This window comes from Vanellus vanellus, assembly GCF_965231255.1.
Source record: "Vanellus vanellus genome assembly, chromosome: 25".
Lineage (NCBI taxonomy): Eukaryota > Metazoa > Chordata > Aves > Charadriiformes > Charadriidae > Vanellus > Vanellus vanellus.
In genome coordinates this window covers 6385507-6511305 of record NC_138930.1, presented here as the reverse complement: position 1 = coordinate 6511305, position 125799 = coordinate 6385507, and the positions used below count along the sequence as shown (strand labels likewise).

General features: G+C 48.1%; 5 protein-coding genes across 10 annotated transcripts; 3 read left to right on the top strand and 2 right to left on the bottom strand.

Annotated features, from left to right (window-relative positions):
• Window positions 1-17491: 17491 nt before the first annotated feature.
• On the top strand, window positions 17492-62850 carry LOC309681387 (ceramide synthase 4-like). 5 transcript variants are annotated; one of them, XM_082495252.1, is made up of 12 exons: window positions 17492-17610; window positions 20804-20858; window positions 36049-36222; window positions 44441-44558; window positions 47650-47768; window positions 50233-50290; window positions 52753-52803; window positions 54429-54521; window positions 55400-55528; window positions 55810-55916; window positions 56347-56503; window positions 60865-62850. In XM_082495252.1, exons 2-12 carry the CDS (start codon window positions 20839-20841, stop codon window positions 61054-61056), a joined length of 1218 nt encoding a protein of 405 aa, XP_082351378.1. In that variant the 5' UTR covers window positions 17492-17610; window positions 20804-20838; the 3' UTR covers window positions 61057-62850. The 5 variants fall into 5 exon arrangements, with proteins under 5 accessions (XP_082351378.1, XP_082351382.1, XP_082351381.1 ...); XM_082495256.1 differs by lacking the exon at window positions 60865-62850 and adding an exon at window positions 60661-60680; XM_082495253.1 differs by lacking the exon at window positions 17492-17610 and adding an exon at window positions 19657-19913.
• Window positions 62851-65905: 3055 nt separating this feature from the next.
• On the top strand, window positions 65906-80985 carry LOC309681585 (ceramide synthase 4-like). The gene is made up of 10 exons (XM_082495483.1): window positions 65906-66192; window positions 67878-67995; window positions 69923-70041; window positions 71254-71311; window positions 71845-71895; window positions 72647-72739; window positions 74087-74215; window positions 74515-74621; window positions 78795-78939; window positions 80019-80985. The coding sequence occupies exons 1-10, from the start codon at window positions 66026-66028 to the stop codon at window positions 80094-80096; spliced, it is 1065 nt and encodes a 354-aa protein (XP_082351609.1). The 5' UTR covers window positions 65906-66025; the 3' UTR covers window positions 80097-80985.
• A 1845-nt stretch (window positions 80986-82830) lies between these two features.
• On the bottom strand, window positions 82831-85764 carry LOC309681584 (kelch-like protein 23). Of its 2 annotated transcripts, XM_082495482.1 has the most exons (4): window positions 85600-85764; window positions 84768-85392; window positions 83623-84034; window positions 82831-83403 (listed from the first exon to the last, which is right to left on the bottom strand). In XM_082495482.1, exons 1-4 carry the CDS (start codon window positions 85744-85746, stop codon window positions 83091-83093), a joined length of 1497 nt encoding a protein of 498 aa, XP_082351608.1. In that variant the 5' UTR covers window positions 85747-85764; the 3' UTR covers window positions 82831-83090. The 2 variants fall into 2 exon arrangements, with proteins under 2 accessions (XP_082351608.1, XP_082351607.1); XM_082495481.1 differs by having other exon boundaries at window positions 84768-85764.
• A 1977-nt stretch (window positions 85765-87741) lies between these two features.
• On the bottom strand, window positions 87742-94460 carry LSM7 (LSM7 homolog, U6 small nuclear RNA and mRNA degradation associated; the record flags this gene model as incomplete). Its single annotated transcript, XM_082495484.1, has 4 exons — window positions 87742-88867; window positions 90075-90146; window positions 93999-94089; window positions 94416-94460. 4 exons carry the CDS (start codon window positions 94458-94460, stop codon window positions 88725-88727), a joined length of 351 nt encoding a protein of 116 aa, XP_082351610.1. The 3' UTR covers window positions 87742-88724.
• A 163-nt stretch (window positions 94461-94623) lies between these two features.
• On the top strand, window positions 94624-125297 carry SPPL2B (signal peptide peptidase like 2B). Its single transcript, XM_082495286.1, has 15 exons — window positions 94624-94684; window positions 108664-108783; window positions 111101-111283; window positions 111945-112034; window positions 112402-112541; window positions 113385-113527; window positions 114316-114412; window positions 114570-114686; window positions 116527-116608; window positions 117520-117594; window positions 117728-117790; window positions 119212-119311; window positions 120301-120378; window positions 124058-124286; window positions 125222-125297. The coding sequence occupies exons 1-14, from the start codon at window positions 94628-94630 to the stop codon at window positions 124237-124239; spliced, it is 1527 nt and encodes a 508-aa protein (XP_082351412.1). The 5' UTR covers window positions 94624-94627; the 3' UTR covers window positions 124240-124286; window positions 125222-125297.
• The last annotated feature ends 502 nt before the right edge of the window (window positions 125298-125799 follow it).

Sequence of the window (125799 nt, the reverse complement as noted above, 5' to 3'; positions counted from 1 at the left end):
CCATGTCCCTGTAGACCCCTCATTGTCCCCTCACCCCCCCAATGTCCCCTAAGTCCCCCATGTCCCTGTAGAACCCCCAATGTCCCCTCAGGAACCCTCAATCTTCCCTCACCCCCCAATGTCCCCATAGACCCCCCCAAAGTCCCTTCATCCCCCTCAATGTCCCCTCAGGCACCCCCAATGTCCCCTCACACCCCCCCCCATGTCCCCATAGACGCCCCCAATGACCCCTCACCCCTCCCTGTCCCATAGGGTCCCCCCAATGCCCATGACCCCCCCAATGTCCCCTCAGGAACCCCAAATGTCCCCTCACCCCCCCATGTCCCCTCAGGTACCCCCAATTTCTCACTAGACCCACCCAATGTCCCTTCATCCCCTCCCCATGTCCCCTCACCCCCCCTCACGTCCCCATAGACCCCCCCAATGTCCCCTCACCCCCCAAAATGTCCCCTCAGGCACTCCCAATGTCCCCTCCCCATCCCCATGTCCCTGTGGACCCCCACAATGTATCCGTAGACCCCCCAAATGTCCCCTCACCCCTCCCATGTCCCCTCAGGTACACCAATGTCCCCTCACCATCCCTCCCGTGTCCTCGTATACCCCCCCCATGTCCCCTGTACACCCCATGTCCACTCAGGAACCCCCAATGTCCCCTCACAACCCCATGTCCCCATAGACCCCCCCCAATGTCCCCTCAGTCCCAATATCCCCTCAGCCCCAATGTCCCCTCACCCCACCAATGTCCCCTGTAACCCGCAGGTCGCCTCAGGAACCTCCAATGTCCCCTCAGTCCAGCCATGTCCCCATGGACCCCCCCCCAATGTCCTCTGACCCCCCCATGTGCCCGTAGATGCCCCCAATGTCCCCTCACAGCCCCCATGTCCCTATAGAACCCCCCAATGTCCCCTCAGCCCCAATGTCCCTGTAAACCCTCCCCCAATGTCCCCTGACCCCCCCCATGTCCCCTCTGGCACCCCCAATGTCCCCTCACCCCCCATATTCCCATAGACCCCCCAAATGTCCCTTCAACTCCCCATGTCCCCTCAGGCACCCCCACTGTCCCCTCAACCCCCCATGTCTTCTAAACCCCACCAATTTCCCCTCACACCCCCCCCATGTCCCCTCAGGCACCCCAAATATCCCTTCACCCTCCCCATGTCCCCATAGATCCCCCCCATATCTCTTCAGGAACCCCCAATGATCCCTCACCCCCGTACCCCCGTATCTCCCCATAGACCCCATCAATGTGCCCTCAGCCCCCCATGTCTCCGTAGACGCCCCCAATGTCCCCTCACGCCCACTATGTCTGCGTAGATCCCCTCAATGTCCCCTCAGCCTCCCCATGTCCCCTCAGGAACCCCTAATGTCCCCTCACACCCCCCCCATGTCCCCGTAGACCCCCCCAAAGTCCCCTCACTGCACCCATGTCCCCTCATAGAATCACAGAATCATAGAATTGTCTAGGTTGGAAGAGACCCTTGGCATCATCGAGTCCAACCATCTACCCTACTCTGCAAAGTTCTCCCCTACACCATATCATAGAATCACAGAATCATAGGGTTGGAAGGGACCTCTGGAGATCATCTAGTCCAACCCCCCTGCCAGAACGTTCCCATCTTTCCCCCTCAATGTCCCCTCACCCCCCCATGTTCCCCATAACCCCCCCTAATGTCCCCCCACCCCCCTGTCCCATTAGGTACCCCATTGTCCCCTCACCCCCCCCCCGTTTCTCTGTAGACCCCCCAATGTTCCCTCAGCTGCAATGTCCCTGTAGACCCCTCCAATGTCCTCTGTACCCCCCATGTCCACTCAGGAACCCCCAATGTCCCCTCACACACCACAATGTCCCCTCATCCCCCCCATGTCCCATCAGACATACCCAATGTCCTCTCACACCACCATATCCCTGTAGACCCCCCAAATGTCCCCTCACCACCCTATGTCCCCTCAGGAACCCCCAATGTCCCCTCACCTCCCATGTCCCTGTAGACCCCCCAATGTCCCCTCACCCCCTACAATGTCCCCTCAGGTGCCCCAATGTCCCCTCACCATCCCCATGGACCACCCCAATGTCCCCTCACCATCCCTCCCGTGTCCTTGTATACCCCCCCCCATGTCCCCTGTACACCCCATGTCCACTCAGGAACCCCCAATGTCCCCTCAGCCCCCCATGTCCCCATAGACCCCCGCAATATCCCCTCACCCCCTCCATGTCCCCTCAGGAACCCCCCATGTCCCCTCACCCCCCCTCCGTGTCCCCATACACTCGCCCAATGGCCCCTCACCCCCAGTGTCCCTGTAGACGCCCCCAATGTCCCCTCACTCCCCCCATTTCCCCTCAGGCACCCCCAAAGTCCCCTCACCCCCCCATGTCCCTGTAGACTCCCCCAATGTCCCCTCACCCCCCAATGTCCCCTCACTCCCCCCATGTCCCCGTAGACCCCCCCAGTGTCCCCTCACCCCTCCCATGTCCCCTCAGGTACCCCAATGTCCCCTCACCACCCCTCCCGTGTCCTCGTATACCCCCCCCAAGTCCCCTGTACACCCCATGTCCACTCAGGAACCCCCAATGTCCCCTCAGCCCCCCATGTCCCTGTAGACCCCCCCCAATGTACCCTCACCCCCTCCATGTGCCCTCAGGAACCCCCCATGTCCCCTCACCCCCCCCATGTCCCTGTAGAACCCCTGAATTTCCCCTCACCCCCATCCATGTCCCCTTAGACACTCCCAATGTCCCCTCACCCCCCCACACCATGTCCCCTCTGCCCCCAATGTCCCTTTACAGCCCCTTTGTGTCCCTTCAGCCCCCCAACCCCCCCCCAAGGTCTCCCTCAACGTTCCCATTTTCCCCCTCAATGTCCCCTCACCCCCCCGATGTCCCCATAGAACCCCCAAAGTCCCGTCAGCCCCTCATGTCCCCTCAGACCCCCCCAATATCCCCTCACACCCCCCCCAATCCACTCAGGTACCCCCAACATCTCTTGAAACCCCCTCGGGGTACCTTCAGCCCCCCCCCGCCCCCCAAAATGCCCCTCCTCACACCCCCCACCCCCCTCATTTCCCCTGAGCCCCATATCCCCATATGTCCCCTTATGGGCCCCGCAAATGTCCCCTCAACCCCCCCACGGTCCTCCACAACGTCCCCTCAGGCCCTCATGTCCCCTTTGATCCCCCCAATGCCCCTTAGACCCCCCACAGCCCCTCCAATGTCCCCAGTACCCCCCACAAATGTCCTCTCAGTCACCCCTTATCCCCTCAGTGCCCCCGAAGTCTCCTCAGCCCCCCCAGTGTCCCTTCAACCCCCCCAAATGTACCCCCACCCCCATGTCCCCCAACCCCCCCCCAATGTCCCCTCAGCCCCACCTGTGTCCCCCATAAACCCCCAAATGTCCCCCACTCCCCTATGTCCTCCATAGCCCCCCCAAATGTCTCCTCAGCCCCCCAATGTCCACCATAACCCCCCCAAATGGCCCCCACCTCCTCATGTCCCCCATTACCCCCCCAATGTCCCCTCAGCCCCACCAGTGTCCCCCATAACACCCCCGAAGTCCCCTCAGCCCCACCTGTGTCCCCTCAGGCCCTCTCAATTTCCCCTCACCCCCCCCTTTGTGTCCCCGTACACCCACCCCCCAGTGTCCCCTCACCCTCCCCATTTCCCCTCAGGCACCCTCAATGTCCCCTCAAACCCCATGTCCCCATAGACCCCCCAATGTCCCCTCAAGCCCCAATTCCCCGTAGACTCTCCAATGTCCCCTCACCCCCCCATGTCCCCATAACCCCGCTCAATGTCCTCTCACCCCCCCCCATGTCCCCTCAGGAAGCCCCAATGTCCCCTCACACTCCCAATGTCCCCCTATATGCCCCCAGCGTCATCTCAGCCCCCATGTCCCTGTAGACCCCCCAGTGTCCCCTCAGGTACCCCAATGTCCCCTCAGCACCCCATTTCCCCTCAGGCAAATCCAATGTCCCCTCAGACCCCACCCCGTGTCCCCTCAGGAACCCCTAATGGCCCCTCATCCCCCCATATTCCCGTAGATCCCCCAATGTCCCCTCAAACCCCATGTCCCCATAGACCCCCCACAATGTCCCCTCACCCTCCGCATGTCCCCTCAGGAACCCCCAATGTCCCATCACCCTCCCCATGTCCCCTTAGACCCCCCCAATGTCCTCTCCAAACCCCACCAACGTCCCCTCACCCCACCCCCATGTCCCCTCAGGCACCCCCAATGTCCCCATGCGCCCCCACATCTCCTATGGCACCCTGAATGTCCCCTCACCCCCCCATGTTCCCGTAGACCCCCCCAATGTCCACTCTCCCCCCATGTTCCCTCAGGCACTCCAAATGACCCGTCAGCCCCCCAGTATCCCCTTAGACCCCCCCACAATGTGCCTTCAAACCCCCCATGTCCCTCTTAGACCCCTCATTGTCCCCTCACCCCCCCAATGTCCACTCAGCCCGCCATGTCCCCTTAAACCCCCCCAAAGTCCCCTCACCCCCTCAATGTCCCCTCAGGCCCCCCCAGTGTCCCCTCACCCCCCCCCATCCCCATAGACCCCCCCCCAATGTCTCCTCACCCCTCCATGTCCCCGTAGGGCTCCCCTAATGCCCCTGACCTCCCCAATGTCCCCTCACCCCCCCATGTCCCTTCAGGTACCCCCAATTTCTCCCTACACCCACCCAATGTCCCTTCACCCCCTCCCCATGTCCCCTCAGCCCCCCATGTCCCCATAGACCCCTCCAATGTCCCCTCATCCCCCAAAATGTCCCCTCAGGCACCCCCAAAGTCCACTAAACCCCCCCATGTCCCCTCACCCCCCATATGTCCACTCACAACCCCATTTCCCGTTGGACCCCCCCAATGTCCCATCACCCCCCCATGTCCCCATAGACCTCCTGTATGTTCCCTCACACACACCCCCATCCCCTCACCCCCCAACGTCCCTTGAAACCCCCTCGGGGTACCTTCAGCCACCCCCGCCCCCCAAAATGCCCCTCCTTACACCCCCCATCCCCCTCATGTCCCCTGAGACCCATATCCCCATATGTCCCCTTAGAACCCCACCAATGTCCCCTCAACCCCCCCACGGTCCCCCCCAATGTCCCCTCAGCCCCCCCAATGTCCCCTCAGCCCCCCCTCAGCCCCCCCAATGTCCCCTCAGCCCTGACCCACCCCCGTGGGAACCCTCGCGCAGGGCCCTGTGCGAATCCTCCTGCAAACACCTCTGTGCAAACCCTCCTGTGAACCTTTGCACGACCCCCTCGTGCGCCACCACCCAACCCCCTCCCCCACTGTCCCTGTAGACCCCCCATTGTCCCCTCAACCCCCAATGTCCCCTAAGCCCCCCATGTCCTTGTAGACCCCCCCAATGTCCCCTCAGGAACCTGCAATGTCCCCTCACCCCCCCATGTCCCCCAAAACCCCCCAATGCCACTTCACAGCCCCCATGTCCCCAGACATCCCCCCAATGTCCCCTCAGCCCTCCATGTCCCTGTAGACCCCCGCAATGTCCCCTCACACACCCCTCCGTGTCCCCATAGATACCCCCAATGACCCCATCGGCACCCCCAATGCCCCCTCACACCCCATGTCCCCGTAAACCCCCCAATGTCCCGTCAGCCCCTCATTTGCCCTTAGACCCCCCAAATGTCCCTTCACCGCCCCCATGTGCCCATAGACCCCCCCCGATGTCTCCTCACCCCCCCATGTCCCCCAAATATCCCCTCACTCCCCCATGTCCCTGTCAACCCCCCCAATGTCCCCTCACCCCCAATGTCCCCTCAGCCCTGACCCACACCCCTCCCCCCTCCCCAAACCCCCCAACTCCCCACCCCCCTCCCCCCGACCAACCCACAGACGAGGCCTTGTGAGAATGCGGGTGTGAGCCCTCGTGCGGCCCCCGTCGTGTGTCACCACCCAGCCCCCCCCATCACCCTACGAGTCCTCCTGCAAATCCCCGTGCAAACCCTCGTGCAAACCCTCGTGTGAGACCTTCTGCAAAACCGCCTTATGCGGGACCCAGCGCCCCCTTGCCCCTCCCCCACCCCCAAATTCCCCCCAGCCCCCTACAAAACCCAGTGCAAACCCTCGTGCCAACCCTGGGGCCAACCCTCGCGCTAACGACCTCGTGTGCCGCCATACACCCCCCTCCCTGCCCACCGACACCCCTCGACCCCCCACATCCCCCAGCCCCTCCCCGGCCCCTACAGACCCTCGTGCAAGGCCTCGTGCAAGGCCTCATGGGAACCCTCAGGCACCATCTTCCACCCCCCTCCCCCAGAATTCCACCTCCCCCTCCCCAGCCCCTCCCAGCCCCTTTGCACCCTCCTGTAAGACCTCGTGCAAGGCCTTCTCTAAATTCCGGTGGGAATATCCCCACGTGAGCCCCCTCCTGCGCAGCCACCCCCCTTCCCCCACCCCCAAACCCCCGACAGCCACCCCCCGCCCCCCAACCCCACCAGCCCCCCCGAACCCTCGTGGGAACCCTCGTGCAGGGCCTTGTGCAAATCCTCCTGCAAACACCTGTGTGCAAACCCTCCTGTAAACCCTTGCACGAGCCCCTCGTGCACCACCACCCAACCCCCTCCCCCATGCCGCAAATCTCCCCTCAACCCCACCCCCACTCACCCCTCCGAACCCTCATAGGAACCCGCATGCAAATCCTCGTTCAAGGCCGTGCCTAAACCCTCGTGCAAGCCCCCTCGCACACCAACCCCCTCCCACCCCCCTCACACCCCTCAAGTCCCCCCTCAACGCCCTCCCCCACCCCCCAACATCCCCCAGCCCCCTCCTCACCCCCGTGCAAGGCCTTGTGCGAAGCCACGCACCATTATCCACCTCCTCCCCATCCCCCGTTCCCTACGAACCCTTGCCCAAACCCTCGTGTCACCGCTCGTGCACATCCTCGTGCAAAATCATCCCATGTGCCGACATCCACCCCCCTCCCCCACCTCCACAACCCCCTCCTCCCCATGCCCCCAACCCTCCCAGTCCCCTATAAACCCTCGTGCAAACACTCGTGCAAGGCCTTCTCTCGTACTTGCACTGATCCCCCTCCAAATCCCCCTGTGAGCCCCCTCGTGTGCCACCACCCAGCCCCCTCCCCCACTGTCCCACCCCCATGACCCCCTCCCCCACTCCCCACCCCCCATGAAGCCTTGTGCTAATCCGTGTGCAAACCCTCGTGCAAAACCTCCTTGTACGCTATCCACCCTCACATCCCCCATACTGCAAAATCCCCCCTCAAAACCCTCCCCAACCTCAACCCTTACAGCCCCCTACAAACCCTTGTGCAACCCTCGTGAAAGGCCTTGTGCACCATCATCCATCCTCCTTCCCCCACCCCAAACCCTTACCAACCCTCGTGCAAATCCTTGTGCGAATCCTCATGTGAGCCTCCTCCTGTGACACCAGTCACCCCTCCCTCCTCCTCCCTCTCACCCCAAAACCACCTCCCCCACCTCCCCAGCCCCCCCAAACCCTCGTGCGCATCCTTGTGCAAATCTCTCATGCCAGCGCCCTTGCACAAACCACCCTCCCCCCGACCCTGCAAACCCTTGTGCAAGGCCTCGTGCCAGCCTTCGAGCACCATCCTCCACACCCCTCCCCTCCCAATTCCCACTCAACACCCCGACCCCCCCAATGAACCCTTGTGCAAATTCTTGTGCAAGGCCTCGTGTGAACCCTTGTGCAAAGCCCCTCTTGTGACATCCACTCCTCTCCCCCAAATCCCCCCCCAGATTCCCCCCCCCCTCCCCCAACCCTCCTGCGAGGCGCGGTGCCAGTTCGTGGCCGGCAGAACACGAAGCAGCGAGAGATGCTGCAACTGAGAAGTGCCGCAATTCCTTTCCCGAGGAAAAGGGGACGGGGCTCCAGGGCCCCTGAGCAGGGAAAAGGGTTTCGGCGCTTCCCGAGCATCAGGATGGCCTCCCAGTTTGGATTCCTGAATGAAGCATCTGTCAGAAATGGCACCTGTCAGCGACTCACTGGTTTGAAGGTCGTAGTTTTTAGTCTATCTGGGGGCTACTATGAACATAATCAGGTGAGTGAACGGGGAACACACTGATTTTTCAGCCTCAAGCTGAGTACAAGATTTTACACTGAGCTTTCCGCCCCGTGCAGTTTCATTTTCCCAAACAATGTTTATGCTGCAGGTGCTGCATGTCAATGCTGCCGCTCAGTCCACAGACGTCCAGGGGAAGGAGCCTCCAGCTCCCACCTCCAGCGAGAGGGAAACCTCAGCGTAGGGCCCGGGAGCATGCGATGGGGACAGGGAAGGACCAAGAGCTCTGTTCTGGTTTTTAAGTCCAAACCTGCCTAACACAGCAGGATGAGAGTGAGTGCCCTCGGAGAAACAAGGAGCCTGCAGCTGCGGCAGTCGGAGCCCTGGTTAAAGGCTGCTTGAAGTTGTCTGAGAAGAGCTGGAGCAGAGCAGAAATCGGGCTGCCACTGCAGAAATCGGAATTGCTGAAAGCTGGGGCTGGACATCAGAGGGGCAAAAGGGCTGAGGAACCGAAGGAGCGAAGCTGCGGTGGCCCCTTCCCTTCCAATAGCTTCTAAGCTTATATAATAATAAAGAAATAACTCACGGAGAAGGGGTTTGAGCCTGTCCTCCGCCTCCACCACACGCACAGTTTGTCCATAACTTTTCAGGCCCTGCTCCTTCCTGGAGCCTGGAGAAAGGTGGCGAGAGGCTGGATGGAGGCGATGCTCTGGGAGAGCAAACTCTCGGCGTGGCAGCCCCGTATCAGCCGGGGGGGAATATGGGGAGTTGGGGGCTCTCACCTTCCAGACGCTGGATTTTCCCACCTCTCAAAACAGTAATATGGTACCTGAGACGTCAGAGAGAAATGTGGCAAGGGACAGAAAAAGCCTTCTGCTGTGAGAAAGTTAGGGGAGCGTTTGCCCTTGAGGTAGCGTTGGCGTAAGCTGCCAAAAAAATCCAGACTGAAACGCCCATAAAAGACAGGGTACCAAAGGGGGGTGATCCCGCAGCGCCTCACTGAGAAGTGTGTTCGCTCCCGACCACTGTGCACGATTCCTCTTCGGCGTCGGCTGGACTAACGGCTGGCACCAGCCCTCTCCTCATGCAGCGTTCCTTACTCGCCCCACAGCCGGCCGCTGGCTCCTGACGCCGCTGGCTGCCGTGGGTCAGTCCTCTGGCAGGTCCGTCACTGCGCCCGACGGCTCTGCTCGGTGCTCGGGGCCCCGAGAGCTGCGCTGAGCTACAGGCACCCAGCCACCTCCCTCAGCAGGTCCGGGCTTGCATTCCTTCTCAGGATTAATTAATCCTTGTGAAACAATGCTTGAGAAAGTTTTCCTGCCACAGAAGCCTTGGTTTTCCGCAGAAGAGGTATCAGTAATGCAGCAGATATCCCCGAGGTTTCCCAACGCGGTGAATGGGGACCGGGTTGGCTTCCAGCGACCGCTTCACCTGCAGTCGGTTCTGGACACCAGCAGCCTGTGGGGCAGGTGTGGATTTCTGCTGGTGTCCGGTATCTCCGCTGTGCATTTATGGAGAACAGGATGGCAGAGACCACCGTCTTCCCATTCAGACTAAGCCTGAGCATTTTCGAAGGTGCCGTGTCCCTTCGGTCTGCTTTCTAATACTTACTTGGCTTCCGATAACGCCTCAGATTTCCAATTCCAGAGAAGCTAAGGCTTTTGCAGACTGTTTTCACTGCCTGGTGAGTCACGCACTAGTAACAGGGAAAGGATAAAGCCTCAGGGCCATAAGCCGTGCTAGGTCTGCGCAGAGCTGACATCAAGGAGAGTTGTGCGCATGGGACGACCAATAAACATCAGAGCTCTCAGTCTTTGACTTCTAAATGTTTCCAGGGGCTTTTCATGGGTAGGCTTAATGGTATTATCTGTGTCCTTAACAGAATATTCAACAAATGAAAAATGCATCCGATTACCCACTCTGCTGAACAGCGCGTCCTGACAGCGAGGGACTCCTACTCCAACCCTTCCACTGAAATGAACCCATTTTGCCAATGTCATTTTTCACCAGCTGAAGCCTTTTCGCCTCTTTTTTATCTCAGTGACAGCCCTTCTCCAGTAACCCCCAGTTACACTGACAACAATCTCTTTCCACCACGTGCTCCGCTTGTCAACAACAGCCACTTAATATAAAAGTAGTTTCTGGGAGTTCTGCTCACAGTCTCACTCAGGTGCAACTTCATAAGATGATGTGTAGCCTCCTCCAAAATTCTCAGCATTTTCTTTCCTGCTGCTTTACTCAGCCAGTTATGGGTCTGGAAATTCGAGCCACGTTTCCTCTTGAAAATGTATTTATTATCATGGATGTGTGTATTTGAAGACAGTGCAGAAGGAGCGATCCTCATTTCTGTATTTCTTCTTACTTTATCATTTTCAATGAAATTCACACAAACCAAGGATTCGGTTCTATTTCACACCTTTCTGTCTCATCATCCAGCTCTAAACCAGGCAAACCAACCCTGGCGTGGAACTTCAGCGTGGGTGTCGGGAAAGAAGAAAGGGAAGCAGCATGGAAAGGGGCAGATCTTCAGGTGGAGGATGGGGGGGGGTGGTTTAGCATTGGGGACATTTACGGGGATGAAGCTCGTCCAACTGACCGCTGATATCACAGCCGTCCAGCAGGGGTACCCGCTTCGTCCGCTGCTGATCAAGTCAGTCACCCTGGCCTTCACCCATTTTACGTCTTCTTGCCAAAGAGACATTTCTTTGCATTCCAGAGTCCAAGGCCAAGTACGGCAGTTAAAGGGAAGACAAGGCAGGACGTTTTGAAGACCTTGCGGCAGGATTACATAGCTACACTGGTACTGTGCAAGCACGGGAAGGGCAAACCATGAGACTTCTGTGCTGTCTGCAGAGCTACGGAGCCCAGGAAGAGCAGACATCCTCAAAGCAACAAATCATGAGGAAGAGGATGCTAAAGACAGCAAAAATGTTCAGTGCTGCTGCATATAGTTGATATCAGCTGCACTGAGAGTCTGTACATATAAATAGACACTCGGAAAATTAAACAGAGAGTTTCTGTTTATTGCACATTTGGGCTGGCAGTCTTTCTGCTGAATGCATTAAGAAACTTGCCCATTGCCCAAAGACCTGGCTCCCAGCAGAACCACAAAAGCCTCCTTGGAAGGTTTTGAAGATTTTTGAAGAAACAGGGACATGGAATTTAGAGCCCATCTGTATCATCCTCCTTCCTCCCGAAGTCTCTGAATTCTTCTCAGACTTCTGATCTCTTCCAGGACCACTGCACATCAGGAAGTATCTTCCCCTGGTCCATGTGGATGTAAAAACTAGGAAGTAGGTAGATTCAAGAGAAACAGAGGACTAGAAGAGAAAGATATTATTGCCAGACCCAGTAACATAACTGTTCCAGGCTTGAATTATTTCCACCCTTTTATATATCAATTCACTGCTGCAGATTTGTTTCGTCCTCTTCCTCACAGTCTCCATCTCATTTATGCCATATTCCCAGCTTGCTTTCTCCCCGTCCCTTTTTCTTCACCTGGCAGTTTCCCACTGTACTGCCCTCCCTGCTCCCTTGTCCTCTTCTCGAGACCAGGAGTATGTGCAATGCAACAGCGGTTTTCTCCGGCTTTTTCAGTCATACCGGTGTACATAGACAGACAAGTCCCTATGTTTGAGCAGACAAATCAAAGGCACTTATTGCTTCTGCCTTTGGAGCAGATGATGGTGATGTTTGTGAAGATTGTCACGACTCACTCAAGTCTGGGGCCTGAGAGTTCTGTCCTCTGTGCAGATGGGTTTTGTCTCGGTGTCAGTGATCCACTGCGCCAGAGCACTGGAGCTCTTCGGTTGCATCCTCATTCCAGACCTCAAGGTATCTCGGGCCATTGAAAGCCAGTGGGAATATAAGACCAACCCTAGAAATAGGTTTGATATTCTACAGGAAGGCAGTGTAACCACGTACAGGTGGGATGTCACTGTAGTAGCCATCCAGAAGGATGCTGCAGGGCTCTGTACCAGCTGCAGAATCGGTCTTAGGAAAGAAGACTTTGCATTGCATTGTTATTTAAGTGGCCTCTCATTGCCTAACCAGAGCGATGGACTCTGGTACCTAATTCGGGATAGCAGAAAGCTTTACTGAGGCTACTGGAGGGCTTCGTATCAGCACAGAAATCTATTATAAACTGATTGATGAGGAAGCTTCAAATGCCCCACCGATGTGAGGAATCCCATTGATGCCCATTGGACAAGCTCATAGAATCGCAGAATGGTTTGGGTTGGAAGGGACCTTAAAGCTCACCCACTTCCACCCCCCTGCCCTGGGCAGGGACACCTCCCCCCAGCCCAGGTTGCTCCAAGCCCCGTCCAACCTGGCCTTGAACACCTCCAGGGATGGGGCAGCCACAGCTTCTCTGGGCAACCTGTGCCAGGGGCTCCTGATATCTACTCTAAATCTCCCCTCTTCCAATTTGAAGCCCTCACCCCTCGTCCTGTCACTACATGCCCTTGTAAACAGTCCCTCTCCAGCTTTCTTGTAGGCCCCCTTCAGATACTGGAAGGGGCTCTGAGGTCTCCCCGGAGCCTTCTCTTCTCCAGGCTGAACCCCCCCACCTCTCCCAGCCTGTCCTCCCAGCAGAGGGGCTCCAGCCCTCCCAGCAGCTCCGGGGCCTCCTCTGGCCCCGCTCCAACAGCTCCGGGGCCTTCTGCTGTGGGCACCCCCCGAGCTGGAGGCAGCACTGCGGGGGGGTCTCCCCAGAGCAGAGCAGAGCAGAGCGCAGCAGAGGGGCACAATCCCCCCCTGGCCCTGCTGGCCACGCTGCTGGGGATGCAGCCCGGGGGGCGGGGGGCTTTCTGGGCTGCCGGCGCACATTGCCGGCTCCTGGGGAGCTTCTCACCCACCGACACCCCCAGGTCCTTCTCCTCAGGGCTGCTCTCACTCCATTCTCCACCCAGCCTGGAATTGTGCTTTGGATACCTCAACCCACAAACAGGACCTTGAGCTTGACCACAACAAACGCTCTGTATGAGTCAGCACTTCCAGTGTAAGACAGCATGGTGGCCATCCAGCAGCTGCTGAAACCAACTGCACTGTCTGAACAACCTGTGTGTTGTCATTTGTCAAGGTGCTGTAAGTAAAACTGCTCTTGCTGTTGTAACGTGCAGGCTCTGATGGCCTTCAGAGAAACAGGACCTGAGACATTTATGTGTGCAGCGTGTTCTATTTTTGCATTATATTTAGTCGAACTGCAAATGGAGCTGGACTCCTGGTACGCCTTAATCACGTAAATGACTCTATTGACCCCAGTCAGTGCTGAAACTGTGCCGAGTCGGGTGTAGTGAGCAATCAGATGTGGAGGTGCCTGAGCGGAGCGAGACTTCATAGTCTCTAAAGAAAGGGTTGCCAGCAGACTTGGAACAGAGTTATCTGCTTTCTGTGAAGACAGGTGAGGCTTTCTTTTGAATGACCTAGCTTAGCTGATGGCATCAAGATTTTAAGACCCCGTAGCCTGTTAGGGTTAGGAGTGTTGGCATGAGTAATGTCCCTAATTTAGAACAAGAGCATTTCTAGAAGAAAGGGAGGTTTTGCGCAACTAGTAATTGTTGGGCCTCCTCTTGAGAACGAAGGGGTAGCCATAGTATCTATCCTATTGTATCTATCCACTGTCACCCTCAGTGCCTGACCAGAACCACGCGCTTAACCATAATCTACGGGAAAGTAGATTTCTGAGTTTTTCTGCTACTGATGACTCCTTCCAAATTTCCAATTTACTCTGCTTTGACAAAGAGACACAAAGTGATAATCGGAAAGGTATGTTCAAGAGGACAATCCTGTTAGCGACAGCATCTTGTCAGATTTCAGGTGTCACATGCTCTTCCCTGAACTATCTATGCAGGTCCAGTTAGACACTGTCTCACAGACTCCTCTCTTAAGACCTGAGGAACCGCAGTATCTACTGAAGACAGCCTCCCTCTTTCTTCATAAACAGGATCTACTTCAGGAGTGGATGAACTAATCCCATGGATGTGCTGTGTCCTGGTTTTGAATTACAATGGCTTTGGGATCCTTAGGATCGAGGGGTGCATGCAGAAGATGGTAGGATGGGGTGTCATGAGAGTCACGACTCAGAGTGACTTCAACTTAAATGCGAGAACCCAGCTATGTCCCGGACCATAACCGGGGTGAGGTCCGTTGGTGGGCAGGTGGACTGGCCGCCCCATCACCCACCCTGGCGCGTGCCCAGCCGGATGCTGACAGTGTTCGGTTATGTTCGGAGTTTGGTTATACCAAGCCAGGCCGGCTGTGCAGGGACCGCAACTTCCACACGAGGGTGTTGTCCACGCTGGCAAAGGCCACACTTCAGGTTTCCAGTAGAGCCCATCATAACCCAGCCCCGCAGCAGCGAGATCGGAGCCAAACTGAGCATCAGGCCCGATCAGACCTTTATTTGGACTTGTTGAACAGGATTTCAGGGGGTGACTCTTTCATAGACTGTAACTGGAGGACTTGTTCGACATCTGGGCACAATATCATCCTGCTAACAGTGGGCAGCCGGTGGAAAAATAATTACCTTTAAAAATACCCGTTTTTCTTACTCATAAATACATTGTAATATAAATACTCTTCAGGGGTTCAGCAGCCTACATTCTAAAATGTTAAGTGATTTTTAAGTACCTCGTATCCTAATTATTGCATGAAACAACTTGAAGAAGCCTGATACTTAAGGCACTGCGTGTCCATCTTTGTGTTTCGAACCCCTTTGGATGTCTCAGAGTACGTATCCCAAAGAGCCTGGTACCTTTTACGGTAGCGCTCTCGACAGCGGGAGTGAGGGACAGCGTTCAGCGCTCACAGCTGTGGTTCAGAATTGCCGGTGCCGCAGCCCTGAGCCCGTCCCTTCCTCCCGAAGCTGCAGCGCTCGCAGTGCCCTCGTTTGCTGACCCTTGGTGGGAGCGCACGCCTTCCTACTGACATAATGGGCTGAGTATAATCCTTGTCTATTCGCTATTGGTATCGGGATGCACGTTGGTTCTTTAGTGCTATTAATGTTAATTATCTAATCTCACTCTATTAAACCTCTTTATATTTCAGCTCCCGGGTTTCCTTTTTTCCTGATTCCCCTTCACGGATGGGGAGGGCTCATCGGGTGATAGAACAATTGCCTAAACGACAATAAATTGTTATGGGTCTCTCAAGCCATAACAGCTGCGCTTTGGCGATGCGGCGGGTCCGTGCGCTGGCGACTGGTGGTTTAGCAGAGACTGCTCCTCCTGAGCGCAGGACTCATATTACGCCTCTGTAACGGGAGAGTTACAGCCAACCTAAGGAAAAAAAAAAAAAAAAAGACAAATGCCCTGAACACAGCCCCTTCCTCTGCCTGAGTGGTCTGAGATGTTTTTGTTTCACCCTCCACACGCACTGAAATGAGCAGATTTTTGCTCACGGAAGGCCCAATCCCAATCCTCTCGAAGTCAGTGGGGGTTTTTCATTGACGTCAGTGGGCTTTGGATCAGACCCAGAAAAGTTGGCTCTATAAACACAGATACTGCAGGTCAAGCAGAGTTTTGCATTGGTTTCATCGATGCCACAGGAATCACAGAATCACAGCACGGTTTGGGTGGGAAGGGACCTTGAAGACCATCCAGTTCCCCCCCTGCCCCGGGCAGGGCCACCTCCCCCCAGCCCAGGTTGCTCCAAGCCCCGTCCAACCCGGCCTTGAACACCTCCAGGGATGGGGCAGCCACAGCTTCTCGGGGCAGCCTGCGCCAGTACAGCGACAGGACGAGCTACAGAAGCACTACCTGCATGTAGGAGCATTGGGGTTCCCCCAAGGGGCTGTGATATGGCCGGAGATTCCTGATGCGATTGTAACTCCAGGGACCTACTACCTCGTGCAAACGTATTCCCAGACGCAAATCTGTTCGTGGCAACCTGGCCACCGGAGCACAAACTGTTTCAAGCCATCGGTCTGCCACGAGTTCAATTGTGTATCGCTTGACTGGAACGGAGCACGTAGATTAAGATGTGTGTGCAAGAAAACGGGAACAAGTCACTGTATTTGCTTTAAAATTAACATTTGCATCTGCACATTTCTATCTGCACAGGTATTTATAACCATGCTCATCATAACCGTGCGGACTACAGCTTTAGAAAAGTCTGGAAATAAAGAGCTGGTGGACAGCATTTTAGTGAGATGAGAGAACAGTCTGAAGTGCTCCAAGAATGCATTATAGCACAGCGTCATCTGTACTCCGGAGACTTGAAAGCAAGAATGATGGGGTGGAATTTTTTTTTGGCTCGTGTGACACAGGAGGACAGACGAGATCATCTTAAGGATATTTTTTTTTTTCTGGCCTTAAAATCTACGCAGCTGTACTGCAGTGATTCCAACGCCGTGGCCCACAGCGCTAGCTCTTTCTCCTTGATTTGGCTGAAATAATATGTAGTACTTTAACCGCTGATTTTCCATATAAAGGGCAGCTGCAATTTGCTGAAGGACCTTTTTGAAGGTGAAGGAAACGCTGGTTAAACGAGACACACTCATTGTCGGCAACAGACGAAATGTGGAACTGCAGAAACGGGTTCCAGCTTCACCCTCCCACGTGTTTACAGGCTGCTGTGTGCCCCGCTTGATGCGCGACCTTTGGGGTTTAGAATACAAGTCTGTGCGTGTGCATTCACCTATGTATTTAGAATGTATTTTTACAGAAGTGATAGAGGCGGTGCTCTGGCGTGAAATGAGCCGATTTGTAGTAAAGAGCTTTGGGAGAGTAACGGAGGTGAAAGAAGAGGTTACAGGGGAACGCAACGCGTGGAAGGGCGCGTGGCGAGAGCAGAGCCTGGCGTGGCAGGGCCCTGCCGGGACGGGCGAAGGCTCTCTTCCCTCAGACCGCCGCAGCAGATGAAGATCCCCCTTCTTTATCGTTTTATTTGCACTCGTGACAGGTGCGCAGGAGACGACCGTTAGCCCAACTCGGCAGCGCTCCTTTCTCCCTGTGGCGGCCGTAACTGGCGCCACGCACACAGCCGCATCACCTCGCAGCGACAGCGGACAGAAAACGGGGACTTTGGCGACACCGTTCTGCGGGGACACCGTCTGCACTGGGGCCGCCGTGTCCTTCATGTCACCTCCTCCCCGTGCTAGCGCCGCTGCCCCCTCCAGCCCTGCAGCCGTTCCCCGCTCCGGGGGGGAGGGGGGGGCAGAGGGGCCGAGGTCCCCTTTCAGCGCCCCGCGGCCCCGCGGCTCCCGGCGAGGCTGGGCCAGGGCCCCCCTCTCCTGCCCGTGCCCCCGCAGCACCCCCCCGCTCCTGCCCCGGCCCCCCGAGGCCGCCTGCTGAGGACCCGCCTGCTCCGGGAGCCCGTCCAGGCGCCCCGCCTGAGGGAGAGCCCGCCCGGGGGCGCGGGGCTCAGCGCTCTCCCAGCCGCGGAGGGGGGTGGGGGGGGGCGGGAAGGCGGCGGGCAGGGCTGAGCGCGGGGGGGCCGGGCCCGGCCGGCGCCGGGGGGGGGGTGGGGGGGGGAGCGGGACAGAGCAGCGCCCGGCCACCGCCGCCGCCGCCGGCTCCTCGCTCCGCCCGGGGCGCGCAGAGGCCGGAGGCGGCGCGGGGCTCCGCGGAGAGCGGGTCGGCGCCGCCGCGGCGGGGGAGGCCGGAGGTGAGCGGGGTGAGGGCGGGAGGGAGCCCGCGGGGGGAGCGGGTGGCGGGGCCGGGGCCTGGCGGCGCCCCGGGGAGGGTGTGGGGTGGGGGTGGGGGGGGCGGTTCGGGCCCGCGCCGCTCATGGCGGCCCCGCCCCGGCGGAGCCGCGTCCTGAGGGAAGAGCCGCCGGGGACGGGCCGCGGCTGCCGCGGGGGGGGTCGGGCGGGCTGTGGGGGTCCGCCGCAGCCCCGCGGGAGAGGGACGGTCGCGGGCGCAGCGCGGTGGGACACACACACCCCCCCCACACACCCCCCCCCGGTGGGGCGGTCGGGGCCGAGTCCGGTACTTCGCGCCGCGGCCGTTGCGCGAAGAGCGGTGGGAGTGAGGGACGGCGCTCCCGGAGAAAAGGGTGGCAAAGCGGGAGAGCGGGCTGAAAGAACGCGGTGGCGGTTATGGTTCTTTTTGTGTAACGTATACAATTCACGTAGCGTAAGGGCAGAAAAAAAAAAAAAATCATCTCAGGTTAAAGTTGCCAAAAAAAAAACCCAAAAACCCGAACCAAATGCTCGATGGCAAATTCGGCTTCTGGAACGGTTTAAAGCCCGGCGCGGTGGCGGGTTTTAGGAAGCGGTTCAGTAAGACTGAAGTCGGGTCTGGGAGCAGGAGGTGCGCGTTCCGGCGGCAGATAACGATGCTTAACGTGAGGTCGGACACCTGGGTCCTGGCGGGGCAGATTCGGAACTGCTTGCTTATTTATCCGCATCGTTTGTCAGCATCTAAAGATAATTCCGTGTTTTGCAAGCCTAATGTGAAGTTCTGTGAGATAAGTTTTGCGAAAGCCACGTGGGAGGTGTGTTTGAGAGGACGAACGTGGTGAAGTTTGTCCTCCAGAGGAGCCAACCTCTCCTTCGGCCGACAGCGACGACTGGTTGCGAGATGTGAGGCTCTGCTGGTGACTGAGGTGTCCCTAAACTCAGGTTTATCGAGGCACTCGGGAGACTTAAAAATGCAGAGGAGCTTTTTCCCCATTTGTGTTAAAAAAAAAAAAAAAAAAAAAAATCACAGAATCACACAGAATCACAGAATTTTCAGAGTTGGAAGGGACCTCTAGAGATCATCCAGCCCCACTCCCCTGCCAAAGCAGGATTGCCTGGAGCACATCACTCAGGACTGCATCCAGGCGGGTCTTGAAAATCTCCAGAGAAGGGGACTCCATAAAAAGAACAAAGTTTTTATGTTGTATGTTGGAAGATTACAGACCGAGAGAGGCTCGTGTCCAGCGCGGCAAAGCTGGCAAAATTGAAAAGTGCATCTGATGTGATGTTAAGCCAAAAGTGCTTTTTACCTAGAATCGATGCTGCTGAGTGAGCAATACCTGTTCTGGGTTATTAGCTGTTCAAGCCGGTGAAATTAATGTAAAATACTAATTTTCTTAATCTAATTCGCGTCTCAGTAGAGTTATATTAAGGAGATAAAGCAGAGAGTAGAGGTTGCTCAGCTTGAGTCCGGGCAGGAAGGAGAACAAGTACCTGCAATGAAAAATGATTATTACGTTGTCCTTCTGTTATAGGCCACCTAAACCCACAGAAACGGGATTTATTTTTGCAGTCTGTCACACAGAGACACTTGGCTTCTCTGTTCGCGTGTGGCAAAGATTGGATTCCCGCTGCCGGCTCTGCAGGCTGTGCTTGAGGCGCTAATGCCGTATTTCAGCTCTAATCGAAATGAAAACATCTCTTCTGAGTTGGTGCCCTTTTCCCATGTTTTTAGACAGTGTCTGGGGAGACCCTGCTCCACCAAGAGAGACCAGTGGTGGTGCTTGGGGACGTCTAATCTGCCTGCTCGTACCTCCCAGGTCTGCCTGGGGACACCGACCCCTCTGGACTCTGAAGCCCCGAGGTTGCGTATTCATGCAGGCATCGTTACAGACCTTAAAAGTTCAGTTTGCTAGCGTGCACTTTTTTTGGCAGAAACAGAGCTAAAGAAGCTTTTTAAAACTTCTCCACTTGAGGGAGTTCCTTTTCTTCTCTTCATGAGGTCATCGGCTTGATGGAGGGGATTTTTATTGTGGTTTTGAAGGCTACTTACGGTATTCAGATTTTTTTGAGTGCAGAACTTAAATGGTTCTGGTCTGAAGGAGAGCACGAGCGCTGAAGGATCAATATCACAACAACAGCCAATTTTTATAGACCTAGCAGTGTCCAGCAGACACAAAAACAGCTATATCGGTCGTTCCTGCAGTTGAGAATTTTTCTGAAAGGCAGCTGATGAGGATCTTTGATTATATTCATGAGCCCAGGAGGGATCAAGAAGCAAAACGAGGTCAGGAAAGTCTGATTGCTTTCTGTCCTTCGAGATATATATCGAGAAAATTAATACTGTTTCTTGAAATTTTTATTCTGCATGCACCAGCTTCTATAATATTCGAAACTCTTCCCTGCAGAGCTTCTGGGGGAAAAAATGCTTTTGGGTTCATAGATTTAGCCAAATTTTTCTTTTCTGAAATGTCTACGGCCGGGAACTATACTTCACAGGGCAGGGAAGGAACTGACGGCCTCTGTAGATCGTGCGTTTTAGCATTCTCTGGTTCTAGGAAGCAGCATATGTGGGCTCGATACACAAAAATCAAACTGCAAACCAGTTATTTCTACTTGTGAATCGTGATTATGGTAAATGAGTCAGCCGCAGGTGGCTACAGCCATCTCGGCATTCTTCTGAGCTTTGCCTCATTTTCTTCCCAGGGAGTTTACAGCCACGGGACTTGTCTTTCTGGAGAGCACTGCACACAAAATCAGTGTAAAAGAGTTTGGTTTGTGACCAGCGCTTGCAGCAGGTCGGGTGATGCTGTTCTGTAGCAGCCGGGTTGCGCGTGTCCGGGTCGTGATGGTTTGTCAAGACTGTGGAAGCTGTGGTTTTAACGAAAGATCTGTCAGGGAATCTGCAGAGCTTAATCCATAGCCAATTTCTCCGCAGGGGGGTAAAACGCAGCTGGAATGACTTTTTCAGGTCTGAGATGAGTAGGGGAAAGTTTTATAAGCTTGCTGCTCACCCTTGAGAGAAATACGGGAGAAACACAGGCACCGAGTGTTTGATGTGATGCGGTGCTGAGGGTCCCTGCAAGTCAGCTGCACGTGTACACTCAGAAATTGCTTTGGGCTGCATATATAATATATTTAGGCTTAATTTTGTGTTTGGGTTTGTTTTTTTTTCAGGTTCCTTTCGCTGAGGACAGTAAGGACTTGATGATATGAATCCAGATATTTCCAGGTATGGTGTAGCAGTGGACATCTGGAGCTCAGCGGGGGCGTTTTCTGCACCGGTACGGTTTGGTCAGCTTGAGATGCGTTTCTCTTGAGAGGAGAACACCTTTGCCTGCCCCAGGGCATTTGTGCTTTTCTCTCGTACCTTGCCTTGAGACAGCACGCGCGATTCCGAAGCTCAGTAGTGAGTTGCTCTGAGGAACCGGTGTGGGGTAAAATCGACCCCGAGTGAAAAGAAAACAAGTTTAAGTTTTAACCCAAAATGTTTTTCTCAGCCTAGTTCTCTGTGAAGCCTCACAAATTATTGAGTACGGGGAGGTGAGGGCAGCGTTGGTTTACACCGGCTCTGAGTTATGAGGAGCCTCTCTCAGCAGGGGAATCTTCACGCTGGAAAGAGCAGCAGTTTCGTGTTAAGGATTGCAGTGGGTCTCTCCACCCGTTGATATCATCTTAAAGGAAACGTGCCGGTTTCTCCCCTTGCTGTGGTTGCGTGTGCAGCAGTCTTTGGTTTTGTTCAGGTGAAAGCAAGCTTAGAAGAAATGAGATTATGGAATCTCACGGGACTAACGCCCACAGGTCAAAACAAATAGCCCGGCTTGATTCGCGGTACTGTGGGCTGCAACTAATGTGTACTCGTTCTCTGAAGTGCTTAAAATTGGGTCCGTGTCTCACAGCACTACCTGGAAAATTACATTTTTTTAAATGTGGACTTTCTGGATGCATGAAAACATTGCTGTGACTTAACAAGTACACATTAAAATCCAATTTGAAGAGGGGAGTACAGTTTTGAACTGACTCTACGTTACCTGTGAATTTGGAGGCTGTTGATAAGCACGAAAGGGCAGTAAGATTTCCGGGGTCAGGATTGCTTGTTGTGCTCTGTGGTTTGTCTCCTGCTTGTATTTCTAGTGTCTGTTCCAGATTTCTTCCCTGTGGGAGAAAACCCGTGCTTTCACCTAAAGAGAAAGAGGAAGGCAAGAGTCTTTTATCTGATACAAGAACTTACTTAGGAGTAGATTGCTCTTTAGAAAGCCAAAATCGTGTAATTATTTCCTACTAGTAAAATTAATTATCCTGACTCCAGTTAATATTAATAGAGTATTTGAACGTTTCAATGGGACGTGTCACAGGTTTAGAATTTATACCACCACTTTCACTGTGGCCCCGCACACTGCCGGTCGTGTTGCAAAAGCTCCGGCTAACAGAGTCGTTAGTCCCGGAGGGCGTCCGCTAAGGGGCTGTGCGGGAAACTGCCCAGAGGTGGGACACTGCGTCCGTGCCCAGCAGGGTGGGAGGCGCCGGCGTGCACAGTGCGGGCTCCAGCCCAGACTGATGTCTGGTGCAGGGCTCCCGTCAAGGGCTGAGGTGCGCAAAGCCCTCCGCCAGCTGCCTCCCTGCTGTCGAAGGAAGAAGACGGAGCTGCTCCCCCTGGATCCTGCTGTGCGCTCGTGATGGGACTCGGTGGTAGTGCTGCGCTCACGCGCCCACCCTCGCGCTGTCAGCTGTTTCCCGCAGACCGCTGAAAGACAGCGCGAGTCCTTGTCCCGTCTCCTTGACCGCCCCCCTCTTTCAAATAAAGGCTTTGATTTTATTGTGGGTCTCTGTCGTGTGCGTGTATTCACCTTTAGTGCGTCTGTGCTGAAGGTGTAATACCTAATTCCAGTGGCGTTCTGTGACGGGTTCTTCGTAAGTAAAGAGAAATCAAATGTCGTCATTTTCCCAGTTTTGAAAAATCCAATGAATCCTGTTTGTGCTGTTGGGGGTAATTTTTGTGGTGTATTCATGTTCTCTGAGGAGTACACCTCAGCACGTTCGTCCGTAACGACACAGCATGTCAAGAATCCACTGTACGTTCCTCACTCCTTTTTCCAATATGCTTCAGTTTTAATTAATTCAGGAGTAGCTTTCAGTTGAAAAAATAGGAAATATGCCAAAGAGGACCAACTTCAGTAATTCCATTAACTTCAAGACTGATTCAGCTTTTACCAAAATTGGGGTTTGATGACAACTAGTTTCTTTGTTTCAAAAGTCAGTTCCAAAAATCAAGAAATCCTTCAAATGTTTTGCTTCGTGAGGTTGTTGCACAGATGGCCACAGACACTGGTATGGCACACGCCTTCTGACCCAGCAAGTGCCAAGGCTTTGAATCAAAATAGATAAGGCAAAACGAAAAAAAAAAAAAAAAAAGTCTTGAAAAGGGTTAAACTACAGACCGTGTTCAGGTTATTTTTTGGTAATAAGCAGTGTTGGTTTTACCCCTGGGGTCCTACCAGAGCTTTTGGGGCAACTGCTTCCTTATTGTTCGTCTCTCTTTCTGCATACGTCTATGAAAGAGCCTCCTGGAGGATTTGAAAGGTGTTACGTCAGAGTTTGTGTTTAATCTCTTCAAAGAAGAGGTCGGAGGAATTTGTCTGTTTAGAGGTGATGCTGCAGTAAACGCATGAAGGCAGAATTCCCCAAATAATAATTTCTAAGGGATTTTTCCTGTAAAATTAATTGTGGTGATCTGAAGCAAGGAGAGAGTGACCCTCGGTGTCTGTTATTTTAAAAATAAACCCTGAGCTCAGCCGGGGTGAATCGGGGCTGCGCTGCGAGAGCCAGAGGTGCTGACGTCGGGGGGGGGGGTGGGGGTGGGGGGGTGTCCGAACGGCCGCGGCTGTCACTGGCCTCTGCGCAGGGCTGGCGCCTTCCCCTCTGCAGCGGGCGCAGGCGGCCCCAGCTCGGCCCAGGCAGGGCAGGACACCCGCCTGCAGTGGCGATAAATTAATATACGTATTCCGGAGAGAGATGGGCCCAGTGTGGAGTAAACGCGGTGTTGGCGTTAACCTGTCGGTGTCCCCTCGCTCCTGCAGCGTGAGGCTCCTCAGCAGAGCAGGAGGCAGAGCCTGCAGCTTAAGGAGCGACCGCGTTATTAAGGAGGAGACCGAGAAGACCACCTTGGCTGAGCAACCCGAGAGAAACGCTCTTGGCGGCTTTGGGCAGGGTCGCTCGTTAAAATGGTCCCGTTGTATGTCAAATTCGGAAACGGTCCCGTAACGCCGAAATTGCCGGATAAACAACACAGCGTGGTTCCAGCCCTCAGCGTCATGACAAATAATGTACTGTCCCATGATGATTTGTTTATGTAATAGGTAAAAGCGTGGTTGGGGAGGGGTTCCTTTGATGTTAGAGACTATTCCAGCGAAGAACAGAGGAGGACTGAGTGTGTGCTGAGCGAGCTTGAGTTTTACATTCTGCTTTACAACCTGTCCATATGACACGCTTTTAAGTGATCCGTGATAATCAAGAATAATTCATATTCAGATTATTTTTTTTTAATAACCATCATCATAAGGTAGATTGCATTACTCATTAAGCAGTAATGATTGTGAAAAGTGAGTCACTATTCTTTTAATCTCGGAGAATCATAGAATCACAGAATGGTTTGGGTTGGAAAGGACCTTGAAGACCATCCAGTTCCCCCCCTGCCCCGGGCAGGGACATCTCCCACCAGCCCAGGTTGCCCAAGACCACGTCCAGCCTGGCCTTGAACACCTCCAGGGATGGGAAATCTGTCAGTTGCTGTTCTTTCTCAGTGTTTTTAATATATTTTGCTTTTGCTGTAATGTTGGGAATGTAGATGTTATTCTCAGATAAGGTTTTTAATTTTTGTGTTTTGAAATGAAAAATAATGAAAACACATACTAGTTTCAGAGGTATAAGAGTATAGTCTTACAAAATCTTAATTTTAAACTAATTCAATTTCTTTTTTTTTTTTTCTCTAAGCTTTGGAACAGCCTGGGGAGTTTGTGGGAACAAATACCTGGGAAACTGATGGAACCGGTGATACTGAGATTCAAAGCCAGCTCATACAGAGTGATTAAAGCCTGTGTGTTTCCTGCACGAAGGAGGATTGCGTGGAAAGTCATGATCTGCATCTTGTCGGTGTACTCGGTCGTAATATAGGGTGCCTCCCTCAACTTCATGCAAATCCGTCCTGACTGATGGAAAAGCGCTTTTCTAGCCTGCGTTGGCGTTCAAGATGATCCAGTTCTGCTTTGATGTTTTATCTTAGCTGGGTTTGCCGCAGAGAAATCATGCGCAGCCGTCCCTTTGTCTCCCTTACTTATCACAACTGATTCTCTCATTTGACCTAAGATATACAGTTCAGGAGTTCAGTGTGTCATTAGCTGAACGCGCCGGGTTGCCGCTGCGGTGAGTTAGAAAACACCCCTTTGAGGAAACGGCCCTTTGGGGGAGCGGTACGAGGGTACCTTGACTCGCTGTAGGTGTGACTGTACAAATAAGGAACAACGGTGAAACTTTGGACTTCAGGGAAGGAGGAAGCCTAGATGAAAATAGGGATGAAGAGCCTCTGAGGGCTGCTACGGACTGCGGAGTAGAGCGCAGTGCCGGAGATGGCAGGGCGGAAGGGGAAGAACTGTCCTGGGAGGTAACAGAAAGGAATGCCAAAGGGGATTCGTAGAGGACAGATTAGGAGAGGGCCATCAGACCAGAACTGTGCGACTGTTTAGGAGTATCTATGCTTTGAAAGGGCTGAAGAATCGGGTAATCCGTTGGTCGAGCATTGCACCGTCCCATGAGCTTATATGAAAGAGGCTTTGTTGAGAGCTGCGTGGTATTTTGATGTGACTCGGGTATGGCTTGGAACCCCGAACCTAGTACCTGCTCTTTATTTTTCCCAGTTTTTAAGTTAGAATTAGACTTTTTGAGGCCTGATGCGTGAGTGTTGAGTAACAGGGGTAGTGATAATCAGTTGAAACATTTCTGCTTCGAGGGCCTTTTAGCAGTTTTTACTGTCTCTTAACTTGGTTTGAAGGAGGTCTCACGAAGGCTGCCTGACTCTTGCTTTGTTTGGTACTGATGAATTCAGGGACAGGAAAGATGCGCAGTTCAGGTGGAAGTAAGCTCCCCCGATTTCTTAGTGTGATCTTCCAACCTGAATTCTTAGCTCACTGTATTGCCTGAGGCCAATAACTTGGTTTTCTTCCTCAGTTCTATCGAGTGATGTCAGCCAGCGGTTGCTATTTCTGCAGTGAGACTGGAGGAAATAAAAGCCATTAGAAGAAAGAATGAAGGAAAAAATCCAGAGAAATTGCTGAGTAGCTCGTTTGGATTTTTTAGGTGCCTCCTTCTCGCGTTTTACATTTGCACTCTCAAGAAACGTGTTGATCCGGCAACGCATGTCCCTCTGTATTTTGTGGAGATGTTCTAGCTGATATTTTGGATGCCTCGGTTGCCCCACTTGGACACTGGTCACATCTGATGTTCTTACTAAGATGTAGGATGGTCTGTAGTTTTTTATACAGCGATGGTAGAATGTGGTGGTCTTGTGCCTTACCAAAACAGTCAGCGTGCTCTCTCCAGTGGTTTTTCATTGATTTTTTTTTTTTTATTTGTAGAGTTAGCGTTCAGCAGCAGAATACTGATTGTTCCCAAGCGTCAGGACAACGGGGTTTATGTTGCCTCGCCCTGCCCTGGGATAAATATAATATAGGGAAAAATAATAAAGGGATGTTACTTCATTTAATGGTGCAGCCATGGGGTAGGTGCTAGACAGCCTGCAAAGGTCTTCAGCTTTTGTCTCTGCTGCTTTTTACACTGGTAGCTTAACACAGCACTTTATTTTCGAGACTAATTTGACAGCGGGTGCTGCAGTTCAACCCAGGTTTCTTCAGCCTTCATAGGGAAGGATCTCCAGGTTCCTGGAGGAGGAATAATGCCAGAAGCAGCCATGGTATTTCAAGATATGCATCTAAGGTCTTGGGTTTTTCTTAAATTTCAGGAGGGTAGGTTTGGGCTTGTTCAGGGATTGGCTTGGCTGAGGCTGTCCTGGCAGGCAAAGGGGCTCAGGCAGCTGGTTGATTTTCCAGGACAGCCTTCTCCAAGCACAAGCGTAGACCGTCTGAACGTGCAAGAATGCAAACAGAAATGGTAGGAGGCCAGCAGGGATGAGCATGTAACTGCTGGTTGAGCTCAAACACAGAAGGGAAGTGTCAAGAAGATGGAAGTGGGGATGGATGGCCAGAAGGAATGTGGAAGTGTTGCCTGAGCCTACAGGAATGAAGACGGGAAAGCCAAAGCTCAGCTGAAATGAGGGATGTGAAGGGCAACCGGAAGGGCTTTTTTAAGTACGTTGGCAGCAAGAGGAAGGCTAAAACAAATTTGGGCCCGCTGCTCTGAGTACCTCCTGACCAAAGACGTGGTGAAGCCGGAGGTACTCGGTACCTTTTCTGGCCTTGTTTTCAACTGGTTCAACCAGTACTTGTTTCTTACCCAGCAAAACCGAGGAGTTGTATTCATCCCCCTCAGCGAGGGATGACCGAGTGAGAAGAGCTGTCTGATTTGCATTCTGACGTGGATGAGTGACATCAGCCTGGGTGCTGTGCTGTGGGTCATACCTGGCAGTCTGCTTGGGAGCCAAACCCTCGGCGCGCGGAGCGGCCCGGCAGCAGAGGAGCTGGCAGGCGCAGCGCGGGGTACGCAACTGAGTAAGTAATTTACGCCGGGTGAGGAAGACGTTCACTGGAGGTCTCGGTAAGCAAGTTCGTTTGCTCGGTGGATGGACTTTTATTTGCAGCTCCTAACGTTTGTTTGGGCATTTTATGCTTTTTCCGGGACAGAGGTCTTCCAAAAGAGGGTGTGTATGAAAATTGTTGCCTTTCAACAGAGCAGCACACGACCAGCCTGCACCGAGGTGTGAGACGGGGTTCATGTCGGTGAAAAGCCGGAAAGTCTCGGAACCAAGGCAAGGCAATCCGCCTGTCTCAGTGGGCTGAAGAGAGATGTGTTTGGGTTTTTCTTGTCGGGGGGTTGTGGGGGTGAATTTCCCCTTTCTGCTTTTAAAGTTAGGAGTGAAGAATCGGGCGTCTGTTGGACGAGTAGTGGAAGCAAACAAATAGTGAAAAGTTCCTTGAAAAAGTTGAAGTGCAAAATTAGTGGGCAGCAGAGATGAAATAATTCCACAGGACACGTCGGCTGGTAGAGCTAAGCCAGAAGAACGTCCGAAAGCCAGGAAGATGAGAATAACCGATCATTGGTGTCGAAACAAATAATTTCAAATTTTCAGCCATCTTCCAAAGAAGAGGATGTGGAGAACAGAGGCTGAATGAGGAGAGTGAGCCTGGAGAACACAGTGCTGATGATTACAAAGGGAAGGAGATTGTGGTTTTGTTTCTTTCACTGCCAGTCAGAGTTGAAACATAGTCTTGTTTCGTGCAAAAACAAAGAGGAGATTCTGCCAGAAGTTGCGGTTTTAGGGAAAAGAGAAGGGCATTCGGAATCACAAGAGATTCTGAAAAGAGATGAGAAATCTGGGGAAGAGAGGAGGAATAAAGCAGAGCTTTAATTATGGCCGGAGCAAAGGGGCTTATACCAACCTCCAAAAGAAGTTCAGAGGAGGGGAGGTGTAGAGGGTGGTGGGTTTTGTAGGAAAGTTGCTTCGACAGAGAGAGTGAGGAGAAGGCATGCCGAGCGAGTGAAGGCGATAGGTGGTTCACGGACTGGAACTATGAGGAAAGATTTTAATTTATTATTATTTTTTTTTGCCATGGGAGTACATCTGTAGAGAGGCATTTATCTTAATTCTTATATTTCAGCTGAATCCCTTGGAGACTGTCCATCCATGGTTAAATTCGCTTGATTGTAAGAAAAGCCTTAACATTGTGAAGAACCAACAGAGGGATAGGGAAAGAGCAGGATCTCAGGCAAAGGAAATGTTGTTACGGATAAGGCAGTGTCAGAAAGCAGATCTGACGCCGGAATGGCTAAAAGGGATGAGGAAATGGAAATGAACATGTCAAAGCTGAAGTGAAATTTGAAAAGGTTAATGCATTCCCTTCAGGCAGGAGGCTGGAACCAGCTAATCTCCGTCTCAGCATGCTGGAAATAATGGTACATGTAATTAAGCATTTTGGAGCAACGATTTTTTTAGCTATAAATTTTACCAAATGTTTAGTAACAGTACTTGATATATGTTAGAAAAAAAAAAATGTATGAAAAACGTTAGAAAAAAATACATGAAGAAAAAATTACCCAGCAACTATAATCCCAGTATTGTGATCTTTAGTGCGAAGTTTTTACCAAAAAATAAAAAAGACAAAAAAACCCTGGAGACTGAGATTAAGAGATTAAATATAATAGGGGTGTTCAAAAAATAACCTATGTCACGTTGATCTGAGCTTTCTTTGTTAAGATTCTTTATTTCTGTGAAAGAGAAATGCAGTAGCCTTCGTGTCTGAACTTGTAACTTCTCTTGTGTACCCAGAACAGGTAGTTTTAGTTAAAGTGGAAGACATCAGGATTATGGGAAGTACCAAATAGGTAAGAAACTGCCTAGAAGAGCTATCAGGAGAGAATTTACCCATGAATTCATGAATCATTGATTTCTTAGCGAAATTAGTTAAAGGTTCAAATTAATAATATGCAGCGATAACCCAAGTTCACGAAGTATTGGGACAGCGGGACTAGAATACAGTGGCTCTTCCAGTTTGAAGTAACAGGGAACCTTTATAAATACGCGGAGTACTCTGTTTCTTGACCCCGGCTGCTTCTTGGAAGGACAGGTTGAGCTTCTCCGTTTTGCTCTCCGGCGTATCAACATCTAAGAGACTTTTTGGGCTTTAATTATTTCTGCCATGGCCGCGTGGAAAAAAATAAAGCAACTCGGATCCAGAAGCAACGTAACTGCACCCTTATGGTGCTGCGCTCCCGCATTAACTAATAATTTCCCCTTTGGCAGTGCTGTGCCGCATGGTTGAGTCCCGGGAAAACTGGCTGTACCAGGAAGTCTTCCGCGGGAATACCTGTGCTGCTTCTGGCGGCGGTGTCGTTAGGGTGATGCTGCACTTAAGCTAATAAGCCTTGGCAGACCCATGCGGCTTGGCCCGGAGCCACTTTGGGGATGTTTCTACCTGTAGGAATTGTCCACCCACAAACCTCTGTAATCCCTCTGCAGACAATGGACTGTCTCTGTTACCATCCCGAACTGGACGGCCTTTGTAGCCGGAGTGAAGGGGATGATGCGACCTTGAATAGCGCCGTGTGCGGAGTTGTGGATTTGGGGACTAACAGCAGAAATTGGCATTAAAAAATGGGGATGTTAATGCCGGACACTCCTCTCGTGAATCCGGGTCAGAAACAGACTCTGGTCAGAAACAGAGGAACGTGCAAAGAAAGGTTTTCCGTCTCTCTGGCTCCAGCTAGGTGTATTCGCTGTGTGCCGCAGAGGGGATTAGCAGCGGGGGACGTCTTTAGCCCAGACAGTGAACTACGAGAGAAAAGTATCGTTCTATAAACAGTCAGATCAACGTGTTTGCGGTGAACCCCGGTGTTAATGCAAAAAGAAACGGCATTAACATTCTTTATGCTGGATATTTTGTACCCGCCAGAGGGTTTAGGTACAGCTTCCTAATACGATGCAAAGACATTGAGGCACCTCTGATCCCGCTTGGTACCCTCAGCGGAGGGACTGTTGTTGCCGGTCATAGCAAAAAGCTGACGGTGAAGTCGTGACTGTTCCTGAAATTAAGAGCTTCCTGAGACAGAGAGGAGGAGGAAACAATTTAGCAAGTTGTATGTTGGAATTTGAAAGAAGTTCTGTGCTATTGGGGTTAGAATTCCTACAGCAAAGACCAAAATTACCATCACATCAGTGTTAAAGGGATCTGCTGCGCTAAGGGTGAGGCAGGGGGAGGGGGGCGGGGGAAAGAAATAGTGGTTGGAATCACAGAATGGTTTGGGTTGGAAGGGACCTTAAAGCTCATCCAGTGCCACCCCCCTGCCCTGGGCAGGGCCACCTCCCCCCAGCCCAGGTTGCTCCAAGCCCCGTCCAACCTGGCCTTGAACACCTCCAGGGATGGGGCAGCCACAGCTCCTCGGGGCACCCTGCGCCAGGGGCTCACCGCCCCCACAGGGAAAATTTTTTTCCTAATCTCTATTCTGAACCTCCCCTCTTTCAGATTGAAGCCGTTCCCCCTCATCCTGTCACTACATGCCATTGTAAAAAATCCTTCCCCAGTTAGTCAAAAAGATAATTAAACCTCCAGTGTAAGCTTTTTTTTAAAAAAAATGATGGATCTTTTTCTTGTTTTAAAAGCACATTGAGAACTCTGGTGTCATCTTTTCTTTTATTATGGATCTTCACGTTGTCTTAGCAGTATAAGCAGTGGGCAGTGGGTAGGGCAGTGATGCCTAGCGTGACGCTGTCGCTGTGAACTGCAGGGCAGGTGCCTACACCCGGTCTTCTTCAGAGGGAGAAGGTAATTACCCAGTTCTTTACAAAGACTCATAAATCTTTTCTCCCTCTCTGTTTCTACTCCACCCTTATCTCCTGTATTCACGTATGTAAATCTACATGAGTATTCACGTACCTGTGAGTATTCATGTACCTGTGTACCTGCTAATGGTTGGTGTTGGTTATCTTGGGAACAGATTCTCTAAGTGAAGCAGCAGAATAACTCTTTGAAAAGGTAATCAACAGTTACGTTTTCTGGGTGAACCTGCTTAGCCGTTTCGCCTGTGACACAAGGAGTAACCTTGCTAGCTAGATGCCGTGCTGCTTCTCCAGCAGTTCCGCTTTGAAAGTGAAACTGGATATAAACATGTCCCTAAGGAGTTTTAGTGTAGTCGTGTTTGCGCTCTCTGGCTCAGGGTCGCGGGAGCCCTGCGGTGCTCCAGCGGGTGGATGCTGCTGGTGCCTTCCTGCTGGCCCAGCACAGCGATTTCTGCTTCCCTCGGAGCAGCTCAGCGCAGCCCGGCAGCAGAGACCTTTGCAACTCTTAAGGATTCGGGTAAAACCACCAAATTTAAGAAAAGATCAGTAAAGGCGAGATTTAACAAAGTAAATAGAGTGGACAGGGCTCCGGCGCTGCACAACGTCCAGTTGCCTGAAGACCCTCAAGCTGTGTCAGCTTAAAGGAGCTTTGTTGGATTCTGTATTGAGAGCCTGATCGTATCGCAGTATAGGCTCGGTGAGTGCCGCAGCCTTGTCCTCCCCGTCCCCGTGGCACAGCTGTGATCCTTCTCTGGTTTTGATTTCACCCTTACCCGTGTTTTCTACCACAAGCTTACTGCTGGTTTTCGAGCCTTTACTGTTTTGCTCACTCTTTGTGAAATCCAAATGCTGACGCGTTTAGCGTCAGGCGTGGGAGAGTGTTTTGTAGCGTTGGGTTTTTTCCTTTGGCGTTGCAGAGCTCTTCTTTGTGTGAGAGGCTGTCTCTGCGACGCTTGTATCCGGAGCGGGAGGGCTTCGTCCTGTGTATTATTTATTACAAAGCTACAGCTAATAACAGAGGGTGCTCTATGAGGCATAAAGACTTTTGAGAAAGAAATGGGGCCACTTACGCTCTTCTGTGGGTGCTCAAGGGGCGTTTCAGGCGCACCGTTGTCTTCAGCTTTCCAGTTGCTTCGGCCTGGGAGCTCGGCCCGCGTTAATTGCAAAAGATAAATATGTTGCTTCATACTGTACCCCGTTCTGCATTTTGCGACGTGTGCTGCAGAGATAAAGAGATCTTCCAGGAAGGTGATCCTGACTATATATAGTTTGCACATGGGAGCGGATTAGATAATGGCTGTTTACTTCCTTAGCGCTTGGAATATAAGAGCGCTCCCCCGAAGCAAATTGGAAGACTTAATTTGATGTACTCCCCGCAGAGAGCCCTCGGCAAAGTTCAGCTGCTGTCCTCTACCAAGCATGTGTTGTGTCTTTTTGTGTTGCTGCCAGATACACAGACTTCTGGAGGGAGAATCGCTGGCGGTGTCATTGCCAAGGCGGCTCTTTGGGCAGCCGTCCCCGGCGCGCCTGCCGCCTCCGCCCCGCGGGATGGCCCTGCGCCGCTGAAGAGGTGTCTTCTGAAGAGCTGGGGTGGGGAGGAAGCGCCATTTCTCTCTGTAGTTCTCTGAGGTATTCCTGACGTCCTGATGCTTTTCTTGACAAGAGCTGAGATTCTTAACAGCTAAGAAAGTTTACCGGCACTTTTGAGGTTGGTGTCCTTCATGTAGTTCAGACACCTCGCAGAGGAGGGCAACGAAGCTGGTGAAGGGCCTCGTGAACAAATCCTATGAAGAGCGGTTGAAGGAGCTGGGAGTGGTTAGTTGGAGGAGGAGGAGGCTGAGGGGAGCCCTCATCACTCTCTACAACTATTTGAAAGGACACTGTGGAGAGGTTGGCGCTGGTCTCTTCTCGCAGGTAATTAATGACAGAACAAGAGGAAATGGCTTCAGGCTCCACCAGGGTAGATTTAGACTGAACATTAGGGAAGACTTTTTCACAGAAAGAGTGGTCGGGCATTGGAATAGACTGCCCAGGGAGGTGGTTGAGTCACCATCCCTGGATGTGTTTAAGAGACGTTTAGATGCGGTGTTGGGGTGGCAGAACACCGGCACAGGCTGCCCAGGGAGGTGGTGGAGTCCCCATCTCTGGAGACATTCCAAACCCGCCTGGACGCGTTCCTGTGCCACCGGCTCTAAGGTGGCCCTGCTCTGGCAGGGGGTTGGACTAGATGATCTCCAGAGGTCCCTTCCAACCCTATGATTCTGTGATTCTATGATATGGTGTAGGGGAGAACTTTGCAGAGTAGGGTCGATGGTTGGACTCGATGATGCCAAGGGTCTCTTCCAACCTAGACAATTCTATGATTCTGTGATTCTATGATTTTTCATGTAGTTCAGACACCTCGCTTGGGTTATCTGATTTTTCTCGGCTAGTATGCAGCGCCTATCTGACGTGCACAAGCTGTTTTGGAAGGCTGTCGCCCTGCTTCGTAGTGACAGCGTGTTGAATTCCCTGCAGGCTGAGCCCCCACTCACACGATTTGCTTCCACATAGGCACTTTCTGCTCCGTAACGGTCGTGTGTTGTGCAGACACCGGCGTTCACAGTCCGCAGGAGGCTCGCGGACGTCCTGAAAACGTGGTTCACCGAGGCTCTGAGGTCCAACAGAGCAGCCAGTCTGTCCGATGGGCTTAGGTCTGTGCCACACAGAGGGAGCTAAAATAGGGTTAATAGCACGTTTATTGAGTAGTCTGAAAAGCCTTCTCTAGCGCGTATGTATGTGTGCTTCCGCCGTCCCCTGGTCCTGGCTGCAGCTGCCTTTGCTGAATCGCCGAGGGCAAGATGGAAGGGGAATTAGGGCTGAAGGGTCCTACAGCCCCGCCAGAGGAAAAGCGGACAGATAGTGGGTCGCAGATGTTCCCTCCTTAAAAGAGCCTCGATGGGGTTAGGTTAGGATGGAGTTAGGTTGTACTCTGGGGCCCAGAGAGTCGTAGAGACTCGAGATCTGGCAGGCAATTTAAAAACTGTTGCGTCTTGACCGTCAGGCTCTTAAAACAGAATTTGAAGAGTCTATAAACCCTGTCTATCTTTGTTTTACGTGCCAATAATTTTTGTCCAGACATTGCACTGAAAGGGGAGCCGGCAGAAGGAGTGGAGAAGAGCCTGGAAGTGGGAGCAAAACCACAGCTTCCCGAGTCCCAGAAGCTGCACCAGAAGGGAAATACTATGATTATTGTCAAATGGAAAGCTGGTAAAAGACCTGACTGTTCTTTTTGGTGCTAGCGAAGTTGGGTACTAGCCTTACTGCCGCTTCTTTTGTTTGCAGTTCCGCAGTATATCAAGCTCTTGATTTTTAGGAGGTATTTTTATGTTGTGGGTTTTGGTATGAAAAGCTGAAATCGGGGAATGCAGGGAGGAGGAGAAGGACACGTTTTCAGTAAGATGGTATTCCTTTTTCCTTGGGGAAAAGGGGAAAATGTTTTCCTGCTTTGTATATCATAAATGGTCAGAAAGTTTGCATCCACTTGGTATCAATTACACCTATATTTGTAATCGGCTTTGTCATCGTACTCAATGGGCTGTGCGTGCTCCACGGGGAAATGAGAGTCAAAGTTGAAGAAACGAGATGCTCTTCTTCCCTGCTGTAGTCAGATCCACAGACACATCGAGATGAATAATAAAGTCTAAATCAATAAAAGACGTTATGATTCAGATGATAACCCCCAGACTCCGCAAAATTCTGAAATAAGGCAGATCTTTGGTTTAACCAATAAAGAAACTACTTCTGAATTAAAGATATCTCCAAAATCATACCTGTGATTAATTTTTGATTTGTTAGGCAGTTCTCCTTGCAGAAGATGGGCCGGGGTCTGGGCCTCCGCCGGGTGAAATGCTTTACGATACTCAGGTCAGACACGTAAATTATAGGCATTTTGCCATGGTTTCGTAAGATGGCATTCCCCACGTGCTGTTCAGATGATCTCAATGGGCATCTCATCCCCACGCTTCCCCTTTCTTCCTCCTGTGACGGCGCAGAGTTTGTCTGAGTGGTGTTCAGAGCTTGCGTTTGGGGCATTTGTTGTTACCGGCCGGAATGAGCAGCCCGTAGTGGAGGGCAGCGCAGGTCACATTTGGGTATGAGGCAGAATTATCTAGCAACAGTCTTTTCCTGTTGGAGGCTTTTTTACACCCATGCCGCTCTCTTTTATGCTGCTAAATTCTCTGATCAGGTATGTAAATCCCACCTTCGGGCATAGTCTTTAAAATTACATTAAGGATCCGGTTTACCACTTAGCACGGAAATTCTTACACGGAAGTACTTTCCTTAATCGTTTAAAGCAGAAGATAGATGTCTTTTCCTTTTTTTTTTTTTTTTTTAAGGCGAAGTCTCAGAATAATGTTAATTATAGTGCACAGATATGCACACAGTGGAACTGCAACGTGTAAATAGAAACAAATAAACACAAAAGATCAAAGACTAAAACATAAGGATACGTACGCACAAAAGGACAGCTGGCAGCCAGTCCTGCAGCAGGCTTGCCACATCCTCGGCATCCCAAGCTGTGGGTTCCGTAGAAGGGAACCTCCGACCCCGAGAAGCTGCAGCATTAAACTTGAGGCTACATCTTGCTGAGAATGACACCGATGTTCTGTTGAATTCTGAGGCACTTTATCTCCATTTTAGCTGGGGGTTTTGTTTTTTTTTGGTCCGGCTCCGGGAGTCGGCAGTCGCTGAGCACCCGATAAAAATCTGCGCGCGGGTTATCAGTTCCGTGGGCGCTGACGCTTTCCACACCTCTTCTGCTTTCACAGCCGGGTGCAGCCTCGGCGAGGGCGTAATCCTTCCTGGGCTCCGCTGGCTTGTGCCGACAGGTTTGCTGTGCGCGAGGCTGTCCTCGGTTTATTCTGGTCTCTCTTCCTTCCAGGATGGCACGCGCGCTGAACGAGTGGCTCTGGCAGCATGAGTTCTGGCTGCCCCCGGGAATCACCTGGGAGGACATGCGAGAGTCTGAAGACGTCCGTTACCCTCAGCCTCGTGATCTCCTGCTCAGTATCCCTTTTGCTTTGATCTTGGTTGCCGTTCGATGTGCCTTTGAAAGGTGAGTTACTGAGTACTGTTTGGGGTCTTTTAGGGATAATCCTGGTAGTTTGGTTCCAAAAGCTGGCTTGATTGTCTGTGCCGGCGTATGATGGACGAGGTCCGTAGAAATTCCAGGTCATAAAGTTTGCTGAGGTGCATTTTTCAGCTCGCTCTTTCCAGCCCCGGGTACCGGCTGAAGAAGTGTGTTGAATCTAGAGCGCAAAACCTACCCCTAAGGTCTAATTATAAGCAATATGACTTCCTACACTTGAAACAGGTAGGCCCGAGGTGTGAGGTCTGCGCTTGTGCTTTAGAAGACCGGCACACTGGTTTGTGTTCTCGTGCTGTTTCTCGGTCGAATGGAGTGGAAACCGTGTCCGGACTACCCAAATACAGTTAAGTCTCCTTTACCTTGGGCAGCGGGCGTCTGGGGTGCCGCACCTGACGGACAAGCCGGGCTCGGATGCGTTAGATGGGGCTGAGGGACCTGACCTCAGAGTGGTCACCGCGTGGCCACACGAGCGTGTGCGCGTCACCGACCACTGCTCTGGGCTCAGGAGCGTCATTTCCTTGGCACTGCCATTTGTAGCTGCTCCCGTCTGGCCAGAGCCATTCGAGTGCTTCGCGTATAACTCTTCAGCACAGAGAATTCGGGGGTTGTGGCAAAGGCATAGCTGGCAATCCTGCGGGTTTCGTTGACTCTCAGTTTCATAAAGGTCCTGAGCTGGTGCTGTTGCTTTGTGCCATTTAGTCGATAGTTCGTGTGGTCTGCGATACCACATGATCTGCTGGCGGATAACTGAGATTTGTCATAGTGTCAGCCATTGTCAAGACTGCAGAGTAAGTCCCCTGTCATGATTTTGAATATTCTTCCAAGTGGTTTTCACTGGATTGAAAAATCCCCATTCCCGGTTGCTGGTCGAAGAGGTTGTCTTTTTGAAATAGTTTAGTCAAATCTGCAACGGTTTTAAGCTTAGAAAGAGGAAAAAAAAAAGATAATTAAAATGTTTTTGACATCTCTTTTAAAAAAGTGGCTGCACGAGAAAATGGAAGCAGATCCCTGTAGGCTAGAATCATGTTTCTTCTCCAGATTCTCTGATCCAAGGACGGCTTGGAAAAGTTTATAGAAGTTGAAAAGATTCAGAGCTCTGCTGTGAGAATGCTTTTAATAATAATAAAAAAAATATAGCCAGTATTTTTATGTAAACACAAATGCATGAACGATTCTTTAAATAACCATTTTATGATGATACGAAATTGGAATTCAAATCCCTTCTTTGTAAACAACATATTTAGTGTGCATTCCATAAATTCCGTGGATTTTATCCTGCGCTTTCCTGGGGTGTCTGGGTTACCTCTGCTGCTGTGGGAACCGAGGTGCTGCAGGTAACCATTAAAACACAAGTGACTCACGTTTCTTCCTCGCTGATGGGCAAGGCATGGCGGGATACAGTCCTCCTTCAGGCAGGCACTGTCAGCCGGTGACCTGGACCCGTTTGCAATGTGAAGCTGGAATTAGCCCCCACGTCCTGCGTTGGCTCCGACCCTCCCGTCCCCTGCTCCGCGGTACACGACACGAACAGGAAGAAGAAGGAGCCAAACTCTTCTCAGTGGTCCCCAGTGACAGGACGAGAGGCAGTGGGCGCAGACGGAAACACATGGCGCTCCACCTGCACTTAAGAAAACGCGTTTCTACTCTGAGGGTGGTCAGACGTTGGAACGGGTTCCCCAGAGGGGAAGTGGAGTCTCCGTCTGTGGAAATACTCGAAACCCAGCGGGGCGCAGCCCCCCGCAGCCGGCTGTAGCAGAGGTGGGCTGGATGGTCTCCAGACGTCCCTCTCAGTGTCGGTCCTGTGCTTCTGTCCCTTTACTCCCCTTCCTCCTGCCACACCGCACCTACTCAATCTGAATATCTGATCCATCTGCTTTAAGGCGCCGATGGCCAGGTAAAAAGATTTTTTTCTTTCCCATCCAAGCGCTGCCTCAGCTGGGAGAGTTTCCACAGACCTCGTCTTACTCATTAATTTTAAAGCTGTTTTGATTCACAAACTTCATTAAATAAAAGCTTCTTGTCACACCCTTAAAAAAAGAAGATAATATCACAAGCCCATTTTACAGGTCCAGGAATCCTGTAATCATACCGCTATCTTACCTACGCAAATTACAAGCCGGTGTTCTGAGCTGTATTCTTGTTTGTCCCAACTCGTGGTAGTCGTTTATGGCATTTTCTCATTCTCGGTCATCACTGTTCCATATTGGGTTCACCCCGGAGAAGAAGGCTTCCCCTGATGAATGGGAGGTATGAACCGAGTCCTCCGTTGCTCCGTTACCTTGTGTGGGCAGCGGCACTAGCCGCGTTTAAAACAATTTGCCCAAAGTTTGAGAGTCGCAGAGTGAAAGATGTAGATGGCCTCGACGTTGTAGCTTTGTACATCTGATCTGTGGGTCAACGTGGGTGTGGGTCACTGGTACACAGGTTTGGGTTTGGTTGCTTTAGGGTGGCCTCTGGCAATTTATGCTGCCCTCACCTCTTACTTGCAGCTGTGCGTCGGGTGCAAAGCGTTTGTTTCTCTGCCCACACTGCCTTCCTGCCGGTGCCTGCTCTGGGATTTCAGAAGCCCGGAGGATTTTAGCAGTCCCTCGTTCAGCACCTGTACCAGCCACCACGCGTGGCCGATGGTTCCGTCTTCTTGGTTTGGAGGTCAAACCTGGGAGGGACCCCGCTTCCTCGAGCATGGACTTTCCTCTCCTTGGCACCTGCTGGCTGAAGTGGGAAAACCCGAGAGCACAATGTCATTTTAACAACCAGTTATTCCGTGGGTTAGGTGGTGGCTGTGGGAAGAGGACGCGCAGCAGCTGGGTGAGGCCTGGGAGAGCTGAGGAGGTTGTGGGTGCAGCCCTGGGGGAGAAGAAACAGCTCACGCTTCGGTGAAGCAATTTTCCCGTGAGCCAGTTTGTTCTGGGGAAGGTGGGAAAATGGGGCATTCGGTGCTGGAGAGCAGAAAGCTCGTTGCCGCCGCAGCGTTCCTTTGCCGTGGTACTGAAGGAGGCGCTGGGGGAGGTCGGTCATGATGTCCTGACAAAAGAGAGGACCTGGAAGTTGGGAACCTCTCCCCTCCCTTTGATGTTTCTGGATTGCGCTTGCGGGTGGAAGATAACGTCCTGCACCCATCGCTTGCAGCCCGACTGTAGGCACCTGCATGCCTTAGCAGAACCTTTCCCTTGACGTATGCCTGCAAGCAGGGATGTCAGCTTCTCTTGTCGTCCTAGGCCCTTTTCCATAAAAATCAAATTCTTGAAGTGCTACAATTATGAAGGAATCACGGCTTCTATTGCAAAGCGTTTCTCGCTTGTGTGGTTAGGAAAATGTGGAAACTGAAGTGCTTTGAGGGATAGGAAAGCAGAAAGTTGAAAAGCAGAATTTACGTCCAATTTTATCGTCTGATTTTGGACTTGACCAGTGATTTTTGAATGCTGGGGAACTGAAAGCCAAGGTCAGTGAATTTGAATCCAAATAGTTCCCAAGTTGCACTAGAGGAGGGTTTTAGTCAGAAAGATGAGGTCTCTTCTTAGGAGGGTTGCAACAGCGCATGAGCCCCGTGTCGTACCTTAAAAGAAAGGCATACTGCTGACCGGCGGGGAACAGATACTTGAACTCAGAACCAGAAGAAAGATAGAAGAGGACACCCTTTTCAAGTATTTTGTTTTGAAATGTGTCTCTCTGAAATTCATTTTGCACAGAGGCTTTCGTTGGTCAGTAATCAGGAAGGATCTGAAAACAGCTTTCTGTTAGGTCCTGTAAGCAGGGGGGGTTTTTGTGCAGAGATGTGGGACACGTTGAAGTATTTAATTGAAAACTGTGAACTGACTTGACTCAGTTTGGACAGTAGCACTACAGTGGCTTCAGATCTTGAATCAAACAGAACAGTCAGTTTAACGTCGATGCGAAGCGTTGCCCTGTACGCAAGAGAAGGCAGCCACCGCTCCAGGAGCACAGGTATAGCGCTCTGCCAAAGGAAAGCCTGAGGCTAAAAGAGATCGTGCAATTCAAAGAATAAAGCTCTGGTCGCTGCTGTCAGTGGTTCTGCATTTCTTCGTACTGGAAGATATTTGCAGAGCGGCACCCTTGTAAATTCAAAAACATTTGTGGGAGAAAGCAAACTCCGCACCCCCAAAGTTAAATTATTTCTTGTATCTTACGCTAACTCTGAAAGCTTCTGCAGAGGGCGTGTAGCCCGCTTTTGCAAGGTGGGGGAGTATCGATTTATGCCCCTTCATAATTAATGCATTTGGTTTCAACTTCAGCAGGTTTCGCCCCAGACAGTTTGTTTCTTTGTGATTACTGAATAAAATCAACTTTTCCATGTAAACCATGAAGTGAGAGAAGCTCGCTGACAAAGGAGAAGGCTTGAGATGAGAATCGTCTCACTGACTGTGTCTTGCCCTACCTAGCTGCGGAGGGTGGTGCGGTTTAGTCCTCAGACTTTCTCCTTCTGTCTCCCGGAGAGATGATAAACTGCCATGATGAGACCATCCCTGCAACTGAGATGATGAATCTGCGATGTTGAAATCAGTACAAGCATCATTCTCGTGGGGTTGTGTTTGAAACAAGATGTAACTGAAAACTGAGTCAGAGCATACATCCAACATGTACAAACGCCCCTTAGGAAGAATTTCAGGGCTTGGTTTCCCAATGATGTTCATAAAAGTAGGATTGGTCCCATAATTCATGGTTAAACTCAAAACCTCAACAACAAAGTAATTGTAACTCTGGTTAATTACACCCTGTCTTCATCAGCTGCAGCTGGCTCGTTTCTGGTATAGTACCATTTTATGCCATGGCCATAACAAACCAACAGGAAAGAGAGAGAAGATGGGCATAAACAAAATTAAGAAATCAGTCAGGATAATTTAAATAGTTTTTCAATAAAAAACTTGTTGGCAAGCTGCCTTGACACCTGGCAGAAATGCTCTCTTTCCTTTTAATGTGTCTGGAAATTTTCAGACCTTTCAGTTCCCGATGCGGACTGGTAAGAAGCTGCAGTACAGTTCTTCTTCAACAACAGAACACGGTTACATCTTCCTCTTCGGAGGAGCTTGTCTCAAATGACTTACCTTTGAAAAAGGAAGATCAGATACGCTTCAAGGAACCGCTTAATGTAAGAACACGACCTGGTGCAGAGCTTAAGGTAAATGTTTTCTCAGTTCCGATATAATTACGGATATCATCGAAGTACTGCATCAGTGTTCTTAGCACAGGACCTGCTGGTCCAACGTCAGTGTTAACCCCTTCGATTGTACCATATAATATAATCGAAGATAAAATTGATAAGATATAATTGATAAGATATAATTGAAACATTTAAGAGCAATTTAAGCAGGAGTGTTGATTCCCAGGAGGATAGGGAAGCTCTACAGAAAGGCTTAGATAGATTGGACCATTGGGCCAACATCAATGGTATGAGTTTCAACAAGGGCAAGTGCCGGGTCCTGCACTTGGGCCACAATAACCCCGTGCAGCGCTACAGGCTTGGGGAGGTGTGGCTGGAAAGCTGCCTGGCAGAAAGAGACCTGGGGGTTCTAATTGACAAGCGGCTGAATATGAGCCGGCAGTGTGCCCAGGTGGCCAAGAAAGCCACCGGCATCCTGGCTGGTCTTAGAAATAGCGTGGCCAGCAGAAGTAGGGAGGTGATTGTGCCCCTGTACTCAGCACTGGTGAGGTATGGTGTCCAGTTTGGGGCACCTCAATACAAGAGAGATATGGAGGTGCTGGAGCGAGTGCAGAGGAGGGCAACAAAGCTGGTGAAGGGCCTCATGAACAAATCCTATGAAGAGCGGTTGAAGGAGCTGGGAGTGGTTAGTTGGAGGAGGAGGAGGCTGAGGGGAGCCCTCATCACTCTCTACAACTATTTGAAAGGACACTGTGGAGAGGTTGGCGCTGGTCTCTTCTCACAGGTAATTAATGACAGAACAAGAGGGAATGGCTTCAGGCTCCACCAGGGTAGATTTAGACTGAACATTAGGAAAGACTTTTTCACAGAAAGAGTGGTCGGGCATTGGAATAGACTGCCCAGGGAGGCGGTTGAGTCACCATCCCTGGATGTGTTTAAGAGACGTTTAGATGCGGTGTTGGGGGATATGGTGTAGGGGAGAACTTTGCAGAGTAGGGTAGATGGTTGGACTCGATGATCCCAAGGGTCTCTTCCAACCTAGACAATTCTATGATTCTATGATTCTAAAAACCAAAATTGCCAATGAGGGCTGTATTCTTCTGTCATCCAGCGGCGTGCCGGCTGCAGCAGTGCCAGGGGGCTGCTGGATTTCGCTGAAACTAATCAGCGCTTAGACATCGTTCTCACAAAAGCTGTGTGTCTTGTTGGAAGGCAGCTAGCAAGCACGCGTACCCCTGGCTCTTCTCTCTTGGGAGAAAGGTATCTTTTTCAGTGGTCTTGGCACGTCTTTGAATGTTCCTGTAGCCCATATGCCGGTTTCCCAGAGAGGATGGACAGCTGATAGACGGGCTGGCTGCGCAACGGGAGGCTGGAAATCAGCTGTCGCTCAAGCGAGCAAAACGCGTCACCATTCTGTGTTTTATGCCTTAACGTAACGGAAGTTAGAACGTTGCTTAGGTAGGTGGTCTGTTTATAGAATTGCTTTTGATACCTGTTAGTTAAATTGAGAAATGGGTTCTTGAAAAGAAAACTTCCGAAAGACCTTTCTGGAAGGATGCTTGATCTAGGATCGTCCCTAAGCACGTGCGCCTATGGAGTATAGGCTGAAGGGCTGGAAGAGACCACAGGCAACCACACCGTGTAATCACAGTCGTAAATATATCTCGTACTATTTTTAAGTAGAATGTCTTTAAACACCTACGTAAAGTAGCTTCCATAGCTTTTTTTTGCTGCAAAGTTAAAAAAAAAAAAGAAGAAAAAAGAGCTCATGTTCCGTGTGTGAATCGTTAGGGATAACTGATCAGAGGACCTGCCTGAGCACATGAGGAGTGCCCGGGCAGAGCAGGGCTGGGGCTCAGCTCCTGCTTCTTCTGCGCGGTATTTGTCGGCTTGTGACCGCTCTCAACACCAGTTACAGTTGGTAGCCCAGTAACTGTTCAGGGAAGCTGCTACTACATTGAGCAAAAAACTTCCACTCCAAAATGCAGAGATAAGGTTTTCCAGAGATTTTGCATCTTCAGTGTTCAGTAACAGCGCTGAAAATTGCTTCTCGGCTCTTTTTTCTGATGAGACTAACTGCACGCCTGTGGCAATGTGTAAAAGGTGGTGATTCATAAGGAACAGATAATTCTCCAGAAATTCAAGGAGAATGCGGTTAATTTGGTCCCTTTTTTTCCAACGTTGATTTGCCACCTTTCCTGTTTGTGCAGTGTCCGTGCAGGACCTCACTTAGCACCGCCGATGAGTCTGTTTCCTATTGCCGAGGGAGAGAAGAGCGTTTGCAGTGGAGGAGTTGAATTGCTGAGCACGGCAGTTCTGTGCCCGGTTGTGTTACCTCTGGGTGACTTTTTTCTATTTATGCCAATTTTTTTTATTTGCATTGTTTCACTGCCAAGGTGCACAGCTAGCACGTGCGTCCGTCCCTCCTGACCGGCTTTCTAGTTGCTATGTCCTTATTTTACAATCGATGCCTGACTTGCTTTAGGAAGAACAGGTAAGTTACTCCAGTAAAGACAAAGCGGCCACCCGTTTCAGCAGGACGTTTCTTCTGCCTTAATACCCCCATTGGACGGAGCCTCCCTCTCGATCCTGAGCCAAGCCCGTAGTTCAGGTGGGCGCCGTGTATGTTCATTGTTCTAGATTGAGCAGCGAACAGCATTTAGGCCTCGCCGTCACCGTGGTACCCTGCATGAGCCGCGGGCGAGCCGAAGAGCAGTGATCGGTGTCGCGGCTGTCTCTGCAAGCCTGGGCTTTGCGCCGCAATCCCGGACGCCCAGGCACAGTGGATTCAGAAGTTGACAAAGCAGGATAAAGCATTTCCCAGCCTCGTGTCATTTTGGTTGTCGCAGCGCGGGGCTCAGGACAATAGAATACGAGTCCCGCTGTTTCTGCGGGTAAGTTTGGGGTTTTTTTCTTCTCAGTTTCTTTATCTGTTTGACATGGCACTTGAGTTTATACGCAGAACGCGGGAGGCAGCTGTCGTGTACTACCTCATGTTTTAACAGTGCTGCGATATCAGAAATCACTGTTCTATTTTTGGCTGAACCTTTCTCTTTTCTTTTGCAGAGCCATAGCCCTGCCCCTCAGTAGTAAACTGGGTGTGAGAGACAAGCAGAGACCAAAAACTCAGCCCAGCCCCGTGCTGGAAACATTCTACAGTACGTGCTGCAAGAACCCTGAAGAGGTGAGTCCTTTCTTTCTTTCGTCGCTTTCCTCCAGATTTAGCCCTTGTGTCATTAGCCAAATAAAGTCACTTTTGGAATCCTGAAGTTTGGTAATGCCACTCGTATTTGGAAACTCAACAAAGCAGCAGGAACCGCTATGGCACGGGCCACCTGACACCAGCCGGCCGCGAACGCCATCGGCTGTCGGTTCTGCTTCTGAGCACGTGGGAGTAGCAACGTTCTATGGGTAGCGTTCAAAAAATTTAAATCTCAAACTTCTATGGACAGGACACTGTTCTCCCAAAGGAAATAATGACAAGTCCTGTTCACTCTTTTGTGTTTGCCTTATACATGGCACAAACTGAAACACAGGAGGCTCTGTCTGAACATCAGGAAACACCTTCTTACTGTGAGGGTGACCAGGCACTGGAACAGGTTGCCCAGTGGGTTTGTGGAGTCGCTATCCTTGGGAATGCTCAGAAGCCGTCTGGACATGGTCCTGAGCTGTAGAGCTACTGTAAGTAGCTCTGTTTGAGTTTGAGCAGAAGGGTTAGACCAGGTGACCTCCAGATTCTGTGATTCTGTGATGGTTTCTTGACCCCACCTGGAGTACTGCATCCAGCTCTGGAGTCCCCAACATAAGAAGGACATGGACCTGCTGGAGCATGTCCAGAAGAGAGCCACGAGGATGATCCGAGGGCTGGAGCACCTCTCCTATGAGGAGAGGCTGAAAGAGTTGGGGCTGTTCAGCCTGGAGAAGAGAAGGCTCCACGGAGCCTTTTCTTATAGCCCCTTCCAGTCCCTAAAGGGGGCCTACAGGAGAGCTGGGGAAGGACTTTTTACCAGGGCATGTAGTGATAGGATGAGGGGGAATGGCTTTAAACTGGAAGAGGGCAGGTTCAGACTGAACATTAGGAAGAAGTTTTTCACTCTGAGGATGGTGTGGCACTGGCACAGGTTGCCCAGAGAGGTTGTTGAGGCCCCATCCCTGGAGGTGTTCAAGGCCAGGCTGGATGTGGCCTTGGGCAACCTGTGCTGGTGGGAGGTGTCCCTGCCTATGGCAGGGGGGTTGGAACTCGATGATCTTCAAGGTCCTTTCCAACCTAAACCATTCTATGATTCTATGAAATCCCTGACACATCAGCTGCTTTGACCTGACTCCCACGTTGCTAGTCCTTGCAGCTCAGCAGGCGTGGATTGCTGGGTGCTCCTAGTTCTGGGGTGGGTTCTGTTGCTGTGCAATCCATGGGTTTGAGACTGACCTTTCAGGAAGCCAACTAAAGCCTTGGCCATCAGCACAGATTGTAAGGAGCATCAGGAAACTGCAAACACAAATGGTGGGTAGTTTTCCCATGCGAGATAAAAAGAGTGATCTTGAGGAACTTGGCGGGATAATTCGGTTATAACGGCTGCTGCTGAGGGAAGAAGCATTGTCAGGGAGTATTGGAATTTAATCCTGTCAGTGAAGTCCCTGGATGTGACCCCTGTGGTAGGGAAAGGAACCAGATTTTCTTTCGGCTCCTTTTTGCAGCCTTTCTTGGCCTTGAAGCAACAGCTGTTAGCCGCTGCCACGGGGGGCTGGGGTTCCAGTCCCAGTGGGTTGGCCCAGCACAAACACGTTCTTGCCTGGACAAGGCTGTTGTAGCGTGGTTCATACCGCAGTGGGGCGTGTGGAGCCCCCGGACATTCGGTACCAGCTTAAAAGTAAAAGAGTGGAGGCTAAAATAAAAATAGGGGCCTTCATCTGGGTTGCGCAGCCAGCCCTGCTCCCCAGCAGCGGGAAGGACTGTTCTCAGGAGCGCTTGCCAGCGTGGTGGTCCCTGACCTTCCTCTTTCCCGTCTGTCTGTGAAATCTGCGCATTTCTCAGTAAAACTACTCCTGCCGTAGACATCCACCTCAAGGCCTAGCTTTGCCAGCAGCCTTTCCCCCCCCAGCTCTCCCTGCACCCACATTGCACTAAAGCCGGCACTTTTATCCCCGAGAATCTGTGACGCTGGAGCATGTCCTCACCTCGAGATGCCGGACGGTGTGACGCGCAGCTGGCTGCCGCCTTGCTTCTCTTGCCTTCACCCATCACACCTCAGCCTGTCTTCAGCCGTCTCTCTCTCTCCCGTGAGCTCTCAAACAGCTGCTTCCAAATCAGCTTTTACTTGTCCAATACAAGATAAGATTTTGCTGTTCTCAGCAGATCTTCTCCTTGGGAGGAATTCCACATTACGGAGCAGTTGGAGACTATAAACCAATGGTTCCATTTGTCTCCACCACAAGAACAGAAGTCACTAAGTAAGAGTGGAAAGAAGCATATCTGAAAATCGGTAACGACCATACTTTTGTACAACACACTCGGGCTATGTAATTAATTCTCACATGGTACCATTAAAGTAAATGGCATCCATGAAAAACTATTGCTTTACTTGAAAAATAAGGCTATCCATGGTGACACTTCCAGAAGGAATATAAAACATGACAAACTTTTTTCGTGTCACATGCCAAACTCTTAAGAGCCTAAGGACGAGAAGGAAGGTAATTGCAGCATTTCTGTGTGTAATCTATTGAAAAATTACCCCTAACAGGTTTACCGCAGCAGGAGAATACCCAGTAGGAAAATGTTGTGTTGCCACTGCTCATGACGTCAGTCAGGTTATTGGCTGATACTGCATCCGAACGCTGAAAGGCATGAGAAGATTCGGTGCACAACTTTAAAAATTATTTAAGCTGCAGTAAACCTTTCTTGGAGTGACCGGTTCAGGGACTCACTCCCTGAGAACAGGGTGAGGAGATGATTCGAGAGCAAACTCCTGTGAGGAGATGAGAACAGAGTTTGAGAGTTGAAACTGGAGAAGTTCACATTAAAAATGTGCAGTTTCAACATTTAGCATTAATAACCAGTTGCTCGTGGGGGGAATGGAAAGATTTTCTATTATCCGAGGTCTTTACGTGCAGGACAGACAGCTTTCTGAAAGACGCCTTAGCCCCAACTGATTTGGGCTTGCCAGGAGCCTCCGTGGTGGGTCAGACGAGGCTCTGTGGTGGGTCAGACGAGGTGCCCATGTTGCCCTTTCTGACCTTCGAACCCGGATCTGAACCCTGCTTCCTCACCTCTTTTCCAGGGTGAGCTCATCAGTTTAGCCAAACAGTGTGACCTGCCGGTGAGGAAGGTGGAGAGGTGGTTCCGGCGCCGGAGGAACGCGGACCGACCCAGCCTGTCGAAGAAGTTTTGCGAGGCCTGGTGAGGGAGAGCACGTGGCGGGAGCCTTTCACCGGGGCCGAGCTTTGCAGGCCGCTCGCTGCCTCCCGCCTGCCCTCCGCCCCTGCCCGGAGCGCGTCCTCGGTCTTCCCTGCCCCACCGGGTTCTCCTGCAGCTCTCTGCTGCTTCTCTGTTACCGAAACGTTCCTCGCTTTTCCCCTTTCGTTTCACTCCCAAGCCTCCTTTTACTGCCGTCTCACCTTTAGTCCTTATAGGGCCTCTTTGTAAGAGCGGTATTCTGCTTTGAAACACCTTTGCCTTTCCTGCGGCTTCACAGCGCCCCGCTGCCTGCTGATGTCTTCTGCTGCGTCTTCTCTGCGACCGTTCTGCTGTTGCTTTCAGAAGTCACAGGCGGCAGGCTGGGCTGTGTTCTGCTGCAGCACCCCGAAAGTCAAAAAAGGGCGCCCTTTTAAAGTGGCGGAAAAAGGGCCCTGTGTGAAACCTTGTGTTTTCCAAAGAGCAGAACTCTTCTTGGAAACAGCTGTGTGGAAACCCTCCTCACGGAGGCACAAAATAAATCTCGCCTCAGCCAGTTCCGTGAATGTTAGTCCTGGCTAAGCCTTCCACAGAAAAGGAGGATTCTCAACAGCAATGTGCCCTTGTTGCCAAAAAGGCCAATGGAATCCTGGGCTGCATAGGGAAGAGTGTGGCCAGTAGGTCGAGGGAGGTCATTCTCCCCCTCTACTCTGCACTGGTGAGGCCACAACTGGAATACTGTGTCCAGTTTTGGGCTCCCCGGTTCAAGAGGGACAGGGAACTGCTGGAGCGAGTCCAGCAAAGGGCAACTAAGATGATTAAGGGCTTGGAGCATCTGCCTTATGAGGAAAGGCTGAGAGCGCTGGGACTCTTTAGCCTGGAGAAGAGAAGGCTGAGGGGAGACCTTATTATGGTGTACAAGTATCTAAAGGGTGGGCTGAAGGAGGATGGAGCCAGGCTCTTTTCAGTGGTTCCCAGTGACAGGACGAGGGGCAACGGGCACAAGTCAGAACATAGGAAGTTCCGTTCAAATACACGGGAAAATCTTCTTTACGGTTCAGGTGCCAGAGCACTGGCACAGGCTGCCCAGGGAGGGGGGGGAGTCCCCTTCTCTGGAGGTTCTCCAGACCCGCCTGGATGCCCTCCGGAGTGATGTGCTCCGGGCAATCCTGCTTTGGCAGGGGAGTGGGGCTGGATGATCTCTAGAGGTCTCTTCCAACTCTGAAAACTCCATGATTCCGTGATTCTCCTGAGCTTGGTTGAAATGCCTTGCTTATGAGTGGCTCCCAGGAAAGCCACAGAGGTGAAAGAACTCATTAAATACCTGCAGTGCTGTTCATCTGTCTAAAAGTGCGTAAGCATAGGGTAGGCATCAACTTTGAGCTAATCACCTTGCGTTCCATTTAGTACTCAGCCTCGAATTCAGAACTCCCTGCCTAAAAACTCTAATTGGAAAAGAAAAAAAAAAAAAAAAAAAAAAAAAAGGGCGCGTGTTATTTATTTATAGTATTCCAGATTGTTGCAGTTGGATATATTTAGAAAATCCATGGACAAGGAGTTACAAAGCAACCATGCTTAATCTGCTTCCATCGAGATGAAATCTAAGTTCTGCCTGCGCTCAGCTGACTTGCAGTAAATAGTAACAGTAGATGGTAAACAGTAAATGCTTTTCTGACTCAGCTCCCTGAGGATGGTGTCCTTCCACCTGCCCGCTATCGCCCTTTGCAGTCTGTAGAAAGAATGTCTCTCCGATATGATGGAGATGCTTTGTACAGTTCACGTCCCTCTCGGAGCTCCTGGGGGTTTCACTGGCAGGTGGAGTCTCTCTCTCTCTCTCAAAAGGTAGCGGAGGTTTTTGGAAATTAAAAGACTGATTTAGACAGTTTTACTCCTTTGAAGATTTCCTGTGTTTAGTTTATTAACAGCTTGTTTATTCCGTAGGGGTGGAATTCCTCTCATTCCTCACTATGGGGGTGTGTGTTCAGTGTGACCCGCCGCTGTCTGCTGAACTTGGCAAACGGTTCATATGCCCTTCTGTGTGGGCTTAATGTGGGTAAATCATTACCAGCTGCTGACTGAGGCCAAACATGACAGCAATTAATTATTTTACATGATAATGAACTTAGCATACCTAATCTCCACAAGCCCAGGAGAGAGATTGGCGCTGCTTGACTTTTACCCCTGCGCCTGCTAGGGCTGGGAAGGTTCGGGGTTGTTATCTCGGTGATTTTAGTCAGTGGGATTCTCGTCTTTTCGGCCATCTCTAAAGCAGAAGAGTTGCTCTTTGTGAAGCCTGTTGAACGTGCCAATGACGCACAAAGAGCCACTCCTGTTATGGTCCGGGCAAACTTTAAACATATCGGTATCTATCTGCGCCTTAATAGTACAATTTTTGAATGAGTGGGATTGATACACAGAATTGCAGCTTAATACATGGGATTCTAATGTACTTTGTTTTGTTTGTTTGTAGCTGGAGGTTTGCGTTTTACTTCGTTTCTTTCTTCACTGGACTTGCTGTCCTGTACGATGTGAGTACACGAGCGGTGCCACCTGCTGTTCTACCTAGCCAGTGCCTGCAAGAATGGCAGATTTTGTTGTCAAACATGTCCTTTCAGACCTTCTTATAGAGGTTTTCGCACCAGGTCAGTGTGTGTCCTCTGCACAGCACACTTACGAGGCCACAGACATACTGGAACACGCTTATTTTAAAAACTCCAGCTCAAAACCGAGAGGGTTCTTCTTTGGCAAAGCAGAAGACAACTGGGATTGTGTAAAAGTACATTTCTGTGGGGTAGGAGGTGGAACACTTAGCTGAGATGGAAGCTGCAGTGCCTGATGGTGGCGTATCCAATACCTGTTTAAGGTAAAAAACTCATGCTTCCTTTGGAGCATGGACTGCAATTTAATGATTGGTTCAGGCTCGTGCCTCTGCCTTTTCTCTGATTTGATAAATAATGAGTTCTCTTGATACAAACTGAACCGACTCAACGGGCAGAAGAGGTAACAGAAGCCATGCGTCTGCTCTGGTCACTGGGCTGTGGTCACTAAGCTGGGGCTCGGGGTCATCCTCTGGCCGTGTTTTAAAGGTTCCCCTGGCTCTTTTGCGGAATCCAGTTCCCTGGGCGAGCTTTGCCAAAGTCTTCTACGCTGGCGTCTTCTGAGGGGTTAAGTAATGGAAAACCTGCAGATCCCAAGAGAGCGGGCACAAACTACGCTTGTAACTTCTCATTACTGTAACAATGGAAGAACTTTTGAACTTACACTGACTTTCAAGTCAGAATTGAAGGTACCCCAGGAGTATGAGGGTTACAGGATGGGCTAGCAGAGGAGTGAGGGTATCCAAATCCCAACTGCAGTGTTTTGTGGATCTGTACATCAAAATAGAAGGCTGTTCTTTGAGGTCAGCTATGAGGTCAGCTATGGATGACCTGCTTAGCAGAGTACAAGAGTCCTGTGGCAGCAGAAGAGGCAAAATCCTGTTCTTCTGCATGTTACCTGACCATTCTCAGAATGAAAGGTGATCTTCACTTTTCGTGAAAGTCTTTTCTTTATTCGGTACACATCTTCCAGCTTTAACAAAGAAAAAAAAAAAAAAGGAGGCGTCTGTCCTACAGACATCACCTCTAGACCCCGTAGCAAATAGCATGCTACTCTGTTATCTAAAATTGTACCAAAATGCCTACATGAAAAAGAAGGACAAATAATTAATGTGACAGGGCATATCTGCATGTGACATTTCCTGACTTTTGCACGTTGACTTTGTAATCTGAGTAGTATTTTAACATGCATTTGGTTTTGTGACGCACCCTTCTTTCTTCAGAGAAAAGCCAATGTTTAAATTCTACATTAGTGGCTTCAGACCAATGGCAAAAACCTCTGCCCCATGAGTCAGTGACATGGCAGGTAGCCATAGAAAGCTATCTCACAGCAGGCCACCAGAAAACGGCTTTATTTGCTGAGAGCAGAGGAATGATGGAATTCAGGGATCTGGGGTTCCTTTCTAGTTCAGGTAACATGGTGTGCCGTAGTTGTTTCAGAGTTTTTGCTTTGTCCTCTCTGATTCTGCATCACACATCTCTTCTGGTTCTGTACCCGCATTTGCTGTAAATCCTACTCCCGACCCCACTCCCAGCCAGCAGGAGGCTGTGTCTTCTCCTAATTACCACTGCTGGTAATGAAAAGCACTGCTTCCTGCTTGCCTTCCGTATCGCGGGTGCACCAGCAGGTGCTCAGGGAGAGAACGAGAAACGTTGCCTTCTTGCTCTTGGCTCCGACATCCGGAGCCTGGTACAACTGTTAGAGGAAATTTCCCTTAGAGATGTGGCATAGAATAAGTTCCATCACTGTATCCTCCGGGACGTGCTTGCGCTGAGCAAATCTGGGCGCAGCAAAGGGTCAGATCGTGCTCCATGCAGGAAGGACTTTTGGGGACTTTAGTTGCCATGTTCCTATGAAATTTTCAAAGCTGCCGCATTCTGAACTACCGGGTTTGTGACCAAAGTAGGATTTTTTCAGAGATTTCAGATTGCTTAACAGACTGCAGCATGATCCTCACCGTTAGAGGGAAAAACGTGTTTCTGGCACACAAGTTCTTGGCCTTCTTACCAGTGGTGTTGTCCAAACCACAGAGATTTTTAATGGAATAGTTGTAAGGATATCGTAATATATTCAAAACATAACCACCACCACCCCAAACCTGTAGAAGGCTGCAACAAGTTGGCAGAAATCTTCCATGCGCTATTTTATTTGGAACTGGGCTCAAGAGCATGTGAAATTTCAGTGCAATAAGCCACAAATTGGCGATATCACGAGCACCTGCAAGTTCTTGTAGTGGAGGTCTCTTGGCAACTGAATTCCAGACAGCGCGGCCAGCTCCGCCTGTAATAAAACACAACAAAGTCTGTAGTAGTAACAAACTAAAGCAGTTAGACAGCTGATAAGAGAAGAATTCCTCCGGCATCCTCACGTTTGTGTTGCGTTTTCTTTCCAGAAGCCTTGGCTTTGGGACCACAGGGAGTGCTGGACAGGATACCCGCAACAGGTGAGTCGTGCAAGAGGGAAGGCTGCTGTTATAAATCCCGTATTTTCTTTCAGTATATTTTGAAAATCATGCTGTATCAGTGACAGCAGAGACGGCACTGAATTAAATTCAGACTCACCAGCCCTAAGAATTCAAAGCCAGATCCTCGTCAAGGGAGAACGTCTTTGTATCTGGTGTAATCCAAACGCAATAGAGGATGAGTCGGGAGAGCAGGAGGAGACTGCAGAAATACAGGAAAAGTGAGCGTTCTGGCCAGGTGAGCCAAGAAAGTGAAAAATGGGGATGCTCCAAGGTTGTTTAGTTTGGAGAGGCGACTGAGGCCGGAGAAGGACACGATGCCTGAGGAGAAGCAGCAAAGGCTTCAGCGTGGGGTGTGTAGAGCAGAGGACCTGCGCTGAATGCTGTGTTCGTTCAGCCGTACTGAAGAATCGTGCCCACGGTGCTCCCCAAGGAGTTTGTTTCCCAGTGGAACTGGCAGTATGGCCAGTAGCACCGCAGCATCGTTCCCGTTAAGTTCAGAGGGTGCTCTCTTACAGTTTCACAACGAATATTCGGAGTTTTTTCATAACAGCACTGCAAGAAGCTGTTCAGTGGGTTGGAAAGCGTACGCCTCTTATCAGCCCAGACCAGAATAACCTCAGTGAAAATTGCCAGCCAGGCACAGTGTCTGCTGCTTGTTCATCAGCACAAGGAGCAAAGAGAGCGACCAAAAGCCGGGTACTCTTTTGTCCAGGTACCTCCCTTGCTATTTCTACTCCTGTAAACATGAGAAGCTGAAAGACTTAGAATGGGGCTTCACCCAGTGAGCACAGGAGCCATCGCTGCTCTGCCCCAATCGCTGGAGCTACAAAGGAGAGCCAACTAAAATCTGTGAAGGCCATAAATCAACACTGTGGGTAGAGAACGCCCAAATAAATTGGTATTTGGGAGCACCGTACATTCTTTGGAAATGCCAGTTGCAAAGCCCCTTTAGTCATAGTAATTTATTTATTTTACCAAATAAGTTCAGGTTTAAGGAGGCCATACGGTGCCACAACAGCGAAAAATTACTTGTTAAATAGCACATATCTCTGCTGAGTGGGTCTAAGCTTTTCGTTTTCCAGATGTAAGACCACAGAAAAATTACCCAGAACAATGCAGATTACTCTTCACACTGGGATTGCACTTTCTGCCCGTTAGTTTGATTAAACTGAAAAATCTGTGATAGAGTACCGGGGTGTCTGAAGTACCTCCTTGAAGCCTAAAAAGGGAATGGTTTATTCAGCTACTACTTATCTATCTCACCACGGTGAAATGGTTTACATAGTTTTTAAAGCTCTGTACCGACTGCTCAGGAATCAGCACAGTGCTGAAGAAATCATGAAAATACTCGGGATCTTCCCGGTGGTTCCCTAAATATTCCACATGGAAAGTGGCATTTCCCCCACTATTTGCTTTTGCCTCAGCACAGATGACATTTAGTGAGTAACCACGTTGCTCAGTTGAAGTATTTCCCTCGGAAGCTGCAAGAATCGGTTTTGTTGGTTTGATTGTCTGATACTCTTTTGCCTCGGAAGGTGTCTTCACATCCAGCCCTTGCTCTGATTTACCTCATGGGTATCTCGCTGTCTCTCCCTCTCTCACAGCCCCTCCAACCCTCCCTGTTCTGGTACTACCTGCTGGAGCTCTCCTTCTACTGGTCGCTGGTCTTCACCCTGCCCTTTGATGTGAAGAGGAAGGTGGGTGGCAGCCTCAGGGAAGGATCAAGCACAAACGGGACCCAAGCTGAGCGCTCGGGAGGGTGGTCTCCAAGACCATGTGTGTAGTGCTGCTCTGAGGTTTTGGGCGATTCTGTCCGTGCTCGTTCCCAGGATTTTCCATTCCCAGTTACTGGTTTCCCTCTCCTCCGGGAAGTGGAGAACATAAACCCTGGTGTAGAAAGGTGCAGACTACTGCGGAGGTCTCAATCCCAACTTAAAATCCAAACTTAAAAATTGCTCATCTGGGACTCTTCTAGACTGCACTGGTCGTAGAGACAGGGAAAAAGGTGATTCTTTGCCAGTTAAGCTGCGTGTGTCCCTAGGTGCCAGTACCCCAGCAGAGAGGGTGCTGCCTGATTTCATAGGGATACACATCCATTGAGGCCGTGGACATACCCTTCTAAGTAAAAGGCGGTTGTGAGTCTCCACCAGCGATCCCGGGGTATGAGATGATAGTGCAAACAGGTAGGCATGCCGTCCTGGGGCACGGAGCAGGGGTGGATACAGGCACTGCTTCGTGACAGAAAGGAAGCTTGCTTTGTGTTGAGTTTGTACTGAGCCGTTGGCTCTTACTCTGTCTTCTGATTTGCACCATCATCAGACCATTACTGGTGGAGGGAGGGAGTGTCCTTTGTTGTGAGGTCCTCAGTTAACACCATAAACTCTTCATTCCTGGGTCTCTTGGGTTGCCTGCGTTTCTAGGATGTGTTTGGTAAACGATTTATATGCTCCCTTACGGTGGGAGGTTTCTTAGACATCGGGTAGAGAGATTTCATTGCCACCTGCAGGAGGCACACTTGAACCAGGGCAGAAGGTGCGTTACGTATTTTATTCTCTGCTCACCGCTTTCTCATCAGGACTTCAAGGAGCAGATAGTCCATCATGCTGCAACCATCTTCCTGATCAGCTTCTCATACTGTGCCAATTACATCCGCATTGGGACACTGGTGATGATTATTCATGATGCTTCTGATTGCTTCCTAGAGGTGAGCTCCGCAACTCGCGTGTCAGGGAAAAGCCTAGTTAGCAGTGGTGCTCTTTGGCCAAAGGGTATGTTTTGATCTAGCAAAGTACGGGCCAAGCGTTACGGTGTTTCACAGATGACCCAGTACTGATCTGCTGCCCCAGCCGAGGGTGCCCCGCAGAGGGCCAGGGAGAGGCGTGATGACCTGCATGCGGATTGTACTGTGTCTGGCTCGTTAGTCTCCTGGAGCACGTGCAGCTGCACTGTCTTGGCCTGCTGTTTTATTGTTCTTTCTCCTTCCAGCCAACTAAGATATTCAATTACATGAAGTGGAAAAAAACTTGTGACGGCCTCTTTATGATCTTCTCGGCTGTTTTCCTCATCAGCCGCCTGGTCATTTTCCCCTACACGTGAGTCTGCTGCAGTCAAGAGCAATGGAGAAGCCGCCTTCCGGGAGACGGGATAATTCAGCTGGGTGCTGAGTCTTTTGCTGCAGCCTCTGCTTTTCAGTCCTTGAGCATATGTCCCTGCCCGTTGCGTAGGCTGCAGTGCCACATGGCTGTTGCACCTGCCTTGGGGTAAACTAGGGTGCTCTGCCCTGGACTTCAGAGTAGTCTTAAATTCCTGAAGTATACTGCAGAGGAGGAGTCCTTATGGCTCTACCCCGCTTCTTTCTGGTGGGGAGCTGAGAGGTGGGGAGCTGAGAGTTGGCTCATGTGTTATATATAAGAAGGAGGTGACTGACCAGAAACTTCCTCTGTGACTAGAGCTTTCTGGGGCTTAATCACGGCCCTGCTAACAACACGCTTTCCCTCCACTGCAATTCCCTCTCTCTTGCAGAGTGCTCTATAACACCTACTATTACTCCATGGAGATATTCCAACCCTTCTTTGGATACTACTTCATGAATGCTCTCCTGATAATTCTGCAGCTGCTCCATGTCTTCTGGTCCTGCCTGATTATTCACATGGTCTACAAGTTCATCCTCCAGGGCACGGTATGGATCACTTTGTAGTCCCCCGTACATCTCATGGGGAGGGAGGGTCCACCTGGACAGCTTGGAAGCACAGGGCTTCATCTTGAATGGATTCCTTCTTGCCCTAGTGAAATTATACGTGTACATTCCTAGAAGTGAGGTGAAAGGAACATTAGGGAAAGTTGACCAAAAAAGAGGAAAAATTTTATGAGTCACTACAATATTGGGTCCACTTCTGGTGCTTGTATTCAAGAAAAATGTGGATTGGACTCCAGGGGAGAATTCCAGGAACAAAGCCGGTGACATCTGAGTAAGGATCCCAACACTTGGTACAGTATGGTTTACATTTGTAACAAAACTAAGAAACTGAGGCAGTGAAAGTTTTCATGATTGGTGAGGCCAATGCAAAAGCACTTCCCTTATAGTACAGGATTTTTAATTACAGTACTACTGAGATCACAGAACCACAGAATGGCTGAGGTTGGAAGGTACCTCTAGAAGTCTTGTCCATATTCCCTGGCTCAAGCAAGGTCACCTAGAGTAGGTTGTTCAGGACCATGTCCAGGTGGCTTTTGAGTATCTCCAAGGATGGAGGGTCCACAGCCTCTCTGGGCACCCTGTGCCAGTGCTTGGTCACCCTCTCACTATAAAAATGTTTCCTGATGTTCAAAGAGAGCTTCCTGCGTTTCCATTCGTGCCTGTTGCCCTGTGACTGGGCACTACGGAGAGGAGCCTGGCTCCATCTTGTTTGCACCCTCCCTTCAGGTATCTGCATACATTGATAAGATGCCCCGAGCCTTCCCGTCCCCAGGCTGAACAGTCCCAGCTCTCTCAGCCGTTCCTCATGAGAGATGCTCCATCCCCTTCATCAGCTTTGTGGCCCTTCGTTGGACTCTCTCCTGTGTGTCCACATCTCTCTTCTACTGAGGAGCCCAGAACTGGACACAGCGCTCCAGGTGTGGCCTCACCAGTGCTGAGCAGAGGGGATGGATCTCCTCCATCGACCTGCTGGCAACACTTTTCCGAATGCAGGCCAGGAAGGGCGAGGGCACATTGCTGGCTCATGTCCGACTCGCAGGACCTCCAGGTTTTTCTTAGAAAAGATGGCCAGCCCCCAGCATGCACTGGTGCCTGGGGTTGTTCCTCCCCTGGTGCAGGACTTCACACTTCACCTTGGTGAACTTCACAAGGTTCCTGTCAGCCCAGTTCTGCAGCCTGCCAAGGTCCCTCTGGATGGCAGCGCAATCCTCTCCGTATCAGCCACTCCTCCCAGTTTTGTGTCTCCAGCAGACTTGCTCGGGGTACGCTCTGCCCCATCATCCAGATCATTAATACATGTTTGATAGGGATTGTCTTACAGTGCTGTGGTTGTCTGCAGAGCAGGTATTTCGGTCTAAACTAGTTGTTCGGACTCTTTTCGTAGCAGCAGAGGTGAACAGGCCCCAAAGCGTAACCCAGTCAAGACTGCACTCAGGTAGTGCTGTTCATCTCTACCGGCGATAGAGCAACCGGAGATGAATGTCTGAGGTGCAGCTGTATAACTTCAGTGAAATGCATCCCACCCTTTCCGACCGTAGCCCGCAGTATTTGCTGCGAGGCCAAACTGCTGCTCAGCATGAAATTCCTCCCAAAATTGAGGACATGACCTAATGGCATTAGATTGGCCACATGACAAGGACGCAGTCCAGAGTTAACAAGTCGGTGCCTTGTGGGAGTTGACCTCATAGCCCTGGATGAGGTATTTTATTAGTATCCAACTGGGGAATTCTGTCTTGCGGGAACTGAGAACAAGCAGTAAAGGCTTATCTTCATCCCTACAGTCCCCATTTTCTTTATGTGCCTTCCCTTAAGGTAGCGCAGAGCAAATGACTTGCAAGTTAGGAAACAGAAACTTCACAGGGGCAGAAAATGAAGACACAACTGAAGACGCCCTTTTATTGTTTTCCTAATTCTCGTGTGGGCTAAATTACCATTGCAGTTATTACACTCTTAAAATGATGAGGTAATAAATAGCCTTCTTAGAAAGAAATGGACCATCAGGGAGAAAAATACTGAAGCGTATCCAGAATTTTTCCTGTTTTATCTAAAAATCATCTGCCCCATTTGATGCAAAAGTATATTTGAGAGCTTTCCATGTTGAGCAGTGAATAGCAAAGAAAAACCGTCCTAAGCAGATCTGTTTCAGTTATGGTATTTACTAGCCCAAAGCAGTATCAGCAAGAATACAGGACATTCTCCCCTTTTTGAGAGCCATGAAATTCTCACTCCAGTCAGAAGTTCACATTCTTCTCATGGGCCTTTCTGATCTCCACAGTTTTCCTCTCTGGCTGTGGGATTATCTGCACCACCTTCTCAGGTGATGTCCCCTAATCCCCAGTAATTAGAGCTCAGCCTAGATCCTGAAGTACCAGTTTCATTCCCTCGTACAGACGACCTGAGACACTGCAGTGTCATCCATGCAGCTATAGAAGTTCCTTTGTGAATCCCGCCAGGTTTAAGGCCTCAGCCACGTACTACGGCCACGAATGGATAAACTTGGGAATATTGATTACGATTTGTCCTTATGCTGCAGATGAAGACTGACCTGAACCGTTCAGTTTCTGAACTGCCAGTTCCAGAATGACATGAGGTCCATGTTGTTCACAGGAGGTGAACATCTCCTACCCATACTGTCCTTGGAGGCAGTTTGAATTCAGTGCAAGTTTAGGTTCTTGCCAGTCCTGTCTGCATTTGGGTGTAGTGATCTCTAGAAAGAGCACCAGACCAAACAGACTTCTTAATAGGATCCAAGAGATATCCCCAGAAGAACAGATAGGGCAAATGGAGACTGCGGGTGTCCGTGCAGCAACTGACATGCCCCTGAGCAGTTTCCAAAGCTCGGGTCGTGGAAGAGGTTTGCTGCTTTCCCTCAGAGCGTTGTTTCCAACAAGGAGTGTGAGGCCATGAATTTGTCCCTAGTTTTGGTGTCTTCTATTGAGTAGAAACAGCCTGGGAAGGCAGCAAGTGCTAGGCTGCTTTTCCTAAACCATCATTTTATCATGTTGTTTCTTCTTTGCCTTCCTTCTAAGGTAATGAATTAAATATTTACAAAAGTGTATTACAGATCTCTCAGTCAATAGCAAGAGGAAAAACCTGAACATAAAAATTAATATAATCAGAGTTGAGTGGCTTTGTGTTGAGCTGTTGGTTTGTTTGAAAGCATATGCTTTCCAACTGTCTGAAGCAGTGTGCTTCACCTACAGCCACCCAGGCCAAGTGCGGTCAGAAGCTATCATAGAATCATAGAACGGTTAGAGTTGGAAGGGACCTTAAAGATCACCCAGTCCCACCCCCTGCCCTGGGCAGGGACACCTCCCCCCAGCCCAGGTTGCTCCAAGCCCCGTCCAACCTGGCCTTGAACATCTCCAGGGATGGGGCAGCCACAGCTTCTCGGGGCAACCTGTGCCGGGGGCTCACCACCCGCACAGCCAAGAAGTTCTTCCTCAGATCTCATCTCAATCTCCCCTCTTTCAGTGTAAAACCGTCCCCCCCTCATCCCATCGCTCCCCTCCCTGATCAGGAGTCCCTCCCCAGCTCTCCTGGAGCCCCTTTAGGGGTTGGAAGGGGCTCTGAGGTCTCCACAGAGCCTTCTCTTCTCCAGGCTGAGCCCCCCACCTCTCCCAGCCTGTCCTCCCAGCAGAGGGGCTCCAGCCCTCCCAGCATCTCCGGGGCCTCCTCTGGCCCCACTCCAACAGCTCCGGGGCCTTCTGCTGTGGGCACCCCCCGAGCTGGAGGCAGCACTGCGGGGGGGTCTCCCCAGAGCAGAGCAGAGCAGAGCGCAGCAGAGGGGCACAATCCCCCCCTGGCCCTGCTGGCCACGCTGCTGGGGATGCAGCCCGGGGGGCGGGGGGCTTTCTGGGCTGCTGGCGCACATTGCCGGCTCCTGGGGAGCTTCTCACCCACCGACACCCCCAGGCCCTTCTCCTCGGGGCTGCTCTCCAGCCGTTCCCCACCCAGCCTGGGGTTGTGCTGGGGGTTGCACAAATCCCATCTCCTTGTCCCTTCTTGAAAGTGTAAAAGAGCTTGAATAACTGCCTCCCCCGATTCTTCTTCCACATGCTGATGCCCAAAGCAACAATGTGGATCTCCTCCGTTTTCCGCGGTTGTCCTCAGTCCTGGGCATTCCTAATGTTTATCAGGATCACAGCTAGGATTCCACTGAGACTGAAATCAAAGAGATGGAGAGGACCTGTTTCCAAAGGTGATGTGAAAGCTGAAAGGACACAGCAGAACTGTGTGCCAAAGGCAGGTGGCTGAAGTAGCAGATGAACGTTCAGCCTGTGGCACCGCTTCTTGTGCAGACTTCTATGTTTGTATTGTTTCTCGTTTATGTTTTTCTGTAGATGGAAAAGGACATGAGAAGTGACACAGAAGAAAGCGACAAGGAGGAAGAAAGAGAAAAGATCTGGGAAAAGGAGAAAAATGGGATCACATATTTCAACAACGTCACAAGCGACAGTTGTATCCAGAGGAATGGGTCTGAGCCCCTGAACAACAGAACCCATCTCACCAACGGCCATGTCAAGGAAAGATAGCTCCTGTTGACGTGCTTCTGATCTGGTCTCTAACGAATCCGGTGCACCGTCCTTAGAAAGAGTTTTGCTCACTGTGTAGATAATATGGAGTCCAGTTGCAGTGTCATAGCTGAATTCCTGCTTCCCGTGAACAGAAGTGTTTATAGTCAGTGATATTTGCAGGAAGTTTTTGGTCGTTCTGCAATAAAAGCTTACTATAGGTTGTAGCCTTGAAGCAGATAGAAAGGGAACAAGGTGGTTTAACTTTTATTAGCCTGTACCATAGTTGTTGTTCAATGTGTTAATCTTGAAAAATACTTTAAAAAAAAAAAAAAAAAGGTGGGTGAACTCTGGCAATGTCAAGTCTTAACCGCCTAATAATGTTTGGTAGGGATCTGTTTCGCCTTGATCAGCCTCTGGAGACCCTGGCCCATTGCCACTAATGATTATGGCTAACAAGTAAGTGTGAGACTAAATTTTAATACGGGGACACCTCTTTGGAGAAGACAGGTGCCCCACACACACTCGGAAAATTAAAACTGAACATAGTGGAATGAAAAGTTTTGGAAAGACATAGGAGGAAACATTTTCTTCTCAAAGGAAATGCTGCGCTGTGCCATATGACCTGTTTTGTAATGGTATGGATCTCAGTCCCTTCTGCTGTCAGCATTATCGCCACAAAGGTGGGAACTCCAAAGCCCAAACTGGAGAGAGTACCCACCCAAATCGTAGATGGAAGAGCTGGAAAATCCAGGCCGCTGTGTCTCAACTGTCAGGTAATCCTTTAAACCTGTCTTGGAAGGAAGCGCAGTCAGAAGAAGGGAGGTGAAAAGAAACCAGATAGTCTGGAAGACAACACTGATTAAGTGCTCATGTTTTTACCTGTGTGATTGGCACAGTGGGAAATGTTTAGAGAGTCGACTTGTGGGAAGAAGGGAATACGTTTTCCCTATCCTCAGAGGGAAAAAGATCCAGAAAAGATCTGCTGAACCTTATGGAATAATGCTTTAACGTGGCCTTCTAACTTAAAGGCCACGTATCGAGAACAGCAAGGTTAAAGCAGTAGTCCATGAAGTCATGATGCAGTTCTGATTCAGTTTGTTTAGAGGTCCTATGTCTTACGTGCTCTGTAGTCCCAGATTTTGGATTCTGAAGTCCCTTAAAGGAGTTAAATTAGTATGACGTGAATTTCTGTTTTATAGCTCGATTAACCTATGAAACCAAAATATTACCAGTTTCACTCTCATGAGCGCAGGGACTGAGACCGCCGAGGCCATGCAGACACTTCCCTGTATGTGCCCAGTAAGGGCCAGTACTAACTGGGGGGGAGGGGGGGACTTGGACCAAGGAAATGCCTGATTTGAGGAGGTGGTGCACACATTTAAAATTAAAAGGCAAGTGACGGCATAGAAGGACAAGAGGGTTTTCAGCAATCCACACAGTTCACCTGAGATGTGACTGAGCGCGCTTTGATCTGAGCTGGTACGTGCTTATCTTGGGTTTCAGTCAAAATACATCGGATAATTTCAGAGGGGAAAAATTGGTTCCAGCATAGGTGATTCCAGGGCGGTAACATGCTCCGGGAGAAGAGCATCTGTTCCTGCATTGTCATTTAAATTCCTATTTGCTGAAGATAGTTTGTCTCTGAAACTTTGAGCTAGTTTGAACTTCGAAGTACGTGCTCTGTATGCTGCTGTGTTTCTTTAACCTGAGTCTACAATCTTGTCGTTCCTCTGCAGATGATGTGTTTAGGAGAGATAGTTATATATCATTTTATACTACTGAATGTAAATGTTCTTTATAAATTACTTCTGAAAAGTTTGATTGTCTGGGCTCTTGTCTACTTCTTTAACTAGCAGGAGGTAACCTGGCTAGCTGCACCTTCTAGGTGAACGTGTGAGGAGGGAGACGTGTATGGGTGCCATTGCCAACGTCGGTACACACGCAGCATGGCGTGGAGCGGATGTTGCATACCCGGGACATGCTACAGCCACGCCAGTGGAGAACTGCAGCTACCTGATCTCCTACTAGATAAAGCTGCCTTTGGTCCTGGAACAAGAGACACTGCGGAGCACCTCTACACTAGACCTGGAGGTGGGCCAGGTTACGGGGTGCTGCCAGGGCAGTGGCAAGTCCAAGACGGCAGCACTGGGGAGATGCTTTGGATTTGCAAGGATAGGAGAGAAACCAGTGTCTGTTCTTTTTCATGAGGTTTTAGAAGGCTAGGAAAGATCCCTGTGGTAAAATCTCTCAGCTGAGGAGCAGCACGTTTCCCAGAGACTGCACAGGGCACGGCGGCGCCGGTGCAGACGTATGTTGATGCCTGCTGAATTTTGTCCTCGGGGCTTTGCTGTCCCCCTGAAGACTGAGATAAGCTCATTAGGAGGCAAATCTGGTTCTTGTGAAAGGATACATCAAGGGTTCAGGAGAGCTGTTGGACTTGATTAAGAGCTACTGAGTGCTGGTTTTAGCTGAGGAACTGAGCATGGCAGTGATGAGTCACTGGGGCAGATCAACTGCTGAATTTGTTTTCTTGCCATCAACTTGCTGAAGCTTAAAGAAGCTCTGTATGTAATCAGCTCCCTCCCCACGTTGCTCCACCTTCTCACTTTACATCTACTCCGGCGTTGGCAGCTTGTGAGTGCTGTGATAGTATTTATGAATTCAGAGTATCAACTCCCTCCGCCTCCTCCAGGCTAGGGGCAGCACAGCCCCCAGCTTAGAGAAGCCATTGTAGAAGACCTGCCGCAAGGCTGTCACTTTGCTGAAAAACCCAGCAAAGCAAATGGAGCACTGGGCACCACAGCAGAATTGGAAGCTACTTCCCCTGTATCTTTCTCAGCCCGTGTGCGCAGGGGAGGCGTGCATCACACGGTGTGTGTGTGTCACTTGATGTTATCAAGCTGTGGGAGATAAGGTGTCCAGCTCCAGGTGAGCTACGAGAAAAAGAACGTTTACTGGTGCTCCCAGGCTGCTGTGCGGTGGGTGAGTCGAGGACTGGCAAAGCATGGCCCCCAGGCTGGCATCTGGCCGTCCTAGGCCAAAATTATGGCTGATGTGAATCTGCTGACTCCAGTAGACCTGGACACCTAGTGCTGTTTTGGATCTTGTTTTAAGAGCAGTTTGGCACAGTTGTTCCCTTCCCCCTGCTCACAGTCAGGAAACATCGGAGCTGTGCATCCACCACATTTCTTCATTTAGACACATACGCCCAAGGGAACTTTTACTTGGATGGCTACACTTTGAAAGCCATCGCTTTTCTCATTCGCACGTGTAGAACACACACAGTGCCTGCAGGTAAAGGCGTCCCTAAGAAACAGCAAGGCATTGTTCAAAAAGCTGAAGTCATGTCTGAACAAGGAAAGTGAAAAGAGGCCGTAACTTTGGCACATAAATGTGAACATGCAATAAACAGGCCAAGGAGTGTCTTGAGAAACAGCTTGAAAGGCCATACCGATCTCTGAAACATTGGAAAGACTGCGAGAGTCAGAAATAGTCGAGGTATATAGCAGGAACACCGAGACAAGATCGGGCTAGAGCCAAAAAATGAATGAGCTGCCTGCGTATGACTTCCCTGCCTAGAAGCTCAAAGAGGGTCCGATATCCGACGTCTTGTGGAGGCCACATCCCAAAAGGATCCATCTCAAGCCGCTGGGTGAGATGATGTTATATAGCAAACAGACTGACTGAATAATAGCAAACCTTCACGTTTGCTATTTAGTTTCAAGTGGCATTCACTCAAGTGTCAAGAGGACTCTCGTACTAAAAGGAGTTAAACTACCAACTGTGGAATGGCATTTTTTGTTTCAAATCATCTTGTTATCGGAAAAATTTAAGAAGGTTCCAAGTGGGAATGTGAGGATCTACAGCCATCTGTTGTCTGACATCCAGACTGGTCAGACCAGTACGAAGTGTAAAAAAATTACGGCATTTGTGGAAACACACACAAACATAATATTATAGGAGAGAGTCCCCATGGGTTGTGTATGAGGAAATTGTGTCTCACTCTGCTGGAGTTATCCCAAAGAGTCAGCGAGCACATGCAGAGGAGAGACCCTGCCACCTACTCAGCTTTGCAAAGGCATTGGGAAAGGTCCCTCACCACAGACTTAGAGAAATCCACCTGAGGTTGCCATGAGAGACCAACGGGGCTGTTTTGCAGCTGTGCATTGTTGCAGGTGCGAAGGGGGAAGGAAGGGCAGAAGGCAAAATTGGCTGATAATGAAAATTACTCATCAGGATGGTGATGCAGACTGACTGCACGCAGCTGCAGAAGGGTTTACGGTAGTGAGAGACTGGGTGATAATTTCACCCAAGTGAAATTGAATATGGAGGAGAGCGATGCGGTGCACAGGAGGAAGTGTCCTGACGTGCTGAGCTGAGCGTTAGCTCTTCAGAATAGTTTTGGGGAGCAGTATATCAACTTAATGCTCAGTATGGGATGGTTCAAAATGCAAATAAGACATGGGACGTTGCTGGGCAAGATGGAGGAACCAAAACTGAGACTGTTGGGGCCCTAAGGGTGCCAGAAGATCTTAGTGGCTGTGGCCAGTCTCACCTGAGACCTCCATCCACACCCTCTGCCGGGTGTCAGAGCTGATTAATGGGTGGAGGGCTTTGCAGCCTGGGAAGAAAAAGGTGGGTAGAAAGAGGGAGCAAGAGAGAAGCCCCTGCTGCTTTTGTCACCAGGTGGGGACTTCAGTTATCTGTGCAGCAGAGTGTAATTGACGTTAGCCACCTCCTTGACACCCACTAAATTCCTTTCCTGTACTGGGACATCTTACCCCACCTCCAAGCTCACAGGCAGGTCAGAACAAGTGAGGCTATTTCAACTACTCTGAAGTCATACTCATGGGATCGAGAGGTGTGGAGCACCAATGACAAGCTGTTGAGCTGGGAATCCTGATTCAGGAGTGAATTTTATGCCTTGCTGCTACTGGCTTGCTGATTCCCAGAGCCTCTGCTTTCTGTGCCCACCGTTTTGACCAGGATGGGACTCTCAGAGTGGTTCTGGTACCATAAATACTGGCTGCCACCTGGAGCTACCTGGGAAGACATGAAGGATTCTACAGATGTACACTACCCACAGCCTCAGGACCTCTTGCTCTGCATCCCTGGTGCCCTGCTCTTGATCATTGTCCGATACATCTTTGAAAGGTGAGTGCAGCAAATCTGGTTTCTCCTCTGCTGGTTGCCACCAGTGTCTTGCAGGGTTGCTCCAGACTAATCCTTACCTGCTTACTGACCACTACAAAACGGACAGGGGATTGTCCCCAGGAGCGCTGGAATCTCTCTGCTTTTTTGTGCATACGGTGTTTGTGCGGCGGCTCTTTGTCCTGCCCTCCCTCTCTCCTGTACCTGTAATGTAACCTGTACCACCGTAATAAGCAAGATAAGTCTGTCACTGTCACACCTCAACTGCGGGTGGAGGGTCCCTCTGGAGACAGTCCAAGTGGGAGCTTGCAACACAGACAAGGGATTTTCTGGGTACACCAGTGTTGGGAGCCCCCAGCTGAGCCAGGGTTCAGCCTGATCCTACAGGATGATGCTCCCGAAGGCGCTATGTGAGCCCCCGCTCTCAGCACGGAGACAGAAGGAGGAGATGACCATGGCTCTTGGAGCTCATTGTGGGACCGCTTTGCTCACGCCACTCCTCCTTGCCCAGCTCTGCCCTGCTCTCTTCCCAGCACCAGAGATCCCCAGTGCAGTCAGAGGTGATGTACTCCAGTGCCCTAGCTGAAGGAAACGGTACTCCCGGGGGAGCCTGAGGACCCACTGGCATCTCCCCAGGACTTGTGTGTGGAAGCGAGGCAGGTCCGCGTGGCTTAGCACAGGAGATGGGTTCAGAATGGGCTTTGGGCCCCTTTTCCGGGAACACAGACTGACACGTGGGGAGGTGCAGACCAACCTCACGCACGGGAGATGGGGGAGCTGAATGAAGCGGGGCGGTGTGTTAGTGTGGACAGACCTGCCGAGGTGCTGCCCCACCAGGCAGAGCAGGGCTTCAGGCAGGGGGTGCTCAGCAAAGCTGCCCTCAGCCGGGACATGAGCTTTCTCCGGTGGCCTAGAGGAGCTGGAGGAGCACTGGCCCATCTCCCTGGAGAGCTGGGCACAGCCGTGTGAGAAGCTGTGAGAGACAGGGGCCGTATGAAAAACCAGAACTAATTCCAGGGTGGTCAGGTCTTCCCTCAAAGATGTTGCACTTGCCTGGCTTCCTAGAAACAGCAAGGTTTTAGAAACCAGTGCCTCCCACTAAAGCCTTGCTGAGGTTTCCTACAGGAACCAGCATATCCCCACGTGCTCTGTGCTTGGCTCCGGCTGCAGCCGGCGTTGGGGACCCTGGGCACAGAGCACGTGGGACACTCAGACACTTGCAGGCTGGTTTGATGGCGTGGTCTGTACTGCTTGAGATGTAAAAGGGACCAGTGTGTGCTCCAACACAGAAACACAAGGCATCTCGGGGCCTCGGCAGAGGAGTTAATTATTGCTTACTGTGTGGTTGTTATTGTTGTCTCCACTGCGCATCCATCATTCCTCACCTTTGCTTTGGTGCCAGTGCATCTCTCTCAAGAAAGAGCATCGACCTGACAAAAGGCACCGGGCTTCATGTGTGCCCCTGGAGCAGTGCTGGGTCCCTTGGGCTACGCACACATCGCTGGGGTAGAGCTGGTCCCCTTGGGCTGGGTGTGTGAGCGCCCCGAGCCGTGCGGGACCCCTGGCGCGGTGCGGTGCAGTGCAGTGCGTGCACAGGACACAGCACTGGCAGCATCTTCTGTTGGCTGACCCTGGCTCGCAGTGCAGGCACACGCGTCCTCTCCTGGCTGAACTCTTTCCTTTTCCAGAACTGTAGCTCTGCCCTTGGGCAGGAGGTTGGGTGTGAGTGACAAGCTGAGGCCCAAAGTTCAGCCGAATGCCACGCTGGAAAGCTTCTATGTCCTGCTGGGCAGGACCCCAAAGGAGGTGAGTGTGCCCTGTGTCCCAGTGTCCCGAGAGCCCAGGCAAGCAACGAGATACAAGAGGAATACATAAGCAAATATTTCAGCATCTTCCAACGTGTTCAACAGCTGCAATCCCATCACCCCCTGAGCTGCTGCGTATGAAATACAGCAGGTAGTGCGAGAGCTGCTGGCGTGGTAAGGACGCAGCCATCACCCCCTTTGGGTACAGTCTGTGGATAAGGCTCCTTATTTTCAGCAGAACTTCAGAATCATGGAATCATTTAGGTCGGAAAAGATCCATAAGGTCATAGAGTCCAACCGTAAACCCAGCACTGCCAAACCCACCACTAACCCACGTCCCTCAGCACCACGTCTGCCCCTCTGTTAAATCCCTCCGGGGATGGTGACTCCACCACTGCCCTGGGCAGCCTCTTCCAGTGCTTGACAACCCTCTCAGTGAAGAAATTTTCCCCAATCTCCATCCTAAACCTCCCCTGGCGCAACCTGAGGCCATTTCCTCTTGTCCCATCGCCTGTTCCTTGGGAGCAGAGACCGACCCCCCCTCGCTACCCCCTCCTTTCAGGGAGCTGTAGGGAGCGAGAAGGTCTCCCCTCAGCCTCCTTTTCTCCAGGCTGACCCCCCCAGCTCCCTCAGCCGCTCCTCACAGGACGTGTGCTCCAGACCCCTCACAGCTCCGTCGCCCTTCTCTGGGCAATCTTTCTTGTCATGAGGGGCCCAAAACTGAACACGGCACTCGCGGTGGGGCCTCACCAGTGCCCAGTACAGGGGGACAATCGCTGCCCCAGTCCTGCTGGCCACACTATGGCTGACACAGGCCAGGATGCTGTTGGCCTTCGTGGCCACCTGGGCACACTGCTGGCTCATACCCAGCCGGCCGTCCACCAACACCCCCAGGGCCTTCTCCACCAGGCAGCTTTCCAGCCACTCTGCCCCATCCTGTAGCGTCCACGGGGTTGGTGTGACCCAAGGGCAGCACCCGGCATGGGGCCGTGTTGAACCTCACACCATTGGCCTCGGCCCATCGGTCCAGCCTGTGCAGACCCCTCTGTAGAGCCATCCTACCCTCAAGCAGGTCAATACTCCCACCCAACTTAGTGTCACCTGCGAACTGACTGAGGGTGCATTCGATCCCCTCATCCAGATCGCTGATGAAGGTATTAAAGAGAACCGGCCCCAGCACCGAGCCCTGGGGGACACCACCTGTGACCGGCTGCCAGAAGGATTTAACTCCATTCACTCTTTGGGCCTGTGTCACAAGTCACGCTGATGCATGGATTTTAAAAATAATTTTTGACTTAAATTTGTATGAAGCTTTGTCAGATTAATTTAAAAATGCTCACGAGCTCATCTTTACATTCATTTTAATCACACTTTATAAATCTTAAGGTTAGGTAGTTTTATTTGGAATTAATGCATAAAATAGAGTGTGTTAGAAATGATGCTTTCTAGCCCGGGGATGTGCAGTCACTCAAACAGCTGGATGTTCTTGCTGACATTACTGAGTGATCTATGTGCTGGTTTATTTATCATTACAAGCTAAAACTTCTTTTATCTTCCCGTTTGCTATCTGCAGCTGATAATTATATGTCAAAATTGCATCAGAGGTGGAAAAAAAAAAAAACTATTTAGACTTTGATATCAAAGACATTGAATGCCATCGTGTACAGCTGGCAAAACTTAACCGGGGAGAGCCTGTGCTTACTTCTCAACCTGCATTTAGATATGACTGAATTGGAGTTTTTAAATGGCTGAGTTGGGAGTTCACAAACGCAAATAGAGATGATTTCCACCACCCCCCCTCCCCCCAAGAAAGATGTTCAGGGAAACGTGGGCCTGCAGAGGCAGCCTGCAGGAACACAGCTCTTCACCCACACGAGGACAGACGGCCTCAGGAAGACTAAGTCCTGCTTCTCTGATCTGTTTGCCAGGGGGACCTTATTTCACTGGCCAAGCAAAGTGACATGCCGGTCAAAAAGGTGGAGACCTGGTTCCGGCACCGTCGGGCCCAGGACCGGCCCAGGCTGATGAAGAAGTTCTGCGAGGCCAGGTAGGAGGGCCAGCAGAGGCTTTTGGTGATGGAGACCTCCAGGAAGGTCTGCACACCATCCCCATCCCCTGCCCTGTCCTTGGACCAAACACAGTCCCAGAGGACACCGCCGCCAGCTGGGGCTGCGAAAGGAGACTTTGTACCATGAGGTTGGGTCCCACCACTGCACACACTGGCAACAGAGCCGCCATGCAGCGCTGCCACCTTCATCCTTCCTTCCTTTCCACTTTTAACTTTAAAAAGTTAAACTCGCCTCAAAAGAGTCCACTGGCCTTGATGCAGATCAGGTTTAAATCTCAGATGCTGGAGGGATTTTGAGCAGCAATGCTGTTTGCAAAATGCGTCAAACTTCTTTTCAAGATGATCTCGATAGAGAATTAAAATTTTAAAATATCCTCTGCATGGATCATTGCGCATAAAATAAATCCATGAAGTGCAGTTAGTAGGCAGTGCAAGCCATGAACAGAGGGATGTGAAAACTCAAAAGCACCAGAAAGCACTGAAATCTTCATAGCATTCCTTTTCCTCAAGCGATTTGCTCTCTCGTATGAAATCTTCCTGCATATCTCAGTAATATATGGAGTCAGAATGGAGAGCGGCGTCACCAAGTGTCTCGATCAAAAGAATCAGGTTATCTCTGGTTCTCAGCGTGAGGTTTAATGCTGTATGTACACACAGACCCCCATCGAGATCTAATCTCCCGCCCCCTCCAGAAAAAATTCAGTGCTTGAATCCTGTTATTATGCTTTTAAAAAATATATTCTTCTCCTGAACGCTTGCTCAGTGCTTCACACTGCAGCATTTCTGAGGAAACCAATAAACCCCCCCGGTGTTCCTGTGCCATCGCTGGGAAAATTAGGTGCCTTCCACAGGCTGTGGCATATGAGCAGTTGCACGGGTGATCTACAAACACCCACATAACAAAGGGAGACGGGTAGAGGCACCTTGGTAGTCGTGCTGCATTCTGTTTAATGCTGATGGAGCATGCCAGGAATTTGGGTACAGCATGGACCGAAGCAGAGCCTGGGAGGCCTGTGGATGTCCTGTTGCCTTAACAGCACATGCGCTCATATGCAAACCGAGCTGAGGTCCTGCAAATCCCTGTCCAAAGAAGTGTAGGTTCCCCTCTGGGCTTTGCAGCGTCCTGGGCACAGCCTGAGGAGCAATTCCAGCTCTGGAGGAAGTGTTGATTTCTTGTTTTTTCTGTTTTAGCTGGAGATTTACATTCTATTTCACCTCATTCTTCTCTGGGCTGGCTCTCCTGTATGACGTAAGTACATGAGCAGGGTGACGCTGTGGAGTGACACCTTTCAATGGTTCCTCGTTCATGGCAAATGAGGCCGATGGTCCTGGGCCATTTCAAAGAGCCCATCCAAAGATCACGTACGACCATGACTATGGGTCCAAAGCCAAAGAAGTACAAATCCCCAGTCCTGATCCAGCAGAAGTCCCCCTTTCCCTGGATGGACCTGGCTAGGTGTCAGTCATGTTACCATGCTTTTCTCCTTGCCTTAGATCATTGTGTAAGTGGTTCCCCACTGGTACCCACACAGAGCCCTTGCATCTCAGCTGAGAGCAGACCCTGTCCTGGCTGTGCCTGCTGCCCACTGCATATCGAGACCCTCCATGTGACATCCTGTGCATTCACTAATGACAAATGCATTTTGTCAACCACTCTTTCCAAAGCTCAAAGGCAGATTGGATCTAGCATGGGCACACTGACTTCTGGAAGTACTTCTTCACACGGTCGTTACATGTCATTGAAAGGCTATGGGTTCTCACTGCCGCCTTCTCTCTGCACAGAAGCCCTGGTTTTGGGACCATACCGTGTGCTGGCTGAGATTTCCACAACAGGTGAGCACCAAGTACATGGAATCACAGGATAACTCATATTGGAAGGGAGGCCAGAAGGTCTCTTGTCCAACGTCCTGCTTGCAGCACTCAGCTGAGAGATTGGACCAGGTTACCCAGGGCTTTCTCCAGTCTAGTTCTGAAAACCTTCAAGGATGGAGACAGCAATCTCTCTGGGCAATCTATTCCACTGACTGCCCCTGTGATGAAAAGGTTTCTCCTTACATCCACCTCTCTTGTTTCAACTTATGCCTGCTGTCTCTCACCCTTACGTCATGCGCTACGGCAAACAGCATGGTTCTGTCTTCTTGACGAGCTCTTTTGTAGGTACTTCATATGATAGCAGATGGAGTCTCTGCCCTGAGCAGGCACCTTTTCTTGATGAGTTTGTAACGCAAGCCTGGCTGGAAGAGGCTCTGTGTGTGTGGCCACAAAAGGGACCAGGTGGGCAGGACATCCCTCAACCTCTTGAAGCAGGGATGGAAATGAGAGGTGTCCGACCCCCTGCAGAGGGGAGACCCCTGGCTCCTCTCAGTCCCTCTGCAGACTGGCCAGGGCTGGTCCTGGCTTTGGACCAGGCGTGATAGTGCATCAGCAAATGGTTCGGTCACGGGGAACATGAAAATTTAGGCATGACCAAGCCCTGCTGTCCCAGCCCTGCTGAATGAAGGGGCTTTTCCCTGGGAAGACCCTTTCCTCTCCCATCCCCCAGGGCTAGGCAGGGGTGTCACACTGACTGTCACTTGTCTTGCAGCCTCTCCCGCCCACATTGGGCTGGTTCTACCTGCTGGAGCTCTCTTTCTACTGCTCACTGGTGGCCACCCTGCCCTTCGACGTGAAGAGGAAGGTGAGTGACAGCAGCACAACTGCAAGCCGCTGCCTTGGTTGGCCCCTGCCCGCTGTCAGCTCCCTGGGGGTGCAAAGGACAAGACCCGCGTGCTGCTGAGAAGACCCCTGAGCACATGAGCTCCCTGCAGCTTTCATATCCCACCTTGCACCGCATCCTGCTCATGTGCAGCACGGCCTTCCTGCCTGCTGGGCCAGGGAAGCACTGCGGGCTGACATGGTGTCCCCACACCCGGCCAAGGGACAGCCGCTGGGTGGGCATGGCATCATGGCCCTTCCCAGCTGTGGTCTCAGGTGCTGCCCTGCTCAGGGCTGTGTCCTCCTGATGGGAGGGAGCTGGGCTGTTGTGATGAGCGTCCTGGAGATGCATGTGTGGCTTTTGCAGTGTGGGATGAGGTGGCCTCGTGGGACCCATGGACCCAGCATCCACTGTTGCCCTTGCCTCGGTTTGCAGCGGAGATCACACAGAGCTGTGCAGTTCAACTGCACAAGCTGAGGTTCAACCTCATTTAATTATTTGACAATCACATCTCTCTCTGAAAGACTACATGCTTTTCCCCAGAGATGGCCTCTGCCTAACTCCAGAGGACCTGCAGAAACTCTATTAAAATTGCCAACACTGCGATAGTCTTTGTAGACGTGAGTTATTGGGCACCTGCAATGCTTCCCAGAAGAAGCAGGAACCCATTGCCTGGCAGTGATCATCTCTTGCCCAGAGCCAGAGCTGCCCTTCCCAATCCCTCCACAGAGCACTCAGGAGTCATCTCCCCATACCCCAAAACATTGCCTTTCTGCAGGTACAGATTTGTCCATGCAGGCAAGGTCCTGGGACCATGCAAGGTCTCTGTTTACATGAGGCATGTGAGAAGGCATATTCCCCACCTGCAGTGTCTCCGCCCCATCTCCATTGGTCCCTCTCCGTGGGCAGCACAGGGAGGTTGAAGAGCTGCCTCCATTATGGCTAGTGGATAGGACCTGCCCCAGGCCAAGGGCAGTCTGCTGTCATTAGAAAAACCTCTTCAGTACACAGTGGAGGGGTCTGGGAGGAAAACATGGGGTATTAAGAAAGGAATTTTGTAAGGGCAGATTAATGGAAAAATTTATAAAATCTGCCTTCTAGCATGTTTGCAGCTACGTGTGCCTCACTGGTATTTATCTGGGTTTCCATAAACTGGGCATAAAGATGTTCATTCTTGGGATTGTGCAGGACCTCAGAGAGCTGTAGCACAGTGGGGAGCACTGATGCTTCGTGGAGGTGTTTGACATGTCCTAGTGAGGCAGCAGCATCCAGGAGCAGGTGCTGCCAGGCCAAGGTAAGAGTGACACACAATCTCTGTTCTCCTGCCAGGACTTTAAGGAACAGATCATCCACCACATCGCCACCATCACTCTGATCTTTGTCTCCTACTGTGCCAATCTTGTACGGTTTGGGATGATAGTCATGCTGGTCCACGATGCCTCTGATTATATTTTAGAGGTGAGTTACCCTCACCCAGAAATGCAGATCTGTGCTCATGTCTGTGGGTAGCGCTGGGAACTGTCTGCCTGACGCACGTGGAGCCGGTGGCCCACACAAGTGGGCCCCACGTGTACTATAGCGCCAGCGTGTTTAGGAAGTATCAGATTTACTGCCCTTGGGGAAAAGTAAGCAAGTGCACAGGGAGTGAGACACATCCCCACAAGCCTGGTAACCCTTGCAGGACACGGGAAATCCCTCAGCCCCCCGAGAAGGAGAGCACAGGCACACGGGACATACGGCGATTTGTCTCTCCACAGCTTGCCAAGATGCTCCATTACATGAAATGGAAGTGGGTCTGCGAAGCAGTCTTTATTGTTTTTGCTGTGGTTTTCATCGTCTCCCGGCTTGTCCTTTTCCCGTTAATGTGAGTGACGTTTTAATGTTCTCTGAACATGGGTGTTACGTGCTATTTGAGCTTCTGGAGGGATGACCCTCCATGCTGAGGGAAGGAAAGGCAAGGAGCAGAACGCTACAGGTAAGCTCAAAAACTAATCCAACTGGAACTGAGGAACCCAAGAAAAAAAACCCCAGGTCTTTAACTAAATTAATTCATTAACTAAAATAATTAATCTAGAGCCGCAGCCTCTGCCCCTCCATTCCCATGCTCTCGCTGTATCTCCCAGACCCAGGCAGGGTCTGCCTCTCACCTGGGGCTGTCTCATGCTGCGACAAGATGTGTACATGCAGACACAGCAGCTGACTTCTCATGAACTACTGTGGCACTGGGAATGTTTTAGGACTGTCTGTCTCCATCTGCTTAAAGCCACTCCCCACCACAGTCTGAGGTTAATCCTTCTTCTCCTCTACTCCTGCTCAAGACCTAGTTTGACTCTTCCAGTGTGTAGGAAGCGGCCTCTTTCCTTTGCAAACACTGGTTCCTACAAACTGTACTGGTTATAATTTCCCAAGAATTTCTTAGCAGACAAAGAAAGGCCCACTCAAAGCTTTATTAAGATAAAATTAATATAGAAACAATGGCATAGTAATTTAAGGTGACCTATTTGGAATAAAGCAAGAAAACCAGGAGCGAAGGATTCAGACGGCAGGGTGCTCGACCTGCTGGGAGGGTATCAACAATGATACCCCCAGAAGCCACGCGTGGGCACCAGTCTTGGGAAAAGGCTTTTGCCTACACACATCTGACCACACTCTCAGCCTTTAACTATGCTGAATTTTTTCCCCTTTCTTTACCACTGCCAAGTTGCCTGGAAAAGGGGATCCTGGTTAACTTCCCAGAAACGCATTCCACAACACTTGCACTATAGGCTAAGGTTCCTGTTTTCTTTCAAAACAAAACATTTCATTTATTAGGGCCAGAAGAATTTCTAAAATGGGACATGTTACACACACACAGGGCTGAGTCCGCATTGCTGTCCTCTGCTCCTGCCCTGGTTCCATACCAGCACTGAAGATACACTTTGGATGCCGGGGGGTGACTTTGCATAACAAGTCCCAGACTCTGGTGGTGAAATGGCTCCCTTAGAGAGAAAAGCAATAAAAGCTTGAGGCAAATTTCCGGAGAAAGAAACTGGAACAACCGTTCAGTAACAAGTGGTGTCCCTCAGGAGTCAGTACTGGGTCCAGTCCTGTTCAATATATTCATCAATGACCTGGATGGAGGGATAGAGAGTACCATCAGCAAGTTTGCTGGTGATGATACAAAGCTGGGAGGGGTGGCTGACACACCAGAAGGCTGTGCCGCCATACAGAGAGACCTGGACAGGCTGGAGAGTTGGGCGGAGAGGAACCTTATGAAATTCAATAAGGGCAAGTGTAGGGTGCTGCATCTGGGGAGGAATAACCCCATGCACCAGTACAGGTTGGGGGCTGACCTGCTGGAGAGCAGCTCTGTAGAAAGGGACCTGGGAGTCCTGGTGGGCAACAGGATGCCCATGAGCCAGCAATGTGCCCTTGTGGCCAAGGCAGCGAATGGCATCCTGGGGGGCATCAAGAAGAGTGTGGCCAGCAGGTCAAGGGAGGTCATCCTCCCCCTCTACTCTGCCCTGGTGAGGCCACATCTGGAGTACTGTGTCCAGTTCTGGGCTCCCCAGTTCAAGAAGGACAGGGAACTGCTGGAGAGGGTCCAGCAAAGGGCTACAAAGATGATGAGGGGATTAGAACATCTCTCTTAGGAGAAAAAGCTGAAGGACTTGGAGCTTTTTAGTCTGGAGAAGAGAAGATTGAGGAGGGGATCTTATCAAGGCTTATACATCCTTAAAGGGAGAGTGCCAGGGGGATGAAAAGTCTTTTTTCAGTGGTGCCCAGTGACAGGACAAGAGGGAACGGACACAAACTTGAGCACAGGAAGTTCCATCTCAACCTGAGGAGGGACTTCTCTCCTGTGCGGGCGGCAGAGCACTGGCACAGGCTGCCCAGAGAGGGGGGGAGTCTCCCACTCTGGAGCCATTCCAAACCCGCCTGGACATGTCCTGTGCCACTGCTGGAGGTGCCCCTGCTCTGGCGGGGGGGTGGAACTGGGGGAGCTCCAGAGGGCCCTTCCAACCCCCACCAGTCTGGGATTCTGTGAACCGTGACTTCAGTTGTCTCCACCACAAAAAGTCAATCCCCACTATCTCAACCAGCTGTATCATAAGGCCAAAGAAGATAACAGATGTCCAGGTCAGACCAAGAGTCCATCGAGATCAGCACGGGTCTGCATCAGCAGCACGAAGCAGATGTCCAGGACATCAAGAGCAGAGCAAATACACGCTCTATCCAATGTTTCCCAGCTTCCAGTATGTCTTAGATGTCATGTCTTAGATAACTTGCGGAAGAGGACACATCCTAGCATTTGTCATTTCTCTCCTGTGCTGAATTGCTCTGTTCTGTCTGCTCCATTTCCAAACCAGCGCTTTCCTTCTTTCTGTCCCCGTCACTAATGATAACAGTTTCTCTGACTTCTGCCAAGTATAATGCCCTGCCCAACTTTTTATCTGTACCCCCAACTCTTCCCTAACTTCAGTCAAAAAAAAAAAAATTCTAATAATTATATAATTATAATTTTTATATAATATATAATTATAATTTATAATTTTTATTTAAGTGCCAGTGGCGAGGTCCCCTTACAGTTTAATTTTTGTCCTTTGCTCCTTTCCAGATTTATTTTAGGAGAAATGCTGCCAGTTCCTGGTTCTTATGGGAAGCATTGCAGGTTTCCGATAGCAGAGCTGTCTGCAAAGACTATCGCATTGTTCGTGATTTTAATACAGAGTTCCCGGAGGTCCTCTGAGACCTGGGACGTGGTTTGCGAGAGCGAGGCAGAGCGCGAAGCCTGATGGCGCAGTCTGAGCACAGCTCAGCTCTGTGCTGCGAATGGCTGATTTAGATCACACAAAGAACCACTGTCAAAAGTGTTAGCAAAGCGGTTTTAAGATGATGATGTTGCAAAAGTGCAACTTAACAAAGTCTGATGGCAAAGTTCACTCCCTTAATCGCTGCACAGGGAAACATACAAAGGAAAGTTGAGTTACGCTCGAGCTAGAATGATTCACAGAGAGACCACGGACACAAAGAGTAAGGGACAGCCTTCCGTTGAGTCATGAAGTTAATAACAGACCCCCTTGCTTTCTAAGCTCCTGCTCAGAGTGGAGCCCAGATGCAGCTGGATCCAGACTTGGTCATTAACATCAATTCAGCATGCAGTCAGCGTTACCAAGGCAAAATCAAAGTTACCTATAGGGCTATGCACGATACTGGTTACTTACCAAAGGTCTGCTGTTGAGCAAGCTTGAGAGGTGTCCCAGCTCAAGGGGAGAGCACTGCCATACAGCCACGCTGCCTAGCAGGGAGAGCTCAGAGAATTCTCACTTTGTCATATTTACGGGATAAAGTGGTTGGCTTGGGCGACGTACACATGAGACTCCTTGCACCCACAACTTCCGTTGTTTTTTGATAAATGAGTTTTGGAAAAGCCACTGTTATTTATGCATTAATCACAGAATGGTTTAGGTTGGAAAGGACCTTGAAGATCATCGAGTTCCAACCCCCCTGCCATAGGCAGGGACACCTCCCACCAGCCCAGGTTGCCCAAGGCCACGTCCAGCCTGGCCTTGAACACCTCCAGGGATGGGGCCTCAACAACCTCTCTGGGCAACCTGGGCCAGTGCCTCACCGCCCTCACAGTGAAAAACTTCTTCCTAATGTTCAATCTGAACCTGCCGTCTTCCAGTTTAAAGCCATTCCCCCTCATCCTATCGCTATATGCCCCAGTAAAAAGTCCTTCCCCAGCTCTCCTGTACAGTGTTCCAAACTCATCTGTACTGATGTTTACTGTGTTCTTTGTGGGTTTTTTGAGAACAAGTTGAAACTAGAGGAGTTCTTGGCCCATCTACATCTCAGGCCTTTACCTCCTTTGGAACCTGTACCAAACTACTGCTAGTTTGGTTAAGGGCTGGAGTGCATCCATCAGACTCTGCCCAGGGGACACATAAGCCAAGTAGTTGCCCAGAAAGGCACGTGACCCTTGTAAGTGTGAGGGTACTTGGCCTGCTTTAGTCTTGCATCTTCTGATTTGTCTCTCCCTCTCTCTTTCCCACAGCACATACTATTACTTTGTGACAAAATTTCAGTTGTTCCTCATGAGCTGTGTGATAAACACTTTCCTGATGATCCTGCAGTTGTTACACATTTTCTGGTCCTATCTAATCATCCAGATGATCTTCGGTGTCATCCTCCATGGTGCGGTATGAAAAATCTTTGTCTCCGTCTGTGCCATTCATGAGAGACCATGAGATCCAGGGTGACTTCTGCATGCCTGCAGGGAAGGTGTAGGAGAAATGGGACTGCCCAACAAACAGCCCGAGAGCTTCTGAAGTCGCGTGTTGGGAGTTGTGTGGATACCTTTTCTCACGGAGATCACAGCAGCAACTCCCTTCTAGTTTGCAGCTGTGTCCTAGTGACGTGGGAGCCATCCACAGTCCTTTCTCCTCACTGCTTAACAGCTTTTCAGTATGCGCATGGTAGAACAGGGACCTGTTGGCATGTCCAAAGCGGAGTAAGGAAGAAGCAAACAGGTAAACCTGGTAGACAGTACACTGTATCTGCACCTCAGAGGCTTGGGTGCATTCCGCAGGCTTTTGATGTATGCCAGAGGTTTTATAGGGATCATTGGAAGAAACCTTGTCATCAGAGATGCCAGTTCCCTGGCCTGCCTTGCTAACATAAGCAGATGGCATCTTGGTAGCCTCTGAGTAGATCTGTGAAGGCTTTGGTGATCTGTGGCCAGAAAAAAAAACCACTCAAGTGTTGGTGCTATGCCTTCAGCTTACCTTGACCTACCCCTTCATTGAAGCTAAATCAAGAATAAAAACAGTTTTTTTGGGGGAAATGATGGAGTTTGTGATCAAGTTTGTAGATGACTGCAAAACGAGGAGATCAGTCAGTACGCTCACTGGACAAATACACGTTGACTTTCAGAGAATTGCAGTAATAAACTGCATAGGAAAATATGCAGAATAACTATATGTAGAATAAATACTTATTTTCAGAAGGTCATATTACAAGAACATTATTAGGGTGACAAAAAAAAAAAGCATTCAAGAGTTAGGTGAAACCATAACAAAGTCAACCTCTGGTAGTTTAAGTCCCAGTGCAGGGACAATGGACAGGACACTGGCGTTAAGGACATGACCATGCCTGTTATTTTTATTTTAGCTGGCAGGTTAACACACCGGTGCTGTGAATGAAAACAGGACTAGTCCCCTTTAATATACACTATGACACAGGTTTTGCAGCTCATTTGAATTGTCTTTCTTTCCTACAGAAAAGAAAAGATGCCAGAAGTGACACTGAGGAAAGCGACAGGAGTGAAGCAGAAGATCTGTCAAAGAACAAAGAGTAACACGGGTCTTGCTGCAGAACACCAAGAGCCGGGCACACTCTTAAAAGCGGGGAGGCTGAAGAGGACCTGGGGGGAGAGGCCAGACAGAGGGCTTCACAGCAGTCTGCCTGAGGCACCATCCAATGTCTAGATGGAAGTGAATTTCATCATAGCGTTCACAGGCAGTTAAGTCACTTTAGGACATGTTTTCTTCACCTCTCCTGTTGGGACCATTCTTTTATGACTACTCTATGATTATTTATCCATTAAAAAAAAAAAAAAAAAAGGTTTACCAGCCAAAGTCTCACTGTAAATAGAAGAGGGTTTGAACAAGCTGCTGAAATTATGACCCCTAACTGCGGTGTCATAACTCAAAACCTTCCCAAAGGTTCATGAGATAATAAATTACAACTGCTGAAGATTTAACTGACTTGCAATTTCAGAAGACACTGGCAGTCATTGCCAGCCACCTCATGAAAGGAGTTGCACGTGAAAGACGCTAGCTTAAGTGGCAAATAAGTTTTCAGTTGTATCGTATAAAATGGTCAGGCTTTGGGGAAGGATAAACCATTTCTGCAAATAAGGCCCGCCCAATTGATACAAACTGTGTCTGCTGTATGAATTATATAAAATAGATCATGTGTCTAAAAGATTTTGCTAACTGCGTGTCTACGTACAGAGAAGGCTCCTAAAATTGAAAGCAACTGAAACTCCTCCAAATGCACACTTCTCCACTAGAAATTATAATTTAGTCTAAATGGAAACTTTCCATAGGGATGCATTCATTTTGTTGAGGTTTCATTTTCAAAATTGGAAAATAGAGTGTTACAATACTAACAGTTTAATGGCTTAGTTTAGGGGTTGGATGACTTTTCATGTTGTAATATATTGTATCTGATGTTCTACTATAAATTCTGAAAATGACATTAAATTTAAAGTCAATATAAAAATGAGTTATACCTAAACCAAAGAGTCTGTTTTACCTAGATTTTGCATGATGCAGAAGTTTTTTAGAATATCAGACCTTATGTCAGTAGGAAAATCTTCTTAGAAACTTGCTGGAGGTCTGACGTCACTGCTCACTCAAAGGCTCAGAAAATGCAGAGGACAGATAAATCTACATACATATACACGGCTGTAAACAATATACAGAAACCTGCAACCACTGTCTTCAAAATACATTTCCTACTCAGGCTTTGAGTATGCTTCCAAGGCGTCTGACACATTTAACACACATACTGGGGGCAACTGTTTCTGAGAAATGCAAAGAGGGGGAGAATGAAGCGTGGTGTAACTAGAACACACTGTTGTGAAGGACCATGGTCCATCTCCCACATCTGACCTATGCGAGGCAAGATATGAATAAAGTCAGGAAAGCTGTGCGAGAGAAAGGCAGAAGGAACTGAGCCAGCATTCCCCTGAAGAATTTTGACATTCAGATCTGCAGGAAGTAATGCTGAAAGGCAGCCAGCCACTTATCTCTGTGGGACACCAGCCTCGAGAAGGATGTCGCCAAGCCCCGACTAGCTGTACTTTGCTGGGAGCGCAAGACCCTTCCTTAGGATACCTGGTGGAAGGGTTTGCCCAGGAATATATTATATATATGGACAATGCTTTCTTTTAAAGCCCCAAATGATACACGAGAATCTCAGCTTTTAAAAGATTTGTATAGCCTTCAGGACACAAGAATACAACTGCCCATCGGACTCAAAGAACAGGCCCAACCTTTCGTTGCTGCCAGCCCCATCTCGGGGGAAGCACCCACTCTGCTCTCAGCTCACTGAGCTGGCAACGCCGCCGCCTGGCTGGAGGCTGACAGATGGACTAGAGCCAAGGAGCGGAAGCCAGCCTGGACTGAGAGCACACCACATCTACAGGCCTGGATAGACTACCTCCTGCCATCCTGACACAGTTCTCACAGTGGTAGGGTTGGCTTTTAGCCAACACCTCTCGGTTTTAAGGCCTCTTCCATTCTCCAGAGATGATAATCATTCAGTTCAAGAACATCTTCCTTTCAACATCACTGTGTCACATCAAAGAACAGACCCTGCTAACAAAGATGACAGTAACACTTGTAGTGCAACCTCCCAGGTCAATGCTGTTGTGCTCTCCCCTTCTTGTCCAGTCAAGCAGACTTGTGTGGCAGCCATTCTCTCAGCTCCTCCATCCTTGGGAGGCCCGAGCACCCTTGGAGATCTATCCCCTACTGCTGTACTAAGTCCACAGTCCTGCCCATCAAACCCTCTTCCTCGTACAGTCTTTAATTAAGGCTATGTGCAGGTCCCTGCTCCTTGTCCCCTCATGTCAGTGCTTTGCGATGGTGATTTTTATTGTGGGTCTGTACAGCAAAGAACCCAAAGGGCACTAAGGGAACTGAAGCAAGACTCTAAGTGCCCCAGTTGGCAAATCGTTATCACATACCCGAACGCATAAATCCAGAATAGCCTCCCTCCTTCTGTGGTGCTCTCCAGCCTGGAGTAAAGGTAATTTTAACCACAATTACATAACCTGGGACACTTGCTTATTTCAGGCTAAAATGATACTAATACTGGGTTGACTGCAGTGGCTGTTTGTGGGGTGGTTTTTTTTGGCTCAGTCCTACAGCACTAAGAGGTCATATATCCTGCTGAAGATTCCCTTGACACACACTTGATTTATTATTTTACTCCTACAATATTTTCTAACACTGATGCAATAACTTTCCCTTCTCTCCCAGCTGTTCAAAGAACAGAAAGCCACAGAGGTTAAAGGTCAGAGCAGCTCTTTATTTACCATCAACCCTGGCCATTATTTCCAATAACGACCTGCAACCTTTGTGCAGACACCAAGGTTTCAATGGCTTTTGCTTCAAGTTCATTTGCCAGGTAGAAAAAAAAGACAAAGTTATGAAGGAACAGATCTATTTTCAAAATTGAAAAAAAAAAAAAAAATCACAGACCAAATGACACAATCTAACTCCCATCCGCTGCAAAGCACACAACTTTTTCTTTCTGCTTATGCTGGATCTGGCATTGCTCATGCCCACGTATCAAATCTTCGCACAGAAACACACCCATGAATAGGAAGGGGGCAAGGGAGTTTGTTATCTATGACCTGGCACATATCAATGTAAGGATCAAAGAGGATTACAACAGGGAGGGCGCTGTTCCCCTTCCTCTGTCCGAGGAGATAAATTCGTCCATTCACAGTGCTGCATCCCATGAAGAACTTCTGGGTCAAGCATTCCTCATCCACCTGGGTCCATTCATCAGTCTCCACATCAAATCGAAAAGCTCCCCCTCCTATGGTGTACAGAGCACCATTCAGTGATGTGATGCAGAGGTCATACCTGGGAGGGAAGAAACCCTTGATGAGAATCAATAGAAAGATGTGGCCCCTGAAATATTCAGTGTGACCTCGGTCCTTATATCAAGAGTCCTACTTAAACAGAGAATCACAGAAGTGCTGGTGGGACAGGACTTCTGGATTTCTCCAGTCCAACTTCTTGGAGCAGGACAGACACTAGAACCTTTCTTCTCCTGCCAGGTCCCAAAAGATTATTTCTTACCTTGGAAGCGGGGAGAATGAGATGACATCCCAGCTGTCCGTCTCTGTGTTCAGCCTTTGCACTCCATCATACACATGTCCATTTTCATCCAGGCCACAGACCACATAGATCCTGGTTCCCACACTGACTGCATCTCCTCTCTCCACAGGTTGAGCCATAGGACTCATGCTTTCCCACTTTGATTCCATCAAAGCCATGCGTTCCACTGCTGGGATTATCCCTTCATCTGTGCTCCCTCCAAGTACATACAGGTAGAGCCCTGCACCTACTGCACAATGGCTATTGCGGGACTTCTTCATGGCGGGCCCTTCCAGCCACCTATTGTCCAAGCAATTGTAGATAAGCACCCAATCCACGCTATACCACACAAATTCATCCCGGAAATATCCACCTGTCACAAAAAGGAAGCTCCCTGGAAAGACAGCAGAGAAACGTATCAGTTACATGAAGGCTGAAAATTGCTCCTGAGAACTAGGGTTCTCATTTCTCCCTGGGCTGTACCGATGAGGTCCAAGACGAGCAGAGAAATTACTGCTCTTTTTATCAGTTTGCAGTATTTTATTCCTCATCTGCACAGACATGCTGGGCCCACGAGATGCAGTAAGTCCTTCCAAGTCTACTCCCACTCTTGAACAGAATCATGGCAATACTGATTGGAAAGAACCTCCGAGGATCTCATGTCCAAATTCCGACTCGAAATGGGACTACCACCAACACTAAATAAGGGAAGCCATGGTATTGAGTGGTCTTGAAAGTCTTCAAGCATGAAGATTTTGCAACATCCATGGGTAAGTTTAACTTACTGGCAACTATAAATCAGAAGTCACCATCTGCCAAAACCACCATGAAGAAGACCAAAAAAATATGCTGCTTAAAGTGAAGTCATTAGACTCACTCCAGATAAAGCTAATATAAAGAGTTCAATAGTTTCTGCTATATTAAAGAGAAATATTCAGCCTTGTCCAACATTCTCCTAGGGCTAAGCAAAACAAAACAATTATTTGAATGAATATGAATGAACACAAATATGAATGAGGTTTTAGCAACACTGAACAATGCAGTTTTACAGGAGAAGCAGCTGAACTCCCTGCATTTGGTTTCAACTTCTGTTTGCATTTGCTCAGTCCCACTTCTCTGTAAGTTACCTACTGCTGCCACTGCATATTGGGTGAGGTTCCTGCGCTGAAGTGGAGAACAAGCCTGCCAGGTCCCTGTTTTAGGTTGGAAGAGAAATAGTTCTTGCTGTTCCTTGTCATGCTTTCCTCCCAGAACGTACAAGGTGTCATAGCTCCGACCAGCGAAACGACCCAGTTCCGTATTTTGCCAGCTGAGTGGAGAACAGCTGTCTAACTTCTTTATTAGTCTGGAAAAGGTATCTGTCTCTCCAGGGCGCTTGCTGCGTTTCACCAAGATATCGAGGAAGGACAAACTCAAAAAGGTGACCCTGACTTTGCCCATCAAATCCAGAAAGTCTTCCTCTCTCGTTGCTGGGTCCTCCATTATCCACCTCATAATACTGTCAAAAACCACATCTTCTCGCGAAACGAAGAGGTCATCGCTTTTTAGAAGCTGCACCAGCATTTCTTTGGGTAGCGTCTTAAATTCTTCCTGGCACATCACATCCCCCCAGTGAGTGAGAGCCACATTCATAGCAGATGTGTACAACTCAACAAAGGCAAATTGCTGTGAGTAGGTCATCAGGCCCAGGCAGTTGGAAACATGCAGTTCTCTCTCCAGAAATTTCTCACACAACAGTTTCACCCTGTCAAACTGGAAAAAGTCAGCTGTTTCCAGTAAGCTGGTCACATTTTCTTGACCTATAAGCACTTGGGCTGTGCGAGTGAACTCAAGTAGCGCCTGAAAAGGCACTGCATCAATCCCTCTGATCACTATGTGGCGTTCAGAGCTCTCTCTTGCCCCCCCAAAAAACATGGCTTCAAAATAACGACTGTGTACTGAAAGTACCCTACGGCTGACCTGAAAGAGTCTCTCTCCAACCTCAAGAATTGTGTCTGCAATCATTTCTGTCTGAGGTCCCAGCTCCTCTGGTTCTCGTGCAGGCTCCATGCTTGTTGACTGCCAGGCGGTTAAAATTAACTCAGCTCTTATACACCCTTTACTCATGTGAGGTCCCTGGAAACATTATCCCCCTAGCTAGGATAAATACAAGATAAGCCTAAAAATAGAGTATGTTTTCTACCCTCCTGCTTTGCTTTTCAGTCTTTCCTGCTGCTTTCAGGGCAGCAATATCAGGAGAGCTGTATAACCAAAAAAAAAAGCAGATTTAATTGGCATCTACCTTATCCAGGTAAGACCACAGCAAATTAGTGGAGCTGTTAGCCGAGCAAAAAGCCTGGACTACAACGAGGAAAGAGGAGAAACAACCAAAACCTTCCTAAGCACTGAATAATTATCAAGAAGTTGTAGAAGAACATTGAACCCATTTGGAAAACAGTACCCTTTACAATACTTTTCACTTCTGCAAATCAAAAACATAGGAAAGCTTGAGACGTCCTGGGAAAAAACACCAACTTCCTCAAAGCCACATACTTCACCAGTTCAATTTAATATCACATTCCAGATTGCTTCCCATATTTTGTATATTTAACTTTATACTTTAGTAAGAGATAAGGGGAAGGAATGAGCCCCCACATTCAAACCCAAATGGCTGTCACATATTTGGTCGTCCTTAATCTCAATGCACTAAATAAATACAGTCATAGTACAAGCAACAGCTCGCTGATTCCACACTGAATTTTTCCAAAGTGTTTAGATCAAGCTGTTAAGCAGAGAGATTAGCATAGCGACCTTGAACTAGTGCCCCTTATCCCACCAAGCCCATCCCAGCAAGACTCAGTCCCACTTCTCAGTGGAGTTCAACAAGCAGAGTAGTGCTATCTGGATCAAGAACACCATTTTTCCCCTGGAGGTTCCCTCCTGCATTTCTGGAAAAGGCTTCTGCAAAACTGCTGTTACAAATGGGTTTAGAGAGTGTCACATTCAGGAATTAATCCAATAAAAAAGCACGTGCACATTTGAAATTCAGCTAACATTTTCATATTCTTATTTTCAGGTACTTGACTCCCAAATATAACCCAGAAGTCAGCACTGCAGAGAAGGACAACCACGTATCTTGCAATGAAGACTGAGCAACCTATTAACTGAGCAGGAAATGCTGGAAACATGCCCCTCTCCAGAGTTTATGCACTTGACACATGACTTCAGGCAGATCTCTCTGTACCCTCTGCGTCTAGAGCCTGGAATCCACCCGAGAGCTTCAACAGGTCTGTTTCTGATGCTACACTCAGAAAACGAGAGTGCAGAGATGGGTCACCATGTTATTGGTATCAACAACCAGCAATCTCTCTCCTGCCTAAGGGACAGTTCAAGACTCTACTTAGGCTGATGGCGAGCAGATTCTGCTACAAACATTCTAAATAAGCCCTCTTTTGAATTGTGCAATTGCATGAAGAACAAGTTTTGTAGTGTTTCAAAATATTATGTTGGAAGAAGCATGGCTCTACAGACAGCTCTCTGAAGCACTCAAAGAATGAATCCCTAGGAGATTAAAATCCAGAGGCACTCAAGTTTACACAGGCAATATGCCACAAAAGACAACTGGTCCCTAGTTTCATAGCCTCCTGAAAAAGTCAGATACGCTGAACTGGAATTTATTTGCTTCAAGTTCCCATCCATTTCCATTCTATGATTTCAGAGCCGACCCAAGAACTGAATGGGAGCACAGTGCTGTTGCCAAAATGAACAGCCAATACAACCTGTCCTCGGCACATCTTCTTGACAACCTCTAGGAACGAGACCGCTGCTGCCACCAAAACAATTTATTCTGCCACAGCCTTTTCACAAAGGGTCCTCAGGAAAAGCAGGTGGCAGAAGCAGGTTACATACAGCTCATGGGCACAGATCCTCTACTAGACAGTCTTTAAAATGCCTAACAGAAATGCAGGAGTCCTCAGAAAAGGGACCAGATGCTCCCATTTCTCATCAATTTCCTGTCTTAGAGTGGAGCACGGCCTCTGATCCAGTCCCTCCTGATTTTGCTGTGTTTACGCACCTCCTGAACAAATTTCATTTAGATTTACAACTGCAGAGAACTGCAATGTCAGCTGTAGAGCACTTTTTCAGACTAAAAACCAGACGTTTAGGAACACATTAATTTGTATTTATTCACTCAAAACTCCTCAAATCTTGCTATTTCTGCAGTATAAAAGAAATGAAAATGTTTACTTACAAATCAAGTTATAATAAGCAGAACCACAAGTGGACAGCTACAATATAAAAAAAATATACAGTATTTCCAGATACTGCCCACAATTGAACATTAGGATCTTAAATATTCTTCCCCTAAAATTCCAAGTATCGAATAGATACACCCATAAGGTTCATGTCACTCAGCCAAGAATCATCCTAGAAGTTAGTCCAGTCCTTCTGTAGAAATGCAGGAGCCTTCTGATACACAGATCACAGCCCACAAGATCTGGAACAAGTGCTAGAAAAGATCTTCTTAGCTACATCGCTTGTAAAGGTGATAACAAGGTACTATCGAAGGAAAGTAATTTTCCTGCATGCTCTGGAGCAAGCAGGCAAAAGAGACTGAACTCAACAGCAGGAAGACTACAACACAATGCTTCCCAGCTGAGTACTGACATCTAAGAGGAAGTGAAACATGTTCTAATGTATTTAGGCTTTCGATTAAATACATTTTTAATGTATTTAAAAGTGTAAATAATATAACCAATGTTCAGGGCATTCTTTACTAGTTTCATGTGGTTGTTTCAAATCTCACAAGATCAAGAGGGTCTTAGACAATTCCATGACAGTATATTCTCTCCTGTCAGCTCTAAACAATGTCATTACACATTTATTTGGGGAAAGAAAAATAAAAATCAGAACTTACTTCTTACACACCATGCCCCATCCTCTCATCATTTATGGAAAGCCACAAATAAAAAAGTCGACCATTCTTTCACACTAACAAATACACATACAAACTCCTCCCCCAAAACAGGAAGCTTCTCACACACTGATAGTTTTCTCCGATGATTTGCACCCTTGACATCTTCAGAAACAATCCAAAGAAAGCATTAGCCATCTTGCTGCTGAATGAAAGGGTTTGGAATAGCTTCCATTCCATCCTGTGGACAAATAAGAACCACAGAAGTCCCTCTGCAGACCACAAGTCCCAGCTGACGTGTGTCTTCTGTTAATTTGTATTGATCATCTGGATCTGAAAAGCAGAGCACCACAGTTACAATGGCAACATAAGGAAAAGAAACCAAATCCCATCAACTTCAAAAGGAACACATACTTTATTTTTCCAGGCATCTCTGCATTGATATATTGAACACATCGACTATAAAAGTGACGCAGCAGTAATATCTGATGTCTTCAAGACATTACTGATTTACTAATTTTCAAAGCAGCACATGCCACAGTGGGCAATAAAGAACTTCGCTTTGTATGCAAAGCAAAATGTATCTTTCAAAGAATTCAAAGGCCTTTTCATTCATCTAACCAAAAGCATGCATATAAGTGATTAAAAACACTCCTGATCCCATTTCAAATGCCATTATAGATAAACACTTTGGGATCAATGCAAATCAGAAAAAGACCCTGACTTCAGAATGCACTAAGTACAGAATGCACTGGTCCATTCCCAGACCACACCAAACAAGGCTGTAGATGGGGACAGGCAAACACTTAGCACAGCAATAGTCAATTCTACCCTCCTTGAGATGCCAATACATTCGATCAAAATGCACTATATTCATCTTTTAAAACTCCCATATAAAAGTACAATTAAAGCTTCAGATGATTCCTTTTAAGCAGGCAAGAGAATACTCTTCAAAGATGCTGTCCTATGATATGATAAATTATTATTTTTTCAGAGAGGAGAAAGGGAAATGGGAGTCTTTATTCTGGCATGGGAAAAAGAAACAAATAGAAAGAAAAAAAACCCTACAGCTCTATTAGCTCTAAGAAGCTATAGAAGGCTTTAGTTCCACAGAAATACAAATATTGCATTTACAGGAGAGTTTAAGGCAGTAAGATAATAGTTCTTACTGAGATGCTTTTCCTGCTTTGAGCAAACCAGCAACCCTCCAGCAGTATAAACAAAGGCAAAGGCCTTATCTGAAGAGAGACACATTACTTTATTCAAGCTTTAGAGGACAAGAGCGCCAAATGAGTTACAGAGGAGCTCAATCAAGGACTACCAAGGATGTTCTACCACAGGGGCTGTGCTTAACCTAACTTCTGTTATCTCATCCCTTTCTTTACAACTTAGTTATCATGAACATGTCTCAGTTTGGATGTTGTCAACCTGAATTTTCTGGTTATTCACTCACTGAGCTGTAAGAGTTCCATTAAGAAAATTATTCTTGGGGAAAAAAAAAAGAATAAAACAAGCTTCACACAAATAGCATATTCCTTACCTCGCATATACTCAATGGTACCATCAAGCACAAGGTTCAGAAGAGGGTCAAATCCTTTCAAGACACCACTCGCTATTGAAGACCACACACAAAACAATGATTAGACACCAAAGCAGGTATACAGCAACACAAGACTGCGTGAAGGACAAATTCAGTTCTCCAGCTCTGTTCCCTCCTTCAAGCAAGGCTATCAAGCAAATGAGATCAGAGGTATTAAACAGTGCCTTCTTTATCAAAGTGCAAACGCACAAGAACCCAGTTTGTGTTGTGCCAACTGAAACCCACAGGTTTTTCAACCAATTCTTCAAAATGCTCTTCAAGACACTAACTTTTTTTCTCCAGCAAATTTCAGGGGCATTTTAAGAATACTTCTGCATAACAAATCAGTACAAGTCATACCACAAAAAGAAAAAAACAACAACAAAACCAAACAAATACCCTTAGTGAAGGGGCATAGCAAAAAATGAGACAAGACTGTAATGTTTTGAAGTGTTTTCTTCAGAAAATCCATCTTCCAGGTGCGCTCCTGGAACATAATATCTTTAGCATAAGTGCTGCCTTCATAGGAATGCATTGTAGACAGACAAGCACTTTGTCCTGAAAAAGTACATGATTTGTTGATGACTAAATAAATCACAAAACTACACAGAATGGTCTCCCAGTTTGAAAAATACTTGTTGATTATCAGCATTACTATCATTGCTAACAGCCCAAATCAAAGAAGAGACTTGTACAATCCCAGGTGTCATACCAAGATCATAAGGGAATTTGGCATGGTTTTTTTTTTTTGAGAAGAAAATCTAAATCACTAGATTCAATGGAATTGCCAACTGCCCAAAAACAACAACCACCACCCCACCCACACCAAAACCCACACTTATCGATAAGAAGTCCAAGCAACTTCCAAAACCCCGTAAGCACCGAGCGTCAGTAGAGTTCTAAGAGAGATTTTTAAAAGCAAAGCAAGTTCGCTTTACAAAAGCTTCTGCCGAGCATCTCCCATGCAGCATGCTGTTAACGCTCACAGAAGCGGTCTGCGGGCAGTGCTACCAGCCGCATGGGGACGGACAGCGCGGCAAGGAGCCCGTCAGGGCAGGAACAACGACACGAAGAACCTCAAAAGCGATGGAAAGACATGGTGAAATGTACTGAAATGATCGGAGGAGCCGACTAGGAGAGGTGCACTGCTGGATCTCGTCCTCACTAACAAGGAGGGTCTGGTGCAAGGAGTAAAGGTTGAAGGCTGCCTTGGCTGCAGCGACCATGAGATGGTGGAGTTCATGATCTCGGCTGGTGGAAGCAGAATAGCAAGCAGAATTGCAACCCTGGACTTCAGCAGGGCAAACTTTGGCCTTTTCAAACAATTACTAGGGGAAATCCCGTGGACAAAGCTGTTTGAAGGTAAAGGTGCCCAGGATAGCTGGTCAGCATTCAGGGACTGCTTCTACCAAGCTCAAGATCAAAGCATCCCGACACGTAGGAAGTCAAGGAAGGGAGCCAGGAGACCTGTGTGGCTAAACAGGGAACTGCTTGGCAAGCTCAAGTGGAAGAAGAGAGTTTATAGATCATGGAAGGAGGGGCTGACCACTTGGGAAGAGTACAGGGCTGCTGTCAGGGGATGTAGAGAGGCAACTAGGAAAGCTAAGGCCTGCTTAGAGTTAAACCTGGCAAGAGGGGTCAAGGACAACAGGAAGAGCTTTTTCAAATACATGGCAGATAAAACTAACACCAGAGGCAATGTAGGCCCACTACTGAATGGGGTGGGTGCCCTGGTGACAGAAGATACAGAGAAGGCAGAACTATTGAATGCCTTCTTTGTCTCTGTCTACTCTGTCGGGGGCTGTCCTGAGGAGTCCTGTTCCGCTGAGACCCCAGATGAAGATGAAGTCAAGTCAATGGATGAGTTTGCCTTAGTTGATGAGGACTGGGTCAGAGACCAGTTAAGCAACCTGGACATCCATAAATCAATGGGTCCAGATGGGATGCACCCGCGGGTGCTGAAGGAGCTGTCTGAAGTCATTGCTGGACCACTCTCCACCATCTTTACCAAGTCTTGGGAAACGGGCGAGGTGCCTGAGGACTGGAGGAAAGCAAATGTCACTCCAGTCTTCAAAAAGGGCAAGAAGGAGGATCCGGGTAACTATAGACCGGTCAGCCTCACCTCCATCCCTGGGAAACTGATGGAACAGCTTATCCTTGATGCCCTCTCAAGGCATATCAAGGATAAGAGGGTTATTAGGGGCAGTCAGCATGGCTTTTCCAAGGGGAAGTCATGCTTGACCAACCTCATAGCCTTTTATGAGGAAATAACGAGGTGGATGGATGATGGCAGAGCGGTAGATGTGGTCTACCTTGACTTCAGTAAAGCATTTGACACGGTCTCCCACAGCATCCTCATGGCTAAACTGAGGAAGTGTGGACTGGATGATCGGATAATTAGCTGGACTGCAAACTGGCTGAAGGAGAGAAGCCAGAGAGTCATAGTCAATGGGGCAGAGTCCAGTTGGAGGCCGGTAACCAGTGGAGTGCCTCAAAGGTCGGTACTGGGGCCCATATTATTCAATATATTCATCAATGATTTAGATGAGGGAATTGAGTGTACTATCAGCAAGTTTGCTGATGACACTAAGCTAGGAGGAGTGGCTGACACGCCAGAGGGCTGTGCTGCCATCCAGAGAGACTTGGACAGGCTGGAGATTTGGGCAGGGAATAACTTAATGAAATACAACAAGGGAAAGTGTAGGGTCCTACATCTGGGCAGAAACAACCCCAGGTTCCAGTATAGGATGGGGAGCTACCTGTTAGAGAGCAGTGTAGAGGAAAGGGACCTGGGGGTCCTGGTGGACAGCAGGATGACCATGAGCCAGCACTGTGCCCTTGTGGCCAAGAAGGCCAATGGCATCCTGGGCTGTATTAGAAGGGGGGTGGTTAGTAGATGGAGAGAGGTCCTCCTTCCCCTCTACTCTGCCCTGGTGAGACCACATCTGGAATATTGTGTCCAGTTCTGGGCCCCTCAGTCGAAGAGGGACAGAGAGCTGCTGGAGAGAGTCCAGCGTAGGGCAACTAAGATGATTAAGGGAGTGGAGCATCTCCCTTATGAGGAAAGACTGAGGGAGCTGGGTCTCTTTAGTTTGGAGAAGAGGAGACTGAGGGGGGATCTTATTAGCGTTTATAAATATATAAAGGGGGAATGTCATGAGGATGGAGCCAGGCTCTTCTCAGTAGCAACCAATGATAGGACAAGGGGTAATGGATTCAAGCTGGAACACAAGAGGTTCCACTTAAATCTGAGAAGAAACTTCTTCTCAGTGAGGGTGACAGAGCACTGGCACAGGCTGCCCAGGGAGGTTGTGGAGTCTCCTTCTCTGGAGACATTCAAAACTCGCCTGGACGCCTTCCTGTGCAACCTCATCTAGGTGTTCCTGCTCCGACAGGGGGATTGGACTAGATGATCTTTTGAGGTCCCTTCCAATCCCTAGCATACTGTGATACTGTGATCTATGAACTCCAGGCGTATTTAGCATGCTAATGAATGAAAGGGAGAGCGGGTGTATTAACCGTAACGCCCATAAATGTTTTTTACACCCTCGCAATGCGGAAAAAAAAACAGCCAAAAGGAACAAGACAGTTGAAGACCGCTAATAAAAGAAGAGGAAAGAGAGGTGCAACAGGGGAAACACAAAGACAGTATCGCAGCCAAGGGATTAACGGCAAAGTTTAGGGAGACAGGCCAAACACCGGCAACAGCGGGCAGTAACCAACGAAAGCACCCGCCGCCCTTCCCTGAAGGGAAGCGGCGGCAGCCGGACGGCGCAGCGGACAGAGGCCGGCAAGCGAAGAGCGGGGAAACACGCCAGAAGGCCGAGCGAGCCCCGTGCTGCGGAGGCACAGGCCTCACCGCCGGCCGGGCCGGGCGCCGCTCACCTTCCCTCCCGCCCTGGAACTTCACTCGGATCGTTTTGTCGATGTACTTGGAGAGGTCCAAAATGCTCTCCTTCTTCTTCTTCTCCTTATCCTAGGGGAGAGGAGCGAGGGCAACCGAATTAAACAGAACACTCCCTCCCCTCGCCCTCGCCCCCCCGCCTACGCGCTCCGTAACGCTCTTTTTCACAACGCTGCTCGTCACGCGGCTCCGCGAGGCAGAGCTCCACGCGCGGGGAGAGCGGGAAGAGCGGGCTGACGGGCGGGACCGCGCAGCGCCGCCACAGCACCCGGTGCCATAACCCTCTCTCCCCTCCCCCCCCGCCCCCCCCCCGGGCGGCCACGATCCCGGGGGACAGGCCGGACCCCGATCGCCTCCTCACGCGAAGGCACGCGCCCCCCGAAAACCCCGCTCCTCACCGCCATCTTGCTCGCGCCACCGCCGCCTCCGCCGACGCTCGCCATTTCATTCGCCGCTGCCAGAAGTGACGTTTGTACCTCGACGAAGGCCATTAGCGGCTCACGAGAGGGAGGGGCGGGACTTCCGGGGCGGGCTGCTGGATACCCGGTGCGGAAGGGCCTGACCCGGCCCGGTCGGAAACAAAGCGGGCGGCAGCGCAGCGGGGTCCGGTATGGCGGCGCGGCGGGCTCGGTTCCGTGTCTGGCTGCTCCTGCACTTTCTGCCGCAGGTGAGTGGCTGCGCCGGTGCCGGGAGCTCCTCGGTGGGGGGAGTCCCGCCGGGATGCGGGGCAGCAGCCGGGCAGAGAGCGGTCACGGGCGAAGCAGGGCGCCGGCCCGACGCTGGTCCCAGGGCCCTGGCGGGGCCTGTGGCGGTGCGGGTTGGCCTCGCTTGGTCGGGCGGTGTTTCTCGGTCTGGCAGTCGCCTTTTGTGGCCGGTAAGGGCGCGGAGCAGAGCCCGGGCTGCTCGGCAGCAGCAGGAGGGTGCCGCAGCCCGCCGTAGCGGGGGGGGGGGGGGGGGGGGGGGGGGGGGGCGCCTGCGGGGTGTCAGTGACCGCTTTTTCCAGGGGAAAGAAGACAACATCGTTCGTCCGACGTCTGTGTCGTGTGCCCTCCGCGATTTGACAGTGTTTATATATGTGTATTTTCGGGCTTGTTTGGGGTTGGTTGGGGTTTTTTTCTCTTCTTTTTCTTTCCGTAGTTAACAGTGTATTTCTCATTGTTCTTAAAACATCGGGGCCCTGTCGGGCCAGCAGCCCTCTCCAGGCAGCCCTTCGGGCGGGGTGAGCGGGCCAGCAGTTGGGGCTGGGGCCGGGATCCTTGCAGCAGGGGCGGCTCTTGGCTTTGGGTTCATCCTGACTGACAAACTGCCTCTGAGAAAGCAACCGGCGGGAAGAAAAAAAGGGGATTTGTGCTGAACCTGACCCCATAGCCTGTCTAGAGTCTTGCATTCTCATTACTTACGATACTAACAAGTTTTGTGGGATAAATTTTTAAGGGTGTGGCAATAGGCGTGTAATCCTGATACAGGAGAGAGTGGATTTTTCACTATTACGTTGTGTGGTACATAGCTTTTGTATTTTAAGTTCAGGTGGTTTGTGTTCTGAAGATGTTGAAGCATCATTTAAAGTTCTTAACTGTTTATTAGGTAATTTGGAGAGTATTGTGTATTCTTGAGTATTATCGGTGCAACATCTTAATGTGCCAGTCTAATTTTTCCTCTTTCTTACTGGTCTCTTCACCAGATCCTTGCCAGTGATCTTTAGTTATAGAATAGTCTGGTTGCCAGTTAACTACTTTTTTATCTCTATATTTTCTTCTTTTCCTCCATCGTCCTTTCCTGCATCATCCCTTCCTTATTCCCCACATGCCCTGCGCATTTTGGCATCTCTGTTAATGTTTCAAGTGGACTGGTAGTGTCAGCACAGGCCCCACAAATTAATAAAATATAAGAATGGGTCAAGGACTGGCATGGAGTTAGTTTCGTCCATCAGTTTGGAAAAGGTGAGCACATCACAGTATGGAAGAACAGCAGGTGAGGTAGTCCACTGGTGGACACTTGGCTTCAGCTCCATACGTTGGAGCATGCTTCCTTTCTGTGAGCAAGTCATTTAGTATGTTTGTGCAGTGGAATAGTGTTACTGTGCTGGAGCAAGCTTTGAACAGACTGGCCACAGTGCTGAAAGAGTCCTGATGCAGCAGCAAAAAGCAAACTTACTCTATGCTGCTAATATGTCTCTGTTAGCTAAGCTGGCTCATTTAAAATTTGTTTGAATACCTCATATTTTGCTGTACTTGCACTTGTTGGTATGGCCTTAGGTAGTACATCATCCTCAGCTTATGGGAGAGATGAGTGCTCTGATAACACTTGTACTACTATGATACACCAGTGACTGACTGATGGATGGGGTTATTCTGGGGCACAAAACTGACCGCTTTCACAATAAGCAGTTGTGGGCATTTGCTGTGCACCGCCTGTATGCATTATCAATGGCTTACTCTTGTATTAGTGCTGTTGGGCATATTTGGTATATATCTTTGTCTCCCTCCTTGAGATAGGATAATAGGATATCTTTTTTTTTTTGCTCTGGGACGGGTGGAGGTAGTGTCCACGTTTGCTTCTAAACTCTGATTTATTTAGGGAGAAGGAAAACTTGGCTAGTGAAGCATGGTTCTCCCAAATCTGGGCCCTCATCTGGGAACACCTAGAGAGGGGTGTGATCTTATAGATGCAAGTGCAATCTGCATTTAGATCTTGCTTTGGTATCTGAGTCCTCACTTTTTCGTTTAACTTCCATCTTATTCTAACCATTCCTTCATGGCATTGCTACCTCTCGGTGGTTCTGTAACAACAGCAGATATACATGAGCCTTTGACTAACAAAGAATGTAGTAGCATGATCTGCAGTGAGCGTGTTGGATCTAGCTGGTCTTTGCTATACTAGCTTTCAGCAGAATATTGAATTGAGGTGGTGGTTTCTGTATTTAATACTAGAATGCTCTGTGATATAGGTACAAAGAGTTGAAAAGACTGTCTGAAATTCTGGGTTAAGGTGGTGGTTGACAATTTAGTCTCATAGAATTGTTTCATTATGAATATGAAAACCTCTCCACTGTGCAGTGCTTGTTGGAGTGTTTTCTTTGTGTGCAAATTTGCTCTCTGCTGTTGATGGTCTCCAAATTGTTCAGTGCAGTTCATGGAAAGAACGCACCCCTAACTCTTGGGAACTCTGCTATGTGTCTTGCGTGGTACATACTGTAAGAGTAGGCATAGCTGGTTCAGGTGAATGGCATCCTGGGGTGCCTCAAGAAGAGTGTGGCCAGCAGGTCAAGGGAGGTCATCCTCCCCCTCTACTCTGCCCTGGTGAGGCCGCATCTGGAGCACTGTGTCCAGTTCTGGGCTCCCCGGTTCAAGAAAGATAGGGAACTGCTGGAGAGGGTCCAGCAAAGGGCTACAAAGATGATGAGGGGATTAGAACACCTCTCTTATGAGGAAAGGCTGAGGGACTTGGAGCTTTTTAGTCTGGAGAAAAGACAACTGAGGGGGGATCTTATTAATGCTTATAAATACTTAAAGGGAGAGTGCCAGGGGGATGGGAACAGTCTTTTTTTCAGTGGTGTGTAGTGATAGGATAAGAGGTAACGGGAACAGACTTGACCATAGGAAGTTCCATCTTAACATAAGGAGAAACTTCTTTCCTTTGAGGGTGGCAGAGCACTGGCACAGGCTGCCCAGAGCGGTGGGGGGGGTCTCCCACTCTGGAGACATTCCAAACCCGCCTGGATGCCATCCTGTGCAGCTTGCTGTAGGTGACCCTGCTCAGGCAGGGGGGTTGGACTAGATGATCTCCAGAGGTCCCTTCCAACCCTGACCATTCTGTGGTTCTTCAAGAAACACAGCTCCTAGTGTCTGGTAAATCTCTCTGAGATTCAGGTCACCAAATCAACTGACAGAGCTGATAAAAGTAGAAAAAGTGTATGGGGTGTCCAGGTGAGTTTGGGGACAGAGGCAGGGAGGAACAAACAAGAATGAGCCATTAGGTTGGCTCAGTCACTCACACTGCAGGTTCTTGAAATATTCCTCCCATCCACCTTCTTCCGTTATTTAACTTGCAAGCCCCAATGCTTGTCTCTGAGCTGCCGTAATTCACTAACGTGACAAAAAAAACCTCACTCAGCAAAAAAATGGGGAGTGTTCTGCTCTTTTAATGGATTGCATAAACCATGGAAGGGTCTGATGAGGTTCAGAGCAAACGTGTATTCTCTTCTAATGCCACAAACAATTAGATTGATTCAGTTGCCTCTTAAGTTGTGCACTTCTGTTGTGTGAAAACCTTTCACTTGTTTTGCAGCTTTATGTAAAACACTTCCCTTTGTGTTAATTGTACAACAGTCTTCATACAGCTATGGTTCTAGCAGATTTCCAGCTTTGCAGAGGTCTTGCTTGTAACATGACCTGTTTGGTAACAATCATAGAATCATAGAATGCTTAGAGTTGGAAGGGACCTTAAAGATCATCCAGTCCCAACCCCTTGCCCTGGGCAGGGACACCTCCCCCCAGCCCAGGTTGCTCCAAGCCCCGTCCAACCTGGCCTTGAACATCTCCAGGGATGGGGCAACCTGTGCCGGGGGCTCACCGCCCTCACAGGGAAAAATTTCTTCCTGATATCTCATCTAAATCTCCCCTCTTTCAGCGTCAAACTGTTCCCCTTCATCCCATGGCTCCCCTCCCTGATCCGGATTCCCTCCCCAGCTCTCCTGGAGCCCCTTTAGGCACTGGAAGGGGCTCTGATGTCTCCCCAGAGCCTTCTTCTCCAGGCTGAACCCCCCCACCTCTCCCAGCCTGTCCTCCCAGCAGAGGGGCTCCAGCCCTCCCAGCATCTCCGGGGCCTCCTCTGGCCCCGCTCCAACAGCTCCGGGGCCTTCTGCTGTGGGCACCCCCCAAGCTGGAGGCAGCACTGCGGGGGGGTCTCCCCAGAGCAGAGCAGAGTGCAGAAGAGGGGCACAATCCTCCCTGGCCCTGCTGGCCACGCTGCTGGGGATGCAGCCCGGGGGGCGGGGGGCTTTCTGGGCTGCTGGCGCACATTGCCGGCTCCTGGGGAGCTTCTTACCCACCGATACCCCCAAGTCCTTCTCCTCAGGGCTGCTCTCAATCCTGGAGTTGTGCTGGGGATTGCCTTACCTACGTGCAGGACCCTGCACTTGGCCTTATTGAATTTCATGAAGTTTGCACGTGCCCACCTCTCAAGCCTGTCCAGCTCCCACTGGATGGCATCCCTTCCCTCCAGCTTGTCAACCGCACCACACAGCTTGGTGTCATCGGCAAACTTGCTGAGGGTGCACTCAATCCTGCTGCCCATGTTGCCAACTGATATGTTAGACAGTGCTGGCCCCAGTCCCAACCCCTGAGGAACACCACCCTTCACTGGTTGCCACTTGGACATGGAGCCATAGACCATAACTCTTTGATTGTGGCCAACCAGCCAATTCCTTGTCCACTGAATGGTCCCTCCATCAAATCCATGTCTCTCCAATTTAGAGACAAGGATGTCATGCAGGACAGTGTCAAATTCCTTGCACAAGTCCAAGTAGATGATGTCTGTTGCTCTTCCCTTTTCCACCAATGCTATAGTGCCATCATAGAAGTCTACCAAATTTGTCAGGCCTGATTTGCTCTTATTGAAGCCATGTTGGCTGTCACCAATTGATGTTTAATCAATCAATCAATGTTTAAATGTCACCAATCAATGTTTAAATACAAACACTCTTTCCTTATTCATACAGGGAAAACAGGTAATACCTTACTTAACTGGGAGAAGTTACTTCTGCAATTTAAGCTAGGAAGCCCATTCCTTTTGAAGCTTCTTGTAGTGCTTTCTAAATCATATGCACTGTAAGAAGCAAGTATCATAAAATACCTTGTTGTTACAACAGCTGTGTTTTTCTGTCAGTGTTTGAAAGAGGCTGGGCTTTATATCCAAACCCTTAGAAAAGAGCTCTTGGGATTTTAGGAGCATTGTATAGGATCTGCACAGGAGATTACATTTTCTCATGGGTTAATCTAGGATATGGAGTGATCCCTAGGAACTAAAACTCATCATAAATGTTGCCACCATCCCAGTGCATAAGCTGCACTGCTTTGAACTTACTTTGTTGTCTGATACCTAGTGACATAAATAAAAACAAAACTGGAAGCATCAAAGACCTATAGTACTGAAACATGAAACTCTGCCTGTGGCTCTGCTGAGGTGGGAGGATAAGAACAACCTTGTGGTGGCTGTTAACAGCCTTCAGAACTATGCTTTGATGCTAAGTTATAATTGATTTGTAAAAATGCCCGTTAATCTACCTTCTCGATGGACTTTCTAAAGCTCTGTACACCCTCTTCTGCTTTTGGCTCTCCTCATATTCCTTTTAATTCCTCTCATCCTTGATTTTTACTTGGCTTTTGGCACATAAAACCACATAGCTTCTAAAATGTTTTGAGCACTTCACATTAGGAACCTTTTACTTCCTTAATATTTCTTTAAAGAACATCCATTAAGTTGCTCAGAAAGCATAATTGTGTATTACTGTCTTCAGTGTGCCATTTGGGGATTATTACTGAGTTCCAGTAATGGTTATCTAAACGGGAATGTAGCAACACATCCTGTTCTTATTCTCTTGTTTTAAAGATGTGTAACTTATATCTTATAAACGTAAAACTTAACTGTACAGGTTGTTTCTCAAATGCATAAAGCTGGCTGTCATGATTTAGGCCAAATCGGCTACTGGGGACGTGGGGGACCCGAGACGGGACCGACAGATGCTCCCCCCTACCCCTTTTCAAAGAGAGAGGCGGAGGAGGAAAAAGAGACTTATGAGTTTGGAAGGAACTAAACTACTTTAATGAAATATTAGTAAGAAAATTAAAGAAAATAATGAAAAATATACAAAACTGTATCAAGCTCCCAGGATGGCAATCATGACACCGGCTACCACTGGGAAAGTCCCAGGCTGGGCTCAGTGATGGATGGGAACTGGATTCTGGATCTTCATTCAGGATCAGGATCAAAGGCAGATGAACAGACAGAGTCCTCCTCAGACATCGGCCATTGAAGGAAGAGCGCTGACCCTTTGATCCCTCAGCTTTTATACTGAGCATGAGGCAGATGGGATGGAGTACCCTGTTGGTCAGTTTTGGGTCACCTGTCCTGTCCGCTCCTCCCCGCAGGTGGGAACCCACTATGCTTTTCCACTTCCAACCCTCCAATGGGGCAAATAACAAAGTTGGTTGCCCTTGGGTGTTACAGGAATGAGCATAAGCAGCAGCCTCTCTGCATCCCATGCCCGAGCATCAGCTGTAGACAATTGGTCTGATCTCTCTGAGAGTGTCCGTTGTCTGCACAATATGCTGTGAACTTCAGTAGTTAGAAGAGGCCCCGCTAAGAACAAAATTGGTCCTGTCTTACCTCAAACCAGGACACTGTTCAATTACAGGTAGCTAGCTCCTGCAAAACTGCCTGAAGATTTTGGAGGCAGTGTCAAAACTGAGCTACTCAGTGTTGGGGTTCTGTTTTTATTTTTAAGCCCAGTCGGATCCCGTAACAATAAGCAGGAAACACTTTTGTTCTGGTCTTTTGTCTGTGTCAGTATTTGGATCTCTGTGGCTTGTTACTCTTGAGAGTAAAATCCAAGGTAATAATAATGGATTATTTTTCAATACTTCCTTTTGTTGAAGGGCTTTTAGGTGCTACGGTTGGATATCTGAGATATGAGTTAAAAAGTCCACAGTGGCAAATAGCTGGAGTTTCTTGCTAAACACATTTTTTCCTCACTGCATATGCCCAGTAGTGTCTCCCTTCCTCCACAAATAGCTGTATCTCGTAAGCTTGGACTTTGATCAAGTGACTTTAATCTGCACTGAAATAAACACTGTAACTTGCCGTGCCCAGCGCACCTCAGGAGAGATGGAGTAGATTTTAGAGCACTTAATGAAGGCTAATGTTACAAAAAAGGAAAGTTACTGCATGAGTTATTGAAGACCAATTATATACAAAAGAGCTAAATATAAAAATCTCCACCTCCTGTATGTTTTTAGGATGATGTTTCTTTCCTGCCTTTGTTGACATCTTGCAGCAGAATGGCATTATTTATCCTCCAGGCAGTGTGGAGATTGTTTATGTTTAAAGGATGATTCTTTGAAGTGTTCCATAAAGCATGTTTTTACCCTAGTGTCTCCTAGGGGTGCAGGGTAACTTCTGTGTAGTGGGGTTTGAAATAAAGATGGAGAAATGAGAATGATGGGTTCTTTTAATGGATTTTTGAACAAACATGTTAAGACACAACTAGCTGCCTCCAGTCATCTCTAGCATCTTGTTTCTCAGCTGCTACCTGGAGAAACACATGTGTAAGATGTATTTGTAAGTGTAACTGTATAATTATCAAATCATTAGTCTGTTTAGCTTACAAATGTTAAACTAGATACTGACAGATTAGTCTGCCACAACTTTCTGTCCATTCAGTACCAGCAATGGTTAGGGATATTGCATTGTGTTGCTCTTCAGAACAAGGTTTCGTCAGTTCTGGTAGGCACAAAGGGATTTGCTTGGGGAAAACTAAATATGAACAATAGAGCAATTAAACGTGTCTTCAGTCAATGACCAGTTTTGTTTAAGAGTGCCGGACAGGAGGAAGAGACAAGGAAGAATGGGAAGGCAGGAGTCGCGTCTGTGGGGAGAGAACAGTAGGACATTAAGGGCGATGGTAGAAAGATAAGATAGATAGGGGGTTTGTTTGGTTGTTTTGGGTTTTTTTGGGGGGGTTGGTTTTTTTTTGAACTTCCTGCTGGTGGTGGTGGTAAACTGGTGGTCTCCACTGATCCTATTCCTGAGGTCACTAATGAATGGCGCTGTTTCACCAGAAACGAAATGTGTGACTAGTTAAGGTGAGAGCGAGGTCAGTTTTTTGTACGTGTCTTTTATTTTTTTTTTTAGGACTTTTAAATTTCTTTAGTACTAGTAAGGACTATTGGCATTTTAATGGAGAACTCTCAATAAAATTGAGAAACTTCCCCTTACAATAGGAAGTAAATAGTCTTGGAAAACAGAAATTATAATCAGAAGAATCCAGTTACATTAATAATGTTTGGTATTCCTAAATCACTGGGCTAAAACAGTGTTTTGAGAATGCTACATTTAATATGTGGTCAATTTTTTCCTGACTATCTAATAGTTCATACAGATATAATTTGCATTTGCTCTCAGCATCCTCTTTCTATTACCAGACAGCACTACTCAAACATTGAAGTTGATCTATAATAGGACTGTGAGGCTCTGAAGCAGTAATTAAAGATGTGCAAGACCCTCCTTCAAAAAGAAGCATTGATCTGAATTTGTCTAATTGAATTTAAAAAGGAAAAGAAAAAAAAACCTGAAAATCGACCCTCAAAAGTTAACTTTTGTTCTGCTTTCTGAGCATTTATTTTGTATTTGATTTTTTTTTTTTTTAAACTGAAGCATTTAAAGCTTTCTGCAGCAAGTATGCAATAGTCAGACCTGAATCTTAAATTCAGTTCTTAATGTGGTGGTGTTCAAATCTGACCAGATGGGTCACAGAATGCACGTCACCAAGCTTGGAATCAAGGAGCTGATGTTCAGTATTTTGCATGAAGGAAAGAGCTCTTAAACTTATACGTTTACAATTAGTGGCAATGGTGCCTGACACTACAAGACAGTGCCTGCAACCCAGTTGTTGCTGACACTGAAGTGTCCCATAGAACTTGATGGAGACTGGGATGATGTTAAAATTAAATTCTGCGTGTCTTCTCATTCCAGCCAGGAAAAGACCCTATTGTCGGAGAGTGAAGCAACACAAGGTGCCCATTTGCCACTTAGAAATGGAAAGAAGGATTTCTGATGTATCAGAGACCTTAGACTGCAAGAACAGTAACAGTAGACCTCATAGAATCATAGAATGGTTAGAGTTGGAAGGGACCTTAAAGCTCATCTAGTTCCAACCCCCCTGCCATGGTCAGGGACACCGCCCACCAGCCCAGGTTGCTCCAAGCCCCATCCAACCTGGCCTTGGAACACCTCCAGGGATGGGGCAGCCACAGCTTCTCTGAGCAACCTGCGCTAGGGGCTCACCAGCTTCACAGTCAAGAAGTTCTTCCTAAGATCTAATCTAAATCTCCCCTCTTTCAGTTTAAAACTGTCACGCCTTGTCCCATGGCTCCCCTCCCTGATCAAGAGTTGTTCCCCAGCTTTCCTGGAGTCTCTTGAGGGACTGGAAGGGGCTCTGAGGTCTCCCTGGAGCCTTCTCTTCTCCAGACTGAACAGCCCCAACTCTTTCAGCCTCTCCTCATAGGAGAGGTGCTCCAGCCCTCGGATCATCCTTGTGGCTCTCCTCTGGACCCACTCCAACAATTCCATGTCCATCTTGTGCTGAGGACTCCAAAGCTGGATGCAGTATTCCAGGTGGGGTTTCATGAGAGCAGAGTAGAGGGGCAGAATCACCTCCCTTGATCGGCTGGCCACACTTCTTTTGATGCAGCCCAGGATTTGGTTGGCCTTCTGGCTGCCAGCGCACGTTGCTGGCTCATGTTGAGCTTCTCCTCAACCAACACCCCCAAGCCCTTCTCCTCAGGGCTGCTCTCAATCCATTCTCTGCCCAGCCTGGATTTGCGCTCGGGATTGCCCCGACCCACATGCAGGACCCTGCACTTGGCCTTGTGGAAATGCATGAGGTTGGCATGGGCCCTCCTCTCCAGCCTGTCCAGCTCCCTCCAGTGTGTCGACCACGCCACACAGCTTGGTGTTGTCAGCAAACTTGCTGGGGCTGCACTCAATCCCACTGTCCGTGTTGCTGACAAAGATGTTAAACAGCACCGGTCCCAGTACTGACCCCTGAGAAATGCCACTCGTCGCTGGTTTCCATTTGGACATGGAGCCATTGACCGCAACTCTTTGAGTACGGCCAACCAGCCAGTTACTTATTCGCTGAGTGGTTCATCCGTCAAATCCATGTTTCCCCAATTCGGAGACGAGGATGTCATGCAGGACAGTTTGAAACACTTTGCACAAACCCAGGTAGATGACGTCTGTTGCTCCCCCCTTATCCACTAACACTGTAACACAGTCATAGAAGGTCACCAAATTTGTCTGGCATGACTTGCCCTTAGCAAAGCCATGTTGGCTCTTGCCGATCACCTCCTTATTTTCCATGTGCCTTAGCAGAGTTTCCAGGAGGATCTGCTCCATGATCTTGGCAGCCACAGAGGTGAGACTGACCAGCTTGTGGTAACCCCCATTTTCAACAAGTGAAAAAAGACGCGGGGAACGTTTCCCCTTTTCCAGTCAGTGGGAACGTTACCAGGCTGCCACGACTTCTCAAATATAATGGAAAGTGGCATAGCAGCTTCCTCCACCAGTTCCCTCAGGACCTGCGGATGGATTGCATCAGGTCCCGTGGACTTGTGCACCTTCAGGTTCCTTAGATGGTCTCATACTTGATCTTTACCTACGGTGGGCAGTTCCTCATTCTCACAGCACCTGCCTTTGCCTTCTGCAACTTGTTTCTTCAACAATTTCTGAGCGGAGGGAGGATTTGCAGTTATTTTGTTTCAGTTAATATGAGATTGAAGGCACCACTAGTTAACGTGAAATAAAACCACCAATAGTGTTAGGAAAGTTGCACACACTTTGTGTTCCTGATTTCTGGATGCCTGGGTAAATACCTGCTAGGACTTAGTGTACAAGCAAACAACTGTGTCAATTCCACAAAAATATTTACTTTTGCAGGTTCTAGATATAGTGTTGTAGGTGGTCTTGGTCTGGCTTTTTGGGTAGAAGATGAGGAATATATCTGGTACCCACAAAAATTGTGTCACTATATGCAGGGAAGGGAAGGAGGGGTGGAAACATTTAAAATAACAGAACTCATCATAAAGCATAACAAGACTGGTGAATAACTGTGATATGGAAGTGTCTGCCACTACCTGCTTGTGATGACCATCCCCTAGGTCTTTCAGTTTTGCTGGAAAAATCACGGAATCATGGAGTTTCAGAGTTGGAGAGGACCTCTAGAGATCATCCAGCCCCACTCCCCTGCCAAAGCAGGATTGCCCGGAGCACATCACTCAGGACTGCATCCAGGCGGGTCTGGAGAACCTCCAGAGAAGGGGACTCCCCCCCCCCCCCCCTCCCTGGGCAGCCTGTGCCAGTGCTCTGGCACCTGAACCATAAAGAAGTGTTTCCGTGTATTTGAATGGAACTTCCTATGTTCCAACTTGTGCCCATTACCCCTCGTCCTGTCACTGGGAACCACTGACAAGAGCCTGGCTCCATCCTCCTTCAACCCACCCTTTAGATACTTGTACGCCATAATAAGGTCTCCCCTCAGCCCTCTCTTCTCCAGGCTAAAGAGTCCCAGCTCTCTCAGCCTTTCCTCATACGGGAGATGCTCCAATCCCTTAATCATCTTAGTTGCCCTTCGCTGGACTCGCTCCAGCAGTTCCCTGTCCCTCTGGAACTGGGGAGCCTGATGGCCTGATACAATCTGACATGACCAAAATAAAAGAGGAAATTACTGTTTGCTATGTATTATTTTGCAGGGATGGGAAGCTGAAAATATTTGTGTTGAAAAGAGCACTTCTGTTATTTAGATGTGGTTAGGGCGCTTCGCTGAATGAACAGACTCCATACAGAGTGTCACAACCGTGAAGATGCCTCAAAGTGCTGTATTTGCTGCGTGTTACTATGTTTATTTTTCTCTGTAGTCCTTATCTCTTTCTCCAAACTTCTACAGGATCTACGTTCTGTTACTTTAGTTTTCCTGGAGTTCTTCAGGAGAATTGTGACATTTCCATGATTGAGCTAACTAGGATTATTCATGCTACCGTGGGCCGCTCCCAGTGCGGAGGCAGCCGCGGTAAAGGCTGATGGAGCTCCAACCTGAAGCCAGGCTGTGTGTCAGCTGGAAATAACTGACACCACAAGCATGCCTTGATTAAGCGAAGGCTCAGGCGTTGCGTGTCTTTTTATTGTGTTTTGGTTTTGTTGTTTGGTTATTTTTAACCTTTAGTAGCTTTGAGGAATTAGTAATAGTTTTAAGAGAGCTTTGAGTGAAGAATGGTAGGCCAGGTGGTTATGTTTGGAATCCCACCTGCGAGTAACGGTGCGTGAGGCGCACGTGCAGCGCGAGCGTGGTGATCCCACTTTTTCAGCTCAGGACGGCAGCCCGGGCTGTACTCCGGTGTAGAGTTCAGATGGTCCTTCCAGTGCCACTCGGCTCTGTTCCAGAGGCTGAATGTCAAGTTAAAGGTGGCCAAAGCTCATGATTCATGTTAAGGAAGGGATTTTACTGATAAACAACTGGAGTGAAGCTGTCGTGTTCTGCCTCTTTGGCCTTGTTCTGGGTTAGCCCTGGTAGGCAGCTAAGCACTAAACAGCTGCTCGCCCACTTCCCCTCCCACCTCCAGTGAGACAGGGAAGGAGAAAGGAAGAGTAAAAGCCAGAAAACTTCTGGGTCGGGGTAAAAATTGTTTAATAAGCAAAGGAGAAGTAGAAGAAGAAAGAAAATGAGTGATGCAATGAGGGATCACTCACCACCTCCCACAGGTTGACCAATGCCCAGTCAGTTCCTGAGCAAAAGGTGGTTAACCTCCTTAAAACAACAACAACAACAACAAAAAAAAAAAACCCAAAACAACACACCTCTTTTCACTTTTTATTGCTGAGCATGATGTTATATGGAATGGAATATCTCCTTGTTTAGTCATCTGTCTGGTTGTGTCGCTTCTCAACCTCTTGTGCGCCCACTGCAGGGGACAGAGTGAGAAACAGAGGCGGCCTTGGCACCCTGCAAACACTGTTCAGCAACAGCCAAAACATTAGTTTGGTATCAGCATTGTTTTGATCACAGATCTAAAACACAGCACCATGTCAGCTGCTATGAAGAAAATTAACTCCATCCCAGCCAGACTAATTACACGCCTGTAATTATAACTCTTAGATATGTAATCTTCACTACTTGTAGCAAATATTATTGGAGTTTTGACAGCAGTGACTGCTGGTCACCGAAGCAGTGAAAAGTATATGCACTATGTCATCTTCATCTACATGTGCTACCCAGGACATAAAAGGAGAGCTGATGACGCTGTGGGATTTTGTCTGATCTACAGCAAAGGTGTCCAAGGCTGAGTCTTGGAGCAATGTGAATCTGGAATTGATCGTTAGTTCAGGCTGAACTTTCAGGAGTCGGTAGGGGCCAGGCCTCTCATTCTAGCTCTCTTATCTGTTCTGGAGTAGTCCAGCTTCTTTCTATTGCTTTCCATCTATTGCACCATTCTGGCTGTGCTGTTTGGGATTGGTTGTTTGGTGGTTTTTGTTTTCGTAAAAAAAAAAAAAAAAAAAAAAAAAAAAACCAAAAACAAACAACAACAACAAAAAAATACAACACATCCAGTAAGGTTCAGTGAGGTTTTGATTGATTCTTTGACCCCTTGCTGTGTAGGAGGAAATCTACCTGATGTATCTGAAGTCTTTGTTTGAAGTATGATTGAAATAATAACAAATTCCACCGTACTCCCTGCACAGGTACCGAAACTTTGTAGAATCTTTCGTTTTTCTTGAAAATACAAAGCAGGCTAGTCAACAGCAAACTATACCCATCACTTCTGGTATTTCACGTGACCTAAAATTCTTGTAATGAAATTTTTGTTGCGTTTCCAGGTGTACTGTGAGTATGGGATGGTACATGTCCTTTCGGAGAAGGGGAGCAGCAAAGGAAAAGACTACTGTATCCTCTTCAACTCTCAGTGGGCCCATTTGCCACATGATCTGGGTAAAGCTGTAAGTACTTAGTCAAGCAATGACAGAACAATGTATTAAGAAATGCCTTTGTTATAGGGAAACTTCTAATTTCTAACCTGGCTTAGCAGAATTTGGAGCAACTACTTTGTTTGCTCCACTTAGAAAATATTTTTATCTGTTAAGACCACCTTAGGTAGTGACAGGCAACGATGGCAATATTCTTTTCCAAGCAGCCCACAGAGATAATGATTATTTTGGGTTCAAAACAAAAGCCTTCCTTTTGCATAACATGATCAATTAAATGAGAATGGCACTTACGTGTGGCTGGCAGGGAGTTGTGTGTCGGTATGATACAACAAGATACCACATGGCCTCGAACTGTGACCTGTAGTGCTTTCTCAGTGGCTCATAGTTCTGTCAAGTGTAAGAATAAGTAGTCACAGTGTCGAGCTGTCCTGGTTTGACACAAGCTTTTGCTGCATTATCCAAAGCTGTATAAGCTGACAATTGAGTCAATTCTTCACTCTATTCCAGGAGAAGAAGTTACTGTCACTGAATGATGAAATCGGCAAATACACTTTGAATGAGCTACTAATTGGGGAAGATGTGCAGTAGTTGTTCATTTTATTCATTGTATTCCTTAATCTACTGGTTGAGTGCTACACAGAATTATTAATGTTCCTTATCAATGTATAATCAAGTCTTAATTACCTGTGGTGGGTTTCTTGCAAAGACAGATTATTCCCTAGTTACACAGGTAGCTCAGATGCTGCAGCTGCCTTTGCCTAATAAACTCTTGCACTTGATCTGACTCTGTAACGTGAAGTGACTGTGTTTGCACACTGTATCTCTTTGCTTCAACAGCAGAAGTGGGAACGCAGAAGTGCAGGAAGCTGGTTTGGGAGGCTTAAGGTCTTGTTCAACTGGATCCAGGCAGACTTCCCATGGCGTCCCTAGATTTTAAACTCTAGGATTTGTGAGAGACAGGCACTGCGCTGTGCACATCTTGTTTCAACCACCCTCATAAAAGTTCACTGGAGACATTTCGGTAGCTCTGCAGGAGCTAATATAGTCCAGAGTAGCTTGCAGCTAACAAACTGAAGCACTCAACAGGTTCTGGTCTGCCTTGCACAGAGCACTTGGGTTGCCTATGCTGTATCCTTTGCCTATCCCCGTTTCCTTCTTCAGCACTCCCTCTGCCTTTCCCTTCTTTCATATTATCCATCCTTCTCCCTCCCTCCAGTACTGCAGCAGTACAACTTTATTGACCGAGGTGATGCAGTGCACCAACCTGAGCTCACTCTGCATTTGTGTTGTGCTCTGCTAGAGCTGATAAGCTGTCCTGAAACCTGGACGACCAGGAAGTGCATGTAGAGACATCTTGTTGTCCCTAAAGGAGGAGCCAGGTTGGAGACAGCAGTTTTCTGAATAAGCTTGGAGCTACTAACAGCTTGACCCTTACCTTTCACTCCTAAAACAGTAGTCAGTTACACAAAAAATTGGTATTGTATCACATAGCTGTGGGTTTCTAATATAAAGTGTTACATGTGTTAGCTTTTCAGGTTAAAACTGACACTTCTCAAAACTAAGAGTGGAGCTGTGACCTGCTTCTGTTAGCATAGCTCACAACCAGAATCAGTTATGTGGCAGATGATTGCATTTTTCAGGTGACTTGCAAATAGAACTGGGCCAAGATGCTCGTTGTCGTGTACGTTTTGCAAGGAACAATTTGTGCCAGTGTTATTTCTAAAACCTTGAAGTGTCTTTGGGCTGTTCCTGTGTAAACATACCAGAGTAGATGTCTTTGGGTCTGAGGAGAGCCAAAACTAAGGAATTGGGGCAGACCTGCAACATCTCTGAATTGTAAGCAGTGGGAGAAGCAGCTTAGAATCCAGTATCCAGGTGCTTAGGATCCAGAATCTCAGCTAACTGGATACAGTTGGTTTCAAAATGGAAGTTTATTTTTGTTGCCTGTGCTTTTGTACTTTACCCCTGCCTGTGTTTGTATTTTTAGCTGTTCATATCCTACAACATCTCAGCCACCCTAGCAATTATAACACTTTGCTCTACTCCTCCGACATCCTGGATGCGTGCATCAGAACAGCAGCAGTGCTGAAGAAAATGCAAGTGCAGATCATAACCCAAATTTTATTAGCAGCAGAATTCTGTACAATAAGGTGAAGCAAGGCAGCACTATTTCAGCTCTCAAGTTTCTCTGAGAATACTCTATCACTCCATTACTTGAAAGTTCTACATTACCCTTTAGAAACTCTGGTTTCTGCTCTTGACTTTTTAGAATTTTATTTTATATATATATATATATGTGTATGTATTTAACTGGTTTCTTTATTTTCAGTCGCTCTTGCAACTGCAGGATCAGACAGCATCTGTTTTGTGTTCTCCTTCGGATGTACCTGATGGGGGATTTAACAATCAAATCCCCATGGTGATGCGTGGGAATTGCACCTTCTACGAGAAAGTGAGGCTTGCTCAGATAAATGGAGCTCGAGGGCTGCTGATTGTTAGTAGAGAGAGACTGGTAAGTCTCCTCCCGTCTTGCTATATTGCTGATGCTCCTCTGATGTTAGATATTGTCTTCAGTGCTCATTGCTGGTATTTGATGCTCCTCTTTCAAATAAATTGTGTGTGTGTTTATGCGTGTGCATGCGTTGCATAGCTGTGTGTGGAAATAATGCATCTGAAGGAAGGATTAATAAAACTAGAGGGGTTACTCATTTAAGCAGGAAGAGCGCTGCACAGAGCCCATGTAACATCCTAGTCAAGGGCCCAGAATTATCCTTATGTCATATGAAATACTGGAATCGAAGAAGGAGGTGGTTTTCTTAACTCCAATTACTACCTTCAATGAGATCTAGAGCACAGTGAATTGAGTGCTTTAGATTCAGCTGGAGTCACCAGTGCATGGTTTGTAAAACCAGTAGTTTTGAATACTGTAGTCAATACTAAAGGCGCACATCAGCCATAAACCCAGGACCCTGATGTGCAAAAGATACTGCTGGAAGTTTGGTTCCTGCGTTTTGCTGTTATGGTCTTTAACGACTTACGTTTTATTGGAAGCAGGCATACATTTTGACTTTGAGATTTTGCTGTCATTATGTTCCTTTCTAGAATATTTTCCAAAATACTACAAGTATTTGCAGAAATTAATATATTCTTACCTGGTCTTAACTGTCTTTCAGGTTCCTCCTGGGGGTAACCGGAGTCAATATGAAGAGATTGATATTCCTGTGGCTCTGCTCAGCTATACCGATATGTTAGATATTGGCAAGGTAAACTTGATACTAAATGCTCTGATTTATATTATCACTTTTAAATGAGTCACTGGGCAACAGTGTTGGAAGTCCATCTTAAGAGCTTTGAATCTGTAGAGAGTTGTACTCATGAAGTTTATTATTATTATTATTATGTTTTGGGGGGAAAAAAAAAAGCATATCTCTTCAGAGGTTGTTTCTCGGCTTCAGAATAAAATGGAGCCTGGTGCTGAAAATAAATATGAGTAATAGTAGAGCCAATAGATTGCTCTTAAGTATTTATAATAAAGCTCGATTCTGAGGTTGCTTAGTGAAAACTAAATAACTGAACCTTTGCTAAGGTAGCTTTTTGGAAGTTCTTCATAACTTGTACTTACCTCCACAGAGTTTCGGCAGCTCAGTGAAAGGGGCGATGTATGCACCAAATGAGCCTGTGCTAGACTATAACATGGTGATTATATTTGTCATGGCTGTGGGGACTGTTGCAATTGGAGGCTACTGGGCAGGAAGCAGAGATGTGAAAAAGTGAGTAAGTGGAATGTAGTATGCCAGTTTTCTTGTACTCTTTGCAGAAAAAAAAAAAATACCTGGTGTTATCTAAAGATCACCTGGTAGCTCTGCTAATGGGGTTCGGAGACTGTCTATATTGCTGGCATGGGAAAATGTTGTGACATTTGAAAGGCCCCGAGCCTTGTATTGGCTTTCTCACTGTCTGAAACTATTAGAGTATAATTTGCCTGTAGAGTGTTTTAGTATTTTGCATTGTCAAGAAGCCAAACATTTGAAAAGCTCAGAAGGAAAACTGGGTAGTAATAGACTTCCTATTCAGGCTTTTGTGAAAATTTGCCATTAAAAATCTTTTGTTAAAAAACATAAAAATAAAAGCTGGTTTTACTAGTACAGTGCAAAACAAACTGACTGGATGGCTAACATATACAATGTTTATTATGAATCTTTTATTGAAATGTTATGGTTACTTTTTGCCAGTAAGTAGAGTTGAAGGGAGGAGGTCATCTGTACCACACTTATTTCTAACATTTACTTTATATACACAGCCTGACTGTAGGATTTCTTCTGAAGTCAGCAAATCATTCTGCAGTAATTTTCAGGATTCTGAGTTCTTGGTGAATGATAAATAATACTCTTGATAAACTAATGCAGTGATTACTGTTTTATGCATTATGTTATATCTGATGTTCATACATCCATGTAAAATTGTTGAGTTCCACTGACTTTAGTGGAAATCGATGCAGGCATTGATGTCATGTCGTGTTTTCCAACCTTGCGTAGTTCTTGCTGAAGATTCAGCGCCCTTTCATATTTTGGTGCACAAGGAATGGACTAAGTATAGCCATGTTACTCTTTCAGGCGGTACATGAAGCACAAACGTGATGATGGGGCAGAGAAACATGATGATGAAACGGTTGATGTGACTCCAATAATGATCTGTGTATTTGTAGTGATGTGCTGCTCGATGCTGGTCCTCCTTTATTTCTTCTATGACCACTTAGGTACTCTTAAAGCTGTATTTGTATTGGTACATTTTCAATATCACAAGGCTGCCATCATTTAAAGAACATTTTTACTGTGAAAATAATTGTCTTCTGCCATGTTTCTTCATCCCAATATGATTTAAAAACCTGTAAGACAGTCCACTGAGTAGATTTCTATACCCGCTATCAGTGAGGTTGGACTAGGCAATCATAGAACTTCTTTCAAACATTAAAGCCTCTTAAGTAGATACAGACTTAATGTCTCACACTTTTTATTTTTGTCAAAGGTGGTCTCAAACCTATACTTGTCTTTCTATTATTGCTCAATTTGAAGTTAAGTTATGGGATCCAGGATCAATATTTTTATCTTTATAAAGATGATAAGTTTCTACTGATGACTTACCAAATTGATCGACAAAAGAACGAGAGCCTCATGCACTGGAACTTCTGAGGAATTTGTGAAAGATGCCTCCCATTTATATTTATTCATTTTGCTACTGAGTCATTTTAAGAGTTCCTTTATAATGCTCACCTATATTCATAATGAGAAGATAAACAGTTCACCTTAAGTTGCCTTTTAGGCTTATAATTTAATGACTTACTTTAAGAATATTAGCACAGAGGTTTTGATTTGTTGCATAAAGTACGCCTTAGTAAAATGAGCTGGAATTAGATACTTAAAGAGCATAAATCTAATCAACAGTTATTTGAAGACTCCTAATTTTAACTTTCATTGCTGAAATGTAAGCCTTACTTCTCATTCAGGCTTTTTTGACTACTCGTACTTACTACTTTTTCTTTCTCAGTCTATGTTATCATAGGAATATTCTGCCTGGCTGCCTCAATTGGTCTTTACAGTTGTCTGTCTCCCTTTGTGAGAAGATTCCCCTGGGGAAAGTGCAGGTATGTGGCAACTTACACATTTTTAATAAGCAAAATTAATTTTTTTATAATGTTGGGTAGGTGTGGGATTTACAAGATGGTTTCATACTTCAAAGTGTTTATAAAGGAGCAGAGTAACTACACAGACAACTGTAGCTTTGGTGTGTTTCCTTTTCAGAATCCCAGACAACAACTTGCCTTATTTTCACAAGCGTCCGCAGGTCCGGATGTTGCTATTGGCGGTATTTTGTATCTCTGTCAGCGTAGTCTGGGGAATCTTCAGAAACGAAGATCAGTAAGTGTATATTTTAGTTTGTGTGCTAGAAATTGTAATATGCTTTATAGTACAAGTAACTGACGTCTGCAGAAGCCTAAACTTATCCAGAATTTAGGCGTGACAGGAAAGAAACTGGAGACTTGGGCAGAAATTCTTAGTTCTTTATGTGCTTCATCTTTGTCTTGTTTGTTTAAGTTACAGAGAACTATCTCTTGTTAAGCTTGACTTTCTCTGAGTCCCAGTCTGTATTCTGATCTCTCTAGCTTAAGGCAGCTTTTCAGAAGTGGTATGGAAGGTTGGACACGCGTTGTCTAACTTATTTCTTCAGGTCATGGTCTGCATGTGCGTTTTCTCAGAGAGAATGAGAGCTGTGATTATTGTAAGATCTTTAGTTTCTCTCAGCTGTCTGTCATGAGTAAATAATTCTTTATGTCAAGTATTGCTGCAGTATCTGATTCTAGCATGTTCTTACTACTTCTGTTAGTTTTTTGTTCATGTTTTGGGGGTTGGTTTTTTGTTTGGATTTTTTTTTTTTTTTTACCCCTTAGCTCTCTCCCAGAGGCTCCAATTTCTCCATGTATAAATGATGTGTTCATCTTCTTCATCCCTTTGTCAGGGATTCTGTGTTGGAACTGAAATGCTGGCTTGTGGTTCTGCTGATGGTACCAAAGATGTCTTGTTTGTGCCTTGAATGCCTGTTACTGCCTTTGTGGGGTCCATCTTCTGTGTTAAGGCTGTGGATCATTCACTGACAGAATTCATAAAGCCGGGAAGCACCAACTCTGAAATAGCTTTTAGAGAAATAAGTGTCAGACTGAGGAGTACAGAAGTACTATAGAGCTAGTCCAATCTGGGATATTTAGGACTAAGGAGAGGACCTGAGTGTCTCCTACCCAATGCTCCATCAGCAAGTGCTCGGGTATTGATCACAACAGTGTAATCTTTCATCTGCATCTAGACCTTAGCAATTTTAGGGAAACCTTAGTGTTTCATATCTTAAATCCTACTTCTCTATGATCCTTGCAATCGAGAGCAAATCAAAAAGCCTTGGTACTTCTATACCTAACTTGCAAAAAAAAAACCCAACAGTTAAGAAACAGCCCCAACTGTACGCTTCCCTCAGCACGTGAGGATGTACACGTATACACAGGCCGAAGGACCCCAGTGCTAAGCCAGTTTTCAGTCCACTACACTGTCTTCTCATCCAGCATATACGTACTTTATCAGTTTCTCTATGAGATTCTTTTCAGAGATTCTCAATGGAAAGCCTTACTGAAGTCTACATAGACAGTACCGCTGCTGCTCTTCATAGAATTGTAGAATGGTTTAAGTTGGAAAGGACCTTGAAGATCACCGAGCTATAACCCCCCTGCTGTAGGCAGGGACACCTCCCACCAGCCCGGTTGCCCAAGGCCACGTCCAGCCTGGCCTTGAACACCTCCAGGGATGGGGCCTCAACAACCTCTCTGGGCAACCTGTTCCAGTGCCTCACCACCCTCACAGTGAAAAACTTCTTCCTAATGTTCAATCTGAACCTGCCCTCTTCCAGTTTAAAGCCATTCCCCCTCGTCCTATCACTATGTGCCCCAGTAAAGAGTCCTTCCCCAGCTCTTCTGTAGGCCCCCTTTAGGGACTGGCAGGCTGCAATAAGATCTCCCCGGAGCTCATTCCATTGTAGAAGGTTATCAGGTTGATCAAGTACAACTTCCCATTTGTGAATCCGTGCTGACAACAGCGTTGATTTCAAGCAAGTACTTTTAATAAAGTTTTCTGTCTTCAGGAGGTCCTTAGTGAAGACAAGGCTCTGTTTGGCTTTCCTACTGTTTCCTGCAAAAATGTTACTCTTCTCTTTCTTTAGGTGGGCCTGGGTTCTGCAAGATGCTTTAGGAATCGCTTTCTGTCTTTACATGTTGAAAACAATTCGCCTGCCTACATTTAAGGTATGAAAGTTAAAACAGACGCAAAAAGAGGATGTTTGCCTGTATATAGTTGAATGTAGGAGACACATGTATTGGGGTACATTGGCTTGGAAATGCGTTTCCGTTCATACGTAGCATGGAAGAGCATGATATAATGAGTATAATGTAGACCAATAAGCAGCGTGGGATTGTTAGGCATGGTGTTGGGTAACACCATGTAGGGTGTTGACACACTGCAGTGTGTGTAAATCACGCACCACACTCGCTTGTAGAGTTTTTTTGGTTGGTTTGGTTTGTGTTTTGTTCGGTTTCTTTTTTGTTTTGCTTTTGGTGTGTTGGGTTTTCTTCCAAATTTGACACACTATTGATGTACCATTCTGGTGTTTTTTCAAATCTTCCAGAACGTATTCAGTATCCCAAGATAAGTCAGTATTAGTCACTTAGTTGCCCCCTAGACAGCTCTTCAAACTCTGTTTCAAGTTATCTTCGCCTATACATTTGTTTCCCTGTACAGATTGGCCAAAAAAATGTGGATCCCGTTTCAAGCTGTGCCTAGCATCCTCTAGAGAAAATGCAGAACTCTTTAATATTTCCTAACAAATCGAAATGGCACCATTTCTGGATTTTACATGATAAATAATTTTAGGGACTAACATGTAATTTTGTGTCTTAAGAATTACTTTCTTTTATATGGTGTATGTGAGACACAATTCCTCCATATGAAATATTTAGGAATTAAGAAAAATGCATGGGTGACTTGTTTCAGTCATAGAATGGTTTAGGTTGGAAGGGCCCTTTAAGATCATCAACCTTAAAGATTGCCCAGTCCTTGTTAGCTTTTGCCTTGAATAGTCTGAAGTTGCTAATTATTAATTCTTTGCTGTTTACTAACGCATAGTTGTAAATACCGAGTATCTTGTCTCTTCCTTCAGGGTTGTACCTTGCTCCTCCTGGTTCTTTTTGTGTACGATGTATTCTTTGTATTTATCACACCTTTTCTAACAAAGGTGAGTACAGTACTCCTCTAGTGCCCACTGCTCACAGAGCAAAGCGTAATGACCCGTTTCTCTGTGTGTTCCCAAATGATCCCAGACCTGCTGAGTGAAGTGCTGATTTACAATTTTCCCCTTTTTTCTTTAGACCGGGGAGAGTATAATGGTGGAGGTGGCTGCAGGCCCATCTGATTCTGCCACGCACGAAAAGGTACTGTATTTAGCCTGAAAACACGGTGCTGGCTTCCAGCTGTTACGCTTTCAACTTCTCTAAAATTCAAAGACCACAAAGCTGAAATCGAGATACCAGTCTGAAAATAATGTAATGATAATTTAATAATAAGCATTCCTGAGCTCTCTGGAGAGGGGGCAAACCAGAGTTTTAGTGGCTCATCGCAACAGCTTTGGTCTTCCTTTATCTTTAAGAGGGTTTCAGTATGAAGAAGCTGGTAAGCTCAGCTTCACGAAACCCACGTTTGTAACTATAACTTACTGCTAATGAAGCATATCCATTTTTACCTACATAGATAAAACTTGCATGATCAGTCTGTCTCTTCCCCCTCCCCTCTGCTTTTGGTAATTGCTTTACGAAAAGCTGGGGCTATAGGCAAAGGAGAGAGAGGTGAATTGGAGACAGAGGGGAAGCAGAAGTCAATATTTGGTGGTTCTGTACCGTTTGACAGCAGCCAGTACAACATGATACGGCTGACTCGGGGAGGAAAGTACGTGAGATGTAGGAGATAATGAGATACAGAGTGCAAAACAAATAAGAAATGGATCTGTAGGAAAACTGGTTTTGTTAATTGAAGGATTTTAAGGATGCTGGGTCTTTCTACAGCAATAAATGTAATACTGTCACAGGGGCAAATAGTAAAGAAAACAGTTGTTTGCAGGAAGAACTATGAGTGGATCAAACCATACTGATTTCTTTAACTTCTTACGTTCTTGTCTTTTGTACCCCTTTAGTTTCAGTTTTATGCACAGAAGGAATGGTATAAAACGATGATAGTTTAAGTAGACAAAATTATTCTTGCACTAACATGAGAAAAAAAAAGAAAAAGTTTCTTTAATGTACTACACTGAAGAGAATACGTGTTTGCAATGAACCTTGCCATACTGTGCCTCAATATTGCAAATTATGTAATAAATAGGAACACTTAGGGAGAAAACAAGCCTTTAAAGTGATTTGAAAAATCACTTTTTAAAATTATTCAAGTGTTTGCTCTTGAGACTTTTATTTCAACCGGTAGAATGAAATATAAATGGTTATTTCTTATGCATGTGGTGGCAGCATATCTAATTTTTTTTATGTTCCTGCAGTTAAAGCAGAGTTAATACCCTATTGCATGTGAGGACTTGAAAATTATTATAGTGTTTTGAGATGTCTGTCATGCAGAGTTGTATTGGCGGTTTGTTTTTAGAAAGTATTTCATCACTCCTATCTTAAATACATTTTGTTAGTTGTTAGTAATATTAATAAAAGGTTTTAAACATAAGGATCTATAATGTAAAAAAAAAAAATACATTTGCTTTATTTGAAGTCTGCAGTTTCAGTACAACACAACCAAGTTCTGGTAGATGGTGCCCGTAGACAAAACAGCTTTTCATAGGGCGTATGTGTCTCATTTCAAGCTCCCAATGGTTCTGAAGGTTCCACGACTGAACTCCTCACCGTTGGCGCTGTGCGACAGGCCTTTTTCTCTCCTAGGATTTGGAGACATTTTAGTTCCAGGTATTTCTTGTTTAGCATGTTGAGAATTGTCACATTGTCATATTAGTTTATTCCTCTTGTACTTCTGCTACAAGTGGGAAGTGTGATTTGACTTCTGTAAAGCTGACAAACTTGTAAAGATATCTTTTATATTCTTTTTTTCTGCACTGATTGCTTTTTCCATAAGAAATAATATTCACATGGCTCGGTTTCACATGCAGTGATGTCAAGAAACGTAGAGAAATCTCAGAAGTTGATTTAGCAACTAATTTTGTAGTATAAAACATATTTAATAGTGTGGTGATAGAGGAAATTATTTGTCCTTTGCACATGAGTGGTCAGGTATGTGCGTACTCAAATCAAAACTTCATAATTTTGTTAGTCACACAACATCCAGTGTTTCTACCACACGTTCTCTCAAATTTGACTTTAGATGGTACGTAGCAGTATGCCTGGCACCACTGCAGGTGAAAACAAGTATGCATCTTCTGGCTTTCAGATTTCTTCTGAGAGATTATTTGTTTATTTTCTTGTATTTTGGGAAATATGAACTGTCATCCCTCTCTGTGTCCCTTCCTCCCCCAGCCTCTAATACGCATAGTCATTAACCATATATTTGTCTTTATTAGGAGCTGGAAGGGATGAACTTACCCTTATTCTTGTTGTGAACGCTATATTTTTACAACTGTTTATTAGGGAAGGGGTGATGTTTTGTATCTAGGATCTGTGTATTTGTAGACGTTAATTTTATTATTAGAGTGCTTCTAATTAGAGTGCGCTGGGTTTGTGTTATGATATAACTGTCCTGTAAGCTCTGCAGCCTCCTGAATGATGCTGTCATAGTACTTAGATGCTGTCATAGTACTTAGACATAGTACTTAGGGTGCTCAAATAACTTTAAAAAAGAAAAAAAAAAAAAAGTCTTAAGTTTCTAGATCATGTGATGGTTTAGTGTATCTTAACGTGTGAATAGGTTGAAAGCACATTGTAATTGTTCTTTCCTTTCCTAGGCTTACTGGTAGCCTATTGCCATAGATTTGATATTCAGGTGCAGTCGTCCAGAGTCTATTTTGTAGCCTGCACAATAGGTACGTATAACAGCGACACCTGAATGCAATATCTACAGGAGTTGTTCCCTTTAAAAGCATACCACTGATCTCGTATTATCATAGCATGGTTTAGGTTGGAAGGGACCTTAAAGATCATTGAGCTACAACCCCCCTGCCCTGGGCAGGGACACCTCCCCCCAGCCCAGGTTGCTCCAAGCCCCGTCCAACCTGGCCTTGAACACCTCCAGGAATGGGGCAGCCACAGCTTCTTGGGGCAACCTGTTCCAGTGCCTCACCACCCTCACAGTGAAAAATTTCTTCCTGATATCTAATCTAAATCTAACCTTTTCCAATTTGAAGCTATTGCCCCTCATCCTATCACTACATGCCCCAGTAAAAATCCTTCCCCAGCTCTCCTGTAGGCCCCCTTTAGGGACTGGAAGGCCACAATAACATCTCCCCAGAGCCTTCTCTTCTCCAGGCTGAACCCCCCCAACTCTCCCAGCCTGTCCTCCCAGTGGAGGTGCTCCAGCCCTTGCAGCATCTTCGTGGCTCTCCTCTGGACATGCTCCAACAGGTCCATGTCTTTCCTATGTTGGGGACTCCAGACTAGAGGGGCAGAATCACCTCCCTTGACCTGCTGGCCACACTTCTGACGCAGCCATAATTTCTTTTTTTTTTTTTTTTTTATTGTTCTCCTCTCTTTATTATTAAACAGAATATTTTAGCAAAGCGCTTTTGTGGCCAGACCTTCCGTCACCAGGTTTTCTGATGTTATTTTCCTGAGCTGTTTTGTCTGCCATATATAAGGAGAGCTTCTTGTTACCGTGGTTTGTCTCACTACTCGCATCTACACTACCTACTCTCACATCTATGCTCTCTTTATGCATGCTTAGCTACTCATTCTGGTTTCTTGATTGATGAATCTTTGAGTTTATTGCATATGAGAATTCAGGTTCAGGGATAGCCCCCTTTGACTTTGTTCTTAACTTTTTGTGTATTATAAAAATCCGTGACCTGTGACGCAATGAATTGTATTATGATGGCTGTAACAACTCTAAATTAATCTTATTCTTTAGTTGGTAGAATACACAGAGTTACGTGCCATGGACTAAAGATGACTGATGAATAGGATCTTATAGATTTCTGCTGTCTTTGTTACAAAGTATGCTAGTGAAGACTTAAGATGCGTGCAGTTAATGTCATGAAAAATTTTCATGACAAACTGCTTTAGAAATTCTTCCAAAAAAATAGCAAGGTTCGTGGAGACTTATAGCAGGGTTAGAGAGATGGTTTTATTTCAAAGTACCACGTATTAACTAATTTCCTCTCATATATATTTAAATGAAACTCTTGCCTTACCTGGTGCTTTCAAAACACTTTTTACAGAAATTGATAGGAAAATGTATCAGTGTCAGAGTCAGCAGTGTACTATTGCAGCAACAAAAACTCACCACATACAGGGCTGTGTTAGCAAGATTGAGTCAGCAGTATGAGAGAAGTGATTATTCCCCTCAATTTGGTAATTAAGACTGAGCCTTAACGAGGATCCGTGGTGCAAGACAGATATTGACATACTGGAGTAAATCCAGTGGAGGCCATCAAGATGGCTAAGGGCTGGAGCACACGATTTTAAAAGAAAAGGCAAAGAGAAGGAGATTTTGTTGCTGTCGTAATGTGAGGATGCAGAAAAGACAGACAGACAGACTTTTCGTACAAGTGCACAGGGATAAGATCTGAGGCAATGGACTTGAATCACAAGAAGAAATATTTCAACTGGAGATAGGGAACTCTCACTAATATCATAATGTGCCCTGAAAAAAAAAAATTGAAGAACTTTTTAAAGTCATACAGTGTTCTAATCATAGAATCATATAGGTCAGAAAAGATCCGTAAGGTCATAGAGTCCAACCGTAAACCCAGCACTGCCAAACCCACCACTAACCCACGTCCTTCAGCACCACGTCTGCCTCGCTGTTAAATCCCTCCAGGGATGGCGACTCCACCACTGCCCCGGGCAGCCTCTTCCAGTGCTTGACAACCCTTTCCATGAAGAAATTTTCCCTGTTCTCCATCCTAAACCTCCCCTGGCACAACCTGAGGCCGTTCCCTCTTGTCCCATCGCCTGTTCCTTGGGAGCAGAGACCGACCCCCCCTCGCTCCCCCCTCCTTTCAGGGAGCTGTAGGGAGCGAGAAGGTCTCCCCTCAGCCTCCTCTTCTCCAGGCTGAACCCCCCCAGCTCCCTCAGCCGCTCCTCACAGGACGTGTGCTCCAGACCCCTCACAGCTCTGGTGCCCTTCTCTGGACACGCTCCAGTGCCTCCGTATCTTTCTTCATCAGGTTCCTGAGGAAAAATCAGTTGGATTTAGCTTCATTGTTCTGAAGATGTAACTAAAAATCATTACAATATGAGATCCTAGCTGCTTCTGTTCTACTTAATAATTTTTGCAGAATATACGCAGAAATTAAATAGAAAGTAATAACAAATAATAACATACAGCTGGCTTGTTTGGGTTTTTTAGTGGTGTTGCAGGATAGTAAGAAACAGCCAAAGCCCGGTCAGACAACAAGAACTTGTTATAATGGACAAAATAATTGTCTGTATCTGACTTCATAAATACAACATGAGGCAAATTACTTCATTTGTTTATTTTGCCTTCCTCCAACTGCTTAAGGTGATGACTTAATTGCACAGGATGGACTCTGCTGATCACACTACTTTCGCAACATGTTATTATCAATGGAAAACTGTAGTATCTATAAGTAAAGCGTTATTCCAAGTTTAGATTGTGTATATAATGCTTGTGTCTAAAGAGGCCTGAAAAAATTCTGGAGATACTGTTTGACGTATTACTCTGCTGATCACACTACTTTCGCAACATGTTATTATCAATGGAAAACTGTAGTATCTCTAAGTAAAGCGTTATTCCAAGTTTAGATTGTGTATATAATGCTTGTGTCTAAAGAGGCCTGAAAAAATTCTGGAGATACTGTTTGACGTATTACTCTGCTGATCACACTACTTTCGCAACATGTTATTATCAATGGAAAACTGTAGTATCTCTAAGTAAAGCGTTATTCCAAGTTTAGATTGTGTATATAATGCTTGTGTCTAAAGAGGCCTGAAAAAATTCTGGAGATACTGTTTGACGTATTACTCTGCTGATCACACTACTTTCGCAACATGTTATTATCAATGGAAAACTGTAGTATCTCTAAGTAAAGCGTTATTCCAAGTTTAGATTGTGTATATAATGCTTGTGTCTAAAGAGGCCTGAAAAAATTCTGGAGATACTGTTTGACGTATTACTCTGCTGATCACACTACTTTCGCAACATGTTATTATCAATGGAAAACTGTAGTATCTCTAAGTAAAGCGTTATTCCAAGTTTAGATTGTGTATATAATGCTTGTGTCTAAAGAGGCCTGAAAAAATTCTGGAGATACTGTTTGACGTATTACTCTGCTGATCACACTACTTTCGCAACATGTTATTATCAATGGAAAACTGTAGTATCTCTAAGTAAAGCGTTATTCCAAGTTTAGATTGTGTATATAATGCTTGTGTCTAAAGAGGCCTGAAAAAATTCTGGAGATACTGTTTGACGTATTACTTGAAAAAAGTTTCTGTTAGCGCGGTCATCTAGCTAATTATTGAGTCGTTCCTGAGCAGAGCAACATCTGAATAACCGTTTTTGTTGGCTTTGTCTCCTTTCAGCGTATGGCATAGGCCTTCTCGTGACCTTTGTTGCCTTGGCGTTGATGCAGATGGGCCAGCCCGCTCTCCTCTACTTGGTGCCCTGTACTCTGCTCACGAGCTTTGCTGTGGCTCTTTGGAGAAAGGAGCTTGCCATGTTCTGGACGGGCAGCGGCTTTGCGGTGAATACCAGTTTGATATGAGTGTCTTCAAGAAATACTAATATTATAAAAACCTTACTAGAATTAAAGTTGAGTAAAATATTGCAGTATTATCAAACAAAACCAAAGACTTTTGTTTTGCTTGGTTGTTTGCTTTCTTACATACTTTTTTTGCCTCGGTAAGGTTTTCTTTTTTTTTTTTTTTTGTTTATGGCCACCCAGACTGGCTAGTGAACAGTAAAGTAGGCCGTGTCTATCCTTCTTGATTCTGCTGTAATTTTACTGGATTGATCTCTGAAATTACTATTATTGTTGTTATAAAACATCATCTTTTCTATAATATAGTAATATTATAGAAAATATGTCCTTAAAATATTTTTCTTCACGTTTTTTCATAGTCTACTGCTTTGGAAGGTAGAAATCTATTTCAATATAGTAAATTATCGCTTTGTTTCACTGTGGTACAAGTGAAATTAATTTGATTCCCAAAGGAATAATTTCTATCGTGTTGCATGATTATAGATTTTGAATAATTACTTGAAGAGCAAATCTATCAAGCTAGAGGTTCCCCCCAGTGAGTCTTATTTTGTTATTCGTGACAACCTGCACAGATTTCCTCTAGAGAATTGAATTTAATTGTTGGAAAAATACTTGAGATCACCTGAAATGCGATGGGGAAGTTGCCGGTTGTTGCACACTGATAGTAAAGGTGGGCAAAACCAGAGAATGAAGAAGTGCCAAAGTGCTGTTTGCCTGTTCCTGTGTAATTGGCAGAGCGCATCCGAAAACAGCACAGAAGGATCAGGCAGAAAGCAGTTAAAACATTTCTGGAAGAAAAAAAAAAAAACTCCCTGTGTGTACTATAAAACACAAAGACAGGACAACTGTATGCATGTGTCCACTACTGGAGAACGATAACGGAGATGATGGACCTTTAGTCTTCATCTTGTATGACCATCACTCCTGATAACTGTCGCAGTAAGTCTTGCTTTCCATCATTCTGACTGTGATCTTCCATTTACAGAAAGACCTACCTCAGCCTCCCTTGGTGATAGCTCCTGTCAACTGCCCCGAGCTTCCCAAAGACAGCAACGTACCAGCCCCTCAACAAGACACAGAGCAAATGACCAATCCTACCCTCCACGTGAAGGATCTGCACGGCCCCACCTCGGCTGCAGAGGAGTTGGCTGATACCAACGCAAAGATGGACCAGTCTGAAGTTTCTGTTGCACAGAGTGAGGAACCAGCTGGTCAGAATAAGGACAACCTTGAAAGCAAATGCCTAAATGCAGAGCAAAAACAGCTGGAATAAACAACGCGATAAGAACTCCTCCTTTTCCCTCACAAACATATCCATATAAAACCAGTATGTATTTAGGACTGGTTTAGTAGTATTTGCATTCATTGAGGAACCTCACTGGGAGTCTGATCATCAAATCCATCGACGAATGTTCTGCCTCCAGCTTTGGTACAGCTATACACTTCAAACATCTTTCTGAAATATGGTGCTCTACGAGGGTTCTGATGTATGGATTTCAATGATCATTTTATTAGGGAATGCCTTTGACCGTTCCATTTTCATTACACCGGGATAGTATTAAG

Coding starts and splice junctions, on each gene's coding strand:
- LOC309681387 (XM_082495252.1), top strand. CDS start 20,839: ATGAATCCAGATATTTCCAG. Junction 44,559..47,649: donor GCTGCAAGAACCCTGAAGAG/GTGAGTCCTTTC, acceptor CCTCTTTTCCAG/GGTGAGCTCATCAGTTTAGC. Junction 56,504..60,864: donor AGTTCATCCTCCAGGGCACG/GTATGGATCACT, acceptor GTTTTTCTGTAG/ATGGAAAAGGACATGAGAAG.
- LOC309681585 (XM_082495483.1), top strand. CDS start 66,026: ATGGGACTCTCAGAGTGGTTCTGGTACCATAAATACTGGCTGCCACCT. Junction 74,622..78,794: donor CTTGTCCTTTTCCCGTTAAT/GTGAGTGACGTT, acceptor TCTTTCCCACAG/CACATACTATTACTTTGTGA. Junction 78,940..80,018: donor GTGTCATCCTCCATGGTGCG/GTATGAAAAATC, acceptor TCTTTCCTACAG/AAAAGAAAAGATGCCAGAAG.
- LOC309681584 (XM_082495481.1), bottom strand. CDS start 85,746: ATGAGTAAAGGGTGTATAAGAGCTGAGTTAATTTTAACCGCCTGGCAG. Junction 84,035..84,767: donor ATATGCAGTGGCAGCAGTAG/GTAACTTACAGA, acceptor CTGTCTTTCCAG/GGAGCTTCCTTTTTGTGACA. Junction 83,404..83,622: donor TCATTCTCCCCGCTTCCAAG/GTAAGAAATAAT, acceptor CTTCCCTCCCAG/GTATGACCTCTGCATCACAT.
- SPPL2B (XM_082495286.1), top strand. CDS start 94,628: ATGGCGGCGCGGCGGGCTCGGTTCCGTGTCTGGCTGCTCCTGCACTTT. Junction 94,685..108,663: donor TCCTGCACTTTCTGCCGCAG/GTGAGTGGCTGC, acceptor TTGCGTTTCCAG/GTGTACTGTGAGTATGGGAT. Junction 112,542..113,384: donor GGAAGCAGAGATGTGAAAAA/GTGAGTAAGTGG, acceptor TTACTCTTTCAG/GCGGTACATGAAGCACAAAC.